We start from the raw sequence: 141,631 nt of genomic DNA on the forward strand, positions 1-141,631 counted from the left end.
GATTCCTGGAACATTAACTACAAATGATGCTCCGACTCCACTGGACTGAGCTGCTGAGGGGCCTGGGGCTCCCTCCTGTCTGAATCCCTAGTGATGAATTAGCACAGTTTTGTGGCACAGAGTATTTGACAAATGGGACGACAATGGCATCATAGAGTTAGTGTGAGGATTAAATGTGATGATGTTAAATTCTAACTGCTGTGCTTATTACATGGCAGGTTCTCAGTAAAATAAATATATAAGAATCCTTTTCCCTTCTATGTGGTACTGGCCAAGGGGCCCAGACATTCTCAGTCTGACAGCTGCCAAACAATTCAACAACTGAATTCATATTAGATGCCCTATAGAAGTTTGTTGACAGAAGGACAGATGAGATATGTGGTAGGGAAGACTCAGGCCCTGTTTGGGACTGGTAGGTGGAAGCCAAAGTTCCTCATGAAAGAAAATTGATGTTTCCCAGAGGAGAGGTAGATTTTCATTTAGTCATTTGACAAATTGAATACCTACTGTGTGCCAGGGATTGTCTTAAGTCCCGGGAATTCAACAGTAAATGAGACAAAGCCCTTGCTGCACAGAAAATTCTAGTGGGGGAAACAGACAAGATACTGCTGTGAGGAAAAGTAAAGGAGAGTCGGGCCCTATGTGAGTTTGTGACCAGGGAAGCCTCCATGCAGAGGGAAATGTGGGCAGAGGCCTGAGGGATCCAGGGGAAAGTTCCAGGGCTGGGGGAACAGCAGGTACAAAGGCCCTGCGATGGGAGCTTACAGGGCCAGCAAGAAGGTCTGTGTGGCTGGAGGGAGAGACAGATGAGATGAAGTCCGAGTCACAGGAAGGGGTGGGGACAGAGGCCACAGCCCAGTATGTCCTTTTACTGCAGGTGAGACGGGAACCAGGGGAGGGTCTCAAACAGAGGAGGGCCACAGCCTGACTCTGGTTTCCAGTGGATCCCCTGGCTAGTGTGAAGATCCTGGTAGCCAGACTATAAGGGCAGGGAGGCCTCTCTCACTTGGAAAAGTATGAGTGGCTGAGAGGAAGAAGAAGGCAAGAGAAGTGAAAGAGGAAGCCAGTGCCCACTGGGCCACAGACAGATGCCAGGGCAGGGAGGGAGGGAGGAGTGGACCCTCGCGGCAGGAGATGCTGCCGGGCCGGCGGCAGGAGGGCCTGGGGCTCCCTTTGCCTAGATGAAACGTGGACTGAGCTAGCCAGCTGGCGCTATGATCTGGGAGAGGCAGAAGGGAGGGGCCGCGTGGGGTTCTTGGTGGGATGGTGTGGCCTGTGGCAGGAAGACTGCCACCCTTCAGGAGGAAGAGGGCCTGGAGGTGGAGAGAGCCCCGTGGCCAGCTTTTGCCTCTTCCTCTGCCTCAACAGAACATGGCTTCTCACACCTCCTCGAGCAAGTCCTTATTGCTCTTGGGTACCCGACATCATGTTATTAATGGAGTTTCTTATCAAGGGAAGAGTCAGGTGACCTTGAGCACATCACTCCCCCTCTCTAAGCCTTTTAGTAAAAGAAGGGGGTTAACCTAGATGGTCTTCAACCAAGCCCCTTCTAGCATTTCTATTAATGGATGGAATCAGACACTGCATCTCTCCTACCTCCTTACTGCAATGGCAGTTTCAGGTTCCTGTCGTGCCCCCTTGTCTTCCTTCTTTCCCCAGGGTTGCCATGCCCAGTGGTGCAGGACAGTCACTGCACATGGACACCCAGCCAAGGGTGGAAGTGGAGGCTCAACTCCTGCTCACACTCTGCTCAAGAAGCCACATGCCCTGGCTGGCTCAGAATTGCATTTACCCAGAATTAAGAACACCTTTATCTAGTTTGTTCTAAGGTGCACTGTGGGCATCCCTCACTTCCCTGTGCCATGCACAGTCCTGCTCTTCTGTGTTCCTTTTCTCCTACCACCGATGCCCAGCCTCAAACAGAGCAAATCTGTGGGCCGCATTTACAATTAGTGCCTTGGGATGGGGGAGGGCAGCAGCTGCCTCCTCTGTGAGGAGCTCTGCCCCCTAAGCCCTGTGGTGCTTTTCCTCTCCTTATCAATGCTGCGAGTTGCCTCTCGAAATTGCTCTGCCATCATTAACACCGCAGATTAGGTCAGATGAGAGCGTGCTTGCAGTCTTGGATGGCAAAGGCAAAACGCTGATGCTGATTATTCCAAATCTTCTGGGCATGGCCCATTTCGTGCTCACAGTTCTTAATCAGAGTGACGAACGTTGGGTATGTGGTGGGGTGGGCCAGGGCCACACAGTTGGTTCTAATCTGGCTGCCAGGCCCAGACAGCACGTCTGCAGCACCTGCTGGCCTCCTGGCTGGCTGGCCAACACATCATAGGTGACCAGTTACTTAGCACTATCATGTGACTCAGAGGAGAAATGACCCCTCCAACAGCAATGTCCTGGCACTGCTTTTGAACCATCAGCACCTCATTTCAGCAAGGACTGTGAACATTTTGCCCTGGGTCTGATCAGCAAGTTTTGTTTTCTGGGGCTCACTGGTTGGCCCCTGGTAGCTGAGGGGTACCCCTCAGACCACCCCTCCTTCACTGTCCCCTTCTGAAAGCCTCTGCCTGGAGAAGGCCAGACCTGTGGCCTTGCATCATGGCCCCTCACCACCTGACCTCATATTCTACCTCTGCCACCTTTACCCTGTGCTCTAGCCACACTAGGGTCTCCAAACACAGCTCTCTGGCCCTTCATCACGCTGGTTCCCTGCCAGGAGTGCCTGCTCAGCTTTGTCCTCCAGGCAGAAGTTCCCTGTCTATCATGTGTCCTTGCCTTTACTGCTTCTCTGTGCTCCAGTCCCACATCCAACTGCCACACCTGCATTACTTTGCCTGAAGCTTTCTCTGGTTTCTGGAACCGGTATTGCCATTCTGTTCTATGAGGCCCAAAGTGCCAGGGAACTAACGCCCTCTAGAAGCAGCCCTCAGACACTGAGCCAGGGACTAAAGGAAGTGGGTGTATACACACCTGTGCTCCCTCACCTGTCTGTGGGCTAAGTCTGAGGTATGTTCTACTTGGTCTCCCAGAGGGTCCTCAGTGGGAATGACGGCTAGTTGCCCCCAGGGTAAAGTGACTTCACAAACTGCCCCTATTGCTGCCTTCTCTGTCTCTGCTCCACATTCACGGCAGAGCGTTTCCTTTATCTCCCAAATAACTCTAATTCAAATCTTTCTCTTAGGGTCTGCTTTGGGGCAATCAAGCAGACATCCTCCTTTTTGATGTTCCCCCCGACCTTCCCTTGTCCCTATTCCTGGGGCAGAACCATAGGTCACTCTTCTCTATTCCCAGGGCCCCTTATACCTACCTTAACAGCACATCTCATGCTGCACTGTGGTTTATCTGCATGTCCTGGGGCTCCCACTAGCCTGGGAATTCTTTGGGGACAGATACTGTGTCCTTTTGCATCTTATTCTCTGAACAAGGACAGTGCCTGGCACAGGGCAGGTACTCAATACAATTTTTGTCCAAAGAGCCAGCAGTATAAATGCAGTGACTATGAGGGGAATGGAGAGAAACAGACAAGTCCAGAATCTTTCTAGAAAGAGACCCAGGATTACTACTCTAGATGCTGTCATATTAGAAGATTACATGGTAGAACTTCAGTCTCAGGTAGAACTTACCTGCTTAAGAACTTTCAGTGGCTCCGTATTGTTGCCCTCCCCAACAGAGCCTATTTTTCATGGATGACTTTTAAGACCCTCCATCATTTGGCCCCTGACTCTTCTTTGTTCAGTCAGAAACAGCCTGGGTTCAAATTCTCACTCTGCCAGTTCCTAGCTGAGTGACTATGGGCAAGTTACTTAGCCTCTCTGGGCACTAGCTTCCTTATTTATTAAGTGTAGATAATAACACCTGTGGGTAAAATTGAAACATTTCCAGAATTTCTCGCCTGGCTTTGGTGCATCTACATATCAACAGGCGTTCAGAGGTGTAAACAAGTAGGCTTTAGATCATTTGCATCTTTCCTCAGGGGTGGTGAAGTTCATCTCCATATCAATGGGTAATTACCTGGGCAACAGAGGGCTTATCTGTACCTGAGAGGTGAGGGGGAGGGCTGGTGTTGTGGCTGCTTGAGCAGGAGGGAAAGACGGGCAGGACTGCAGTTTTGTAAGCAATAAACGGGTTTTAAACTTTATTTCTCCCTTTGACTGATTTTGGTTTTTAGAGGTATTTTGCTCCAGGATTTCCTTTTCCCAGACTTACAACACCTCACTCTATAATTATTTTGAGAATTTAAAATCATGCATGGTCCTTGTGAATGTACTAAAAATCACTGAATTATACACTTTAAAATGGTGAATTTTATGGTATGTGAATATCTTTTAAAAAAATTTAAGCATGATATCTGGACCAGGATAGGCTCTTTGAAAATAGAATAGTGGTTATCATTGTTGCCAAGGAAGTTTTCCAAATGTCCCTAGCACTGGGTCAGGCACACGGCAGGTACTCAGTAAATACTGGTGGAATGAATGGTAACATATCACATAAGTTATTCTTGGATCATCCTCTATAACAGGTATGTGGCAGAGAGGGAGGGTGAAGGGCATAGAGACTCCAAGCCTCGGGAAAGATGACCTGAATCATTCTCCGTGGAGAGACAGCCTCACGCCCAAACCTGGAGTGCGACCTTGCAACCCAGCCACACCCCACAGCCCAGGGAATCCCAGTGCCTCTGCCCCTTGCTATATATATAGGTCCCAGGTGACAGAACCGAGTCCAGCTAATCCCAAGCCCTGGGTAAATGGAAAACACATAAGCCAGGTTGACGAATGTGTTCTTACATTTATCTTTGACTCTGGCTATATCTGACGTTTTGGGAACTGACTTCAAACAGAATTTCGACGCGCCAGTTAAGGCGGCTGCCAAAGGCAAGGCCCAGAGGGCGTGGCTTTTCCCGGTCCAGCCTCAGGCTCTTGGCCTCCCTGGTCCCTTCCCTAGCACAGCGATGAGTCTGGGCGAAGCGGTGGCTGTTGGGCGCTGAAGAGAAGGATCCATCTCAGCAAAGCTTAGTGTGAGGGTGAGGAGGGTCTGCGAGGGTTTTCTGGAAGCGAGTCCACGCGCGCAACTCAGGGAGACTCCACAGCGCTGCAACTCTAGGCCTGGAAGGGCCAAGCTGGGCAAGGGTTGGGGAGGTCTGCCCGGCCCCGGTGCGCTAGAGGTCTGGCTGGGAAGGCAGCCGCCTGAGAGGTGCCTCAACTCTCCCCTCACTCCCAGGGCAGGGATCAGAGCCTCCGCACACAGCAGGCGCCCACTTGGTGCTGGCTGCCGAGAAGACCCAGGAGCTCGAACCGCCCCCTCAGTCTAGTAGAGGAAGTTTCTAGACCCGGGGGCTGGCTCACGACGGGTGGGGGATGGGGAGTGTGCTAGCGCGTGGCTTAGGCCCCGCGGGAACCTGAAGTGGGTTGGGAAGCGCCCCTGCATCAACCCTGCTTAGGCCTAAAAGCCCTCGCTAGGGAACCAAGGCGGCCCCTACGGCCGCTGTGGTCGTCCTCACATGCTCCCCAGGAGAGGTCGAGTCCTGTTTTTGGACTGAAACCCGTTCCCTGGTGGTACGCACCCTCAGCAGAGCCTTAAGCCTCTGGGAGTGGCGGCGTCTCTTTTGCACACGTCCTTCCCAACCCCCGCCCCGCACAGACCCTCCTCAAACAGACGCCCCCCGATTCACACAACGCTCTCCCTGCCCCGGTATGGAGACCCCTGAGGGGGTGGGGAGTGGGGGGCGGGCGCAGATGGAGGCGCGCACGGCCGGGGCTATCTCCGCTCGTCACCCCCGGGCTCCCAGCATCTGGAGCCGCGTCCCCACGCGCGCACACACGCACTCAGACTCACACCCGCGCGCAGACCCCGCCCGCGGCCCCTCCCAGGCCCCTGCGGGCGCCCCCTCCGGCGCTCGCTCGCCCCGCACGCAGCCCGCCCGGTGTGGCGGGAGGCGGCGGCTTCGGGCAGACTTGACTTTCCCGTAGCCCGGGAGCCCCGAAGCCCGAGCCGGAGCCAAGGAGGCGGCGTTCGCAGCCTCGTCCCCAGCCCCGCCGTCGCCGGCGCCGAGACCCAGCGAAAGGCGGCGCGGTCCCGGCGCCGCGCTGCCGGCGTCCGGCCGCCCCCGCCGCCCGCGCCCCAGCCGGCCCCTCACGCCTTCTCCCCCTCCGGCACTCCTGCCCGCACCCGAAGCTGTACGTCCCCTGCCCGGGTCGCTCTCCACGACTCCGCGCGTCCCTCCTGGCGCCCGCACCCTCCGCCTCTCCCCGCCGCGCCCCAGCTCCCGGGGCACCTTGCCCCTCTCCGCTGGGCCCCCAGCCTCCTCGCCGCGTCACCCGCACCCCTTCCTCTATCCGCGGTCCCCGCTCCCTCCGCCCCCCTTCCCTCGCTCACTTCCCACGCCCCTTCTTCGCGCTCCTCTCTCCGCCCTTTGCCGCCCAACCCCGGCTCCGGAGTTGGGGGAGAGTCCACGGTTTCAGTCGCTCTGGAGGAGGCATGAATCGCGCAGGGATTGACTAATTTGGGGTGGGGGGGTGCGGTGGGTGATGGAGCAGCCCGAGGACATGGCGTCGCTGAGCGAGTTCGACTCCTTGGCGGGCAGCATCCCGGCCACCAAGGTGGAGATCACCGTGTCCTGCAGGTGAGCCGCCCGCTGTCCGGGTCCCCCTGCGCCACCCCTGGACCCGGAGCCCCGCGGCCCCTGCCGCTTCGACCCTACCTCCGCACGCCCCCTTCCAAAGTGTCCTCTCCTATAGGACGCGCCCCTCCCTCTCGGCAAGAGCCCCGGCCCAGCCGCCGGTGGCAACCGCGGAATGGGAACCCAGGCTTGGGGTCGTATCCGGGAAAGTTTGCACGCAGGAATAGGGGGTCCAGGCGCCCAAGTCGGGAGAGGGAGGTAGTCAAAGGCTTTACCAGTTTTTGCACAGGCTATTTCTGATCAGTCCCTCCCCAAATCGAGAAGAGAGTGATTTTCCTCATCTCTTCCAGATGTGCCCCGCCTCTGCCCTGTGCCCTCTTTTCCTCTCTTCTTCCCCTTCCTTTGCCCCCCATCCTCATCTTCTCCTCTCCCACTGCTCCCACCGTCCTAGACCCCAGGACTCTAAAGCCTTTCTTCTCTTCAGCAACAAAACTGACTCTTGGAAAAGATCAGATTGACTCATTCATACATTCATACTGGGGTGTGGATACCTGATAACAACTTAAAGTGGCACCATCAGACAAACAATAACTTGGGTACAATACCTTAAGCCAAAGGACTAGAACACTGAGTGTGGAATTTTGGAGTCCAGCAGGGGAGGGAGAGTAGTGTTTTTGTGGGCTACTACCCCCAAATTCTCAGTCATTTCACAGTCTTTGGGGGTGACTTCTCTAAAAGCTGGGTCTCCCTCAGGTTCTAGCTGAGGGGAAGGCTGCCCCAGGCACTAAGGGGATACAGGTGGGGAAGGAGGGATTTTTCCACAAATCAGTTGCCCTGTGGCTGGCCCAGGATCACTGCCTTGCTGGGACTGTGAGGAACTCTGTGACCCAGGTGTAGTCCACTTCATCATCCCGGAGATGCCATTTCCCCTGTCCCAAATGACCACAGCATTTCTGGAGTCCTGGCTCTACCCAGGTTCCAAATTGCCTGCCCCATCCTCTCCCAGGACCTTCTTTGATCAGACCCTTCAGCCACCCTCATAGCCCCAACCCTGTATTCCAAAGTTGTGACATTAGGGAGGTATTGACAGAGCTAGAGGAGCTTGGCTGGGGTGTGAGGGAGGGAGGGATTTGGGGGGATTTGAAGGTGAGTGAGAGTGAGGGCCAGTGAGGTGGAACGTCTCTGCCCCCTAAGCCCAGCCCTTCAGGGCTCTGGCGATAACTCCCACGTCTCCCCCATATACACAGTGCTGTCAGAATTATCTCCAGATGCCATTTGGATCTTGCGATTAATCTGCTGGGAGATTTCCAATGGCCCATTAGCTCCAGTCTCACCTCCTCAGCCTTCAGCAGCTGCCACAGCCTGCCCTCCCTTCTCCTGGGGCACGTACATCCCTGCATCTGATGCATCTTCCTAGCCCTCAGTCATGCCTGTGTCAGAGCTGTCTAAGGGTCCTTCTCATCTCCCAGCCTCTGAACAGCCCAGTCCCCATCCAGATTTCACCCCACATTCATCTCTGCCAGTTCATTTCCCCACCATCTTGAAAAGCCTGGCCTCATGCTCCCCTTCTTCCAGCCATCTTTCTCACCCATGAGACACCCAGCCAGAATCATTGTCTTATGTGTCCCCTGGGTCCTTAGTACTCAGCCGGGGCCATGAGGTCAGTCATATACTAAGCACCCAACCTGTGAAGACAATTCAGGTGTGTAGACATCATCCCACCTCCACCAAAGCAATCACGGAAGCATTTGAGGGCAGGGATCCCCACCTTGACTCAGAACCACGGATCTTCTACTTCAGGGGAGAGTAGAAAGGCAGAGAGCATTGGAGTCAAGACACCTTAAAACGGAATCTGCTCCACCAGTTGAGGCAAACTTTTAGCCTTGGTTTCCTCCAACTAAACTTGGTTTGTCAAGTGCAAGCAATGAGCCTGTGTTTGCTTAGAACCCTTTTTGCCGAGGTAACTGTCTTGCTTGAACAGGTGGCTGGCACCCCGTTTTGTTGAGAGGTACTCAACAAATACTGTTGGAAGAATTAACTTAAAAGAGTAGAGGGTCCTGAAGCACCCAGCATACTACTTTGCACTTCCTTGGCACACAGTAGGTGCTTAATAAGTAGCTACAGTGGTGACTGTAAGGCAATAGCTCTTGGCCCCTCTTGTGTGCTCTTTGGAAATGGAGGTGTCCAAAAGGCTCAAACCTTCTTCCTAAGAGATGTGGGGGTGTATCTGAGTTCCTGGGGGATATGAGTCTGGGATCAGCTTGGGTGTCCATTCCTTCTCAGGGAACATGACCCATCAGCCTGAAGAGAAGTTCACCCAGGCCCTGCTTCTACTTTTCTGAAATCCAGAGGGTGGGGAAGTGGGCTTTGGTAGGAAGGGGGTTTGGAGGGAGGAGAAACCTGGAATAGAGAGGGGGGAAGGGTGGGAGGTGAGAAAATGCTCTGGGTGGACTTGAAACTGTACATCATCTTTTTGTCTCAACCAGGTCCAGCCATCCAGATTTTAGAACAGAGAGAGGGAGAGAAGGAAATGCAGGAGAGGAGGAGGAGGAAGAGCTGCACAGAATGGCTTTCTCTAGCATATTCTATGCTCCATTGTCACCAATAAGGAGACTCAAGTCCTCCCCTGCATCCCATGGTCAACACTAACTGGGCCCCAGGGCAGGAAGCTGTGGGTGCCCTTGCCCAGAGCATCTAGGTGACACCTGCTGGTGGGCAGGGAGCAGCAGGGCAGGCAGAGGGGTTGTTGGGGTAACTCCAGAAGGCTTTAGAATGGGCAGCCGGAGATGAGTGGGCCAATGTAGCATGACTGGGAGCCAGCTCCTTAGAAAGGTCCCTGCCACCTCCTGTAGCCCTAGGAACTCCCTCTTCTTGCCCAGGGGAGGACCTGACACCCTGCCATGCCTAGCCTAGGGCACTCCTAGTTGAGCAAAGCTGCCTGGTACAGGGGAACATCTGAGCCCCAGCACAGGAGCACACAAGTGTGCATTGAAGACAGATGACACTGTGGGATGGGCAAGTTAGGGCCCCTGCTTCCCGTAGGGTATCTCTTGGGCTAATCTATAGTTTACTCCTAAATGGTTGTTTTTATTGACTGTGGTCAACTCAAACCAAAAATTTATTTTAAAGCCTGTAGTTATTTGGCTCAGTGGTTAAGAACATGAGTTGTGGGATCTGTTCAAGCCCCAGCTCTGTCCCTGTGACCTTAGAGAAACTACTCAACCTGTGCCTTGGTTTCCTCATCTGTAAAGGAGGCATAATAATTCTTATCACAGGAGGATTAAATAGATTAATCCATGAATAGTAGTTCATGTTGCCTACTATTTGACACCTCAAAGTAAATAAAAATCTGTCTCTATCACTGGGTCCCAGGGTTTATATGGATCCTGGAGAACTCATCCAGCTGGAGATTCTTATTCCCACCCTCCCCACCTCAGTTTATTGAGATCTCTTTGAAATTCTGTGTACATTTAGAGATTCTAAGAGATTTTTTGGGAAGTGAGAAGGGTGGATCATTTGTGGAAGCAGATACCAGCAGCCATTGTAGAAGGTGTGAGCCACAAGCTTCTCCTTCCTCTGATGGTCTGTTCCAGACCTTTCCAGTCTTTGTTAGCCTCTTTGCAGACCCAATCAAAACTTACCTCTCCAGTGTCCCATTCCCCAAGGGCCCCACTATTTTTCAGGTCTCTATGTGTCGTTGGATGTAGGGATCCAGACCAGTGTGTTAGTTTGAAAGCAATTTGCGTTTTGTTATGTAACAGGAACCCTTTGCCCTTCCGCAGGGTCCTCCTGGAAGGAGCAATGCACAGTTCCATGTGGTGGGGCTCCAGAGACCCATAGGGAAGGCAAGAAGGGGAGAGTCCAGAGGCAGGCAGTTGCTTAGCCTCCTAGAATCTCTCAAGCAGCTGCCCTCTCCTGGAGCCAGGATGGGGCCGGTGGGCAACTGCTGCCTCTGCCCCAGAGGTGTTGTTTTCTGCTGTCTGTTGATGCTGGTGTTTTTGCTGCTCTGGGGCCCGAGAGGCTGTGCCATGGGCTTCTCAGGAGGAGTGTGAATGGGCTTTGAGCTCTTCCTTCTAACACAGGGCAAGGCGGTTTGGGGGAAGGAGGAACTTGGGGGCAGTGTGGCAGCTGTCAAAGCCAGTACTGGGAAAAGGAAGTGCACTGAGCCGTTGAGTATGCCAAAGCACCCTTTAGTGGAGCCATGGGAATAGTAACAGTGGGATTTATCAAATGCTTAGTATGTGCTAGGCCCTTTGTATCTGCATTCAGATAATCATATGCAATTACCTATAGTGAACTGTTTTTGACCTGTTCAAATAGCAATTTGGTTCAAACTAAGATTATTTATTAGTTTTCAATTGCTACCTAATGAATTACCACAAACCTAGCAGCTTAAAACAACAGCAGTTTATTATCTTACAATTTCTGTAGGTCAGAAGCCCAGGCGCTGCTCACTGGCTCCTCTGCTCAGCGTCTCCCTGGGCTGAAAGCAGGGTATCTGCAGGGCCTATGATCTCAGCTGAGGCCTGGGGCCAAGCCAAACTCATTAGGTTGTTGGCAGAATTCAATCCCTTGCAGCTATAAGGTTAAGGTCCTGTTTTCTTGCTGGTTGTTGGATCAGGGTGGCTCTTAGCTCCTGGGTACTGACTGCCCTCAGGTCCTAGCCACATGGGCCTCTCACACCATGGCTGCTTACTTCTTCAAAGCCATCAGGAGAATCTCTCCCCAGTCTTTTAGACTGTTTTGTATAAAGTTAACAGTAATCATAAGACTGACCATCCCATCAAGTTCCCAGGTCCTACCCACACTCAGGGGAAGGGGATTATGCAGGCTTGTACAACAAGGGCAAGAATCTTGGGGATCATCTTAGATTTCTACCTACCCCAATTACTGTTTCTTTTTAACCTTGCAATAATCCTATGAGGTATACGTAGTAGTTCTCTTTTTTGCTGATTAGGTAATCAGGGCTCAGAGGGGTTAAGGGACCTGCCCAAGGTTACATAGTATGTTTTAGAGAAAGGGATCCAAATCCAGTTTCCTCAGACTTCAAAGCCTTGAGGGCTTCTGGAAATTGGGGATGAGGTCTCCATGAGGATCACAGTAGGGGTGTGGACACCAAATAGGAGGTACAAGAAATAGGTGCTCTCTCTCCCTCCAGGCTTTCCTTGCTCAGGGATGCCTCTGGGTCTGGGAGGCAAACCCAAAACTGGAGGAATCCCCAGAAAGTAGACACCAGAGGAAGTTGCAGGATGGCCACCAGTCATGCATGGGATACAGACCATATCGTGGTAGCCCACCACCCCTCTTCTCCCAGCCCATAGTTTTCCCTGCTCAGACCCAAGGCCATCACTGGAGATGACCTACCATGGGGAAGAGGGCATGAAGGAGGTGAGGGGGATAAGGCTGGAAAACTGAGGCACACACAAGTCCGGGTTAGCTAGGGATGCTTTGGCTACAGATAACAGAAAATCTGATAGTGATTCAACCTGAAATATGTTTTTTTTTCTCAAATCAAAATGAGTTTGGAGATAGATTATCTCAGTGCTGGTTTGTCAGCTCACTTTGCCATCAAGGACCCAGATACCTTTCTACTCTGTCACCATCCAAATGGTGGGCTTCATTGTTACAAATTGCTGCTTCTGTTCCAGGCATCACAACTGCATCCAAAACAGGAAGTAAAGCCCAAGGCCTTCCTTTGAAAAGTTCTTTTAATCTGGAAAGCCCAATCCATGCCAGAATCTCTCAGCAGACTTCCCCTCCTATTTCAATGGCCAAAGCTGGGTCTTGTGTCCACTCCTAGACTAGTATATGAGTTAGCTTGGGTGGCCAAAACAAAATACCGTAGACTGAGCAGCTTAAACGACAGAAATTTTTTTCTATAGTTATTGAACATGGAAGTCCGAGATCAGAGTGCCAGCATGATGGGGCTCTGGTGAGGACTCTCTCTTCCTGGCTTCTCACGGCCACCTGCTCACTGTGTTCTCACATGGTAGAGAGAGCAAGCTCTCTGGTGTCTTATAAGGGCACTAATCCTATCATGAGGGCCCCACCTGCATGACCTCAAATAACTACATATCTCCCAAAGGCCTCATCTCCAAATACCATCACACTGGGGGGTAATGCTGCAATGTATATTTTGGGGGCTTACACAATGCAGTCCATAGCAGCAGGGGACAGGAGCTACCTTCTCTGACTTAAGGGTGTCTCCATCAGATATCTGAGTCAATGTGGACTCTGTTAGCAGGAAGAGCGTGAGGCATGCTTGCTGGGTGAACAGCCATGGCCACTGCCACAAGGAGGCTTTCCGAGTGACACATAGGCTAGCTGAGCTCCCTGGGCCTATGAGGGGCCTAGAGTTTGGTTTCTCCAAGGGCTGGTTCCTTAGATTTTCTTGCGGTCGGCAGACAGTCAGTTTTAGGTGACTGGAGACTGATTTTCTAAGCACAGCTTGGCTGGACCCCTGATCACCTCTCTTCCTGCCAGTTTCATGGGCAAGAAAAAAAGACAGTGGGATTTCAAAACATTGCAAGGCACCTCTGTCCCCTAATATCCCTTGCCTCTGCTGGCCTAGCTTAGTGCCTGAAGGTCCCAATAGGAGAACTTTATGCCTTTGAGTCTTGAAGATTCCTGGGCAGGACACTGAAAGTCAGTGCAGTTCCTGGCTTACCTTCTCTGAAAGCTTGACCAGGTCATTTAAGTTCTCCATCCTCAGTCTCCCCATCTGTAAAATGGGGGAAAATACTGGTCTTGTCCATATCCTACACAATTGTTATAAAGACAAGAGAGATTATATTTGTGAAATTTTATATAAACTGGAATGTGCTAAGTAAACTTAATAATGGTAATGGGTACCAATAACTGAACACTACTGACACATTCATCCATTTGATGATAGTAGTAAGCATTTGCTATTGAGTCTTCTCTGTGCCAAGCACAGTTTGAAGTGCTCAGGATATAGTGGTGAACAAGATAGACCAACTGCTCTCTCATAGAACTCACACTGGCAGTGTGGGCGTTCAGGTGGGTGGAATATAAACAAATACACTTTTTATTAAGCCAATAATGTATGACAGAGATAAGTGGTCTGCAAACATGTCTGTGGTGGTTGTGGATGCTTTAGACAGGATGGGCAGGTGACATTGAGCTGAGAGCCAAAGGGGGAGGATCTGGAGGGAGGGTGATTCAGATAGACAGAATAGCAAGTGCAAAGGCCCTGTGGCAGAAAAGACCTTGGTATACTTGCAAAATGGCAGGGAGGCTAGTGTGGCTGGAAGGGTGTGAGAGGTGGGGGAGTGGAGGAGGATAATTTCAGAGAGGAAATGGGGGTGCAGATCATTGTCTTGTGACCCTTGCTAAGGAGTTGTTTTTTTTTTCAAGTGAAACTATTACTCTTACTTTTTTTTTTTTTGAGAGGGCATCTCTCATATTTATTGATCAAATGGTTGTTAACAACAATAAAGTTCTGTATAGGGGACTCAATGCACAATCATTAATCAACCCCAAGCCTAACTCTCAACAGTCTCCAGTCTTCTGAAGCATAATGAACAAGTTCTTACATGGTGAACAGTGCAAGAGCAGTAATATCACAGAAACTTTCGGTTTTGATCATGCATCATGAACTATAAGCAATCAAGTCAGATATGATTATTCATTTGATTTTTATACTTGATTTATATGTTAAGGAGTTTTATTATTCTAATAGCATCTGGTGGGGGTGGATTGGTGAGCAGAAGTAATATGACCTGATTTGCTTTCTGAAAAAAATTTCTCTGGTTATTGTGAAGAGAATGGACTGGTGGTGGGTGGGGAGAGACAGGAATTGAGGCACACTGTTAGGCAGGAGGCCACTGCAGTATCCAGGTGAGAAATGATGGTGATGGTAGAGTGGGGAAGATTGAACAGATTAGGGATGTGTTTTTGAAGTAGAAACCTTAAGACTTGACAAATGGGACAGGAGTGGGCATATGGGAGAGGGGGATCAAGCATACTTCCTACGTTTCTACTTTAAGCTGTTGGCTTCACAACAACTGCAGAAGGCAGGTTGTGACCCCATGCACAAATGAGGAAACTGAGATTAAGTAGCTTGTCCAGGGTCACAGAATTACTGTGTGGCCATGTGGAGCTTCCAGTTTGGCTGCATCTGAGGCCAGAGCTCTTGCTCTCTTCCCTCTGCCATGCAGCATGGGAGGGACAATAATAATAATAATAATAATAATAATAATAATAATAATAATAATAATAATAAATGCAAATAACTGGAGAAAGGAGAGCTCTTTAAGCCATGTGAAAATTGCTTTCTAGACCTTGGCGAGGTGGCTTGGCAGGGAGACAGTGCACGCGGATGAGGAATGGGATCTGAAAGGGGAGATGGGTGAGTGCCAGGGGCTGGGTGCCAATGTCCCTCCCCTCCCCAGCTCCTTCCTCGCCTCTTCCTGGATTACTGCTGCCTGTTAGGAAGGGAGCAGGAAGGAGGAAACGGAGAGCCCTCCAGTTCTTCATCTTCCTTTGGGAACAGCCCCAGTGAGGCTGGGGGCAAGAAATGGGCGTGAGCATGTAAGAGCCACGTTGGCTGAGACGGCTTTGGGGGACCCTGGGTTTTGCAGATGCCCTTCCCCCATTCCCCTGGCACCTCCAAACGGTGTTGGGATTCCGAGTTCATTCTCAGCACAAGCCCTGGCAAGCTGGGTGACAGTGTGTACACCTTTCGGCTGCAGCTGCCCTGCTTGTAGAATGGGGCCATGTCTGCCTCCTGGCATTGATATGAAGGGTGAACAGGGTATCACAGGTTAGGCACCCAACAAAGGATTTGGTTCAGATTACATTTGTGATTAATGTCAACCCTCTTTGCCTGCTTGAGGGGTGTAACCAGATGTTTGGTGTTGCATTGCTCAATAGAGAAATGGGCTATTGCTTGTGGGTCCCCAAGCTCACGGGTCTCTGGGGGCTCCTCAGGATTCCTGTTTCTCCCCTATGGTTTCTCACCTGTCCCCATTCTGCTCCCTTCAAGGAAGGGCACCCAGCCAGATGGGCAGTGATGGGCAAGGGTATGCAAGCATTCAAAGTCCTGCCTTAGCCCAGCATTTGGGAGCAGGGCAGCAAGAACATGGGGCATCTCTAAAGCCACTCAGTTCTCTGCAAGCCCTTAGTGAGAACTTGCTGTATGTTAAGCACTGAAGTGCAACTTACTCTGTGCCAGACACCATTCTGACTATTTTGCATATATGAACTCTATTAATTCTCAAAAAAACCCTAGGAGAGAAGGACTGTCATTACCCCTACTTTACAGATGGGAATATTGAGGCACAGAGAGGCTAGTAAGAGGCAGAACTGGGTTTTGAATCCAGCAATGAAGCTCCAAGTCTTTGCTCTCAACACCCCCCACGTTTTGCCAGAGGTTGGAGGGATGCTTAGGGAGGATAGCTGGGAGAAGATAAACCATCCTTTTTTTTTTTTTTTTTTGGTAAATAATTATTTTTTATTGAAGGGTAGTTGACAGTATTATACACAGATGTAATACACAGTATTACATTAGTTTCAGGTGTACAACACAGTGATTCAACATTTATATACATGATAATTCTAGCTACCAGCTATCACCATACAAAGTTGTTACAATATTTTGACTATATTCCTTATGCTATACATTACATCCCAGTTACTTATTTATTTTACAATTGGAAGTGTGTACTTTTTTTTTTTTTTTTTTGAGAGGGCATCTCTCATATTTATTGATCAAATGGTTGTTAACAACAATAAAATTCTGTATAGGAGAGTCAATGCTCAATGCACAATCAGTAATCCACCCCAAGCCTAATTTTCGTCAGTCTCCAATCTTCTGAGGCATAACGAACAAGTTCTTACATGGAGAACAAATTCTTACATAGTGAATAAGTTACATGGTGAACAGTACAAGGGCAGTCATCACAGAAACTTTCGGTTTTGCTCATGCATTATGAACTATAAACAATCAGTTCAAATATGAATATTTGTTTGATTTTTATACTTGATTTATATGTGAATCTCACATTTCTACCTTATTATTATTATTTTTAATAAAATGCTGAAGTGGTAGGTAGATACAAGATAAAGGTAGAAAACATACTTTAGTGTTGTAAGAGAGCAAATGTAGATGATCAGGTGTGTGCCTGTAGACTATGTGTTAATCCAAGCTAGACAAGGGCAATAAAACATCCACGTATGCAGAAGATTTCTCTCAGAACAGGGGGGTGAGGTTCTAAGCCTCACCTCTGTTGATCCCCAATTTCTCACCTGATGGCCCCCCTGTGACTGTGCCTGTCTTAGGTTGTTCCTCCCTTGAGGAATCTTACCCGTCTCTGGCTAACCAGTCATCTTCCGGGGCCATACAGGGAAATGTAAAGTTGGTAAGTGAGAGAGAAGCCTTATTGTTTGAAAAGGTTAGCTTTTTACTTCTTTGCATATTTATGCCCTGTTCCTTCTATGTCCAGTATTTGTCTTGGGGTATCTTTACCACTTGGAAGAATTATGATACTCGGTAAATTCGATATGAGGCACGAATTCTATTTAAGGGTTGTAATTAGGAAGGAAGAAGAAAAGCTATAGAAGTAGCAGACGGAAGAAAACATGAGAAGATTGATTATTTCTTTGACATATCTTGTAGAGTAACTTCAGCATGTATAGGTTTTAAACTACTAATTAAATTGCGCACACACATTAACATAATAGGAGTACAGTTACATAACCAAAGCAGATCTATAATTACCAGCCATCTCCAATGAAACCAAGAAAACCAGTTAGGCACCCTAGGCATTTGTGAAAACTTATCTATGATATGGTGGATATTGTCCAATTGAACTTCAACAGTCTGAGAGAAATCAGACAAATTAAAACAACCCATTCCTGGGGACTGTTCACATCCCATATGTTCTTTTAACAGTAGATAGTCTGTGGTTGTAAGATTTTGGAACGCTACAATTTGCATTTCTCCTAATTCTTGGTTGAGTTCCAACAGTATAGATCCAGTCAAATTTGTTGTTTTACTGTATGCACAGGCCAGCTTAGATATCTCTTTCTTCATTCCCATGGCAAGTCCAGGAACCGGTGGGATGAGTGCATCTACAGCTGTAGCAGTGCGTGGATCTTTGTTGGGGTTTTTTGATGATCATCTTCTGGCATGAGTCTTCCCGAGAGTGCTGATGTTGGAAGTTCTTTTTCATATCGTATCTTAGTTCATTTTCGGGGTAGCCAAATTAGGCTTTGATCCTCTGTATAAACATAAACAGACCCTTTGCCTACACTTTTACATGCCCTTTATACCATTGTGTAGAACTCATTGGAGGTCACCACACAGGAACTGCTTTTTTTTTTGTTGTTGTTGTTATCATTAATCTACACTTACATGATGAATATTATGTTTACTAGGCTCTCCCCTATACCAGGTCCCCCCTATAAACCCCTTTACAGTCACTGTCCATCAGCATAGCAAAATGTTGTAGAATCACTACTTGTCTTCTCTGTGTTGTACAGCCCTCCCCTTTCTCCCACCCCCCCATGCATGCTAATCTTAATACCCCCCTTCTTCTTCCCCCCCTTATCCCTCCCTACCCACCCATCCTCCCCAGTCCCTTTCCCTTTGGTACTTGTTAGTCCATTCTTGAGTTCTGTGATTCTGCTGCTGTTTTGTTCCTTCAGTTTTTCCTTTGTTCTTATATTTCACAGATAAGTGAGATCATTTGGTATTTCTCTTTCTCCGCTTGGCTTATTTCACTGAGCATAATACCCTCCAGCTCCATCCATGTTGCTGCAAATGGTAGGATTTGCCCTTTTCTTATGGCTGAGTAGTATTCCATTGTGTATATGTACCACATCTTCTTTATCCATTCATCTATCGATGGACATTTAGGTTGCTTCCAATTCTTGGTTATTGTAAATAGTGCTGCAATAAACATAGGGGTGCATCTGTCTTTCTCAAACTTGATTGCTGCATTCTTAGGGTAAATTCCTAGGAGTGGAATTCCTGGGTCAAATGGTAAGTCTGTTTTGAGCAATTTGGTGTACCTCCATACTGCTTTCCACAATGGTTGAACTAATTTACATTCCCACCAGCAGTGTAGAGGGTTCCCCTTTCTCCACAGCCTCGCCAACATTTGATAAACCATCTTTTTAAAACCTTTTTAACCTCATGAATCTCTTGGGGAATCTGATGGAAACTCTCCAAAAAAATGTGTCCATATATGCCAATATGCCATGCTTTTCTTACAGTTTCTGGGTGTCCATGGTCCAGGAGAAGCTGAGGTCCAGTGCTCTTACAGCACAGAAGGGTCTGTGCTGCAGCCAGTCATTGCTTAATGCATCCTTGCAGCATTTATGGGCTTTATTTAGAGACAACCAGGATGTGTGATGGTCAGGTCACTGAGCAGCTCAGCTCAAGAACAAATGTCTCCCCCCTCAGACTGGGGCTTCCCGAGGGCAGGGCCGTGTCTCCCCTTGGACTGGGGCTCCCTGAGGGCAGGGCTGCATCTGCCCCTCAGACTGGGGCTCCTCAAGGGCAGGGCTGTCTCCCCTCAGACTGGGGCTCCCTGGGGGCAGGGCCATGTCACCCCTCAGACTGGGGTTCCCTGAGGGCAGGGCCGTGTCCCCCCTCAGACTGGGGCTCCCCAAGGGCAGGGCCATGTCTTCGCTCCCCTAGCTTCTACTTCCAATTCTTTTAAGCTTCCCAGGTGGGAGGGTGTCATCCTCAGGTCGCCCCCTTAGCACCAGCTAGGAGCTCTCATGTCAGCCTGTCTGCCTCCTCCCTGTGTTGGGAGTCCTGCTTGGAGACTTCTGCCTCCACTGCCCATGGTCATTCTTTGCTGCCACTGAACTGGGAATGATCCCCTGGGGGAGAGTGGAGAGGGAAGGGGCCCTCAGCTCTGCTTCCGGCCTTGATTTAAGGAACAAAAGAAGGCAAGCTCCAGGCTGCCTTGTGGACTGCAGAAGGGTTTTATGCTGTTTTGGGGAAACAGTACATTTTGCCTGTTGGAAAAATTTCTCTTTGAGCTCTCCGAAGACAGAAAGTGGAGAAAAAGCACTTATGGTCTGGTGTCTCCACCTTCAGTCCCCTGCTTTGGGGCCGAAGACCTGGTTTCTTCCCCTCAGCTTCTTACTGGCTGTGTGCCTGTGGGCAAGTCACTCACCATCTCTGAGCCTCAGGGTCCTCAGGGGATGGGGTGGGGATCCTGTAAGGGCCTACAGGCAGTGCATCCATGTGTGCTTGTTGCAGTGGGGGATGCTGAGGCCCTAAGGCCCAGATCCAGACATGTGTTATTTGGACCACTACAATGTGTGTATCAGGGGTCAGGGGATGGGTGAAATTTGTTTAAAGATGGTCTCTGGGGCCCAAGAATCTTCCTTTTTACAAATGGGGGCAAGGGCAAGTCCCAGGAAGTGAAAGACCCATTGCTCATGGGGTGAAGCCACTGTCTCAGGGCCAGGACAGTAGGCTCAGTGGACCCCAAGGCTTCTGTCAGGACAGGCACTTGGGACAAAGCACAGATGGGGCGGGTGTGGATGAGGTGAGGGATCAGGGAGGGATGTAGGGTGCAGGGACCTAGGCAAAGAGGCAGAGGGTCCTCCAGGCTGAGATGGGGAAAGGAAGGGAGGCCACGGAGGAGGCTGAGGCTGGGGTGAGGGGGCTGCTCTCAGCCAGTGGGGGGTTCAACATCATTTTGCATTGGGGTGCCAGGAGTGTGTGTGTTAGGGTTGAGCCTCCTTGGACCGGTGAGAGTGGCGATGGCTTATGTGCCCACCCTGCCTCTCCTTAGTCAGCAAGTGTGGGACACCCACCAGAAGAGTGACTGCTGTGCTCAGCTCCAGGCTGCTGCTGAGTGACTGTCTAATGAGCTTTATTGAGGCCAAGGCGCCACAGCAGACCTGAGGAAGGAACTGTGTTTAGCCCCACTTTACAGATGTGGGAACTGAGGCACAAGGAAGACAAATAACTTGACCAGAGCTGGGTTGTGAACCCAGTTTGTCTGATTGCAGCCTATGCAGCCTATGCACTTAACCATTAGGCTCTATAATCAAAAATAAGCATAGGGGCTGGCCCAGAGCATGACCAGGCACCATGCAGTTGGGGAGACAAGAGCTTTGCTCACCCACACGGCCACATTCTTTTTGGTGTTCCGTCATCCATCCAACTGGCCAGGCCTCTGCTCTGAGTCAGGTGCTGGCCTGCAGCAGAGGTGGGGTAGCTGCCCCAGAGGAGCGCACAGCTGGTGTGAGAGGCAGATGTACCCCTCATTTTGCAGCTCAGGGTGTGCTGAGTATAGTGGGGGGTCCTGTAAGTCAAGGATTGCCCACTACAGGCCAGAGAGAGCTCAGGGGAGGGGAAGGAAATAGTTGTTGGTCAGTGTTTGCCCAGAGAAGGTAAAATCGAAGAGGAAGGATAGGAATGGTATGGTAAGGATATGGAATAGTATGGAAGGATGGTAAAGGTAATCTCAACAGAGCAGAGGGAAGAGGGTTTGCATTACCCCCAGGTGCCATGGCCAGGAAGACCCATGCCCCAGGCCTCAGTGGGAGTCCTGAGGTCACTGGGCAGGGAGCCACTGAAGCTAGATGGCTGGATTCTGTTTCCTAGTCTAGCACTGTGCCTCTTGCCCAGGTATGAGGTTGGGCAGGGCCAAGAAAAGCCCCATTTATTTCTTGCTTCTCTTTGAAGGTAGGAGCCCATCCTAACCTCCCCCAACCCCAAGGCTGAGCTCCAAGGTCTCGCTGTCTTTCTCACTCGCATAGATATCTGGAACTAAGCCTGAGCTCCAGAGCCACACCTGGAAGAGACTACACCTTGGGCCAGTCAACTGCCCTCTCTGAGTCTCATAGTCCTGAGTTGTAAAGGAATTGGAAATGTGACCTCTGAGGTCCCTTCCAGCTGGAACATTATAGGATTTTATGTAATTATAGAATTCAAAGATAAACCCCAGCATTTGCTTTAGTAGAGAAGTCCCACCCCCGACAACCCTTTTTATTACATTCAAGGTCTTCAGCATGCCTCGTGGTCTGCTACGGTAGTCATCTTTGGTATTAAGGCATTTTGTTCTTTTTTTTTTTAAATCAAGACAGATGCTCCTGCCCCCATGTCTAGCACACTGCAGGACAAAGTGGTCAGCGCAGGTGTAGGTCAGCCCACCTTGGTGTGGATGAGCATACACAAAAGTGATATCTTACCTGAAGCCCCTTCTGCCTACTTTTCAGAGCTGTCTTAGCTATCACTGCACTGGGCTGCGAGGTTCATCAGATGGCTTCCAAAGTGATGGCTAGCTGGGAGCCTGTGGCAGAGGGATGGTGGGGTCAGTAGAGGGGTTGTGTGGCTGTGCGGTCATGGAGGGCTAGATGGGGATGGCTGCCTTGGGGCAGAGGCCGCTAAATAAAGACACTGGGATGGAGAACGGGGATGTCTTTCTCTGGGACATCCTGGGAATCTGCTCAGGGGCTGGAGCTGGGGTGATTCATAAGCACCATCTGGGGCCTCCCCAGGCAGTAGGGGATGCCCGTGCCAGCACCAGGCTGCATCTGCTGCATCTGTCTGTCTGTCTATCAGGCTTTGGCTCCCATCTTGGGATGGGGGTCATGGGCAGTGGGGTTGATTGTGGAGTCAAGTTGCCAAGACAGGCTGTCACTCCTGATGGCTTCAGGGATGATGACCCAGGATAAGGTCCCCTTCTAAACTTCTCTGGCTTGGTCACTTCTTGCTGTGGGGTGTGGCTACTCCCTGCATCTCCCTGGGCCTTAGTCTCCCCCTCCTCAAGGAGAAGATGACCCTGCGGGTCCCATCCAGCTTTGACATTTGGAGTTAGCTCTCCAGAAGCCACCCAGACCAGTGCCAATTGTTTCTCATTTCTGGGAAAGGGTTCAAGGGGCACTGGGGTCCACAGGGGAGTGTGGGAATGGAGGAGGGAGGTGAGAACACCCCTGGGGACATCTGGAAGGGAGGTGGGACAAGGCTGAGAAGGCTGGTGAGAGCAGAGCTTAACTTGAGGGCAGTGTGAGAAGGAGTGGGCAGCTCACAGGCAGGAGGACTCCTGGGCTGCCCCTTCAGGGTGAGGTGTGAGTGGGCCCTTGCCCAAATCAACAAGGGTCTTTAATGAGTAGATCTCCTGGTGGGCCCCTGGGGATTGGTCCCATTGGTCCCTCTGGGAGACTGAGAAGAGCACCCTCAGAGCTGTCCAGGTGTGGAGGTGGGGAGGGCAATGTGGAAGCTGGGTATTTATCCACAGTTTATGCCCATCATTGATTGAGGGTTACTCTGGGAGCTTAAACTTCCTGACATTTGCAGCCTGGCCTGCCAGAGAAAGCCCTTGGGAGAGAAGCAGATGCAAGTGGAAACCATGGATATGTACAGAAACTAGGAAGGCTGAGGAGATGGGGTAGGGCATCAACAATCTTCAAGGCTGGCACTATTGTCTCCATTCTATGGATGAGGAAACAGAGGTTCTGAGAGGTTGCATCACTTTCCAGCCTAAAACCAAGCTCCCAGTGGGCTATGTTGCTTCCTGACAGCAGTAGGTCACTGTAGAATGAGGGACAGGTGTGCAGGACATACCCTCGCCTGATCTCCACTTCCACATCTGTAAGATGGGGTGATGCCAACCTAATACTCACCTTTCAGGGCAGCGTGAGGGTTGGGAGCTAATATTTGCAGGCCAGTTGGCTCAGTGCCTGGCCCCCCATTGAGGTACAGTGAGTGGGAGCTGTTTTGCTCAGAGGCAGGGCTGGAGGAGCTCAGCACCTGTTCAAAGACCTCAGTCCCCAAATGTGTCCATCATCTTACTTCAGTGCCTTCAGGTCCGATTATCAGGGCTGTGTGTTGTTAGCTCTGGCCTTGACCACAGAAGGACCCTGTTCAAATGAGTCTGCATCCCCCTGGAGGTGTAATTCATTAACCTGTCAGCACAGATGAGACAGTCAAATAAACTGGCTGTAAGTAGAGCCCTGAAAGAATGAGACACTAGATGGAAAAGTTTTTTTTTTTTTTAGAGGAGGAAATTTTATTGGATAAATGTAATAGATTTTAAAATGTAACAAAAATTGTCTATATAACCCAGGAACTCCATTTTATACCAATATGCAGGAAATAATCACATTATGGAATCCATGTGTATCACTTGTAATTATTGTAATTCATTACATTTGTATTTTAGTAGTCAAAATTTAAGCTGTATTTCTTTTGTGAATCTAATTCCACCAGTCAATCAAAAATTATTTGTTGAGTCTATGCTATACTGATCTGATACCTTTAATTATTGATGATATTCTTTTATCTTTCCTGTTTTCTGTTTGTTAGAAGCCTGTATTTCCACATGCTTTCTCATGTTCCCAAAAGAGATTAGCTAGTTTTTGGTTGGTCTGTTTGACTTTTTTTGGAATCTAACATTTCTCTAAACTTCATTTTATTTCTCTCTTTCTAAAAAATCTTTATTTTTTGTTTTAAATTAAGGTATCATTGATATACACATTTATGAAAGGTTTCACATGAAAAACATTGTGGTTACTACATTCACCCATATTAACAAGTCCCCCCCATACCCCAATGCAGTCACTGTCCATCAGTATAGTAAGATGTCACAGAGTCACTACTTGTCTTCTCTGTTGATTACTTTATTTTATTTTGTTTTATTTTGTTTTATTTTATTTTATTTTTGAGAGAGAGAGACGTGGTAAGAATTTCTAGGATAGGCTAAGACATTGGGCAGACTGAGATTTGGCCCGAGAGTGGGGGTTGCAGGAGTGGGGCATGCACAGCGATGGCAGGGGTGGGAAGTGCGGTCCCTGCTCCTTAGAAAGCAGTGCTGAAGAGCCTCCAGGGCAGCTTCTGTTTGAGGGGCGGGGCCTCCTGCTCTTCCTGTTTTGCCTGAGGCCAAGGCCCCAGGCAGCCTCCTGGCCTCCGTAGGGGCCTGAACTTCCTGCCAGCCTGCTCTCCTCAGGCTGCCCTAACTCCTCCTCTTTCCCTTTTTCAGGAACCTTTTGGACAAAGACATGTTTTCCAAGTCTGACCCACGTAAGTCCTGCTCTGACAACAATAACAGTGACAACAATAGCAAGACACCAGGACTGTGCCCTTACCGAGCGCTGACTAGGTGCCAGGCACCGTTGCAGGTGCATCCAGGCTGTTGAACGCTGCACCGATACTGTGTGAAGGAAGAGGACTGGAGGCTCTGACCCTTTCCAGTCCTTATTCTTGTGAGGCCTCAACACAACTGAGCGGGGTTGGGCGGTCAGGGTGTCTGGAGCCAGAAGTTCTCGGGCCCAGGGAAAAAGCCCCAGTTGGCTGTGGTCTGGGGGAAACAGCACTGATTTTGGAGTCCAGGGTTGCAGCCCTGAGCAGTACCACTCAGTGTATGACCTCGACAGGCCATTGGCCTCCTCTGAGCCTCAGTGTGCCCATCAGCAAAGTGAGGCTGATGATAGTGAAGGGCCTCACAGGGCTGCCTTGGCTCTGAAGGGGTGATTCGGGTTTCAGATGCTCTTTCCCGCCATGCCTCTGCACTCAGTCTTCCATCAGACCCTCCATAGCGCTCTGGCATAGATGCGAACAGCCCCTGACCCCCTCCCAACGGGCTCCCCTTTCAGACACACCTATGTTCTAGGCCCCCTTCTCTAAGCCAGTCTCCCTACTCACCAGATCCAATAGTTTTACCCAGGCTTGATTTTCCTGAGGCAGCTTCCCTCCAAGCCCTCCCCATTGGGGCCCCCATCTTCTTCTTGGCCTGGGGTGGTAACCCTTTTCTTTTCCTCTCCCCACAGTATGTGTCATGTATACTCAAGGGATGGAGAACAAGCAGTGGCGGGAGGTAGGTACAGCCCCTTTCCCACTGGGCAGGCCAGCCTGTCCCTGACTGTCTGTCTGTTTACCCAGCTCTGGAGGCATCTTACGTTATATGCTTCCAACTGCAGCATTTAAGCCCCCCGAAGAATAATAAGACGATCAGGCGGTGGAGTCTTGTCCCTCCTTGTGCAGGAAGAAACTAACGGGGGAGGGAAAGTTCCTGCCCCCTAGGAGCCCCAGTCTGAGGGGGGAGACAGCCCTTCCCTTGGGGTGCCCCAGTCTGGGGAGACAGAGGGAGTCTGAGTGCTTCCTCCAAGATCTCCTTGTCTGGTGGCCTGGAACATGCATGCAGCACCCGCACCATGTTTCATCCACAGTAGCTTCCCACGGTTTCTGACCACTGTGAGCATTCAGTTAGTGATTGTCCTGCTCAGAAACCTTCAGGGACTCTCCTCTGCTTTGAATCAAGTCTCAGATCCTTTAGCCCAGCTTCCAAGCTCTGCCAAGAGCCTGGAGAGTCCCAGATGACATGATGAGAATGAGAATAGCCTGGAAAGCTTCAGTAGCTCAGGCTTTACCAACTGACCTCCTCTCGTTGGTGGCCTGCCCAGAGCTGTGCCATCACCTGCCCGACTCCCCTACCCGCAGGCATGGCAGGAGCAAGCTTTGAAGCGGGTGAGTTGGTCCATAGAGCGTGTGGCGTATATTTCCACAGGGGCTAGGCTAAAGTTTACTTTTTTTCTCTCTCTCCAAGACTGTAGGCCAAGTAAAGCATAAACCAGATTGCTGGGGAAACACTTAGCCTATTTAAGTGAACGAATTACTTTTGAGGCCTTTTGGCCAAGCTTCATAGAAAGCGGGAATGTGCTAATGTCTTAGTGATTCATTCAGGAAAGTCTGGAAGGGCCTGTGGAGAAGGACATAGCTCCACTCGCCGTTGACTATATTCTGTAGTTGAGACTCGTCTCCCTTTGGGTCGGGGTCTGGTTGTCAGTACCACCCACCCCTGTGGGGTAGAGCCCAGGAAAGGTGGGAGGCCTCGGTGACAGATGCACCTGTTCTTCACTCCTGGCCCTGGCCCTGTCAGGAGGTGGGACCTGGATAAGTTGCCTCTCTATGCCTCAGTTTTCACATATGTACTATGGGGATAACACCCACCTGGTAGTCTCATGGTGAGGGTGAAAGATAACGGGTGTACCATGCCTGATGTGTAGCCAGCACTCAGTAGTTGTTATCGTACAGCCTCATCCACAATGTTCAGGGCCTTGCTAGTTACTCCCCCGTTTCAGTCACTATTTGCAGCAGGAAGCATTTATGAGGCGCCAGGCCCTGTACCAGGTGCAGAGATGGGGGAAGGGGGTGGCCAAAGGAACAGAGCTTCAGCAGAAGCACAAGCCGGAACTAGGGAGTGTGCAGCCTGGAAGGGGAGACACACATGAATGATCCTGACCGAGGACACGATGAGGAGCAATGAGAACAAGATGGGAGAGTTCAGAGGAGAGAAGGTGGCAGCCAGAATGCGATGTTTGGCTAAAGCACTTTGATAACTCATTGGATTTTTTTAAATGGAATTTGACTGAACACAAGCCATCTGGCTAAAGGGTGCCTGAGATGGAGCAGAGGAAAATGGGAGTCAGAAGGGATTTCCGGGATCATTTGGCTCAGCCTCATTCTGTAGAGAGGGGCACGACTGGCCTCAGGTATGGAATTAGGGCTCAAGACCCAGACAGTGGGAGTGTTCACTTAGAGGAGCCAGATTTCTGTGAAGCTGGGGGACACAGCTCGAGAGCCCCCCAGCAAACACGGCGCCGCAAGCAGAGGCAAAGAGGCGGGCCGGAAGAGCAGGTCTGTCCAGGTCCCTGGTAGTGGGGTATGTGATACTGTGTATAAAGAAGTGGGTGGAGTTTAGGGAAACCAAAGGGATAATGAATCACCAGGCTGGCAACAGTGGGAGTCATTACTACTCCAGGCTTGAGGAGGTAAGGGGAGAAGGTAGCTCCTGGGACAGCAAGAGGGCTTCCCAACAGGGGCAGGGGCCCTGGCGGAGGGACACAGTCAGTCCTGTGTGACGCAGTCACTCTCTTGTTACCTTCTGCTCTCCTGCCATGCCTCCCGCAGGTGGAACCCCAGTGGAAGACCTAGGGTGGGGGTTGTTGATGCAGTCCATATGGGTTAGCCTCCAGGCACAGCAGGGTGGGGAAGGGCTGGTAGTAGATCTGGAGGGGCAAGTGGGGCCCGTCCAGAACAGACAGCAGATGAATGAGCCTGGAGTTCAGGGTTTGAGGCTGGCAAGGTGCAGAACAGGCAACTGAAGGGAGTCATGGCTGTCAGGCTAGGACACCTGGGGTCAGAATCTCAGAGCTGGAGAGTCCCTAGTGTCTCTGGAGAGTCCCTGGAGGTCAAGGAGACTCCATTTACAAGAGACAAGCCCAGCCTTCAGAGGTGATGGTGGCAGAGCTCAGACACAGGGGTACCCTAGGACAGCAGACTGCGAGCTATTTCTGGAGAAAGGAAGATGCACTCGATCCTACTGAGGCCCTGCTTCATTGCCCGAGTCTCTGTGTGACTGGCAGAGGAAAGTATCAGGAATGGAGAATTTAAAGAAAAACCCAAATCCATCTCAATGGAACTGCTTTTGGGATGGAAGACTGCCTTGCAAGTAAACAGGAATCTCTCCACCTGCTAGGTCATGGCAAAACGTCTGTTAGAGGAATCTTAGCTGGGAGATGATCACCCCAAGCCTGGAAGGAGTCTGGTGCTGGCACAGCGGTTTCTCCAACCAAGGTCCAGGCCTAGGGTTTGCATAAGGGTGCAGAAGGATGAAAGCTGTCTTTGTGGCCCCTGGCTGCCAGATTTCAGCTGATTTTAACTGTTTGGGTCATTTTAATACCTTCTGAGAAAGCTCTATCTTCCCAGCACCTAAATCTTTCACCACGTTTTATAAAAGTTGACTCAAGATAGAATTTTAGCCCAGGAAATTGAGCACTGTTTGCATCAAGGCTTGCCAAGGCCTTCTGCATGTCCCAGGGAAGGCAGGATGGCAAGTTAGGAAGTCCCAGAAACAATCTCAGTGGGAGGAGGGGCATAATAAGGGAGTGCTTCTTGGTTCCCCATTTGTAAGGGAGATCATTGTCCCTCCCTAGCCAGGCAGCTGCCATGGCCAGTGGCACCTTGGAAAGGAGGAGGTAGGTATCATGGAATCTTAGGGTGTCCTGCTGATCAACCCACACCACCTGTAGGGCATATGGCTCCAGTCACCACATATACACATCCCTGTTGGAGTGCAGTCTATTTTTGAGCATCCTTGGCCCGCTGAATATTTGACATCAGCTGGGAATGACAGTTCTCTAAATATTCAGAATGATCTTCCTTGGAGCACCTTGATACATGCCTCCACATAACTGATTCAACGAGCATGTGTTGACACCTACTATGTATTAGGGGAGAATGCTGGGGACACAAAGAGGGACCAGACACTATCTATAACCAGAGGCACTCACTTTCAGTTCAGGACAGTAACAGAATAATGCTAATAGCAAGCACTTGTATAGCAGTAATGTGCCAGGCACAATTGTAATCATTTACATGTAGTAACTCATTTAATCTTCACTCTAACCCTGAGAAGGAGGGATGGTGATGGTGATGAATGGCTCCATTTCACAGAGGTGGAAATTGAATCACAGAGATTAAATGTGAAAGCAGTTTCTAGAACATGATGTTGTAAGAATTATAATAGAGTTATATGTAAAGGGCAAAATTCCACTCATTCCAAATTCTGCCCTCCTTAGATGTACGTTGAATTTCTCTTCCATGTGTTCTTTCTCACAATGGGGCTCTATTAGTCTGCTCTGGGGCAGACTTAGAATGTGACCATTTCTATCAGGAGTTCCTCTTTATAAAATCACTGTCCCTTGTCCCTTCACCAATCTGGTCATACTCAGTGGAACATGTGCCCGTTTATCAGTGTTCCTCCCAAAGTGTATGCTGCACTGTCCAAGATTATTCCCTGGTAACTCTGATTTTTTAAGATACTCAAAGAATCAACCAAGATGACAGGAAATCTGCTGTGTAATAATAGACAACCTTAGGCACTGAGTGCCTGCCTTCTGTCTGGCATCTCTTATTCATTCCCTAATCCTTATAACAGCTTTTCAGGCAGGTACAGATTATCCCCTGACAGTACTTACCCCAGGTAACACAGCGAGGAAACCAAAGTTCTCTCCCTGTTGAGCCACAGGGTTGGGGTGATGCCATGGGAAGTTCTTGGGAGTCAGACAGACCTGGGTTTGTGTCATACATGGTACTTAGAGCTGTGTGCTGGACACTTATTCTCTCTGAGCCTCAGTTTCCTCACACATAAAATGGTGAACTAACAATATTTACCTGCTGGACTGTCTAAAGATTAGAGATAGTAGAAGACAAGCTGGAGGAGCCAGGTAGACACTTGGTAAAAGATAGCTCCTGCTAACAGTATCACTGATGGGCTGTGTGTTAATAGTATCACCGACAGGCAACATACCATGCAGTTTATATGCTTTAGCTCAGGCAGGCCATTCTATAGGTAGTAGCGTGGAGGCCGAGAGAAGTGAATTGACCTGAGTAGGTCACCATGGTGTCCTCCAGGGTGCAAAGCTGTAGCAGGGAGGTCCCTGCCCTCAGAGACCTTATGGGGAGCTGGAGAGACCAGACACAGACATAGAAGGACTTAAAAGCCTCATTTTCTTCATCTGGATGAGGGTGTTGGAGCAGATCCTCTCAGAGGCCCCAAGTTCCAGGCTACAACGAGGCCAAGAGCCACCCCCTCAAGTAGTTTAGACAGGAATTCTCAGCACTTCACAGCAGGGAGAGATCCAGGAGAGCTGGGGAGGCTTCTTGGTGGAGGTGGCACCAGACCTGGGACTTGGAGGATGGTGGAAAGGGCCTTCCAGGAACAGGGCCTGACACGAGCAAGGCTGGAGGTGGGGATGCCCTGTGTGTCCATGAATGGGTGACTCAGTCTGACTGTGGCCCAGGGTGTGTTGGTGAGAGCTGAAGGATTACCTCAGGAAGGGTGTGCCGAGTCCCACTGGGAACCCTGCTGGGAATACAATGTCTTAGATTTACTCATGGTTTCCAGAGTCAGCCATCAGGGAATAAGCATCTACTGAGCACCTACTATATTCCATACACTGATCCAGGCTCAGAGTGGAGAACAAGACAGATGGAGTCTCTGCTCTGAAAAGGCTTTGTGTAATCAGCAAAGAAATTGGGTAATTTCAGGTGCTGATTGGTAAGTGCTGTGAGGAAAATAAAACAGAGTGGTGAGATAGTGGCCAGTGAGAGGGTGCTGCTGTAGTTGGGGTGGCCGAGGAGGGCCCTTCTGAGGATCTGGTGACACTGGAGTTGAGTCCTGAGTGTTGCCATGCATCCGTTGGGAGGGAGATGTTCCAGGCAGAGGGAAGAACAAGCTCAAAGGCCCCAAGGTTAGAACAAGATTACTGCACTTAAAGGGCAAAAAGAAGGCCAGTATAGTTTGAGTGTGTGAACATTGGAAACGGTGGACGATGTGGACAGAGGTTGGCAGGGACAGATACTGTAAGGCTTTGAAGGCTATGTAGGAGTCCAGACACTGCTCTAAGTGTGATGAGAAACTGAGGGTTTTGAGCAGTGGAGTGATACAGCCTAGTTTATGTTTCAGAAAGATAGCTTTGGCTACTGTGTGCAGTGGGTTGCAGGGGGAAGGCCAGGAGCAGAGACAATTTGCAGTCTTGTGGAGTTCCTGGGATGAGACAGTGGTGGGCAAGGGGAGTAGGGATCCAGTTTGTCCAATGGCCAAGAGTTTAAATATGAAATGAAATGACTCCCTGCCCACCAGGCTGTGAGCCCCATTTGGGATCCCTGACGACCAGTGTAGGGCCTGGCCCCAGTCATGCAGCATAGACCTTTATCAGAAGATTCAAGGTACTGAACAGATCGTTATTATCATTAAACCCCAAAGCAGGGGGCAAGCCTCTCTAGGAGTTGGACTCCAAGGTGAGTGTGGGGTTGGCTTTCTGGACTCTTCCCTTTCTGCAGAGAGACCTCAAGAAAGGTCCCTCTTGAGCCTTGGGTCCCTTGGGAAGCTTTTAGTGGTCTTTGCTCTTGTCGTACAGCTGACTTTTTCCTATCTGCCCATCAACAGGACCAGGCAGTCCAGGACTGAGCAGTCTAGGACCAAGCTCTAGCTTTGGGGACCAGATGGGTCATGGGCATCTGCTCACAGTCTTAGGTTTGGGGCTTCCAAACTTGGCTTTGGCACAGGAAGGCCCTGTCACAATGTGACACCTTCAAATCCTGATTCTGCCACTTCCCTTAACCTCTCTAAGCCTTAGTACTTTTTATCAGTAGAATGGGATTCTGATGTCTACTATTGGGCTGTAGTGGGGATTAAAGGACTGAATCACTCTGCATAGTGCCTGGCTGTGCTCAATACTTGTTATTATTATGCAAGAGCATCAGGCAAAACTGTGAGAAGGCTGTGTCCCCTGTCCTGCTTTCAATAGGAGGACAGCTGGCATTCCGACTGCCCCGTGTGGTGTCCACATCAGCAGCACCCTGTTTTTTTTTTCTTTTTCTTTTGGTATCATTAATGTGCAGTTACATGAGCAACATTATGGTTACTAGACTCCCCCCATTATCAAGTCCCCACCACATACCCCATTACAGTCACTGTCTATCAGCATAGTAAGATGCTATAGAGTCACTGCTTGTCTTCTCTGCACTATACTACCTTCCCCATGCCACCCCCACTACATTATGTGTGCTAATCGTAATGCCCCTTTTTCCCCTTATCGCTCCCTTCACACCCATTCTCCCCAGTCCCTTTCCGTTTGGTAACTGTTAGTCCATTCTTGGGTTCTGTGAGTCTGCTGCTGTTTTGTTCCTTTAGTTTTTGCTTTGTTCTTATACTCCACATGTGAGTGAAATCATTTGATACTTGTCTTTCTCTGCCTAGCTTATTTCACTGAGCATAATACCCTCTAGCTCCATCCACGTTGTTGCAAATAGTAGAATTTGTTTTCTTCTTATGGCTGAATAATATTCCATTGTGTTATGTACCACATCTTCTTGATCCATTCATCTACTGATGGGCACTTAGGTTGTTTCCATATCTTGGCTATTGTAAATAGTGCTGTGATAAACTTCGGGGTGCATATGTCTTTTTCAAACTGGACTCCTGCATTCTTAGGGTAAATTCCTAGGAGTGGAATTCCTGGGTCAAATGGTATTTCTACTTTGAGTTTTTTGAGGAACCTCCATACTACTTTCCACAATGGTTGAACTAATTTACATTCTCACCAGCAGTGTAGGCGGATTCGCCTTTCTCCACATCCTCGCCAACATTTGTCGTTTGTCTTTTGGATGGTGGCCATCCTAAGTGGTGTGAGGTGATATCTCATTGTGGTTTTAATTTGCATTTATGTGATGATTAGCAATGTAGAGCATCTTTTCATGTGTCTGTTGGCCATCTGAATTTCTTCTTTGGAGAACTGTCTGTTCAGCTCCTCTGCCCATTTTTAAATTGGATTATTTGCTTTTTGTTTGTTGAGGTGCGTGAGCTCTTTATGTATTTTGGATGTTAACCCCTTATCAGATATGTCATTTATGAATATATTCTCCCATACTGTATGATGGCTTTTTGTTCTACTGATGGTGTCCTTTGCTGTACAGAAGCTTTTTAGTTTGATATAGTCCCACTTGTTCATTTTTGCTTTTGTTTCCCTTGCCCGGGGAGATATGTTCATGAAGAAGTTGCTCATGTTTATGTCCAAGATATTTTTGCCTATGTTTTTTTCTAAGAGTTTTATGGTTTCATGACTTATGTTCATGTCTTTGATCCATTTTGAGTTTACTTTTGTGTATGGGGTTAGACAATAATCCAGTTTCATTCTCTTACATGTAGCTGTCCAGTTTTGCCAACACCATCTGTTGAAGAGGCTGTCATTTCCCCATTGTATGTCCATGGCTCCTTTATTGTATATTAATTGACCATATATGTTTGGGTTAATATCTGGACTTTCTATTCTGTTCCACTGGTCTATAGGTCTGTTCTTGTGCCAGTACCAAATTGTCTCAATTACTGTGGCTTTGTAGTAGAGCTTGAAGTTGGGAAGTGCGATCCCCCCTGCTTTATTCTTCCTTCTCAGGACTGCTTTGGCTATTCGGGGTCTTTTGTGGTTCCATATGAGCAGCACCCTGTTATCCCCCTTGGCCATCACCACACTCTAGAGAAGGAAGCAGAGGCACAGAGGGGTCCTTATTTCACCCGGCAAGTCAGCTAGAAAGTGGCAGACCTGAGGTGTGACAAAGTTCTGAGTGCAGATTCCTGCCTCTACCATCTGCCCAGGCCACAGAGCTTTTCTAGTTCCAGGGTTTGGCTGGGCCCCTGTGAATCTGTGTGTGACTCCTGTTGCACTTCCCCCATTCATTCAGAGGCATTTGTTTGTTCTGTATAATACCTCAGACAGGAGCCCAAGATTTTATTTAAAGAAAGGATTTTGCTCAGGTAAACCCTGAGGTTCTAGGCCCAGTCCCTTGGTGGCTGATAACTCTACTTACTCTTTGGTGTTAGCATCCAGGTGCACTTTACAGTTGTGGCTGAGCTGTTGAGAGCATGGGCTCCGAAGTCAAGGTGACTGGGTCCAAATCCAGGTCACCACATTCCCAGCTGGGGCTCTTGGGCAAGTGCTTAGGCTCAGGAGCCTGGTGTGCAGATTAGAGGAGCTAATTCACATAAAGTGCCTGGTGCTAGAAAATGCTCAATAATGGCTTTCCTGAGAGGCCCTAAGTGAGAAACCAGTGCTTTACCCAGAGGAAGGTACCACTGATGCTATCATTTCAGGCCATTTGATAGGAACTGCAGACATTCTGGGGCACGCTAGGGGAAAGTGCTTTTAGGGTGGGCCTTGCTCAGGCCCCTCCCTGCCTTGTGTTGGGCCAGATCCAAGGCTCAGCTGCACAGGCAGGACCAGGGCAGGGCTGGAGGCCAGCAGCTTGGCAGCCAGGCTCTTTGGGAAAAAGGCTATTCCCTCAGGAGCTAGGATGATTTAACAGATTTAGAACCTAAACTTTTTGTCAGGAAGTCTGCTGGTGTCTGGAGCCAGAGTGGGAACCTTTTCTGTCCAGCCTGAGTGTGGGGAAGGCCTTTGGAGCCTTGGACCTCCTCACTCACCTCTGCCCTTGATCACGTGGAAGCCTCAACAAGACAAACAGCAGTGTAGGAGGCCCCCAGGCTGCAGAAGTCATGGCTTGCTCTGTGAGACTTTAGGTGAGCCCCTTTGCTCTCTGCCTGGTTTCCCTCACTTTTAGGGAGGGAGTGGTCACAGAATCCTGGACCCCTCCAGTGAGAGAACCTGAGAGGACTTTCCAGACCCAAGATGGTGGCAGGCCTGGCATGGAACCAGGTCCTCTGTGCCCCTCCCCACATCCCAAGCCCTCCTAACCAGTGTCCAGATCTTGGGCCATTCTCCTCCGCAGCCCTGGGCACCCACCCAGGTCCCTGTGCTCAGAGCCCACCGCATTTCCTTTTCCTATTGCTGTTTGGATCAGATGGATTTCTAGCCTCTAACTTTAATCCCAGTGAACATGATTCATGAGGGGTCAGGGCTGGGCTCTGCAGCAAGGCTTTTAGAATCCCCAATTAAGAAGCCATCAATAATATATGAAAATTATAGGGTGCTCTGGCTCGTGAAGGGTGGGCAGCATCGAGGGAGAGAGAGGCCTGTCAGCTCCGGCCTCCTTCCGTCCTGGCCAGCACAGCCGCTGGGGCCTTGGCAGCAGAGGGAGGTCTCTGAAGCTTCATCCAGCTGTAATTTGTAAAAAGGCAAGAGCTGCTTAAGTCAGGGGCCATTAAGAATGTTCGGGCTTGCAGAGCCACCCACTCATTACTGAGGCAGGAGGCCGAGGTGAACAACATGAGACGCAGTGTCTCCGTCACTCCTGGGAGACTCGGCCCACCCTCCCCCACTACTGGGTGCCCCTGGGAGGTCCTTCTGGCCTCCTGGGGTGCCATTCCTTCATCTGTAAAATAGAGATGATAATAATAACATCTCCATGGGTCAGTGGGAGGGTTAAATGAGGTCATAGATGTGTGGAAGTGTTTTGAAGATAAGAAGTCATGATACAAAGCGGAAGGAGGAGGATTTGGTACAAGGAAGAAGCCTGAGGGGGGGGGCAGTGACAAGCTTTTGGGAGAACAGGGCACTGCTCAGGGCCAGAGCCACCTGCCCTGGGCTCCTGTCATGGCCCCTCTAGCCATGTGACCTCTACTGGTGTCACCTAATTAGCCATGTCAGAGCACCCCATCCCCCTTCCTGCCTCTCTTTTCTCACTGGTTGAGAGAATCGGGTTCCTCCCTGCTTTAAATGTTGAAGTTCTAGGCCAACTTGTTAACCAAGAAATGTTTATGGAAATCACAGGAGGGACCAGGACTGTGCGTGCGTGTGTGTGTGTAGAGGTTGGAGGTAGGAGTGGAGGGTAAGCAGAGGTGCAGGTAAGGGGACTCACCTGTGTCATCTGGCCCATGGAGCCACCTAGACCCTCAGGAAAAATAAACAAGGTGGAAGGGACAGTAAATGAAGTTCAGAGGTTTGGCTGGAGTGGGAAAACAACAGGAGTAAAGACTGGATAGGAGTAGTCCTAGCCTCTTTCACAGTATTAACCTCTAATTGGTTAGTGACTATAACAATAACTTACTGATTTAGAGCCAGACTGCCTGGGTTTGAATCCTGTTCCTGCCACCTACTAGCTGTCTGACCTTGGGCAAACCACTCAAACTCTCTGAGCCTTATTTAGTTAACTTACCTATAAAGGGGGGTAATAATAGTACTGCCTCATAAGGTTGTTATGAAGATTAAATGAGTTAATATGTTGTCTTGCCAATGGGTTTCAGCCCCGGGCAAGTTCACTATGGATTCAGTGTGACCAAAGAAACGACAGTAGAACATTCTTGGGATGAAAGGGTTATACCCAACTTTATTGCCATGGAGGCAGTTCAGTTGCTACAATCTCGTCCACTCAGAGCAAGTCTGCATGCAGCAAGCCCGTCTCTGCCTCTGGGCCTCTCTGCCTGCACGGCCAATCTCTGGGCCTCTGTCCTCGGTGCTGCCACCACCCCAGCCTCTGCTCTGCTCTCCTGCAGCCTTGCAGCCATGCCACCCTGTTGCCCAGAGCACTGGGCCAGGCTCTTTATATAGAGTGAATAACGACGCATTGCCCACATGTGTGTAGTGAGCTAGCCAACCAGAGCCAGGTAAGAATCCTGGCTATAGGAACCTTCACTTTATTCACGTGTGTGTAGTGTTTGGAGGACAGTAGAGCTCCGTGAGGGGTATTATCAGTCTCAAAGACCCCCAGGCAGCAGATGCTCCATGCAGTGCTTTGTGCATATTCCCTTCCATCCTGCCCTTGGAGAGGAATGATTTGCTGGGTTTCAGTGCTGGGAAAATGCCCCCTCTGAAGAGCTACCCAGGTTGTTCACATGTATTTAATAAGCAACAGAACCCTGGCCCACACTGGCTTTGGACCCAATGCCCCCAGCCATGGGCTTTTGCACGGTGTTGACCTGGATGTTGAGATGTCCACGAGCTGCTTGCCAGCACTGTCCCGAGTAGGTGGGCTGGGAGGAAGGAGAGGCCCAGATTTTTAAAAATTTTTAATTGTTATTGACATACACTGTGTCAGTTTCAGGTATACAGCATGATTGGACAATGCTCACCACAAGAAGTGCCACCATATAAAGTTACCACAATATAATTGACTATATTCCCTATGCTGCACTGTTCATCCATTTCATTCATCAATACAATGAATGAAACTTTTCATTTTATTCATTAAATAATTAATGATTTATTTATTCTCTCGTTGGAAGTTTGTACCTCTTTATCCCCTTCACCTATCTCAGCCATCCCCCTACAGATTTTAGAAATCTAAAGGTAACAGAGAGAGCCTCTTCCCAGGCTGCCTTGCTCAGCACCCCCTAACCAGGGAGTCAGTGCCTCTGAGCAAGGCTGAGCTGGCGTGGGACCCCTTTCCCTCCTCACCATCACTAAGCAGCCTCCTTGCCCAAGGGCTCCCTCCTGCCTTCCCTCTCCAGCTGGCGGCCAGAGTAGATTTTTTTCTCCAGGCCTGGATGTCTAAGCAAACCTTACACATTTATTGCCTTTTTTCTAACTGAGGTCTGGGCACTGTGGGAGCTAGGTGTTGTGGGGAGCCCACGGAGAGGGCAGAGCCTGAAACTTAGCAGAGTAGCTGGTTTAGAAAAGCAAAGGGGCAACCCTACATTTCCCCCTCAGCCTGGCCAGTGGGTAGAAGATGTCCGAATTCATTCAGAGTTGGGGCCTCAAGAGGCCCCCTTTAGACAGAGGACAGAAACCTTCTCAGGCATGGAAGGTGAGAAGGAAAGTTAGCAGTTAGGGCCAGGAACATCTTGGAGACAAGGCTGAGACTTGGGAGATGCACATTTCCTGGGTGGTTGGGCCAGGGTTTTGGATTTAGAAAGGACCAGAATGTGGAATCACTAATTTACAAGAATGTTTTTATGTACCAGGCCACCCGCTAAGTATGTTACATAAATCTAATCATTTAAGCCCCCAGAGACCCTATAATGTGTGATAAATTGCCATTCCCATTTTACAGAAAAGGAAACTCAAACACAGAAAAGTAAAGGGATTTGCCCAGGTCACTTAGCCAGTGAGTAGCAATGCCAAATTTGAACCCAAGACTCTGCTTTATTAACTATAGTTAGTTTACTGCTTTATGTGGGAAATCCTAAGATCTGTCTTCAGAGGCAGAACCATCGTTCTTAAAGATTTCTGAACACATGCTTCCATTTGAGAAACTGACGAAAACCGTGGCTCCTCACCCCAGAAAACGCAGACATGTATAGACAGACATTTGGTGTCATCAGCCTATTTAGAGTTGGTTAAGAACCTCAAACCCTGACCCTAATCTGTAACTTGCTCTTCCTTACCTGGGCCTCACTCTGACACCTGGGTGGATGGGGCCAAGATGGCCACTTTCTACAAAGTGGAGGAGGCTGGGATGGAAGCCCTGGTCCTGGAGAGTCCCCAGTGAGACCCTTAGGGACCCTTAGGTGGGACAGCTCAGCTGACATCCTGCATCCCAGAGGGCTGGCATGGGACATGGGGTGTCACGTACTATACTGGTGACATGAAATGGCACACAGTGTCTGAGTAGAATGGAGAAAGGATGGGGACTGTTCTTGGTTTATGTTCAATTGAGTTGGAAATTGCATGTGTGTCAATGTGTTTTTGAGAAAGTCAGGGTCCCAGCAGGAAAGAGAATTCTACTCAGTTGTTTAACTAAAGAGATTCAGTGGATTTCTTTGAAAGGTATGGGTGAGGTCCAGGAAACCCCCAAGAGACACAGCCCCTAGGGCCCAGCAACAGCTGGGAGCTCTTCCCTCCAATGTGTGCAGGGACAGTGTCGGGGGGACGATGGCTATGAGTGAGACGTGAAGGTGGTCCTGGGGGGAACAGCCCCTCCCAGCACCATGGTGCTGAGCTGGGCCAAGCTGGGAAGAAATACACCTACTTCTCTCTCCTCCTGCCTCCCATTGGCAGTGCCTCCCATTGGCCAAACCCAACTGGAACCCATAGGGCAAGGGAACCCCCAAAAGGGAATGATCTCCTTATAAGTTAAGCAAGACTAAGAAGGAACTGGGTAGGGTGGGGACAGCAGTGGGGGGCTCTCCAACACAGAGAAGCCTCCAATCAGTCCAGGCCTAATAGCCAGCCCCCTGCCTAAGTCAGGAGGCCTAAGTCTTGACAGAGACTCACCCATTACAGACTCATAGTTGTATGTGGAGCAGGAATACCTTATTTGCCTGACCTGACTCTCAATCCCAGCCCTGCAGCGGCTGGTCCAGGGCAGTTTGACAGGACAGGGGCCCACCCGCCCTCATTTGTGTGTGTATCAGAGCCCTTGGAAGCCGTTTAATTTAGTCCTCAAAGAAGTTTCACATCTTCCTCCCCTTTGAGGGTCTCATTGGAACTGATGATATGTAATTAATGCTGCTTAATTGATGTTCTTGGGGCTTAGTCATAGGTTTTAGGAGCCCTTGGGAGCATCTTTTGTGGCATGTCAGGAGCTTTTCCCACAGGGTTTTCTTGGCAGGGACAAGAAGTGAGCTTTTCAGAGGGTTAATACCCTAGTTTCCAGGTTTCTTTCTCATTGTACTTTTTCTTTCTTTCTTTTCCCCCTACCCTCCACTTCCCTCACCAGGCTGTCCCAGCCTCCAGGCCAGGGAGATTCCCCTCCCCTCCCTGCTTTCTCAGCCTCCCCCCAATTTCACACCATGGTCTACCTAGTCCACACTTGCCCACCTACCCAATAGTTCTCTAGGGCTCTGAGTCCGAATCACTTGGTTAAATGAAGATTACGGGGCTAACCTTGAGCTGTTGATCGGAGAATACCTGTGCCCACCTGCATTTGGTGGCCTGTGCCCCAGACTGTGAGCATTGTGAGCCCACCACCATCCTCAGAGCCTGAAGTGTGAGCAGAGGGGTTGGCAGTGGACCAGCACGAGGGACAGGCACTTCCAGGGAGCTGGGTGTTCAGGGCTGGCTGAGCTCCGGATTATGGGTGATGAGGGGTTAACCATCCTCCCCTTCTTCCCCGAGCAGGATTTGCCTCACCGCAGTCAGATTGCTTGCCTTCCTGTGCTTCCCACTGCTCCATGCTGATACCTCATCTCTCCAAGTCCCTTCCGGCATGAAAACTATAATTCTATGTAAAACGAAATACAGCCAAATTGATTTCTTTTTAACAACAGTTCAGTTGTGTTCCTGCCATCATTAATAGGGGTGTAAATTGGACCTGACAGGAACCTGGTGGCTTCTTGGATTTTTAAAGTCCACGTTTTCACATTTTTTTCCTTTGTTATTAACCCAAGTAATGAAGGCTATAAAACATCTTTAGTAAGTCCCTGGGTTGTAGATTTCGCAGTTATTTGTAATATACATATGTTAATAACCCTGTGTCCTGGTAATTCATCACTGCCCAGCCTGGCTCTCTTTCCCCCTCTCTTGCTGTAGGTGAGATTCTGGGGGCCCCTGGAGTTTCTCTCCCTCTCTTGTTTCCAGGGGAACTCTGTTTTCTTTTCTGGCAGAGATCAATCTCTCGGGAATTCCCCTCTATTGAAGCTTCGAGTGCCATTTTAAAAGCAGCGCTGTCGTCTTCCCTAATGGGTGTTTTCCTTGAAATCTCTGCCAGGAATGGGGTGGGGACAGAGGCCACACAAAGGAATGCTTGCTCCTTCTGGACTGGGGTTATTAAAGTCCTACCAGAAGGTTTTTTTTAAGGTGTTTGAGGGAGGAGGGCACTGTACTGAGAAGATAGGGTGCTTCCTTAACAGAGGATTCTCTTGATCCTGGGTGTCTACCCAGAATATTCTCCAGAAAAGCCATTAGGAGAAATTTTCTTTTTGCCTGAAGACAGGAGGTATTAAGAATTAGAAAGAATGGAAGAAGAAAATGCAGGAACTCTTCTGGAACAAGAATTATACATTATAAAATTGTTATTAAATTTATAGGGTGGGGCAGGAATCCAGTCTTATTCAACTCAGTGTCCTCCCTATTGCCTTGTGCACAGTGGGCGTCTATAAATGCTTGTGAAGTAATCCTCATCTTTATTTAATTTTCATAATGCTTGAGGAACCCTGACCGATGAAGTAAAAACACAATGGGCTTTGGCGTTAGGCACACCTGGGTTTAGATCCCAGCTCTGCCTAGCTGTATGACCTTAAACAAGTTACTTAACCTCTCTGATTCTCAATTTCCTTACTTGTAAAATGGGTAATAACTCAAAAGCTTTTTGTGAGAATCCAGTGAGATAATAAAGCACTCGATCTATTGAACATTCAACAGGAGCTCAGTAAATGTTAGTTATCTTCCATCCCCCATCAGTGGAGCTGCACATTAGAATCATCTAGAAAACTTTTAAAAAACAGTTGTTCAGGCCTCACCCATTGAGGTCTAGATTTAATTGGTCTGTAGTGGGGTATGGGTATTTTTAAAAGCTGTTGAAGGGTATACTTTTTTAAAATTAAAATCATGGCTCCCATTCAAATATAAAATGAATGTGTGGCAAAGATTTATTTAACTCATTGATGAAGGGATTAGTAGAATGTTACAACCGGTTCAGATGATTCAAACAACACACATATGTGGGCAATAAGGAATGTTGAGATGAATTTATAAATAGATGTGAAATTGGTCATTAACCATAGGATAATAATCAAATAATTGCATTACACTGAATGAAATTCATTTAGATTTCTCTGGATAAGAATCATTCGCATTACTTTATGCTTTCTACAATTACAGAGTTGTAAAGTAGCCCAATGACAATGAAAGGTGCAGATCCTGGACTACTATGAAAGAGGACACAGTAATCTGCTTTTTGTGCATTTCAGTAACTTTCACACTTCCCTGATGATTCTACTCTGCAGCCATGGAGAGGACCCTGCTGTAGACCTTTGTATGTAGCTCTGTTAGCACTGTTTTCATACTACACTGTAGTTTTTGTATATGGTAGAAAAGTCCATAAGTAAAGGGTTCATGTTCTATTTATGTTTGTAGCTCAGTACCCAGCACACCCCCAGGTCTATAATAAGTGCTTAAAAACTGTAGAATTAATAATTGAATTGAATTGGATGGTAATCTAAAAAGGAAGCAGGACAAGTAGTAGTATTCTCCATCTTCTGATGAGGAAACAGACTTTGATCAAGTCACCCAATTAGCTTGTGATGAAGTTGGGACTCAAACCCACTCATCTACTTCCTCATTCAACCTTACTTCATTCAACAATTCCCGAGTACCTACTGTGTATACCAGTCACTGGGAGCAGAGAACTTCTGCTGTCCTTGCCTTTGGGGCCTTAATGCAGTGTGTATTGTGGCTTAGAGGGCTTGGACCAGAGAGCCTAGGTTGTGACTTGAAGTCAGCAAGGAGTAGCTGTGTGCCCCCGGACAAGTTACTTAGCCTTTCTGTGCTTTCGTTTTCTCATTTATGAAAGGGAAGCCTACCATAAAAGGATGAAATACAATGATGCAGCACAAAATGTTTAACACAGTTCCTGGTGGTATAATCATGTACGCCTGGGAGCATCTGACACTGTTAAGCAGTGTCGGGTCCTGGGCTGCAAGGATGAGGGGAACTTGGATGTTCCTGCTGCTTGAGAAGCTCAGCCTAGTGGGTTGAAAGAGCCTCATCGGTAGATCATTATCAGGGTATGTGACAAGTGCAGTGATGGTGTGAGGAGGATTGTGGGAGCACAGGGGAGGGGCTTCAAGTTGGAGGGCAGGACTCCTGGGGAGCTGAGTTGTCAAGTGTTAGAAATAGGCCCACTTGGGGGATCCGCTAGCAGGCTGCTGTTGAGGTGAGAGGCCTGGCCCAGGCCATGGCAGAGGAGGTGGGGACAGGAGAGAGGTTTAGCTGATGGAAGGGACAGGAATAAGAGGTTGATTAGATGAGGGGGTGTGGGCAAGAAGGTGCCAAATCTAGTGCTCCTGGATGACCCTCCCACACTGCCTTGGGTAGGAGGTTCTCTTGGCAGGTTTCTAACTGAATTCAGGGTAGAAATTAGTGCTAGGTAAAGTCCCAGATAACCAGGGCCTTACCTACTACACAGGACAGGAGGCCATGTCCTGGCATTTTTCTGGGAGGACTAATAGGTGGGATTGATTTTTTATTTTGACAATTACTGCCCAAGTCAAAAAAATGTTTATTTGTAAGAAAGATGAACAACCTATTTAAGGTATTTATTACTCATCTGCCTATCGTGATTACTCTGCAGAATATCAGGTCCTCACTTCACAGAGCTTACAGTACTGTGCTTTTATACATGATCTTTTAGTCCCTGTCCCTTTTTTAAAACAAAATCTCACTAAAAATATCCCATATGTTGAACACATGTAGAAGAGAGCTGCTTGGATGGAATCAATGGCCTGGAGCCGTGCCCACACTGCCCTCCTCTGGGACAACCCCGGGGAACTCAGAGCCCTGTATACTACAGTCTAGCCAAGTAGTTGTCAAAGGGAGGTTCGCGTACCAGCAGGGTCAGCTTTGCCTGGATTTTTTAGAAATGCAGATTCTCAGGCCTCACCCTGAACCTATGGAATCAGAATCTCTGGGAGTGAGGCTTACAATCTGTCTTTTATACAAACCCTCCCAGTGATTCTGATGCCCAGAAATGGGGAGTGATTGCCTTTAAGTCATTTGGGGAGTTTAATGGGATTCAATAATTGAGTGTGCAATGTGTGCAAATTCTGGAGGTATTTGCTACAGGAGATACAAAGAAAGTTCAGTTTCTTGTATTAGTTATCTATTGCTGAGTAACAAATTAGCCTAGAATTTAGCCACTTAAACAACAGGGTCATGAATCTGGTACAGGTTTGTGGGGTCTTCTGCCTCAGGGTCTGACCAGGCTGCGGTCGAGGTGTTAGCCAGGGCCTCAGTCATCTCAAGGTTTGGCTGGGGCAGGATTGAGTTCCAAGTTTACTCTAAGTGGTTGTTGGTAGGATTCAGATTCTTGGGGAAGGAGGGTTGGCTGACAGCTTTGGTTCCTCCCTGGCCATTGGCCTGAGGCTGCCCTCAGTTCCTTGCCACATGGGCCTCTCCATAGGGCAGTTGTCTTCCTCAAAGTGAGCAAGAGAGAGAGAACAAGAAAGGGTGGCCAGAATGAGAGAAGTCATAGTCATTTATAACATAATTTGGAAGTGACTTGTGTTCTGTTCTGCTCATTGGAAGTGAGTCACTAGGTCCAGCCCACATTCAAGAGGAGAGGATTACACAAGGGCATGAATACCTGAGGTGGGGATTTTAAAAGATTCTACAATCCCTGTCTCTGCCCTTGCATTTACAATTGGGGGCATCAAATAAATACACTGTGGAATCAGTCAGAAGGACAGTGGTCATAAGGTGGACATAAGGTCAATGGCGATTCAGAGAGAAGTATGACTCTCTGGTTGGAGGAATCAGGAAGGCTTCCTGGAGGAAGCAGCATTAACAGCAGACCTTGAAGGAAAGGAGGACATGCCACTGGTCAGGAAGGAAGGAAGCCAGATAGAAGACATAGTGTAGCAAAGGCAGTAAAGTGGGAAAATGAAGGGCCTGCTCAGGTATCCAGGTATCAAAACCACCCAATGTGTGTGGAGCCTAGCTAGAGATAGGAAGAATAGAGCAGAGGATGTAGAGGGGGGAGCCGTTACATGGAGAGTTTCCCCTGTCAGACAAGAGGAGCTCTCACCTTGACTGGGGTTAAGGGCTGGGGTCCAGGAGCCAGGAGAGGCATGGCTCCCATTACTACCAGGGCCGGGCCTGAGGGGCTCCCAGTCCAGTGCTCTCCCTGCCCCACCAGCCTGGCCCTGAGGTCCACGTTCTGTCTCTCTTGCAGTTTGGACGCACTGAAGTCATCGACAACACACTCAATCCCGACTTTGTGCGAAAATTCATTGTGGATTACTTTTTTGAGGAGAAGCAGAACCTCCGTTTCGACCTGTAAGTGGAAAATGGTGCTGAAGAACCACTGGTGGGAGGTGGTGCTTCAGGACCTGTGGTTGGGGCAGGAGTCTCCCTTACCAGGGAAAGTGGAGGGAGCTGTGGTATTAGAGGGCGCCCAGGGTGGGCCTGGGATGAAAGGGACAGCTGAAATCCAGCCCCGCCTTCAGGAGGTGGGAAGGAGGTGGGGACAGGGAATAACACCTCTCTTATCTCTCTGGGGTAAGTGTGGGAGGGCCCTGAGCAAGCTGCCTGATTCTGGGGCTGGTTAAGAAAAGATCTTGGGGCAACTCTCACTCTACTTCTGGGGAGCCCATTTCTCCCCAGGTGACTAGGAGGTCCCCACTGACAAAGCTTGTTGTGGGAAAGCCCTTCCAGCCTCTGCTCCCACAGAGGTAACCCTGCTGGCTGACAGGCTCAAGGCATCTGCATGTTCACCGCAAAGATGCACAGTGCCCCTCTCCTGAGGTTAAAGATGATGGGGGGAGGTTCAGATGATGGTGAACAGGTGGGGGGGTTGTTTTGTTGTTGTTAAAGGGTGGGGGATGGTCAGAAGGGACTGTCCTAGAGAACTGTGAATAGCATGGGAAAAGGGGGGCTTGGGGCCTAAGGGAGCAAAGGGAAGAATGCAGTGGAAGGAAGTGGGTCTGGAGGGTATGATGGGGCCTTGAGGCTGAGGACAGACAGGGCTCCTACTGTGGAGAGGTCCCCCGGAGACTGCTAGAGAAAGTGCTCAGGGCAGGGGCAGGTCTGAAAATGACTGCCCCTCAGCAGGAGTCATCAGCCCCTAGAATGGCTGTTGGGCTGCAGTGAGGCCAGGTCGGTGTGAGTGAGGGGGACTCTGGAAGAGGGGCTGTGGGTGAGTCTCCAGGTGAGCAAGCTCCAGGTGAAGGGAGGTGCCTAGCTGCAGGGTAGCCTGCCTGCAGCTGGCTGAGGTGAAGGTGTTCCCTCCTTGAGTGACTAGGCTCAAGGGCAGGTCCAGCGGGCCTGGTGAGGGGAAACAGTCAGGCAGGGAAGGTCAAAGGAAAGGTCTTGAGCTCCAAGGGCAGCCAAGCCTCCCCTGGGAAGATGGGAGAACAGGCAGTGAAGGATAGGGGGGCTCAGCCCCCTGTGAACCAGCCAGCAGGGCAGAGCAAGTTTATTTTTTCAATTTTTAATGAGGTATAACATGTATATATAGTGAAGCGAACAAATTTCAAGAGCTCACCCCACGATGCATTTTTGCACCTGTTTACATCCATGTGGTGTTGCCCAAATCAACAGAGACAGAACCCCAAATCAAGAGTCCTGCACCCCTGAAGCCTCCCATTTATGCCTCCCAGCCATCACTCCCAAATATCCATTATGTTGGAGCCTGTTTTCAGGGAGCCGGGGTCCTGACCCATCTCAAGGACCCAGGCAGGTGTGGGCAGGGTGCCCCAGCTGCCTTCACTTCTCTCTGTGTTCCCTGCAGATATGACGTTGACTCGAAGAGCCCTGATTTATCCAAACACGTGAGTTCTGCCCATGGCTGCCCAGCAATCTCAAAGTGTCTTAAATGCCAAACTATGAGTCGGCCTCAGGCTTTACTGTGACACAGAGTGTGTGTCTGATGCTGCACCCTGTCATTTCAGGACCCTCATGCTTCTTGGGGTGGGGTGATGGAGGCAGTGGGTGGCTGTGAGCAGAGTGGGTGACACTTGTCTTTTCTGTACCCTGGATGTGCAGGATTTCCTGGGCCAGGCCTTCTGCACCCTTGGAGAGATTGTGGGGTCCTCCGGGAGCCGTCTGCAAAAGCCCCTCACGTAAGTGGAGAGGGCAGTGGACCTGTCTGGGTTGCTGCCCCAGTGATGGGCCAACTTCCTGGCCACCCCTGCTGAGGGCTGGCTCAGGGTAGGGGCAAAGCAGCCAGCCAGTCAGATGGATGATTAGAAATAAGGAGATCCCGTGGGCTTTGCTCTTGCAGGGCTTTTAACCCAGGTCTTTGGGAGGGACCCCGGCTCAGTTATTAGAGCCCCATATTCCTAGGATGGCCCTGATATACTATCTAGTCCCCTCCTACTACCCACCCCTATCATTATATAGAAGAAACTGAAGCCTGGAGAGGGGAAGAGATTTGCCTAAGGCCACACGGTTAGGAAGTGGAAGAGCCGGATTTAACCCAGAGTTCTACTTCCACAGCATAGTCCTCAGATAGTCACACCTTACTGTGGGCTGGAGCTGGGTATGGTGAGGCCTTCCGCATCTCGCTCTGCTTCGGACATTCTGCATTCTGGGGCCGTAAGTGCTTTTAGAGGAAAGTTATTCCTCTGAGCAGGCTCTGTGATGAGGAATCCCAAGGCTTCTCACAGGGAGCCTGAGGGTGGCTTCAGGGACCAGCCAGGGCTGGCCACCTGGTGGGGGTGACCTTGCTTGCCCCTGTTTCTCAGGAAGCCCCAGGAGCAGGGCCCACGCAAGAGAGGCTGGCAGACTAGGGCAAGCATGCAGGTTACAGGGCAGGGTAGTCAGGAAAGGGGGATCAGGCTGGGCTGGGCATCAGCCCCACCCACCGCTTCTGCCAGGTTCACCCTCGATGCTGTCCCCTCACCGTGATCGGTAACTGCAGGGTGTGTTGTGTGAGTGTGTGTGTATGTGTATGTGTGGTGAGGGGACCTCTTTTCCAGGCCCTTGCCTCTGGCCCCCAGTGACTGTGTAGTAACCTTAGGGCCCCCAGAAAGGCTTCCCATCCTCCAAAGAGGTCTCCTCCTCCGGGTTCATAGAAAATAATGATAATAGCTGTCATTTATTAAGAAGAGGGAGCAAATCCAGGTTTTGGGGGTCTCTGAAGCTTATAGAATTCAGGGTCTCAGGAGTGAGTGTGTATCTGCCCCTTTCAGCTTCAATGCCCACAAGCCATTTGGGTGTGTTTACTGCCTACTGTCGCCTGGTCCTCCCTTGATGCAGGGACACCCCTTCTGGGGGAACTGAGGAAAGCTTCAGGTAGGAGATGGTGAATGAGCTGAGCCTTACAGGGAGAGCAGGATCTAAAAATGTCAAGGTTTTGGGGGCTGTCGGATGTTCTGGTGAAGGATGGGGATCTTCTCCCCTCACTGAAGTTTTCATGTGTATAAGTCTAGTTTACCTGGCTAGACCTACAAACAGCTCCCTTTGCCTGGGCATCTATCCTGGGCCAGACAAGTGTTTGCTTCCGTGATCTCACAGTTCTCTGAGCCATCTCCCCATTTCACAGCCTACACCCTGAGGCTCAGAGACAGAGCAGACATGAGCATCACCTGGGAGCTTGTTAAATAGACTTCCCCCGTGCCCACCAGAACTTCTGACCCAGGAGGTCCAGGATGGGGCCTGAGAGTTTGCACTTCTAACACATTCCCAGGGGACACTAACACAGCTGGTCGGGGGACCATGCTTGGAGAACCCCAGAGCTAGAGTTGCCCAACGCTTCACAACAAGGTTTGGGAAGAAACCCTCTTCTTCCCCCAGACTGGCTTTTAGTCCTATTTTGATGTTTGATCTGGAACAGAAACCTGTCTCCAAGAATCTGGAAGCCGAGTGCTCTGGCCTCTCAGGACAGGGTACTCAGCTCATGACATGCTCTTTCTCTTCTTCTCTCTCCCCAGGATAGGAGCGTTCAGCCTGAATTCCAGGACAGGCAAACCCATGCCAGCTGTGTCCAATGGGTAGGTCACCAGACGTCTGTGGCCCTGGAGTCCCCAGACATTCAGGCAGCTCTGCCAAGGGGGCCTCAAAAGCTGGACCTAGGCCCTGCTCCCACCACTGTGCGTTCAGCCACAGTCAGGGGGACAAGGAGGGTTCTGGTTCCCTCCTCAAGGATCCAGGCACTTTGGGCCACTCTATAGCTCACCCCGCTCCTCACCCAGGTTGGAGCTCCAGCATCCCCAGCCCCAGTAGCTTATGGGACTTCCGGGAGCAGAATGGGGCTTAGAGGTAGGGGCTGAGCCAGGAATCAGCAGGGTCTGGGCACTGTCCTTTCCCTTCCTCTTTCCCCAGCCTGGTTTCTTTGGCCCTCCACCTTCTCTCTCTCCCTCTTTCCCTCCCTTCTCTTTATTTCCTTTCCTCACTTCCCCTCCATTGCTTCCACTGCTAGATGTCAGCCTCCTTCTCACAGAGTAGATTCAGTTAAATCCTCACTTTTTGCATTTGCCCACCAGCTGAGGTGGGCCAGCCTCACTCCCCCAACCCCCACTCTGACCATCTGCTTTTGGCTGGCCTCATGCAAATGTGGGCAAGGAAGACCCTCCCTACTCCATCTCTCTCCTCTCTGCTGGTTGGAGGGAGGGTCCTCACCCCAGCAGGGAGCAGGGACATCTGCTTGGGGGACCAGCCAGAATTGCCTCTGGCAGATGAGCATTTTGGCTGAGTAAGCAAAGCTCTACTCGTCTTTGCTGAGGGCTCTCTGGAGTTGGGGTCCCAGCAGCAGGATTGGCTACCAGACCAGCTGGATGTGGGGAAGGGTTTCCAGGGGCCCAGGGATGCTCACAGCCTAGGAAGGGCGTGGATGCTAGTTTGAAAGGAAGTAGAGAAGCAGCAATTAGAGAGGGAGCTGGAGTCAGAGAAACGCAGAGGGAGAACCAGAAAGACCAGAGGGAGGGAGGCAGAAAGGAAGGCTGAGCAGGTTGGGGCTAGAGAGGAGGGAAGGAGAGATCAGAAATAGAAGAGAGGCTCAGAGGCAGAGAGAAACAGATGGAGAGACACTGGGCCGAGGAGGCTGGTGTGAGGATTCTCTCTCCCTGGTCGGACAAATTATATCTTTACCACCAGTGAGGGCCAGACTAGCACTGGGGAGCAGCTCTGAGGCACTGGCTCAGCTGCCCGAGTCTAAGGGGATAAGCTGGCAGGCACTGCCACCTTCAGATGTGGCCCCTGTGCAGCTCACCTGATTGGGGAGATTTGGGCAGTCTCATTAGCACCCTGCCTCCTCTGCCTCCTCTGTTTGAGAGCCTCTCCCTCCAGGAGCTGATGCCAGGAAGAGCTCCATCAGTGGTTCTCAAAGTGTACTCCACAGACAGCATGCTGGTAGCCCCCAAGCTGGCCAGACACCTGTGGCTAGATTTTATCAACTTTGCACAATTGTAAGGAAAGGGGTCAGGGAAGGAAATGATGCTCCTTGAGGGCCTTTTCTGTGTCAGGCACTGTGTGTGCGTATTAGATAGTAAAACGGATGCTACAGTTGTAGCTGTTCAAAGGGGGAAGAAACTAAGGCTCAGATAGGTACAATAATGACCCAAAAGCCATGTAGCTATTGGACAATCTGACATTCTTCTCCCTCCCAGTGGCCTCTGGCTGCACTGGGACCCCCCTGGGTTAGTCCCAATCACTGACCTCTCCATGGAGTGGGATGGGCTGGTGCCTGGGGGAGGGTCCCTCCTGATCAAGGGAAGAGCCCCACCTGGAACTTGCCTTCCTGGAGGGGTTTCTCTGGGGGTGTGGACATCCTGTTCTGGTTGCCTACCTTACGGAGGAGCCACCTGATTGGCTGCGATCACTCTCGTCTGGAGAGACCCTCGCCAAGGAGTTCCAAAGGAGTAGCCATGGGAGAAAGGCTGGGCAAGCCACCAGGAGTACACCAGTCCTTCTGCTGCACTCCCTCTTGCTGCTCTCCCTCTGACAACAAATCAGAGCAGCTCAGAGCCTGGGATGTTCTGGGGCTCTGGGGGTCAGCTGGGTGCAGGGTGGGGTGGGTAGCCCACAAGGTCTTTTGCCCACAGAAGTGGTCTTTGGATGGAAAGGTTGAGAACCACTGGTCTGGAAGCCTCCGGGTGAGTCTGGATGCTTTTCCAATTCTAGGATTTTCACTGCAGACACTACCCTTCCTGGTGGGCTCTTGGGGAGAAGGGGGTGGGGCAGCTTCAGGCCTGGGGGCCTGGCCCAGGAAGCAACGCCCTAGGCCACACTGCCAACAGTATTTTAGGAGACTCTGTCATCTCAGGGCTTTGGGGCAGAGCTGGACGGTGGGGCAGTTGGGGGGTGAGGAAGGGTGATTCAGGCTGTGTTCAGGCTTGTGTCTCTGTCTTTGTCTGGCTCGCCATTCTTTCATCTTCTCTCCCAGTGGTGTCCCAGGGAAGAAATGTGGCACCATCATCCTATCTGCTGAGGAGCTGAGCAACTGTAGGGTGAGTGTCAGAGGGACCCCAGGATATGGCCTGGTGGGGGTGGGGCAGTGACAGAGGTCAGGCTGGCCTCCTTGTGACCCCAGGACCACCTGTGTACCTGGAGGGAACTGGGGGAAGACAGGGCTCCTCAGTGTGACCTGGGGCTGCCATAGAATTCTATAACAGTGGAGCTAGAACGTATCTTCCCTTTATACAGCTGATATGATGGAGGCCCAGAGAGGGGAAGGAACTTGCCTATAGCCAGCAGCAGAGCTGGGCCAGGAGCCCTGGTCTCCTGGCTCCTATGCCAGGGCTCCATCCACTCCCCAGCATGGCCACCACTCGCATGTCCTTGAGCCTAGCCTGCCTTGGCACCAGCGCTGGCAGCAGAGGGACCTTTTCAGTCTTGGAGCCTTGGCACTTGGCATTGAGTTGTCATTTTTCACTTCTGGCTCTGGAGTAGCGTGACACCCTGCATGGGATTGAGGGAGTGAGAGTGCATGGCTGGAGAGAGAGAGAGAGAGAGAGAGAGAGAGAGAGAGAGAGAGAGAGAGAGAGAGAGAGAGAGTGTGTGTGTGTGTGTGTGTGTGTGTGTGTTAGGAAGCCAGAGTCTGCGATCCCAGGCAGCTTCTGCAATTTCAGGTCCTGCTTCTTTTGTGGGACTGTGGGGAAGCAGGAAATGGAGACGGCTGAAGGGACTCAGAGGACCTGAAGGCTAATATTAATAATAAAATATAGTAATGATGATAGTTACCATTTGTCAAGTGATGGGCATTTTACTTAAGTTATTGCTACTCCTGACAACAATCCTAAGAGGTAGGTACTATTGTCATTCCCATTTTACGGATGAGGAAATGAAGTGTGAGCACAAAACCAAGCCTGGGGTAACCTGGGAACCTAGCTTCCTGCTGAGCTGCATCCAGCTCAGGTTAAAGGATCTGGGAGGGACTAGGAGAAATAAGATTTTTTTTGTTTTTCTTCCTGGGAAGTCAGTGTAAGTTGTGTCCATCAGCTATCAATATTACCATATTAGAAATTAAAACAATATTTAAAAAATTATGTGTGAATTCATTTTCAAACAACAATAGCTTAACCTGTTACAGGTTAACATAAGTAACATATTTTTTGAAAAATAACCATATTTTCTGAAACAAAAAGTCATTTAATGAGAAGCATGGCCTTGTTTTACATTTTTGTAAATCTCCTGAATTGCTTAACAGAAGAGAGCTGGATTCTCCTATCTGCTTCTGCAGTCATTCTGTTCTGGTATCACTGTCAGGTAACTTCTAGAAAACTCTGCACCTAATTAGTATTATTATGAAAATAGCTTTGGCCTCATCCCCCTGAGGTTCCTGGTCCATACTTTGAAAACTGCTGCTGCAGAGATATAAATGTTGGCCAACATTGAGCATTATTCTGAGCCAGCACTGTGCTAAGTGGTTTACATGTATTGCCTCATTTATCTGAGGTACTATAATGTGTAATGTAATATATAGTATGATGTATTATAATATCCGATGTATTATGGTCTTCATTTTACAGAGTGGTTAAGTGACCTGCCCAAAGCCACACAGCCACTGATTAAATGAAATTTGAACCCAGGCAATCTAATCAGTTTCTAGAGTCAGAGTCTTTAACCACTAGGCTGTGGTGTCCCCAGCTCTGCAATCTATTCATACATAACTGCTCCTAGTTTCTGGAGGAATTTGACAGCAGGACTAAACCTCTCCGAGCCTCAGTTTCTCCACCTGTATATTGGGTCTGGTAAAGTTGCTGCAAGGATTAAAGGAGATCATCAAGGCGACTGCCTAACTGGCACCTGACTCTTAGTGGGTGCCCGAGAAAGAGTGACTCTGAATTCCTTGAAGCCTAAATTCAATTTGCCCCGAGTGTCTAGCTCATCCTGTCACTTCCTCCCTAGTTTATAATTAAATAAGGTAATGTATGTGAAAGTGCTTTGGAAATTCTAAAGCTCTAGACAGTGTTGGGTGCTGTTATTTGTCTAGTTTTCCAGGATTGGTAAACAGTCTGCATTTAGTATCTATCAGGAACCTCCCTCCTCCTTCCCCTCTCCTCCCTTCCCTTCCCTTCCTTCAGGGATGGCTGCTGTTTCCTTGATTTAAGCCGTGCAGGCGCGCCCAGCGGCGGGGGTGGTGGGGGCGGGGGCTCCCTCCTTTCCTCCTGAGATTGTCAAGCATCTTTTCTTTTGGGGTATCTTTGGCTGAGGTCTGTCTTTCCCTAGAATACGTGCAAGGAAAAGAGACTAATTCCCAGCATCTGGCTGAATTAAAATAATTACATCTGAACGGCTTTGCTTCTGCCATTCCAGCTCGGCATTCTGGGGGAGGATCAAGGGAAGAGGGTGGGGTCTGAGGGCCGACTTTTCACCGGAGCAGCGCTTCCTGCTCCTCAGAACACATTCTGCTGAAGTAGGCACACCCTCCTTTCATCCGTGGGGACAGCGTGGGCAGGCGGGGACCGGTAAAGGATTTCGGGTGGTCCCCAGAGGGTCACCAGCATGCTTTGATAGCTTATGGAAAAGCCTCGCTCATCTAAAATTTAAATATCAAGAAAGTTCCCACAATCAGAATGTGATCCAAAACACTATTCAATGGTACTTGATGTTGACAGTGATGAGCTTAAACTCCTGAAGGGCCTCTGAATCACCCAAGAGCTCCTGGTGCTTGGCAGTAAAACTATTATTATTCTGTGTAATACTGACCAACGTTTGCATAGTTCTCACAGCTGCCCAGGACTCATGTTGACTGTCAGTTTGGTTCTCACCACAGGGCTGGGGGCTGGGTCGGTGTGAGTGACCCTGGCTTACAGGTGCAGAGAGGCCGAGGTGGCCTGCCTGTGATTATAGGATTCTAGCCCAGGCCTTGGACTCTTACCCTCAGGGGCTCTTTCCCTTCTCCACAGTGAAGCCGAGTTTCCTTGGTACATGGAACCACTATGGGCTTTTTGGTCTTTGTGGGGCCAGTAGCCTTTAGCCAGCATGGCGAGTGGCTGGGCTTCTGGAGAGAGGCGGTGGGGGTGGTGTTGCTGACGCGGGGAGCAGGCAGCCCCTTGCCCTGCCTTTTCCTGACCCCTAGCTACACCTAGGCCTGGCCGGAGAGCACATCCTCACCGCCTCCCAGTCAGGCCCCTGCGCACACTGCCAAGAGTGCGGCTCACCTATCACCAGCCAGGGGAGCGAAGCTGCGCACTGCCTCTGCCCCTGGCCTCCCGCCCCTGAGGCCTCGATAGCCTGCTCGTGTGTTCATTGATTTCATTTCAGCAAACGTGCTTTGACTCAGTCCTTGACCTCCCGGAGTTTCCAATTTAGTGAGAGAAAGCAATCACAGTACACAGGGGTCCTCAGGCCTGTGAGAACCATTGCCTCTCTTTTGTAACAAACATTTTATAGTACTCTTTACTATCCTAAAGGAAAATTCATGGATAATACTATATAAAGCCCCAAAACACATACAGGTGAGGGAATGAGCACATGCAGCTACTTGGGGGAAGATGAGTCCAGGCAAAGAGAACAGCTCATGCAGTGTGAGAGTGATGACTGATGTGAGAGAGGTGAAGGTGTAGGTGGGAGTGGGGGCCAGATTGTTCAGGACCTTATGCCAGGGGGCTCAACAGCCTTACATCCTGATAAAGTCAGAGCTCTCATTGCTCTAAGGGCAAACTTCAGGGAGAGCCCGGTGTCTCCAGTGAGAGACCAGGGACGAGTCCTGAGAGGGAAGGAGAAAGATAAGAAGAAAGAGGTAAGGTGAATGGGGGGTCAGGGTTAAGGAATCCCCAGTGAAAGTTTTCTGAGACTCAAAACTATGCAGGTTGATGTTTAGGTAAGATGGGTATTGTGGTTAAGTCCGGCATGATGAATGACCACCATTCAAGTACCACCCTTTTATTTATTTATTTATTTATTATTAAGGTATTATTGATATACACTCTTATGAAGGTTTCACATGAAAAAACAATGTGGTTACTACATTTACCCATATTATCAAGTCCTCACCCATACCCCATTGCAGTCACTGTCCATCAGTGTAGTAAGATGCCACAGATTGACTATTTGCCTTCTCTGTGCTACACTGTCTTCCCCATGATCCCCCACAGCATGTGTACTAAACAGAGTACCCCTCAATCCCCTTCTCCCGCCCTCCCACACCCCTCCCCTTTGGTAACTGTTAGTCCCTTCTTGGAGTCTGTGAGTCTACTGCTGTTTTTTTCCTTCAGTTTTTCTTCGTTGTTATATGCCACAAATGAGGGAAATCATTTGGTGTTTGTCTTCCTCTGCCTGACTTATTTCACTGAGCATAATACCCTCCAGCTCCATTCACGTTGTTGCAAATGGTAGGATTTGTTTCTTTCTTATGGATGAATAATATTCCATTGTGTATATGTACCACATCTTCTTTATCCATTCATCTACTGATGGATACTTAGGTTGCTTCCATATCTTGGCTATTGTAAACAGTGCTGCAATAAACATAGGGGTGCATATGTCTTTTTGAATCTGAGAAATTGTATTCTTTGGGTAAATTCCAAGGAGTGGGACTCCTGGGTCAAATGGTATTTCTATTTTTAGTTTTTTGAGGAACTTCCATATTGCTTTCCACAATGGTTGAACTAGCTTACATTCCCACCAGCAGTGTAGGAGGGTTCCCCTTTTTCCACATCCTCGCCAACATTTGTTGTTCTTAGTCTTTTTGATGTTGGCCATCCTTAGTGGTGTGAGGTGATATTTCGCTGTGGTTTTAATTTGCATTTCTCTGATGATTAGTGAAGTGAAGTATCTTTTCATGTGTCTGTTGACCATCTGAATTTCTTTGGAGAATTGTCTCTTCATATCCTCTGCCCATTTTTTAATGGGTTATTTACTTTTTGGGTGTTGAGGCGTGTAAGTTCTTTATATATTTTGGATGTTAGCCCCTTGTCAGATATATCATTTACAAATATATTCTCCTATAATGTAGGATGCCTTTTTGTTCTGTTGATGGTGTCCTTTGCTGTACACAAGCTTTTTAGTTTGATGTAGTCCCATGAGTTCATTTTTGCTTTTGTTTCCCTTGCTCGAGGAGATGCGTTCAGGAAGAAGTTGCTTATGTTTATATTAAGGAGATTTTTGCCTATGCTGTCTTCTAAGAGTTTTATGGTTTCATGACTTACATTCGGGTCTTTGATCCATTTCGAGTTTACTTTTGTGTATGGGGTTAAACAATAATCCAGTTTCATTCTCTTGTATGTAGCTGTCCAGTTTTGCCAACACCAGTTGTTGAAGAGGCTGTCATTTCCCCATTGTATGTCCATGGCTCCTTTATCATATATTAATTGACCATATATGGTTGGGTTTTTATCTGAGCTCTCTAGTCTGTTCCATTGGTCTATGGTTCTGTTCTTGTGCCAGTACCAAATTGTCTTGATTACTGTGGCTTTGTAGTAGAGCTTGAAGTTGGGAAGTGCAATTCCCCCAGCTTTATTCTTCCTTCTCAGGATTGCCTTTGGCTATTCTGGGTCTTTTGTGGTTCCATATGAATTTTAGAATGATTTGCTCTAATTCATTGAAGAATACTATTCATATTTTGATAGGAATTGCATTGAATCTGTAGATTGCTTTAGGCAGGATGGCCATTTTGACAATATTAATTCATCCTATTCATGAGCATGGGATGTGTTTCCATTTATTGGTATCTTCTTTAATTTCTCTCATGAGTGTCTTGTAGTTTTCAGAGTATAGGTATTCCACTTCCTTGGTTAGGTTTATTCCTAGGTATTTTATTCTTTTTGATGCAGTTGTGAATGGAATTGTTTTCCTGATTTCTCTTTCTGCTAGTTCATCTTTAGTGTATAGGAATGCAACAGATTTCTGTGTATTTTGTATCCTACAACTTTGCTGAATTCAGATATTAGATCTAGTGGTTTTGGCGTGGATTCTTTAGGGTTTTTTTATGTACAATATCATGTCATCTGCAGACAGGGACAGTTTAATTTCTTCCTTGCCGATTTGGATGCCTTTTATTTCTTTGTGTTGTCTGATTTCCATGGCTAGGACCTCCAGAACTATGTTGAATAAAAGTGGGGACAGTGGGCATCCTTATCTTATTCCTGATCTTAAGGGAAAAGCTTTCAGCTTCTCGCTGTTCAGTATGATGTTGGCTGTGGGTCTATCATATATGGCCTTTATTATGTTGAGGTACTTGCCCTCTATACCCATTTTGTTGAGAGTTTTTATCATGAATGGATGTTGAATTTTGTCAAATGCTTTTCCAGCATCTATAGAGGTGATCATGTGGTTTTTGTCCTTTTTATTTATGTGGTGGATGATGTTGATGGATTTCGAATATTTTACCATCCTTGCATCCCTGGATCAAGTATCACCCTTTTAAAAGTTAGTTTGTAAAATTTTTTGGTCTTAGAAATCACTTTTCTGGTTTAAAAAAAAAGAAAGAAAACAAAAACATTTTTTTCCCCATGCAAAAAAAGTAACGCCTTCATAATGGACAAATTAGAAAATGCAAAGAATCAAAAAATCACCCTGAGATAATCATTGTGGACATTTTGATGCATTTCCTGCAAAGTGCTTTCTGGCTGTACATGTGTATATATATATATATATATTTTTTTTTTTTCTTAACAATTAGTAGAATATGGTATCCATATTTATTTTCCTATGTCATTAGATATTCTTGGAAAATGTGTGTTTAATAGCTGCATATATTCCTTCGTTGTATAATTGTAAATTGTGGATGAGCCATAATTTATTGAATCTATTCTTTGGTAGGAAACAATATAATTAATACTGCAGTGAACATCCTCCTAGCTGCATCGTTCCATTTTTCTTTGAACTTAGTTGATAGATTTTGGTTAGTGTCCCAGATGCACATGCTCAGTGAGTGGGAGGGAGAATGGTCAGTCTGGGGTTTTCAGTCTCTGAAATCAATAGATGCACACTAACTGGATTGTTTGAGAAGTCAGTCTCATTCAGACAGCAGAAAGAAAACAGCCTGACCTCAGTGTATAAAGACAGGCTCAGCCTCCTAGACCAACTTCTACACACACCATCTGTGTTTGAATAAATTCTAGTCTATCAGGTCTTCCCTGATGCCCCCAAACACCTGCACCCCAGGTCTCCTACTTTTGCCATCTTATCCTGGTAAGTGGGGCCTCTGGGCCCCTCTGTGAATGCAGAAGCCTTCCCAGAGGTCACTGCCCACCGAATCACCCCCATCTCTGGGCTATGTTCTCTCCTGCTGGAGTGCTGAATTTTAGAATTGTTGCTAATGATTATTTTTCTTTTTAATTGATGTCTTCTTTTTTTCTGACTACAAAAGACAATGTAGTAACCCCAGGAAATTTGAAAAACCCAGCAAACTTTACAGAGAAGACAATAAATGTCACCAAGTCCCCTCCATCTATTTAAAAGTGCTTCTTAAGGTTCAGGGTGCAAGCAGTAGGGCAAAGTGGTTAAGAACCTGGACTCTGGACCCAGACCAAATGACATGGCTTACTGGCCATGTGACCCTGGGAAAGGAACTTGACCTCTCTGTGCCTCAATTTCTTCATTTTTAAAATGGCTTTGTTTAAATTTTTGATGTTTTGTTTATTGCAGATTTTTTTATTTTTAAAAATACCACATTAGAATTTTTATTTTGATTACTGAGATTTTTGGAGCCCCTTACATTTTGCATTCACCTATTCTTGTTACAACCCTGGGGTTGCCAGCAAGATCCAAGTCAGAGCAGCCTTCTGTTCTCCTCTTCTTTGTTGCTATCCTCTCCCAGCCTTCAGCCTACCTACTGACTCTGGGCCTGACCTCTGTGGCCCTCTTCTGGGTCAGGGAGTGCTAATATGCTAGAGTGGGCCAGGTCACCCTGGAGAGAAAGGATGTTTGCTGTGATCTCCCAAGCAGCCTGATTAAGTTGCAGCAAGATGCAAATCGAGGCAATCCTGCTGTTTTAGAAGAACTTAATATGTTTTTTTTAAAAGATAGGGTGAAAAAGCAGAAATTGCAGGAAATTATGTATTGCAAAAGCTGCTTTATCTTTTCCACACTTGATTCCAGAGATGCTTCTGGTTTAAAAACAGCATTTCATATGCTCAAAGAGCCTTACGCTCAGGCTGAGGCCAGCAAACAGTGGGACCTCTGACCCTCAGTCAGAATTTGGTGCTCCCTAATCCTGCTGGATCTGTCCATCTTAGTGCCACTTCTCAACCTCTTCTGGGGTCACATGTATATCAAGGGTTGATCCATTTACTAATCCCCATTTAAGGAGAGCAGTTGAAGTCTTGTTCATATGACTATTGATAAAACCCACAGCCACCCTCAAAAGCACAGTCCCTGGACATCTACAGATCCCTGTCTCAAGGACTCCCCACAGGGTGCTCACCCATTAGGGAGGAAGCTTGCCTTGGTTATAGCCTAGAAATCTTTCAGAAGTTCTGTCTTATCCCCGCAGATTCAACAATGGCACAACAATACTGATTATCATAATGGGCTTTTGGTGAATGTTTCCAGTTTAGACTGTGTTACGGAGGGCAGATCAGGTTGGGTATCAAAATAAGCCCAGCAACCTGCATGTATTTGCCATCAGCAGGGAGTGAGGTCTGGCTCACTGGTGGATTTTTCCAGTTAGCTGGATTTCAGAGCCAGTCTTTATTTTATGTTATTTTTTAATTTTAACTAGTTTGCATGGAGGAGACCTTTCTAAAATGGATTTCACACTTCTCTGACTTCTCAAACTGAGGCTACAGAACATAATTAAACTTATCTTCATGATTCAGGGTCATCATTTGGAATCTCAGTTATTAATCTTCAAGCCAGACTGTCCTGTGCCAATCCCAGCCTCTCCTCTTACTCGCTGTGTGGCTTCAGGCAAGGATATTAACATCTTTATGCCTCAGTTTCCTCATTTTAAAATGAGAATAATAATAGTACCTATCTCACAGGGTTGTTGAGAGGATGAAATGAATTAATGTAAAAACAGTTCTTGGCACGTATTAGGTAGAACCATATTATATTGCCATTTTTATAGGTAAATAATAGTTGAACATTGGCAATTTCACATGGTTCAGCCCAGTAGTAGACGGCGCTCCGCGAGTGTTGGGTCCTGTTCTATAGCTGCTCCATGCTAGACCTGTGGACTGGTATTTCGCATAGGCCGTCTCCTTTAGGCTTCCCAACAGGCTCACAGGGGCATTATTATGCCATTTTTCCAGAGGAGAACACCAGGGCTTAGATTAAGCTGCCTGCCCCAGGCTGCTCAGCTGGTAGGTGGCAATGGTGCTGTTCTGACCAGGTGGCTCCTCTGTACTGTTCCATCAGGTGCTGTGCAGGGACAGTGGCTCTCCCAGCACAGCATTTACTAGTCCTGGAAGTTATAGTCTATTAAGTTCTGCATCCATTTTTTTCTCATATTCCTACTTCCCTTCCTGACCTTGCAGGGTCCTAAGGGGTTCTCCTAGAAAGCAAAATAAGCTTTTGCCCTGGACTTTGTGTTGTTCCAAATATTCAAATTTTGTCTATATTATACATATGTCAACCCATCAGCCAGTGCGGGTTGTCCCATGTGACTCGCCTATGTTTGCTCAGTGCAGGTGTCACACAGGTGACATCCAGATGTGTGGGGTCACATCTGGAAACACAACCAAGCTGGATTTGGGAGGCTGAAGGAGTCCTGGATTCCCAGACTGTTCCTTGAATGCCAGCCTTCCCCAATGGCTGCCCATCCTAGTATGCTCCCTATGGCATCAGCACCGAAGCCTAAACTGCCCAGCTTAAAAGGACAGTGGAGGGCATCCTGTCTAGCATGTCACTTACAGATGAGGAAACTGAGTCCCGGGGAGCTTGAGGGCCTGCAGGGACTAACTAGAACTCAGAACTCTGGGGTCCTCGCAGGGGCTGTCCCCACTGCCCTCCTCCGTGGTCTGGTCCTCTCTTGGTGTGTTCTGAGGCCACCCTCCCACTGCCTCTGTGGGGAGGGGCCAGGGCTGCCTTCACGGGTGTGTGGCCTGTGCAGTCACACAGGGCCTGTGTTTGGCTTCATGCTCTGCTCTCACTGTCTTGAAATTTCTTAATACTTTTTTGAACAAAGGACCTCACTTTTGAACAAAGTTTCCTTTACGCTGGGTCCACAGATTATGTCCAGTGCTGGGAGGAGATCAGCTCATTGGGTCCTAGGCCTCCTCCTGGAGCACCCCAGGGAGGCATTTCAAGGTTTGCCTCTATCCAGCGTGGGGTGGGACTGGAACTTTTCCTGGGGAGAGATGGGGACTGCTGGGGATGGAGTTAGGAGGCTAGAGGTCCTTGTGGGAGGCTGAGAGGAAAAGCCCTGAAGTCTAACTGCCTGGGTTACCCACTGTGACCTTAGAAGCATATGACAACCTCTAAAAGCCTCCGGTTCCACATCTGTAACATGGGGAGAGTAGTTACTTCAAATGAGTGTTATGAGGATTCAGTGAAATAATGTAAAGAGAAGGCGTAACAGTGCCTGGCATCTAACAAGTGCTTAATAAGTCAGTCATTCTCTTATTCCAGGTCTGAAGTCCTAGATAGTTCAGGAGGCTCTAGGATTCCTGGGGCTTCTAGGGCTTGGAACCCCCCAGTCCAGCCTTCTGGTCCCTCTCAGATGGGCAATGATGACGGGTATGGTAAAGCTGTCATTACCTGGGTGCCTCGTGGGCTGGCCACCGAGCCTCAGGACCGGCCCTCGTCAGAGCCTCCCTTCCGTAGGCACTTCCGTGGTTAACCAGGGTCCAGCCCCTCCCTGCCCAGACATGTGTGGAGTCCTGAGCAAATCAGGCAAGCAGGCCTCACAAACTGTGATGTGCTCTCTGTCAGAGAAGCAGACGGGTGTGCTGGCTTTGAAATCCATTCATACATGTTGAACTTCTGCTCTCCCAGTTACCAGCTGATGATCTTGGGCAGATTACCTACCTTGTTTGACCCCTAGCTTCCACATATGTAAAAAAGTGACAAAGGACTGTTTTGAGGACTAAATAAGCTAAGGATGTAGAGCACTGAACTCAGTGACTGGTGCACACAGGTAGTATCTAATAAACGGGTGAATGAATGAATGAGTTAGTGATTGGAGAGATGCTCTGTGTTTACTGTTGTCAGATGTCCTGGAGGGGAGGCATGTGAGGGTGTAGAGGTGGGGGTAGGGCAGGGACAGAAGCCACACAGGCTGTGGGGGAGAGGAGAAGTGTCCAGATAACCATGACCGCTTGCACACATGGCCTTTAGAGCCATACACTGCGCTGCACGCTGTTCTCAGCACTGTACTTGTATTAACTCATTTCATCCCCACAACAAGCCTATGAGTTAGGTGCTGCAAGTACATACATTTTATAGATGAGGAAACAGCATAGAGAGGGTGAATATGCCACATAGCTAGGAAGGGATGGCCCTGAAGCATGCAACCTGGCTCTGCCACTGTATTCCCCACTGTTACACCACCCCCACCCCCAGCTGTGACTGCCCTCCCAGCTTGTGGGAGGTTGCCTCTTTATCTCTGCCACCATTTTGGTCCTCCCTGGGACACTGATCTTAAGAGACCCTGTTGCCCACTGAGAGGAAGGGGGCAGTGTGACGGGGCAGTGTGACAGAGCTGGGGTCAGGCCCTGGCTCTTGAGGGACAATGAGACGGACCCCTGAATTCTAGCCAGTGGGCAGCTGGTTGATCAGGATGCAGGGCTTTTAGGTTGGAGAGGCCACATGGGGATGGTAGAGAGGAGGACGTGGGGGCATCTCTGCCCAGTGCCCTGTCAGCCACAGCAGGCTGAGGGGCTGGGCCATGGGAGGGGAGTGGTCCAGCCATCCCACCAGGGACTGGGCCCCTTCTCTGTCCTCTTAGGGCTGAGTGTTGGGTCAGCCGGGGTTGTGACCTGGTCAGGGGAGTCAGAAACTCAAGGCTCTGCTTGGTGAATCTGGGGGAGCCACTCCCTGCTCTGAGCCCTGGGCTCCTCAGCCGTAAATGGGACATGACCCTGGCCACATCTAGCTGAGACAGCTGGGAGAGCCTCTGGTGGGTTAGAGGGTGTGAAAGTGACTGTCCTCTGGGGCTACACATATGAGTGAGAGAGTGAGGCAATGTGGACAGAGTGAGGGCTCCGGGGTTGTGGGCTGGCTCGGAGTAGCCTTGGGTCACTCTTGGCCTTTCGCCTCTTTGAGCCACTCAGCACAATAGTAATGAAACCACGTTCATTGACATTGATGGCGTGGGTGCAGTGTGGCTGCGTTCCACTAAGCAGTTCTCACGTCGATCTCTTTTAGCCCTCAACACAGCCCTTTGAGGCGTGTACTGTAATCAGCCCCATGTCACAGAGGGGAAACTGACGCTCCCAGGGCACACAGCTAGAAAGTGGCAGATTCACAGTGGGGCAGCCAGCTCCAGCATGCACCTGCAAGCGCTTGGCCTGCTGGGTGGGGCTGGTTGAAGATGAAATGAGACCCTCCGGCATCTTAGCCAAGGCCCTGGCCCTTAGTTGGTATGGGGCACATTAAGATGCTGTCCTTTCTAACCAGTTAGGCATGTGGGTCCGCATGTTTTCTAGCATCCTGGGGCTGTGTTTCTGCAGGGATTGGGGTGCCCTCCAGCCATGTCCTACCTCACCCTCCTGTTCTCCCTCCCTCCTCTCAGGATGTCGCCACAATGCAGTTCTGTGCCAACAAGCTGGACAAGAAAGATTTCTTTGGGAAGTCTGACCCCTTCTTGGTGTTCTACAGAAGCAATGAGGATGGCACGTGAGTTCTCCAGCTCTGAGAGATCCTTCCTTCTTCCACACAAATCAGTCCATGTCTCCAAGCCCAGTCGTCTACCTCCAGCCCTCTGAACACCCTGCTACATGTCCCCTCACTACTGCATGTGCAGGCATGGCAAATCTGGGCCCATTTCTCTGCTCAGCCCCACACCTTGCCTTCAAAACTTACATGCCTTTGAAGCCCCCATTTCCTTCTCTCCTCTCCCTAATCTAGAAGCCACCCACAATACAATGGAAACACCCACAACATGTGGGCAAATGTAGGTCAGCCATGTACACAGAGGGACAGATTCTAGGTTGAGAGTCTGGGGACCTGGGTCCTCCTCACCAACTGGCTGTGTGACCCAGAGCAAGTTATGCCCCCTCTCTGGGCCTGTTTTCTCATCAGTAGAATGAGCCATTTGGATTAGGCTGTCTCCACGGTCTCCTTCAGCACCATAGCTCTGGGAGGCCATGGCTACTCACGGCTGAGATTCTGCAGAATGAAGATGCAGTGGGGCCAGGGAGGTTAATTAGAGAAACGCTGCCAGAGAAGCGGAACTTGGAAGCAGGTTTTGAAGGAGGGAAAGAAAATGGATCCACAGTGGGAGGAACAGGGGAGAACAAAAGGTGTGTGCAAAGCAAGTGTGCCCTGAGCAGAGGGCAGAAAGGTTTGTACCAAGTTCCCCTGGATTCTGGAATTCTGCGTGTGTGTGTGTGTGTGTGTGCGTGTGTGTGTGTGCGCGCGCGCGCGTGAGTGTGTGGAGGGGGCAGGGAGAAGCAGTGAGGAGGTATGTTTCAGTTCAAGGAAAGCTGATTTTGAAACTTAAACGTACAAAACAAGGGAAATTAGGTGTGATCATTTGCATGACAAAAGGATTCTTTGTTTCACCAAAGGACTCCCAGCAGGATTCTTTAAATAATTCATGTTGACTTTGACTTGACTTGTGGGGAGTTGTGGGGGAGGAAAAGGCTAGAGCGGCGTTCTGGGTGCCCATGGAACTGTCCACACAAGTCCCCGCCAGAGAGGCAACGCCAGGGTTGTACGGGGCTTGTCTCTTGTCTGGGAGGTGAGGGCCCGCGGCCAGAGGGAGGGAGGGATTTGGGTTTGGGAGCCAAGAGGGGTGTGTGGCACAGTGTTTGCCAGTGGTGGTTCTGGCAGCGCTGAGTAGGATGTCTGGGGAGGGGTAGGGAACAGGGAGAGACTCGTGACTGACACCGTGAGCAGGTGGGAGGCGCTGGGCGCCCAGGCGAGCTGTGCTGTGGAAAGGCAGGGAGGACGTGGGGAGGGAAGTACCGGGCAGAGGACAGTGTGGAGACTGCACCAGGCAGAACTTGGGGTGGGGGGGTCCCAATCCCCTGAGCATGGGGCTGCGGGGAACCAGCGTGCTGAAAATGGCAGGAGCCGGTCACATGGTGCTGGGAGTTTAGCTGGGGACCAGTTTCACTGGCAGCATGGATCAACCTCTCTAGGCCGAGACAGCAAGGGCGATGGAGCAACTGACCCTGAAGCCCCCCAGGGGTGGGCCAGACTGCAGGCACCTGGGAATGAGCAGTTACGAAGGTCAGAGGCTGAATGGTGAGAGCAGAGTGGTTCCTCACAGTTTGAAGAGAGAGGAGTTGAAGATTTGGGAGACACTCCAGTCAGGAGGATGGGAGAAAGGCCGGGGAGGGAACCCAGGGAGTGGAATGTCACGCCTGCCGCACTAGGAAGGAGAGGGAAGGAAGCGTCACAGAGCACCCAGTGTGCTCCTGGCCCTGCACCTGCCGTGTCTTGTTCAGTCCCAACCACTGGTCTGGGAGTAAGAATGTGACGCGGAGAGCAGGGCTCTGCGGGCTGCCTGCTGGGCCTGGCTCGGGGCTGCCGATTATTAATTAGCCTTGTGGCTTCAGGCAAGTCTCTAACCCAGTGGAACTTTTGGGGATGATGGAAATGTTCTGTATCTCTCCATCCAGTCTGGTCACCAAGTAGCCATGGGTAGCCATTGAGCACTTGAAATGGGGCTAGTGTGACTGGAGAAGTGAATTTTTAATTGTAATTTAAGTTAATTTAAATGTAAATAGCCACATGTGGCCAGTGGCTACCAATTTGGACAGTGCAGCTATAACCTCTGTGACTCAGTTCTTGGGATGTACGATGGGGATGCTGTAAGAACCAAATAAGTTAATTCGTGTAATTAGAACAGGGCTTGGCAGCATTAGCTACTGTTTGTATCCCCATTTTACAATGGAAGGGAAGCTCAGAGAGAGAAAGTCACTTGCCTAGGGCTGCACAACTGGTAGTAGTGGGCCTGGGACTGGAGCCCAGATCTGTCTGACCCCACTGGGTAATGCTGTCCTGTCCCAAGCCCTGAGGGTGTGTTGAAACGAATTGAATGGAGCATGGTCTCCCATGGCAAGTGCAAGGGGTCGAGGGGCCTGTGGATTTGGTGCTGGGTTGGGGAGCTTAAAAAAAGCACTTAGGCAAGAGTCTGAAGCAGAAACCAGACTACACAGGGCTCAGGAAGAAACACATAGGGAGGAAGTTGGGCTGATTGCTTAGAAGACCTGGTCAGGAAGTTTGGCTGGCAAGGAAGAGGAGACCAATAAGTCAATGGTTCCAAAGAGATGGGGCTGGGAGGACGCACAGCAGGTCTGTATGTCTGTGACTGATCTAGGCTGGAGGCCTCTGGAGCCCAGTTAGGGCTTCTGCATGGTGTGTACCTCCCTTCCTTCGCTGCTCAGTTCTACTCCCGATTCTTCCTCCTGCCTGTCTCTCCCAGTCCTCCTCCTCCTCCTGCTCTGCCTGCCTGTCCCAGCCATGAGTTCGTAGCAGTGCCTCCTCCTTCCACATCCCCATTTCTGTCTTTGTCACCAGCTCTGGGGTGTGTGGGGAGGTCTCCCACATGTATCTCCACACTCCAGTGGGTGGGTGAGAAGGAGCAGAGAAGAGAAACGCTGAGCTGCAATGACAGGAATGACATTTTGACTTGAAAATTGCCAGAGAAGAAATGGCACAGGCTGTGTGGGCATGGAAGGGCCCCATGCACTTTTCTGGGTGACCTTTCCAAGCTGGGAGGCAGTTGGGATGGCTGCTGGGAAATCTTAGGTCCACTCTAGTTCTACTCTGGCTCCTGGCTGCTCCTCCATGTGTCAGGGCAGGCTCCCAGGATGGGGCCAGCCAGGCATGGCCTGGCGAGTGGGCAGGGATGGGGCCTAGCTGGGATAAGCCCACCCTGCACTTTGAGTCTGCAAAACAAGCTCATGAATTCAGACTGAAAGAGATGAAAGGTCTTAAAAATCATCTAAGCCGAGGGCTTTAATTTCACTGGTTTGAAATGCCGGTGAAAGCTATGGAAACTCTCCCCTGAGAAATACATCTGTTCATCAGTTAATTAAAAAAAAATACTTGGTGGACACTTACTAGTGCCAGACACTGTGATTAAAGAAGACGAAACCCTTGCCCTTACAGAGCTTACATTTTAGTAACAGACCATAAAATAAATAAGGAGAAAAATATGCCATGTCAAATGTCAAATGTTGACAGGTTAAACGGGAAATAAAATATAGGAGGGGACTAGGGGATGTCAGTCAGGAGACCAAGGGGGTTATAAATTTTAGATACGGTGCTCAGAGCAGGCACTCATGTCAAAGAGGTAACCTTTGAGTAAAAACCTGAAGGAAGTGAGCAGGTGAGCCATGAACATGGACGTGGGCAGAGAGTGCTCCAGGCAGGCAAACAGCAAGCATGCAAAACGCTGACACCCAATTTCCTGCACAATTTCAAGGGATCCCAGACCCCTAAAGCCCATCAACAGCTTCTGTGGATTTCAGATGAAGAGTGTCTGATAGTGGCCAACTCCCTGGGTTTAGGGGTGAGGAAACAGAGGCCCAGAGAGGGACGGGTTGCTTAAGGTCACACAGAGAGCAGGGGTCAGAACCTGCATCTCCTGACATTCCCCATCTGTGTAGGAATCCTCTCCGAAGCCTCACCAAGGAATGGCCATCTAGTTTCTGCCTAGAAAATGCTAGTGATGGGCACCTCATCCCTTCACAAAGCCATAGTTTGCCCTGTCTTGCAAATGCAAGGGTTAATAGGTTGGTCCCTCTGTTGACCTGGATTCTGCCTCCCTTGGGTTTGGCCTGACACTTTCCTTCTCTTCTTTACCAGGTTCACTATCTGCCACAAGACTGAGGTCATGAAGAACACCCTAAATCCAGTGTGGCAAACCTTCTCCATTCCTGTGAGGGCGCTCTGCAACGGGGACTATGACCGGTGAGATGAGGACGTGCCCCTCCCCCAGCACAGGTGCAGGAGGAAGGGTGCACGCTGGTGCGGGCCATGCTGGCACCCTGAGCGGAGCCTCCTGGAGGTGTGCGTGTGTGGCCCCACCCGGGGCTGAGCTCCCCCACCCCCATGCTCCCCCTTCCTGGGCAGCGTCTGCCTTCATGTCCTCACGGTCCTCCCCTCCCTGCTGCCAGCCTCATTCCTGTCAAGTCTTGCATCCCTGCTGGTGAGGACCTCCCCAGGCTCGGGGGAGGTAGCTGCCTGGGATTCTGGGGAAGGCTGGAGCTCAGCAGCCTGACTTTTCATTATTTCCAGTGGAGGAGCAGCTGGGGGTGGGATGGGGCTCTAGATACAGAGGTAGCCTGGTTCCTAACAGTAACTCCTGGTGGATGATGTCTGGGGAGTGAGGATCCAAGATACTCTGCACCAGCCAAGTTGCTATAAATGGGGTGAAAGGTGGGTACAGAGAGCTCATGGAACCTTTTGACTTGGTAGAAACTACTTATTATATGCTAGCTATCATCATCATCGTTTGAATATAGATTGCTGAGTGTAGATAGCAGACACCTGGTTTCTAATTCTGGCTCTGTGACTAAAGAGCACCTGGGCAAGCTTTGTCTTGTCTGAGCCTCCAATTCCTTACCTGTAAAATGGGTATTTAAATGTCTACCTACCTTAGAGAGCTGCTCCAAAGCTCATATGATACAGCCTACACAAGAAGGCTCTGGTGTACATAAAATATCAAATTCAGCAATTCATCCACAAGCCCTTATTGCCTCCCTACCATGTGCCCAGCACTGTGCTAGAGGCTAAGAAGTCAGCAGGGAGAAAAGCACACAGTCTTCACCCTTCACCCAACTTCCTGGAGTTTACATGCTCATCCGGGAGGCAGACATTAATCCAATAATCACACAACGAAACATATAATTACAAATTGTGGTAGTGCCGGAGGAGGGAGGGGCATGTACGATGGGAGCTGCAACATAGGATCGGTCTGTGTTAAGTTGTGAGAACCCAGCTGGTTTCCTGGTGATTGTTGTAGCTGGTGGGTGAGTCCGCAGGGGGTTCACAGCAGGGCTGCCTAGGCAGACGAGGAAGCTGGGCCCCTGCTGGCTACTCAGATAAGAATACTGGGTTATCAGGACAGACACCTTGGGTCACCCTGGCTGGCTGCTTGGCATGGGTTCCCTGGAACCCGGCTCACAGTGGCTACTGACAGGGTTTGTGTGGTGGGGGCAGGGAGTGATGGATGGCTATGGGCACCCCTGTCTCCCTCCAGGAAACCCTCAGGCTGCCCTATTAGGTTGCTGATCCTGGAGATGAAGTGGCTCCTTTTCCTGCCTTTTGTGGAAAAGCCATCATCTGTTCCAGAGGTGGTCATTGAGCACCTACTCTGTGCTCAGCACTGTGCCTCCAGCTGTGCAGCATTCAAGGAAATGTAGCTGCATTTCCATCTCCAGGGGACTTTTAGTCTGACCACAGCTCATATCTGCCCACATGTATTTTGGATAGCAGAATAACTGCAAAGTGAGACTGGAGACCGAAATAGGCATTCCAGCCAAACAAATCCCCATTACACGTCTGGCCAGGTCCTGGGGCTTCTGGAAGGGTGAGGAATGGGAGGACAGGCTAGCTGGAGCAGTAGGATCTAAAGGAGGCTCAGAGAAGGCTGGAGAGCAGAGTCGGTTCCTAGGAACGGGTGAGGGAGGAATGGCTGGGCCGGAGAGAGCTGGAGAGGGAGGGAGGGGAAACGCAAGGATGGGAGAGCGTGGCAGTCCGAGGCTCACTGGGTGGGAGGAACCGGGCCTCTGGCCCCACTGCCCAGAGGTTGTTGGTGTCCCAGCTGCCCCCTACAGCCCTGCATCCCTAGGGAGGGGGGCCTCAACTCAGCCTTGTCAGGGATGGTGAGAGCAGCTGCTCCGTGGCCTGGCTCACTGTTCAGCCCCTGGAGGAGGTGAGGTTGCGGTGGGAAGGGGCAGGAGGGGGCAGGTCATGGGGAGAGCCTGGGCAGGCTCCCATCTCCCTCTCCCCCAGGCTGAGCCCCAGACTGGTTTCCCTCCAAGATGATTGGGCAGCTCAGGCCCTTCTCCACAGCCAGAAACAGATCGACTGTGACGTGAGTGACAGTGGTGTTAATGCACCAGGCATATCACGCTGCCTGATGAGCCAGCAGCCTGTCTCCTGCCAAGCCCCAGGGTAACCTATGTACCCGATAACCACTCAGGAGGTGCAAGTGTCTGGGAGGCCCTCTCAGGGCAGGAGAGGAGACCTTGTGCAGGAAAATATAGCACTTCCCCTCTCCTTCCAAGGCACCTCTTGAAGCCTCCCAGGACACATTCTGTTTAATCCAGCAGCCGTGTCTTCCAAGCCAGCCAGGCACGAGGCACCCTGCTGGGTGCTGTGGGCATACTGAGCTATCAGACCCAAGCCTCCCTCTTAGGTTACTCCCAGGCCAGGGTGGGACACAGACAGGCAATAATAATAATAACAATAGGAATAATAATATAGCTAAGGCTCCTGTAAGCACTTTTGGGGTAATTTATGGATATGAACTAATTTAATACTCCCAACAATTAGTACCAGCTCTGGAAAAGGTACTAATGCTATCCACATTTTACAGGTAAGGAAACTGAGGCCCAAAGAAGTGAGGTAACTTCCTCAGTATTTAACTGCCAGTCAATGGTAGAACCAGGATCTGGACCCAGGCAGGCTGGCTCTAGAATCTGTGTTCTTAACCCCAGTACTCTGCTGCCACATGGCCAAGCCATGGTGGGAGTGGGGTGTGCTTGGAGGAGGGCTCTCAGAACATTGCCCAGGGACTCAGGGCAGGTCAGTTTTGGGATTGGAGGTAGAAGGAGGCCTCAAAAGGCTTTGACACCTGCCTGGATATGGGGGTAAAAGAGATGAGGAGATCTTGGGGTACAGAGCTGGGGGCCAAGAGAAGACGGTATCCCCAACAGAAATGGGAAGTATAACAGGGAGCCGGAGTAGCAGCTGTGGGGCAGGCACAGTGGTGCTCAGCGGAGGGGAGAGGAGGGCAGAGGCCTGAATCCTCAGGATAGGGTCTGGCAGAGGTCAAGTGCCCAAAGCCCTGTTGGGGAGGCTATAGGTCAGGAGCAGGAGAAAGAAGAGGAGATGGTCAGAGAGATGGGGGGAACCAAGAGGAGGGCGGCCATGGTCAGGGAGCTGAGAGGAGAATTCAAAGTACTAATTACTATTGTGAAGAAGCAGGCCAGGAGGCTGAGAATCAGGGATCTGCTGAGAAAGGGCAGTGTTCTGGGAGTGACCGGCGTGGAACCAGTTAAGATTATTTGATTCTTTAGTACCTGGGCCAAATTGTCCTAATTGCTTTAAATACATTGTGTTATTTTGTGAATTTAAATTCCACAGTCACCCCAGAAGGTGGTACTAATGACACGTCCATTTCTTAGATGGGGAAATGGTGGAGTAGAGATGATGTGACTTGCCTGGGCAAGGAGGAGGTACTTTCCCTTCTCCAGAGGTTGCCTCTGGGCTGAACCTTTGGTCTGGGGACCCCCTGCCTTTTCTGTGTCTCTAGTCCAAACCCAAGTGACCCAGCTGAGCAGAACTGGAGCCCAGCCTTCCAGTGGGTTGAAGTGGGGTGTGGCAAGACCCACTTCCCCTGCCTTCCCTGAAGTCCCCCAGCTCTCCTCCAACATTCTGTGGTTTGAGGATTTGTCCCTATTAAGCCAGATTCCCCTGGGTTGGGCTGCTGTCAGTCACCCACACCTCAAAGTTGAGTGAGTGGCTCTGAAGAAGGCGTTAGGGCAGTGGGTGCTCACCTGCACAGGAGAGAGGATTCCCAGGAATTGGAATCAACTCACACCTCCAAAACCTCACATTTCTGTCACCCCCTGGGGTGAACCAGTTGCTTCTCCTTTGAACTTCACCTGCTATGCTGAGCACCAGCAGGGGCCAGGCTAGCATGTGTGAACTCCGTTAGGAGTGGCTTATCATCCCCAGCTCACACACCAGACAGAGGAGGGAAAGCCACTGCGGGCCAACCAGGGCTGCACAGAGCCCCCCACTGTCCAGTCTCGCTGTCCACACCTGGGGGCCTCACACTCCGCTTCCTCCCTGAAGCTTCTCAGTCAGTTTAGGGCCAAACCCTCAGGCCCTTGGGATTTGTAAGCAACAGGGATATGTACCTTCGCCTGCCCGGGAGAGGCTTTTTAGGAGGCAGACCAGCAGCCTGGCCTGGAGGAGACGACAGATAGAGCTGCTTGGTGCCCTGGGAGGAAAGCCTGGTGTCTTTGCCAGTGTCCCTCACCCCTGCTGGCCTGCTGAAACTCACACACACCTGGCCCTGTCACTCTGCTCCCAGGCCTCCAGAGACCCACAGGATATTGGCTCCTGGCCCTGAGGCCTCGAATCACTGACCAGCTGTGTGATTCAGGGAAAGCCACACAATCTGGGCCTCCCTTTTGTGAGTTTTTGGGAAGGAGGGCATATGGCCCACTTCACGAAGTTGTAGGAGATCTGAGTCAGCCAACAGATACTTCATAATAGCATATTACCTAATGTATACCAGGCACTGTTCTAGAAGCTGAAGATACAGCAGCAAGCAAAACAAACAAAAATCCCTGGCCTCATGAAACTGATATTTTCATGGTAAATGGGAATAGTCTGGGAGATGGGAGCTTGGAAGAAAGGCTTGAGTGTTTTAGAGAGAACAGAACAACATGTATCCGATACCGACAGTGAGAATGATGCGGTTGACTTCTCACAGCAGCTCCAAAGTGGGAGTGGTCATCCCATTTTACAGAGGGGTAAACAAAGTCCCCGAGGGTGAAGCTAGTTGCACAGGGCCACAAGGCTGGTACCTGGAAGGGCTGGGAGTGCCACTCACAGCTGCTGGCCCCTGAGCCTGCAGTCTTTGCTGTCTGCCTCCCTGGTTAGGGGCTCTGTGTTCTGAGCCTCTTTATACCAAATAAGATGCTCATTTTGTGGGCAGCAGAGGCTCATATCATTGTCCCACACCCAGTAGCCCCTTGTCTTGGGTGTTGTCCCTAGGAGTCACTGCTGGTCTGTCATGAGCCTTTGCGGGGCCTGTGCTAAGGGGCTGGGAACCAAGGCCTGCAGCCCACGTGTGGCACATGAGATGACCAGGCGCAGCCCAGCCGGGGCTGCACAGTGGCGGAATTGCCAGTAGAGTAGTCGGCGCTGTCTGGTTCTGCCACTGCTTCCCCTGTCTTGGCATGGGTTCTCTCGCCTCCTTTTCTCCCATGGCTGGAGGTGCAGCCACAGCCATCCCTGGAGCCTCAAGTGGGGCTGGGCTGAGACCACCCAGGACTCTCACACTCAGTGGTCTCAACCTCAGCTGCAAGTTCAAACCCCCTGAGGAGCTTTCAGCAACTCCCCCCTACCCAGGCTACACCCTAGACCAACTGATTCTGAATCTCTGGGGTGAGGCATCAGCATCAGGATTGCTGAAGGTCCCTAGGGGATCCAGTGTGCAACCAAGTTTGAAGACTAGTGCTCTCCTCTCGAGGGGTCAGTGGCTCTGGCTGCACATTAGAATCAGCCAGGGGGCTTTCCAGAGCTACCCACGTCATGCCCAAGGCCTATCCAGACCAATTAAAGCAGGCCCTCTGGCTATGGCATTAGAAAAAAATCTTCCCAGTGGTTTTTGGGTATCTAAGGCTATGACTGGGGTTCTCTTACAGCCTCTGAGCTTGTGGCTGGCACTGACTGACCAGCTGTGTGACCCTGGACAAGTCACTGGGCACCCTTAGGGCTCAGTTTCCCTATCTGAAAATGAGGGGGCTGGAGGTAATCACTCCAGAACATACACAGCAGAGTCACTTGGGAAGCCTTTAAACTGGATGGTCCCTGCCCAGAGCCGCCAAGAGCTGTGCCTGGGGGTGGGTCTGTATGTCTGGAAGGCTCCCTGGTGATCTGCTAGGCACCAGACTTGGATGCCATAAGGTCACTTCCAGCTTGTCACTCCAGGAACTGGAAGCTGCCGAGTTCAGGTCCCCAGGCTCAGGGGTCCCTGATTTAAGTAAATTTCACATGAACAACTATTTGAAGGTGGCCAAATGCTGAAGTGGAGAGAAGAAGGCATTTATAGAGAGACCCACCTGCATGCCAGGTGGGTTTCACAGACTTATCTTTGAAGCTGTTCTGCAAGGCTGTTATTATCCCCGCTTTAAAATGGGTTTGTGGCTCAGAGAGGTTAAGTGACCTCTCCAAGTCCCTCAGCTGGGGGCACAGCATCCAAGTCTCTACCCTAGCCCCTTTTCACCCTTTCCAGCTCACCAGCTCACTTTGAGAACATAGATTTTTTTTCCTTTCTACAATAATTCACCTCAAAGGGACATAGTTTTTTATTTTCCACAGGCATTTAGAGAACTCCTTTACATGGTGGGATTCTGTGCCCACCGCACTTTACATTTTGGTAATAAAAATCCAGCTCATGCATGACCTACCGGGCACTCTTGCATTTCAGAACAGTTCTGCCCTGACGCAGGCAGAGTGGTACCCCCACCCTCAGGTCCTGAGGAGGCTCATCTGAAGGGAGTCAGCGCCTCCTTCTGGGCGCTCTAGAACCCCAAGGCTTACTCCTCACAGACGCAGGAGATGGACCCGGGCCAGGGGCGACCCAAAGAGATGTTAATAGAAGACAGGCCCAGGCAGCCGCCTCCGCATGCCCCATTTAGAACTGAAGGCTGGAGACCCCCAGTTCCTAACGCCTCTCCCGCCTCCCCAAACCCTGCAAGTGGGATCCTGGCAGCTCCCCCATCCTTGGGCACCCCTGGAGGACCACTGGCACCAAGGGTTAACCTGAAAACCTCCACCTCCCTCCTCCTGCTTCTGGTCTGCTAGCCTGTTGCCATGGAAACAGGCTAAAAATAAAATGGGTTCCCAAAGCCCAGCCCCATGCACAGGAGTCAAAACAAACTAATTAAAGCAGACAGGCTAAAATGTGATGATAATTACACCCTCACTTGGGAGCCAGTTGTGGCATGGGAAAGCCCAGCAGGCCTTCCCTGAGTCATGGCCCCTGGGTCCATCCTTGACAGGCAGGGCTGGCTCCCCACTACTGAAACCCCTATCTGTGGGTCTCACCACACAGCCTTGTTACCCCTCCCCAGGAAAGCCAGTCTTGCTTAGGCCTGAAATTCACGGTTCCAGTATAATGGCCCCGCCCCAATGAACTGACAGTTTGGCTGCATGCTGGAACATGTGCCCCATCTGGGGTGGCCCAGGAGAAGGTGGGGTGAACTGAAGGCTGTTTTCCTGTATCCTCCCTGAAATTCAGGGAAGTCCCTACACAGCTTAAGACCTTTGCTAAGAGGCCCAAAGATTGTTCCTTTGTCTCTTGGGTTGCTACCTCTCCGTGGAGGGCTCTTGGAGCCTGGTGGGCATCCCTGCATCCCCTTCTGGCCCAGGAGCATGAGAAGGGCCCTTTCCTCAGGCCGTGCAGGCCTGAGTCAACACCATCTCACCATGGGTCTTTGCCTTGCAGGACCATCAAGGTGGAGGTGTACGACTGGGATCGGGATGGCAGGTAAGCAGACAGAAAGGCAGCCCCTGGGGGGAGGTTGGGCCTGCCCTTGCATGGGCCCATGGCAGCTCTGGGAGCAAGGGGGCCGGGGTGTTCCTCAGGAGGTCCACTGCCCTGGTGGCTTGTCCCTACACAGCTCCACTGAGGCTCCCGATGGCTTCTGTCCTATAGGATTTGATGCGAGGAACATGAGATACCCCTTTTCCTCAAATTGCTGCCTAGCAGCCACCAAGTGCCTAAAGTCTCCCTACTTTTGGGAGAATTTAGGATTTTCTGAAATGTGCATGTTCTAAGACACAGATACTAGTTTACCCCTGAGCATTCATGGACATGTTCTCTGTGTAGGTGCTGTGGGGTGACTGAGGTACAGAAGTTGAGCTCAGCCCTCAGAGACTCCCCCGAATCTAGCAGGGAGGCCTTCGGCTCTTCAGAGGAGCAGTGTGCAGGGAGCAGGGCCTGAGGGAGTGGGCTATGGGAGGGCCAGCTTTGCTGCAACAGACGGACTCAGGAGCCACAAGGCAGTGCCCAAGTAGGGCTGAGCCCGGTCAGCAGGAGGGTGCTTCACACTCAGGGTTTTTGGGAGGCCAGGGCTTCACCTTCTGTGGCCTAAGTGCCCCCAAGGAGCCAGTGTCACTGCGAATTCATAGATGAGGAAAAACGGGCCTCTCGCAGCTTTAGTCCGGAAGCCTCACTGGCTCCTGCTTGTCTGTTGAACGAAATCCGAATATGTCATCCTGGCTCTTGTGACCCGTCCGTTCAGCGGCACTGTAGGGAGTGTTGCAGAGGGGATTTGAACCCATAATCTTCACCGGACCCTCTCAAGCCTGCGGTGTGGTCAGGAGACTAAATAAAGGCTGTGCAAACACAGCTAAATTAGGCCCTGGCCCCTTCCAAGGAGCTTGCGTCCCACTCAGACCCTCCTATAGGGAAAGTCTAGTGCCGGTCCTCCCTCTGGACTCAGCCCTTTAACCTGCCCCTCTCTTCTCAGCCCTTTAACCACATCACAGCTTTGTGTTTCCACCCATACTTCTCCTTTACCAGAGGCAGCCGGGGGCAGCCACCAGATACCCCTGGAGCTCAGAGGCTGAGTGCTGAGAGCAGTGAACATGTAGTCAAAATATATCACAGGCTGGAGGTGGGGCCAGGCCCCAGGGACACCATCACTCTCCAGTAGGCACCCAGGCCGGCGTGTTAAGCACTGCCCTCTGCCAGGGGCAGCAAAGCCCCGGGAGATGGCAGCTCTGTTTTGGACAGGGTTTGCTGCACTTGACATAGACTACCCCCTCTTGTGTGAGCAGAGCCCCAGAAGGTGTGGACACCAAGAAAACACCTCGAGCTACCTAGACAGACATAGTGCTAATGGTCTTTCTAAGAAATGTTATTGAAAAAATGTCAAATACACAAAGAAGTAGAGAGAAAGGTTTAGTGAACACTTTTCGGCTTGTCACCCAGATTTAACAAGTGTGGAATGTTGCTGTATCTGCTTCGTTGGTGTTTTGTGGATGTAGTTTCAAATACAGACATCATGGCATTTTCACTTCTAAATATCTCATTGGGAAGGTCTAAATAATAAGGGTATTTTTCTGTGTAACTATAAATGCCATGGTCACACCCTACACACTGAACAATAATTCTTGAATGCCATCTAATATTCATTTCATATTCATATTTCCCCAGTTGTCCCCAAAATACCTTTTATTGCTGGTTGTTCAAAAAAGAATCCAAACAGATGTGGGTCCCATTCCCGAAGACCCTGCTCTTTGCTAGGTGACCTCTGAGTTTCTCGCTTCATGGGTGACCCTGGACTCTTAGCAGGGATGCATGCAGCCTCTCTGGTGTGTAACACTGGAGCAGAGGCCCGGGCAGAACTGGGAGCCAGGGGGGCGGGTGTGAGCGGTGGCGGACGGGCAGAGGCGGAGTGCAGCTGGGGCCTCGTGGTCTCAGCTGCCGTCTTCCCTTGCAGCCACGACTTCATTGGGGAGTTCACCACCAGCTACCGCGAGCTGGCCCGCGGGCAGAGCCAGTTCAACATCTACGAGGTGAGGCGGACACCGCATGTCCGGGGTTTGCTCTGACGCTCCATATCGCCCCATCACTGAGGACTGCAGTGGGCTGGGCTGGGGTTTTTGTATGTTCTCCTGCGAGGTGGGCTTATTGTCCTATTCTACAGTTAAGAAGACAGATCTTGGAGAAGTTAGGCGACTTGCCCAAAGATGCGTGGTTTAGTAAGTGGCAGAATCAAGAGGCCAACAACGTAGGGTTATCTGACTACAAATCACTGAGTTATGCTTCTCCCCAAAGAGCACTCCCAACAAGATGGGTATAGAACTGTGGGTGGGGCAGAACGTGGTGGATAGTATCAGAAAGTTGCATTCTGGAGACCTGAGGTCCTGAGTTCAAGGTGTCCCTCTGCCTTCAACCAGATGGTTTCAGGGCCTGTTGAATATTTTCCTTTTCTGGAAGGAAAGAGATAGAGGAACAGGAGTCAGGATACCTCGATCTAGACCTGGAAGCTTTGGACAAGGCATCTAGTCTCTCTGGAGATAATAGTGTTTGTCCTCAAAAGACAGTTGCTGCTGCTGGTCCTTTACTGTGTGCGCTCTCCCTCCTGGGATGTTCTCTACCTTCCAAATCTACCTCTGGTCCTGCCCCTGGTAGCCTTTCAGCCACACCAGCTCCCTGTGCTTCCTCTTTTGAACGTCATGGTCCTCACAGTTCATGCCAGCCCTGCTTAACTACAGATACCAATAACCCTAGAAACTTCTTGGGTTCATATCCTGACTTGACCACTACGAGCCATGTGACTTGGCTAAGTTCCTCAACTATTCTGTGCTATGCACACTGAGCATTAAGTGAGTTACTAGAGCAATCCCTGGCTCCTAGTGAGCATGATGTCAGTGCTGTCTCCTAGTGTCATCTGTTGAGCACCTATGTGCCAGGAGATTTACATTTCACAACCACCTTACCAACCGGCTCTATCCTTATATTAGCAGCCACTCAGCTCGCGAAGTGGAGGAGCTGAATCTAAATCCCTTCATACTTCCACTCCCTCCCCCTGCATCTCTGATCTTAGTGGGCAGGTCTTGTGTTCCAGCTAGGCTGAAGCTCCCAAGTGCAGGTGAGGTGACAGCCCTTCCTGCTGCCTCCCTTCACATTGGCCCTGGCATTGCTGGGCACGCAGGAGGTGCCTGTTACACATCCACACCCTGAATTCAGTTGAGCAAGCCTTCATGAAGATGGAGCATGGATGAATTTCTTTGAAAGGTTCTGATCCTCAGTTACTTGCTTGTTTTCTGCCTGGACAAAGAGATGGGCTGTCTCCGCAACCAGGCAGAGAGAAGCAGGCTCCATCTTTCCCTGGCCTCCGTGAAGGAGAGTTTAAGGGAAGTGAAGGGAAGGGGTCAGATCTCAGAGTTTGGCTTCTGAGGGTATTTGACCGGCACAGAAGAGGTCCTGGTCACTCGGGCTAAAAGCAGAAAAGGTTAGATTGATTTGTTTTCTTGGCCGTTGATCCCTACTTCTTTGCAATCAACGAGAGATCCTGCAGCGACAGGAAGCAGAAGCGCTGGCTTCTTTTCTACCTGGAACACCATCAGGTAAAAAGGAAATTAAACTCTGGTAGCCCTGGGGGCATACTTTGCACCGTGGGGTGTCTGGGAGGTCTTTCCAGAGTCAGAACTACCTAAAGAGAAGACAGGCTTCTGCTAGGAAAGACCCTCATCCCAGGCCCTGGCATCACTCTGAGTATTGGACTCATGTCCGGCTATCTGCCGGCCACCCCTCAGATTTGGCCTTCCCAAACCAAATGCTTTGGCTTCAGCCCCTCCATCCCTCCTTCCCCTGGCCAGCCAGCCCTGTCCCCTGTGCTGTTATCTTGGGGTCACGGCACCTGGGCACTCATCCTTGATACCTCCTGCCTCTCACCCCACATCGAGTCTGTCACTGAACCCTAGTCATTTTACTGCCTAAATATTCTGCCATTTGTTCCCTTCACGCCCATCCACCCCAAGGCATCATCTCCCCTGTGTGGAGCTTTGCAACAGCCCCCTAAAGGTCTTCCCACCTCCTCTGTCTTCCATTCGTAGCCTGAGCGCTCCTTCAAAATGGCAGTCTGACCACATTTGCTGCCCTGCTTCAAACCTGGCTGTGCACCTCATCTACTCTCTCAATCTGCTTTGCACAGGGGAGTGGGGAGGCGATTCAGAAAGACATTCCCGCCTTAGCTGAGAGCCTACAGGGCCCTTTATCTGCAATGTAAAGCCCAAGCTCCTTCACATGGGTACCACGTCCCAGTGGCCTACGATCGCCTACACCCTCAAAGACCATGAGGTTCTCAAGGGTTGGGGTGGTGTCTCACTTTTGTATCCCCAGAGCCGGCACAGCTCCTGGCCTCTAGGAGCCATCAGTGCCCCCCTTACACCGGAAGGCAGACCCCAGCCCTGCCCTGGGGGTCATGAGAGATTGAGAACTCCAGCCTGGGAATTGGGAGGTTACTAGTCTGCCCTCTAGAGGGCACCAGACCCCACATGGAAGTTTGGGGTGCAGCCCTGCAGGGCTGGAAAGGCTTGTCAGTGGGAGTGAGTGCACGAAACCTCAGCGTAAACAGGGTGCTTCTGCAGTGGCCACTTCACATGAAGATCTGAAGACAAAACACTTTCATTTAAAACAGTTATAATTAGAGAGTGGAAATGTAGAATACAGGCTAGTTTAAAGGTAACACAGAAGACTTCAAAGAACTGTGCTTGTGTCCAGGTCTTTGGGAGATGCCCAGACCCCCAGGAGTCCGTGTTTATTCTTCTCAGCTGGGGGGGCTATTTGGAGTAAAAGTTTGAGATGCACTCAGTTCTAAAAGCTCTATGCCCTCCCAGGAGATGGGGCGCTGAGGCACGGCGCAGTACAGAGCTGCGACTGCTCTCGTCTGAGCACCTTGCCTAGTGAGCCGTTTGTCCACAGAGGTGTCTGTGGGCACCATGTGATCAGGGTGACCTTCGTGTCTGTGGAGGCTGTGAGGTTGTTCTGGGCTTCCCTTCCCAGGCTTTCAATTTTACCTGCACAGCCTGCTGGCTCTCCCACCCAAACTCTCCATGTGTGCCTGCACTCCGAGTCGTCCTTCCTTCTGTGTCTGGTTGGTCACCCCTGACTCCTCCCTTTCCTCTACCCTCACAGCCATGCCCAGGGCCCAGGGTCTGTGGGCGCTGTTTTGCCATAGCTCAGCACCTGTTCCAGTACCCCCAGGCCCTCATTACTTCTCTGCTGGACAGTGGTGGTGGTAGTAGTGATGAAAAAATCACAGCAGCTAATACTCACACAGTACTCACTACCTTCCTGACCCTGTCCTCAGCAGTTTGTGTACTGTCCCATTTAATCCCCATTCCTTTCTATGTGGCAGGTACTTTTTATTCTCATTTCACAGATGAGGAAACCAAGGAACAGGGAGGTTAAGTAACTTGCCTACAGTCACACAGCTATTAGAGGGCAGAACCAGGCAGACATCCCCCAGATGGCGCTCATTCTCCCCTGATACTCACTTCCACCAGATCCCTGTATCCTAGAACCTGCTGTGATCTTGGCCCCTACCAGCTTAGAGGCCATGCTGGCTGCTGAGTGATGTTCAGACGTTCCACTTAGCATTCCAGGCTCTCTTTCAGCCAGCCCAATTTACTCTTCCACCCTGTGGTTCTGCAGTCAAACTGGACTCCAGTGCTGTCCCACTTCCCCACGTGTCTCCTGACTAGAATGTCCGCCCTCCATCTCTCTATATCCAAATCCTTCCTGTACCTCAACCTCTGCCTTCAGTACTGCCTGCTCTGGGGAGCCTGCCCTGATGCTTCCACGTGGAACCACCCTTCCTTCCTCTAACTCCTCACATTTCTGACTCCCTTTGCTGGTGGCACTTATCACCTCTCGCCCACGGGCATATCTTCTTTCTCCAACTGGAATGAAGATTCTGGAGGGAGAGGAAATGGTTCCGCCGCCCCCCACCTCAGATGTACTTGTGAAGGAATGTGCTTGTATTTGTTATCCAGGTGGCACCCATGTGTGCAGCACCGGCCTGAGGGCAGGAACCAGGTTTCTAATCCTGTCACTACCTAGGCCAGCTGTGTGACCTAAGGCAAATCGCTTGGTGTCTCTGAGCCTTAGTTTCCTTATCTCCAGAAGTGGACGTCAATACTCATTCAGACAGAATAGACCTTTGCTAAAGGTGCAGCTGGCTGCCCCTGCGGGGAGAATGGGAGGTGAGGAAGAGGGGAAATGAGTTCCCCAGAACCCTACAGTTGGCTCACCAGCATGAAATCGCCTCGCCTTGTTTGGTGGGAGATTAGAGAAAGGCAGAGTCTAGGCTTCCCATGTGAAAAACCAGAGATGGGAGCCTCAGTGCAGGTAAAATGAAGGCGCCAAGGGAAGGCTCACAGGGCAGCGTGGTCGCCCACACTCTGCCCAGGGCTCTCAGCTCTGGCACTGCTGGCATTGGAGCCTGGGTGATTCCTTGTGATGAGGGACTGTCCTACACGTTTTAGCAGCATCCCTAGCCTCTACCCACTCCCCCAGTGGTGGCCACGAGAAATATCTCCAGATGTTGTCAACTGCCTCCTGGGACACAAACATCATCCCCAGTTGAGGTCACTGAGTTAGCCCACCAGTGAGTGTGTTTAGACCTGCTACATGCTTACCCCTGTGATGACAGGCCTGGTTTGGCAGTAAAGCGTACACACGAGGACCAGGTCAGGAGGTCCTGACTGCGTGTGCTGGTGTGGTGGTGGGGCAGCCCCAGGGCTGGGTCTAGAAGGGGGAGCAGGGAGGTTTGGAACTGGCGCAGGGAGCTGGGAGGTTATTTTGGGTGAGGGGAACCCCCTGAGCCAAGGCACAGGAGCAGGCACGCACAGGGCCCCTTTGCAACATCAGGTTTCTTTTGGCAGCACAGGGTGGAAGGCGTGCTTAGGGGAGCAGTGGGAAAGAAGGTTAAATAAATATTATTCCTGGTGTGTTGGGTCGTGGGACACTGGGTCTAATGGGGAGCTCAGTTGCGTAAACCTAAAGCCAGTCTTTCACATCCTCCCTGAACCCTGCTCCCTCCTCCCAGGTTTTCACACCCCACACTCTGGCTCTGCTGACTTGGGCTGTGGCCCCAGCCAGGGGTCGGTGGAAGCCCTAGGAGGCCCAGCCCTGTTTGGAAAAGCACCTTCTGACCTGGCAACTGGTTTTTCCTGCAGGTGGTAAACCCAAAAAAGAAAATGAAGAAAAAGAAGTACGTGAATTCTGGCACAGTGAGTAACCATCTCCTCTCCACAGCTAGGTGTAGATATTCTGAGCCCCAAGCTAGGTCTGCTGTTAGGAGTCCTGCACGTCTGTGAGCGCTGCTCCAGCAGTGTGGGAACCAGACCTGGGGAGTTGGGGGTGGGGAGGGTGGGGCCGATGGAGCAACAGCCCTGGGATTATTTGAGGTACTTGATGCCGCAGGCTCTGTGATACAGAATGAGAAATCCCAGGAGAAACTCCCCCAGGGACTTCCTGCAGAAAGGAAGAGGAAAATAGAGTAGCATTTATTAGGCCCTTACTCTGGGAAATTCCCCATTTAGGGGCTTTTCACAGGTTGTTTCCTTGAGAGGTGGAGATGATTATCCCCTTGTCATAAAAGAAGAAACCAAAGCTGCAGGCAGGGAAGTGACTCAACCAAGATCACAAAGCTGGAAGGTGGTGGGGACAGCAGTCAGCTCTACAGTTAAATTCAGAGCCGGCAGCTACTGCAGACACTGCTCCTGCTTAACTGTGACCATCCTGGATCAGGCTCAGTGGCTATTGGGGGCTTCAGGACATTCATGCTTCTATTCAACAAATATTTCTGGGTCCTACCATGTGCCAGGTGCTGTTCTAGGCATGAAGGATGCAGCTGGGAACAAGACAGGCCCAAATCTCTGCCTTCCTGGTGCTTATATTCTAGTGGGGGGGACAGAAAACAAATAAATGTATACACATATACCTGTGTGTGCCAGGTGGTTATGAGTGCTGTGGAAAAAGTATAATAAGGCAAAGAGATAGAGAACTCCAGGGACAAAACTACCATTTTACATAAAGTAGTTGAGGACACTTCTCTGTGAAGTAACATTTGAGCAGAGATTTAAAGAAGGTAAGGGAGCAAGTACTGACGGTGTAAGGAAAGAGAATACTAGCTGTAGGGATCAGCATGTGCAAAGGCCCTGAGGTGGACCCCAAAGTGCAAGAGAACAAGCCAATGTCTTTGCAGTGCACACATACCCAAGTTCGTACCCTTCATGTCTCTTTCCACTGTAGAAGTTCATTGTCCCATCAGCTAATGCAGCCAGTCATTTGAATCAGGCAGTCTGCAGCTCCAGACCCAGAAGAGGTCATGGTCAGGGAGCTCTGGGGTTCTCCATCTGTAAAATGGGGCTAATAAATCATCCATTCCCTGCTTACTACACAAGGTGGTTATGGCAGACGTGGGAGATGCAGGAAGATGCAGGTCTATAAACTGCACAGTACGCTGCTCACTCACAGGGGGCTGACCGCCACTTCCCTGATGGTTTTGCAGACAGGCTTGGAGTGCTGTTTTGTCCAGAGCTGCAGTATTGCTCAATGTGGATGCATCTTGGGCAAGATCACTCTGTCTCCTGGGACTTCCCCATGCACTATGGGGTGCTTAGCACCTCTGGCCTCAGCCCAGAGCTACCAGTAGAGCCCCATCATTCTGAGACCCCCACCAAGACCCTCCCACTTGTTCCCAAATGCCCTGAGGGGAAGTAGCACCTTCCCTGGCTGAGCAAACTTGGGTGGACAGCTAAAAAAAAAAAGTATAGCTAAGGCCCAGAATGGGGTGTTATTATGTCAGGTCACACAGTGAGTTAGGGACAGAGCAGGCCTAGGCCCAGGTATCCTGACTTTCCTTTGCCCCAGCATTTCCCAGTCCTTGCCATAAAAAACAACTCACTGTCCAGAATGCTTATTAAATTACAGATACCCAGTGTATTTGTAACCAGCATGGAGGTGCAGCTGGTGCTGCTGGTCCAGGGACACACTTTGAGGAATACATCCCTGGGCGACTCCATATGATCAGGCAAGGTAGGGCCTCGTTGGAGGCTTAACCCTGGCTGCAGGTTAGATTCAGTTGAGGAGATTTACAAAGGTTAGGGGCCAGGGTCTTACCCCAGACACTCTGATGAAATCGGTTTGGGGTCCATGCTGCAGGGTGTTTTAAACGCTCCCCAGGGAGCCTAATGAGCAGTCAGGGTAGAGGCTACTGCTATAGTCCAATCCTAGTGAAAGGAGACTTTGTCCATCTAGGAGCTTAACACCATCACCACAGTGGGTGGGGGTCTTCAAGGCCTAGCTCAGTGCTCAGAGACCTGGTATTCAGGCTGCTGGCCCATCAGCTGTGTCAAACCGAGGCCCTACCTGGACCTCCCAGTAGTGGTAAGATGGCTGAATCTGCCCCAGTAAGGCCTCCCCAAGTCCTAGACTGGAGCTTTCTGACACGTAAAAGGTTACCCACCCCAATCTTGCCATGCTTTTTTAGCTGCGAGGCCTTCACTTGTCTCCACAAACCTCCATCATCATCAGTATGCACTGCCAGGTAGCTGCCTGTCTTGGCCAAACTTCCAGGAGGAGGCACAGGACAAGAGGCCTTTGCCCAGAAGAGGGGCCCGGGTGTCAGTTACCTCTGTGGAAAGAACAGGCTGCTTATGGGGGGGCTTGGGTGAGAGGGTAGAGATTGAGAGATGCCAGAGGGGTGGGGTAGGTAGGACAAGTAAGATTTAAGATAGACACAGACCAGAGGGGCACCTCTTCGGATCACTAGTTGGTAGGACATGAAGCATGGCAGGTTGTCAGGCCTGTGTCAGAAGGACCCCTCAGTCTCCACACTCCACACCGGGGCCTCCTTAGGGGAAGCTCTTGCCCTTGACTTGAGACCCTGCACTCCAGAGAAAGAGACAAGGCTCTCCCAGGATGCAGTTTGGCATCAAGGTCAAAAGAGTGGGCTCTGGATCCACAGACCTGGGTTCCCATCTCCCTGGGCACATCCTGGCATTGTCCTGGGGCCCACTGCATCAACTCTTTGGGCCTCAGTTTCCTTGGCTATAAAATGGGGGTGTAATTGTACTTTCTAGGGCTGCCCTGAGCACTGTACGCAACACTGGCATGCGCTGAGTGCTCTGTAACTGTCAGCCAGCCATCTCCCCCCACCCTGCTCCCTGCTGATCAAGCTCCCTTTTGTTTTCAAGGTCACGTTGCTTTCCTTTGCTGTGGAGTCAGAGTGCACATTTCTCGACTACATAAAAGGAGGGTGAGAAGAGACGCAGCCTGGTTTCTTTGGCCTCAGGGAGAGGGATGGGGCCCCACGCATCAACAGGAGCAGCTCTGGCCCCATGTGGGCCTCTCTGAGGCCCTGGGTGAAGCCTGTGATCCTGGACTCTGAGCAGACTCCCAGTGTCCAGCCCAGACAACTCACCCAGAGTCCTGCACACCCCTGGAGGCCGAGCTGCTGCAGAGAGTGCTCCTGAGCCACAGGGGCCAGCCATGTGGATATGAGACCTGGAGGTGGTTGGGACTCCATGAGAAGGAGAGCCAAAGGCTTAGGGAGGTGGAAAGAGCCCTGGACTAGGAGTCAGGAGGCCCAGGCCCTAGGTCCCTCTTTGCCATGCATTTGCTGGACTACTTTGGGCAGGTCCCCATCCCTCCCTGGCATCAGCCCCCGTCTCTGTACACAAAGAGATTGGAGTTAGGTGAGTTCTAAGTTCCTTCCTGCTCTGAGCTTCTGACACCCCTGGTCCATCTGGCAGGCAGTGATTATCCTGCCGAGAGTCATCAGGAACTTGTAAGGGGCAGGAAGGACTGTGGGATGTGCCACGGGATTGTTTTAGGGCCAGCAGGTAGTCAAATATGAGTTTAAGGAACAGAAAGAACCAGTTGGCATCCAGGCCAAGGAGGGCAGAGAAACCTGGAGGCTCCAGCCAACAGCTCATGGAAGGAGAGCCTGACTCCCAGGTGAGGTCCTGCCCAGCCAGCTCCCTGCCAGAACAGGTGGCACGTCAGGGTGTGGGTAGCCGAGAGCCCACAGGTGCAGGCAGGTGAATGGCTACACCTATCTGGAAGGAAGCAAGCAGGGCAGCTGCCAAAGTCTCATCCCAGCCAAGCGGGCACTTGCTGCCTGGTTCTCCAGGGCAGAGGGAAAAGTCAGGCCCTGGGAAGCCACACACACACTCTCCCATGACACTGTGCCCAGCTGCCTGGAAGCTGCAGTCTCAAGGTGGCAAGCTCCTTGTACCCACTGAGCAGTCACCCAGAGGCCTCCCTGGCCCTCCCTACCCTCCTCTGAGCCTACTCCAGACCCTGCCCTTTCTCCTTTCCCCGATCAAAACTGCTCGGCTCTCTATCCCATTTAGCAACCACTCCATACATTCCATAGCACCTGGTAATTTTCAAACAGTCCTCATCCTATTCAGCCTTCCCATTTGCATAGTGCCCCCAGTTTGCAGAACACAGGGCAGGGTAAGGAGGATGATCCCCATTTTAACTTGCCTGAGGCTGCATGCCTAGCCAGTGGCAGGGTTCCTTCTGCACCGCATGCTACATTTCTTCCATAGGAATGAGTAATCCTGGCCCTGCGTGCCTCACAGCTACCACGTAGGGTGTGATGCAGATGGAAACTGATGTGTTAAAGGGCTGAGCGCTGCAATGTGTCATAGAGAAGGCGCCTTCTGCGGTTCCAGATACTGGGCAAGTTAGCATGCAGGTGCCAGCCCTAGCCCTCCACACTGTGAGACAGCTGGCTCCAGGGAGCGAGGGTCGGCCTGCATGTCCAGAAAGGCACGGATGGAGGCATTTGTCCTGGGCTCTTCTCCTGCTGGCCTCCCTCCCCAACCCACCTGGACCAGGAGGAAGGGTTTGGGCACCTCTGCCTCCACTTCAGAGATGGAGCTAGCTGCTTAGCAGCCTGCCTTCTGCCCTGCTCTGCCTTTAGTCATGAGAGGTGAGCCTGCAGGGAGTAACTCCCGCAATAGTCTCTGCTTTCCAGTCCCTTCCTTTCCTGAGTTGTTTCAGAACCCAGAGCAGGGGAAGACTAATTAAGGAGTAAGGTCTGCCTCAACCTTCACCCTTTAATTGGAAGAGCCAGGCTGACAGTGTCCCTCCGTTGTAGCCCCACAGGCCAGAACCAGCCTCCCAAGGTGGCCCTGGGAGTAGGGCACTTACCCTCCCAATGTCTCCCTTTCTCCAACAAAGACACAATCTGTATGTTTCATACTGAGAGAGAACAACAAAAAGCAGATGAAAGGTAGGTTAACTACTATAACAAATAATCCCCCTACCTCAAGCCTTAATAAAAATAAAGCCTTACTTTTCATTCAGGGTGGCAGGGCTTGGGGGAGATGCTCCACATAGTCATTCAGGGACCCATGCTCTTGCTGTCTTGTGGCTCCTCCTTCCTCAGAGCTTAGAGTCCATTGGATACTCTGCCCCCAGGCACCTGACAGGGGGAAGAGTGTGGGAAGGATATTCTCTGGTCAGCAGACTGTGACTTGGGTCTCCTGCTCACCATGTCCTTTATCCTTCCTGGTGATGAAGATTCTGTGAACAGCAGGTCAGCTGTGGTCAGGTGGCATGAGGGCTATGGTTTATGATAAGGACATCGCTATTGAATGCAGGTGAGATGAGCCCTGCCTCGTCTTACATCATCCCTAGACTCAACTTGGAACCACCAGAATTGAGTTTCCCAAAGTGTGATCCCGAACCCCCTCAGAATCCCTGGGTGATGGGGCCCCATCTCAGGCCAACTGAATTGGCATTCCTGGGAGTGGGGCCCTTGCATCTTTTTATTTTTATATAAGCTTCCCTGGTGACTGTACATTCTGCAGTGTGAGAACCACAAGACTAAATTTTATTAGGGGCTCATGTCTTACCAGCTTTGTTCTGTTGGCATCTGTCATAGAATGTAAACTGCCAAACCTTCAGAAGGTTTCAATCCTGAATCTGAATCCTCAAAACCTAACTTTTTATTGTGGAAAAATTCCAAAACACTTGACCAATCTTGTTCCATGCACTCTCCCGTTCATCCAGTTATTCTGAAGCAAATCACAGACATCATATCTCATCTCCCAAATACTTCAAATATAAGGACTCTCTCTTTGTAAAAAATATACTAGGCCACAATACCATAAGCACACCTAAAAATTGAACAGTTCCTTAAGACCAAGTATCTAGTTGGTGTTCAAATTTCCCCAGTTGCCTTAAATTGTTTTTAAATTGGCTTGTTTGAATCAGAAATCTAGGGAAGATCCAAATATTGTAATTGGTTGAATTGTCTCTTAACTCCCTTTTCACCTATTGGTTCTTCCCAGCACCTGAAAGATGTGCTAAACAGATTCCTGCAGCCCACCAAGTGATTCTGATTCAGTAGGTCTGCAGAGGGCCTGAGACTCCTCACAAGTTCCCCATGATCATGATGCTGCTGGTCCAAGGCCTCTCTTCAGTAGTGGTCCTACAGAACCTCCCATAGACTGGAATTTACTGGCTGCATTCTCCATGGTGCCATTACCATGTTCTGCCCCCTGTATTTCCTGCAAAGAGCTGGTAGATAGCTCTGGAAGCTCAATCAGATTCATGTCTGATTTTTTGGCAAGACAACTTCATGGGTAGTGTTTTTCATTCTTCTCTCAGTACATGCATGATATCTATTTGTCTCTCTTATTTGTCAACTAAGTTTGAACCCTGAATCTAATCCCACGTCTGCATCAGAAATACAATGAGACACTACCTCTACCTCACTAGCTTCAGGTGGGATCAGGGGCAGGGTTTGGGGAGGAAATAAGTAATAACCATGTACCCACACAGAACACGATCATCTTCACAGAGCTTTCACACTGCCTAACTCTTGATGTTCACAACAATCCTTTGGGAGAGGGTGTGGCTGGCATTGTCCCAGTTTCCCAGAGCTGGTGGAGATGTGCAACTTTACATTCCTGGCAAGCAGGGGAGCTAGGGTGGAAGCTGGGTTTCTCACTCTGTCCCGCACAGTTCACCCTCCCCAGGTAACTGTCCTCTGTCCGGGTGACTCCCCTGCTGTTCTCCCTCTTCTAGGACCCAGATCAACTTCACGGTGGCCATTGATTTCACAGCCTCCAACGGTGAGTGAGGGATGGGCAGGGGAGCTGGAAGTGGGAAGAGGGGAGGGCTTTTCAGGGGTGTGGTAGTTGGCCCCAGCTGGGAGCCAGGTCTCCTATCCTCTGTCCTCATTCTCACCGAGAAGGAGTTACTCAGGCCTGGAGAACTGAAGATACAACCAAGCTGGCAAAGGTATGCCCTGACTGGACCAGGGTCATCAGCACGTCTGGGCTCTGGGCCTGCATATCCTGAGCCACTGCCTCGCCCTGGGGGGCACTCGGTCTCCCTGAGGCAGCAGGGCCTTGGAGCCCATGTGTTTTCTCACAGGATCCAATCCCACATCCTCTGTGCAGTCCAACTTGGAGGCTGGAGGGGAGAACTGGGGTCAAGGTGGTCCTCAGAGAGGAAAGACTACAGCCTAGCACCCCCTTGCTGTGGCTGCCCCAGCCTCCTCACCTCCTCTGACCTCCAGAGTTGGGCTGTGACTGTCACCAGGAGCAATCAATGCCAAACTGTTGGAAACATCACAGCCTTCCTTGGAGTGTGGACCCCCATTAGTGGGGCTCAGTGCTCATTTTTGTGCCAGTCAGAGGTGCCTGGGCTTTGTGTGCCTCTGGTGTGTCCCCACAGGACTGTAAACCCTAGCGGCACAGAGAGGCAGGGTGTCAGGACTGGGAGGGGCCGTAGCAATAACAGCGACGAGGAGAGTTGAAATTGTAACTGTTTACTCCTCACAATAGCCCTTGAGGTGGGGGTCATTATTATCCCCACTCCACAGATGAGGAGACTGAGGCTGAGGGGGCTAAGGAGCTTAGCCAAGGGCACACAGCTAGCAGGAGGTAGAGACAGGATTGGTACCCTGGCAGTCTGTGCTGTACTGCCTCTCATTAATAAACAAATAAGTAAAATATGGACAAGATTAGTGGTGACAGTGGCTGTGGAGAGAAATCAAGCCAGGAAGGATAGGGAGCATCGGGGGGTGGCTGTAATTCCCAATGGGGTTCAGGGAAGACCACCTTGAGAGTGTGAATTTGAGTAGAGACCCAGAGGGATGAGGGAGCAAGCTGTGCGTACATCTGCAGAAAAGTGTGCAAGAGCAGAGGAAACAGCCCCTGCTAAGGGCCTGAGGTGGGAATGGTGAGAGGCTGGGACTGGGTGAGTGACAGGGAGGGTGGAAGGGTCTGAGGAGAGAGGTACCTGGAGGCCAGGTCAGGAGGGGCCTTGTGAGCCCTTAGAAGGACTTTGGGTTTAATTCGAGGTGAGATGAGAGTGTTGGAGCCTTCTGAGCTGAGAAGAGGTGTGATCCAGCTGCCTGGGGGTCTGGCAGGCTCACCTTGGCTGGTGTGCTGAGCACGGGCTGTAGGCACAAGGGAGCAGGGAGATCAGTTAGGAGGCCGCTGCAGTCCTACCAGCTGGAGGATCTGATTTCACGGAGTGGGGGATAGGTAGGTGAGATTCTGATTTTGGATATATTTTGAAGGTTTAGCAACCAGGATTTGCTAAGGGATTTAATGTGCAGTAAGAAAGAAAGTCAAGAATAAATAAAATTAGGGGTGCCTTTGGACACCCCCTTCTGCACCCAGGGTGGCTTGGAGTGTCCACGTGTAAATGTTGTGTGTCCTGTGTCACAGGGAACCCCTCGCAGTCCACGTCCCTGCACTACATGAGCCCCTACCAGCTGAACGCCTATGCGCTGGCGCTGACCGCCGTCGGGGAGGTCATCCAGCACTACGACAGCGACAAGATGTTCCCTGCCCTCGGCTTTGGGGCCAAGCTGCCCCCTGACGGCAGGGTGTCTCACGAGTTCCCACTGGTAGGAGGTCCCAGGAGGAAGTGCTGAAGGCTGACGAGGCTGGGGCTGTGGTGACAGCCTGGGGTGGGGGCCATCTCCCATCCTCCCTAGGGACTGAAGGAGCCTTTGTGGGGGGTAGGCTCCCTGCTGTGTGTAGGGGGCTTGTATCTGGGCCTCCAGAAACCCACTCCACACCTTGCTCACCCACACACCCCCTCTTGAAACCACCCACAGTGGGCTCTAGCCTCCTTTTGCCAACCCCTGTGGAGGTAGAGTGGAGATCTGGCTGAAATGCCCAGGCACCAGAAATTAGGATAAAGGAGTGTGGGTTGGATATGGGCAACTGTAGGTAATTCCAAGAACCCCATGAGTTGGTGCTGAGATGGGGGCCCCATGCAGATAACTCCTCAGGCCATCTCCTCTCGCTCCCTCCCCTCAGCTGAGGACACTCAGTCACTCACAACCAACATCTTGCACATGGCTGTGGAGTGCCAGGCACTGTGCTGGGCACAGGACATGGGAGGATGGGTCGCCACCTGCCCGTCCAGAGCTGCTCAGACCCTGCATATCGGTGTGGCGCGTTTGCTCGAGGTTCCAGGAGGGAAGCAGCGGGGGCTCCCAGGCGGGCCCCTCTGAGCAGGCTCAAGGAATGGGGCAAGGAGCCGGCCTGGACGCAGCTCATCCTGAGCATGCGGTGCCCTTCTGTGTGGGCCCTGACCCCCCCACCAGAGAAGAATCTAGGAGAGCCCAGGCCCGCTGGGCTCCCCACCGTGGCGCTGCCCCCACTTCCTTCCTGGGCTCAGCCTCCCTATCCTCTGCCCCCAGAATGGCAACCAGGAGAACCCCTCGTGCTGTGGCATCGATGGCATCCTGGAGGCCTACCACCACAGCCTGCGCACTGTGCAGCTTTATGGCCCCACCAACTTCGCCCCAGTGGTCACCCATGTGGCCAGGTGAGCGCCAGGGTCACTAGAGGGCTCCCCACCCCCACAGCTCACAGTCTGTGTCCACACCTCCTGTCCTCAGGAAAGCCAGAGGGAGCGTCTCTTCCTGTTGACTCACCTTTTAGGGAGCCCTGACTCTCAAGTGATGCCCCTCCCATCAAAGAACTGGCCCCACCCAAAGTGTTAAGGGTCCTTGTTGGAGGGGGGGACATGGAGGACAGCAGTCCTGAGCCCCCTCCCGCCCTAGGAACGCGGCTGCGGTGCAGGACGGCTCCCAGTACTCGGTGCTGCTCATCATCACAGACGGCGTCATCTCGGACATGGCGCAGACCAAGGAGGCCATTGTCAACGTGAGTAGGGGTGGGAGGCAGAGAGCTGGCGCAGCGGGAGAGGGAAGCGCTGGTGCGTGCTTCCCCTCTGCCCTCCCTCTTCAGGACCACGCCTGGCTTCTCGGTGCACCTGGAGGGCGGGCTGAGGGGCTTGAGGGGTGGGGGGGCGAGGGACCCGGCTGGTGAGCTCTGAGCCCACCTCACAGCCACACTGGGTGGTTCACTCCCTCCAGAGGCCTGGGGCTCCCTTACAAACCAGTCTCTCGGACTGCTGCCCGAGACCCCAGCCCAGCCTGGCGGCAGAGGAGACAGGAGACCCAGGGTGGCAGTCTCCCGGTGGAGGGGCCCTGGCCCTAGCGGGCCCTCCCTCCAGGTCTACACAAACATGCCCCGCATGATGGAGGCCCAGGGGCAGAAAGGGGATGGGGGTGTCTGCAGAAGCAGACCTGTGACCCTGCCTCCTCTGCCTCTTCCTCTGGTGCCCCACCTCGGTTTCCCTTGCTCTGTACCCCTGGCTGCCTCTATCCCTCCACTTTTTTGTGTTCCTTTGTGTCCCCATCCTTCTCTTTTCCGTTTGTTCCCTGTCCTCTTGCCTTTCTTTTTTTGACCTACCCCTTTCTGTCTCTACTCATCATCTCCCTTTTCTTTCCACTGGCCCTCGGCTGGGTCCAACCCCTGCCACCTCCCATGCCATCTCCAGGCTGCCAAACTGCCCATGTCAATCATCATCATTGGTGTTGGCCAGGCGGAGTTCGACGGTGAGTCCCCACCCCCCAGGCTTTTCCCCTGAGGCCTGAGGCCCTTGGGAGTGCCCCTTCCCACCAGAGTGAGAGCTCACACCCGGATGTGTGTGCCTGGGTGAGCAGGCGGGGCGCAAGGGCGCGTTTGTTTGCCCAGGGAGGAGTGCACACCCCACCCCACACCCCAAGGCCGCGGCAGCTGCCAGTCACCCCGCCCTCAGCCCTGGAAGCCTGGGGAGGGCCGAGGAGCCCAGCGCCCAGCTAGCAGTCAGACGCTCACCTGTTTGGGCCCCTCCTGTCTCCTGGCCTCGGTCTCCTCATCTCTCATGTGGGGGTCTGGTCTGACAGTCTCTGCCCTGGACTGGCCTGGGAATAAAGGACAAGTCCACTGTCCTGCCAGGTCTAACCCCCGCACCTGCGTATGTCTCCTCCCCACACAGCCATGGTGGAGCTGGATGGTGATGACGTGCGGATCTCCTCCCGGGGGAAGTTGGCCGAGCGGGACATTGTCCAGGTGAAGCCCTGACTTTGCCTGCTGCATGTAAAGTGCCAGGGCCTTTCTAGCAAACCCCTCACGTGCCCTTCTGGGGGCTATTCTGGAAAGGGCACCAGGAGGAAGGCACTGGGAGCCCAGAGTGGCCCGTCCACCAGAGAAGGGAACGGGAGTAGTCCTTGGGTCACACTTGTCTCTGGGCTGGACCCCTCTCTGCCATGTCTGAGACCCACCCCTAACATTATGCCCGACCAGAATGCTCTGCCAAGCCCTCCCTGAGCCCCAGGCCTCCACAGTCTCCTGCTGAACACAAACACCTGATTACTCGTACCTTCTGCTGCTTTCTGCCGTGCTGCCTCCCCAGGGAGAGGGCAAACCCCGTGAAGGTCGGGGAGGCGTCTTCAGCACGGCTGCAGCCCTCTCGCAGAACGGGCGCGGCTTGACTAACTGGATCAATGCCTTAACATCTCTGTGTAGGATGGCAAATGTAATGGACAGACAGGCCTCTGTCCTCGGGCAGTCCCTGTCCAGTCCAGTCATAGCACGCACCTCAGTAAGCACAGGCCCCCTGACTCTCCTGAAGACTGAGCCCCTAGGGCTCTGCAGGTTTGGAATAAAAGGCTGACATTCTCCTACCCCTGGATTTTAAAAAATTGGGGTAGGGAAGGGAATCCTACCAAGTGTGGAGACCAAAGATAGGCTAGAAACAGATCAAGGGTGATCTGAGAGATGGGGCCTGTGTATGCAAAGGCACTCGGTGTGGGGGGACACCCCCAGGAGCAAGCCAGAAGGGCCTGACTTCAGGTGTTGTCCCAGAGAGGAAAGGGGAGAAGCAGGGCCACAGAGACAAGAGGGCTGTGCTGGAGAGCTGGCAGGAGACCAGGAGGACCCGTTTTCCAGAAGCCAGGGGATTCATTCAGCATGTCCTGAGCATCTGCTAAGTGCCTGTGTTTGGTGCCAAGACTTCAGAGACTAAGGAGTCTTGTTAAGTGGTTCATCCTGGCACAGAATAGGTGCTCAGTAAGTATTTGTTGAGTGAATGAAAGAATAGCAATGATGACCCTCAGAGAATTTGCTATGGAGGGGTGGGGTTGGGGGAAGTGGCCGAGGCGGGGGGTCGCAGGCCTGGGGTCCAGCGGGAGACCTCACCTAACCCTGCCTTCCTGCTGGCCAGTTCGTGCCCTTCAGGGACTACGTGGACCGTACGGGCAACCACGTGCTGAGCATGGCGCGCCTGGCCCGTGATGTGCTGGCTGAGATCCCTGACCAGCTAGTGTCCTACATGAAGGCACAGGGCATCCGCCCACAGCCCCCACCAGCGGCCCCGGAGCGCTCGCCCCCGCAGTCCCCAGCCCGCACGCCCCCTGCCTCCCCGCTGCACACGCACATCTGAGCCAGGCCTTCCGCAGGCAGGGGGCTGGGGTGCGGGGAGGCTGGTAGAAGGGTAGGCAGGGTCCCCAGGCCCTCCTGCAGTCTGCCTCACCCAGCCTTTGGAACGTGTGCCTGGGAGGCCAGCAGGGGCCAGGGCCTCTGGAGACTGCTCCCCAGTTTCCTGGCCTCACTTGAGGCCCAAACCCAGGTGGTGGAGGTGGGGTTCTGGACTTCTGCTCTTCTCTTCTTCCCCTAACATCTGGTTCTTGCCCAGCCAGGGAGGTGTTAATAATCAGGGTGATTGGGGTCCCTCTCAGCCCACCTGGGAGATCCCGTATGTGGCTCTGGAGCTTGGGCTGGGCCTCCCTCCCCTTGACCTCTTCTCCTTCCCCTCCTCCTTTGGTGTCTACTTTAACACCCGGTCCCTGCCCCCCACTCTGGTATCTGTTCTGTCCCTAGTTCCACTGAATCCCGTGAGGCTGATGGGTTTGCAGTAACGCCAAAACATGTGACCCAGGGACACTCACACGCAATGGGGGCCCTGCAGACCCCTGAAGGGGAGGCTGTGAGGGTGCACTGTTGGCCACACGACGGGCTAGGAATGGAGGCTTCACAGGCACCGAGACCTTTTTTGTGACTCTTGAGCCCAGTGTGGCGCAGGTTCTAGACACACAGATCCCAGGCCTCTCCCTGGTATGGGCCCACAGGAACCTGCACAGTTGCCTCCTGGCACCAGGCATCCCCTCCTGCCGCAGAGCTGCTCAGGGTCCTTAGTGCCCCCTCATCTGCTGCCTGCCTGGAGGCCGGGGCAAGGAGCAGCCCAGCTCCAGTCCTCCCATTCTGGCCCTCTGTCCCACAGGAACAGGAGACACTCCCTCTGTCCCCCGGGCTCAAGCCCTTCTGCCAGCTCCTGCCTGCTGTGGGAACCCAGATAAGGCCCTTCTGCCTTCTGGGTCTCAGTTTCCACACCTGAAAGGCAAGAGGGTTGACCAGATGGTCCTGGATTTACCTTCAGCTCTGATGTCCTGAGAGTCCATTCATCCTGTGCCCCACTTCCCCCGTCCCACTCCTCACCAGTGCAACCACTCTCCCAGGCCCTCTTGGGTCTTAGGGTCACCCTGTTTCATCCTATCACCCCCAGTTCACCCTCATCCTCTAGTCTTGGGCCCTGGCGTCTGAACCCGAGCCCCTGCCCCTGCTGTGGGAAAGGTGAGAAAGGAGATCTCACCCTGGGCCCACTCAGCTGCCCAGCCTTCACCCACCTGGGGAGCAGGTCCTGCATGCCAGTCCCTCCAGCCGCATGGGTCTTCACAGCCCACTGAACCTCCTGTGCCCGGTGGAGACCAGGCTCCCCCCCGTCTGCTGCCCGACAGCACCTCCCTTCCTGTCATGCATGATGGTGGTGTTTCTATGCTGTCTGGTCCCGTGCCCATCTCTGAGACAGTCTCTGTGTGGAATTTGCCTTAAACTGAAGTAAATTTAGTTCTTTTACTAAAGTTTCTTGTTATCGTTTCTTCTGTGAAAGCACAGATGTCACTGTTTGACAGAGTCCACATTTTTTTTTTCTTCCATTCTTTTGTTAAACAAGGTTAAACATTTTCTGAGCAACTCATTGTGCCAGGTGCTGGGCATGCAGTAGTGAACACAGCTGGCCCTGTCTGCACATGGAGCTCACAATAGATGCATAAATAATGCAGGGAAAAACACAGAAAGCACATATACAAATAGATAAATAACAGGATTTCAGGTGGTAAGAGTAAGGAAGAATCTGAGGCTAGCGAGTGACAGCTATTATTTTAGATGAGGAGGTTAAGAAGGGTGTCTCTGAGGAGATGACAGTTGAAATGGGCCCTAAGGAGATTAGGGAAGGAGACATGCTGATTTCTGAGGCAAGAGGGCTGCAAGTGGAGGGAACAGCACATGCAAAGGCCCTGAGGTAGGAGCCTGCTTAGTGTGTTTGAATGTCTGCAAGGAGGCCCGTGTTGTTGGAGCTGCATTAATGAGGGGAGAATAGAATGGGGTCAGGAAAGTGAAGAGTCCAGAATGCAAAGGGCCTTATAGGCCATGGTGAGGCCTTCAGCATTACTCTGAGTGAAACAAGGAGCCATTGCAGAGGTGAGAGAACACGAGCAGATTGTTCTCTTGAACAAGTGGGTCGTTTTATTGCATTTGGCCACTCATCCATTCATCTCTCAACAAGTATTTCCTGAGCGTTAGTGCCAGGCTCTCTCAGGTTTGGAGACACTGATTCATACACAGTTGCACCCTCCCCCTGCTCTGGAGCAATGAGCAAGACAATCCTATACCCTTGGGGTACCCATGCCAAGCCTCTGGGAGGGGCCAGGGTCTGTGGGCACCAAAGGGGTACTCCTGGAGCAGCCTGGACATGCACAGACTATGTGCCCAGAATGAGCTACCGCTCCTCTGTGTGATAGGACTGGCATCCCGCCTCCTGCAGGATTATAGTGTGGCCAAATGGAGTGACTTGTGGACATGAGCATGTGAAGTGTGTGACATGCACAATAAACACCATTTTCCTCCTTGTCTCTTTCCATCAGAGCCCAGGATCACAGGGAAAGGGGACTCATCCCTTCTCTGGGCACGCTTGCTGTCAAATTAGCCCACCAGGCAGCCATTCCCAATCCTCACATCAAAAGAAACTTGGTACTAATAGTACCGAGTTTGGGACTTGTTTACTGCTATGATCTTACAGCAATTTGAATTGATTCGCAGCTGTCCCTGTAATTAGATGCCCCTCCGACTTGCATTCCGATAGACTTTGAGTGGGAAGTTCCCATCACCAGTGGCCGGTTTGTGGGAAAGCGTTGGGAGGAGATGCCAGTCTGGCAGGCAAATGGAGGCTCAGAGCTGCTGCCGCAGGGCACCCAGAGCATCGTCACTGTGCTTGACACTGTAGCTTCTCTTCTGGATTCTCCTGCAAGGTGTGTTCCATGGAAGGCTAGTTCCCTGGCATGGATTTTGGGAAAATGCTTGCTCTGAGCCCCTCTCAGAGTCCCTGAGAAGCTCTGATAAGCAGCAAAAAGTCCAGTTTGACTTTGTTCAACCCTTTGACCATGGAGTCAGTGTGCTGTGTGTGCATGTGTTGTTCTCTAAAACAATTTGCTGTGACACAATTACCAAGCAGAACATGTTGTCTTGGGAATTTCAGTAGAGACAGTCTCCCTGGTTCCCAGGCCAGCCTAGAAGCTGGAGGCCTGCTCTCGGGAGGCCCAAAGGAGGGCAGGGAGTTTGGGAGCTTCTTGGGATAGATGGGGTAGGAGAGGTGGAGACCTCCAGCGGCTCTGGAGAGAAGGAAGGGGCCCTTACCGCAGCCAGGTGGGAAGAGAAACCACAGAGAAGAAGGGAGGTGTTCAGAAATTCACAGGCCAGACTCATCGCTCCACGGTTAACTTTGTGTTCCCTTTTGGGCTGAGAGGTGTGACAGAGCTGGGGGAGAGCAAGCCGAGAGGGAGAGGCAGCTGAGAGGCTCTTCTGGGCTGTGAGCCCTCGCCCTGGCTGCAGCTGCACCCCCCCCCCACTTAATCCCCAGGCCTTCAGGATTTAGGACCCCAGGCTGCAAGCACCCAGACCATTCCTCTACCTACACCTCTGCTCTGGGGGCCCCTTGACCATCCTCCTGTCCACTCACTCAAGTGCCCCTGAACTAATAAAAATATACTGATAATAGTAATAATAGTAGTAACCAAGACTCATATGCACTTTCTAAGCACTTTGTATTTGTTAACCAAGTTTATCTTCATAAACTGTGAAGAAGGTATTATTATCCCATTTTCCAGTTGAGGGAACAGGAACATAGAGGCTAAGGAACTTCTTCACAGTCATATAACTAGAAAGTAGTAGAGCCTATAGGTGTCTGAGCCCCAAGGTGGAATGCGAGCATCGACCTAGTGCCATTTCTTTGCTGTGTTGCTTTTGCTCGGCCACCTGCCCTCTCTGGATAGTAGTCTCCACACCAGTGAAATGGAAGGTATGGGCTCTAATATCACTTCAGTCTTCCCATCCCTCTTGAATCTCATCCCTCCATTCAGCCTATGCTCTCAGACCCCCGCCAGACCCAGAGGCCTCCTGGGGCCCTGTCATAGCCAGGCTGTACACGGCCCATGACCATACCAGCGCCTCTCACACCTCTGGGATGCCGGGCTGCCATGGGCCTACAAAAGAGGTCCCTGAGCCCTGCCTGGAAGGAGCAGGAAAGGTAGAAGCAGAGGAGGGGGCTGACAGCACAACTGGAGTAGGCCAGGATGGTGAGGTCTGTGTGCCACGAAAGCCACTGGTGTGGCAGACAGGCCCCCCATGGCTGCCACATAACCTAGCACAGAGCAGGGTCCCCACATTAGGATAAAGACTTCTAGCAGTATAAGCATAAGCCCTGTGTTCTGGTGCTCCTGAAAGCTCTCCCCATGGGGCCACGAGGCTGTGCCCACAGGAGCCAGCCCACGTGACCGAAAGAGCAGCCCAGCCCCGGCACACAAGGCAGAGAGGCCAGGGCTCCAAGCAGGGAGAAATAGCAGGAGGGCTGAGCAGGGCTTGGGAGCAAGAGGCAGGCCCAGGCTCCTGCTGCCTCCTGCTTCCACTACCACTCGCCGGGACAGCCGGTGGGGCGATGAGGCAGTGAGGCCCAGGAACCGCGTGGCCCCACAGAGCAGCAGGCAGGTACCCCAGCCCGCGGGGAGAGCTGTGTCAGGCTGGACGACTGCCACGTGGCACACAGAGGAGCTGTGGCCACCATGCCATAGAAGGTGCAGAACATGGTGGCATTGCTGGTGGCCTGGCTGGTGGTGCAGATGGTGGGGCCCAGCCACCAGTCATGCTGCAGGAAGCTCAGCCCCAACACAGGTACCACGCAGGCCAGGAAGAGCAGGTCGGACGATGTGATGTTTGCCACGGGGCTGTGGTCAGGGCAAAGAGAGGGCAGGCGGTGCCTGTGCCCCAACCCACCACCAGCAGCAGGAGCCTGTTGGCCAGCAGCCCACCAGCAGGATGAGACCGCAGACCCCAGCAAAGACGCGCTGTAGCAGTCCCCTCGGGTGTGGCCGTGAGCCCGGTGGTGAATGTGGCATTGGGTTCCAGCCTGGACTCCATTCTCCAGCTCCAAACATACAATGACAGTGTAGAAACCAGCCTGAGGCCTGCCTCCCTCTTTCCCTATTGAGCCCCTCTTCGCAGAGTGGGTGCCCTTGGCATGCATCAGCCCCTTTAGGCCCCACAAAAACCTGGTGGAACAGGCCCCATCAACGCCCTGAATTCAGATCCTAACTGCTCCTTGGCAGCACCATGACCTTGGGAAAGTTACTAATGCTTCTCTACTTCAGTTTCCTCAGCTGTAAAGAAGGGAGGAAATAAAACAGATGCCAACAGTAACTGTCACCAAAGGGCAAGACTGGTAGTTTTCATTTTCTTCTTTTTATTTCTAATATTTCTGTAGGGAGTACCAATTGAATCTGATAAATAAATGTGTGTATTTTTTTATTTCATTTTATTTTTTTTTAAACAAAACCTTGCCCTGCCTGTGAAACAGGCAATCTTAATTTGAGGTTAAAGTAAGAAAGAGGATATATGCAAGGGCTTTGAGAAGATGCATGAGCTACCAGTGGTTCCCAGGCCTGTCTGTGCCTTGGGAGGACCTGAGGAGTCTCAAAAATACTAGTACATGGCCCCACCCCCAGGGGGATTTAGTCGGTTTGGGCTTTGGCATTTTTGGAAGATCCCAGATGACTCTAAGGGGCAGACCAGCTTGGGAAGCACTGCCCTCTATGACTGTGCTGAGCTGGTCACCTGGCACGTGGTGGGGAGCCCCAGCCCAGCTGTCAGATCTTCCTCTTCACCTCTACTCCATCCCACATGCTGAGGACACGGGGATCCCCCCAAGGGAGAGGACTCAGGCTAGGAGATGGGCTCTAGACATCCCCCAGGGGCTGATGCCTCCACCTGCCACCCGCAAGTCAGGCCAGGACCCCCCAGCTTCTGTGGGGTGAGTCTGCCCATTAACTCAATAAATAGTAATAACCAAAAAATAGAACAAATACATTAATAAATAAATATTTCCTGAGTGCTTACCCTGAGCCAGGTACTGGGGATCCAGCAACAAACAGGAGAGCCGAGCAGGATCCTGATTCTAGTTGTTTCCTCCTACACCAGGAGTGGGGGCGGGACAGCCCCTCTCTAGCCGGCTCAGAGGCAGAGCTAGGGGGTCGCCTGAGCCCCTCCTGCAGAGCCCTGCGTGGGAGAGTTGTTTGGTCTCTGGCATCCCTTGGCAGCAACTTGCCTGAAGGCAGCTGAGAAGAGCCCCGGGCAGGGGACCTCCGTGAACTCTGCTGCCAGCACCCCTCCAAGGGGACCACAGGGGAGGAGGAGCTTCAGGAGCAGCCCAGGACCCTGACCGCGCGGGATGCGTGCTGTCCTTGGGCCTCCCTTTCACGGTTGTGATTGCCCGTTTATTTCTTCCACCTGGCCCAGGCCAGCCTGCCAATGACAAGACTGGAGAAGAGGGGAGGAGAAGGGAGAGGAAGAGAAGGGGTGGAGAAATGAGGGACCCGGACCCCTGCTCCACCTAAGTGTCTATATCTTCCTGTAAGAAGCCGCACAACTTCCCAGTTAAGCTTGTGGGGCTGGAGCCTGGGCTCAGAGCCCCACTCCACCACTTGCTAGCTGTGTGGCTGCAGAGAGGTGAATCCTCTATGCCTCACTTTCCTCATTTGTAAAATGGGTATAATTAACAGGCCAATCTCACAGGACTGATGTGAGGATTAAATGAAGTAATAAAAAAAATGCTCAGAACAGTGCCTGGCATGTAGTAGGTGCTTGGTAAATGATGGCTGTTGTTCTGCTCCTGCTCACCCTCTCTCTTCATTCTCTCTCTCTGTGCCTCTGTCTCTTGAGCTGTCTTTGCTTGTCTCTCTATGAAACTGGGATTTCCGCTGATTCAGCTGAGGAATTCACCAGTACTTGAATGATTACTAAAAAGTACCAAACTGAGCATTATTGTGGTTAACAGTAAGACGAGATAGACAACATTTGCACAAACACAGATGACAGGAGATAAGTCCAACCCTGAGAGGCTGTCCATCTAAGACTCTCAAAGAAAGCTATCCAAGGGCATGGAGAGCCCCAGCCCCAGGTTATAACGTGCAGCTACCTTTCAAGAGGAGAATAGTACACAATGCTGGGAGCTCCCACAAATCTCCAAAGAGGACCCTGCAAGTGATCTGAATCCAGTGTCCCTGCCTGCTCCCCAGCACCAGCTACACCCCAGCTGCATGTCGGGTGCCTCCAAAGATTGACACCTCAGGGCAGAGGGCTGCACCAGGGGACACCATGGCACTGGGGCAGGGGCAGGATCCCTGAATATGACCCCTTAGAGGCAGATCTTGGGAAAACGGAGTGGGGTTGGGCTCAGGGATTTAGGAGCGAATGGAGCATATCAGGGACCATCAGAACATTGCTCTTTCCCGGGAATCATATTGTGCTCAGAAGAAACCCCATGACTGCAGATACAGTGAGTGAAACCAGGTTCGCCAGCTTGCCAGGCCCAGAACAGTGAGACTGCTTTAATAAACAGAGTACCTTGTAATTAGCAGGCCATACCCATCAGTAATCAACACCAAAGCGAGCTCCTTGAAAAGTTTCTTTTCTTTCCCTCTCCTCAACATTTATTTTTATTTCTGATTATATAAGGAATACCCAGTCATTGTAGAAAATCTGAAAATACAAATACATATAAAAAGGAAAATAACACCCCCACATATTCACCCTAAAATTTTACCACCCAGAGATGTGTGGCCAATAACATGGTATATCTTCCTTAAGTTATTTTTCTATATTTTTCCTTTAAAGAGTTTTACCCCTGACCCCTACCCCAAATTTTATTTACTCAGCAAAGCCCTTCTTTGTGCTAAGGCAGTGTTAGCAAAGCCCCTGCCCTGGGATCTGGATCCTGACCTGAAGAGGATTTTCATGAACTTCCACACTGGCCCCTCTGTCACTGCTGTGTCCAGGAAGGTGGGACAGGAGCCGAGAAACAGGAAAACGAAGGCGGTGGCTACCCTACTCTGGCCAGGCCAGGTGGTCAGGAGCAGCAGCCAGCCTTCTTCTGTGGCCTCTCAGGGGCCACCTCCACCAGCGAGCCCTTCAGGAGGTCTTCCTGCATCTTGAGGGACCTGCATGGTGACAGCCAGACATCAGTCCTCTCTCACCTCCCAGGAAGGGGCCATGGGTGCAGCTGCGGGGGGGTCTCCCACCTGCTCTGCCCACCCTACATTCCACATGGCACTAGAAAAGGGGGCCAAGGAGAGTTTAGCCTCCTGTCTCCTTTCTGGCATACCTCCCAGCTTACGTGTGCCAGGCACTGTGCAAGGGATTCTGATTATGACAATGAAGTCCGCATGCCCTTGCCTGAACTAGTGAGGGAGACAGAGAAGGGGTGATCAGGACCCAGCATGAGAAGCACGCAGAGGGACTTCACACAGGCCTGAAGGGGCTTAGAGGAGGAAGGAGGCCATGTCAGAGCTGAGACCATGCCGTGGATGAGGGTTTGCTAGCAGAAAAGGGAGGTGCATTCCAGGCAGAGGGCAAAGACTCAGTGTCAGTAGAAAGCTTGGGGGTTGGTGAAGTAAAAGAGGGCCCTTCATTCATTCATTCATTCACTCACTCACTCACTCACTCACAATGGATTTACTGTGCTCTGGGCATTGAGCAAATCCCAGAGTCTGAGGACTGACTGGGCAGAAAGAGCCGTGGAGGCAGCAGGGATTCAGGGACCTGTGGGCCTGGAAGCCACGTGGAGGAACTTGGGTTTGTATCCTAAAGCAAAGGGAAGCCACTGAGCAGTTTCTACCAGAGGGCATCACGGTGTGACAGGTTAGCAGTTGAGCAATATCATTCCAGCTGCTTTGTCAGAGGAGGGCCTTAGAGATAATCAGGTCTAATTGACTCATTTCATCCATTTCTGGAGCACCCAGTGTGTGCCAGGCCCTGGTTGTGGAGGGAGGGGCTGAGCAAAGCAGACAGGGCCTGTCCTCCTGGAGCTGCAGCCCTGGGCAGGGAGGCAGCCAGCCACAGACAGACAAGTGTGTGCCTAATTACAATGTGCCCAGAAGGGCTTTGGAGGACACGAGGGTGAGGGCGGAGGGCGGAGGTCCAGAGTCAGGTGGGAAGAGGAGTGGTCAGGAAGGGCCCCTCCCTCCGAGTGGCCCGACTTGGTGAGTGTGCGTGTGTGTGTGTGTGTGTGTGTGTGCATGTGTGCCCGCACACGCTTATGGGCATAAGGACGAGGGAGATGGTGCTGAAGACAGTGCAGGCCATTGTGAGGCATTTGGAGTTTTTTCTAAATCCAGTGAAGTCACCAGAAGGTTGGGAGCATGACTCTCGCTCTCTCACTGCACTTTGCAGATGAGAAAACAGGCTCATGGAGGGGCCGGAGACGTTGGGAGGTGAAGCAGCAAATGGGGCTGGTAGAACTGGGGTCAGGACTCTGTGTCCTTAGCGCTTTCTCCTTCCCCAGAGGCGAGCCCGTGATTGCCCTGGTGCTTCGTCCCTGAGCGCCGCCCAGAGGAATGAGGGGCCGGGAGCAGAGGAGCAGGACTCACCGGGCCAGGTTCACCATGGGCTCCAGGATGTTGTGACCCAGGGCAGCGCTGCACTCTCCAAAGGAGACCCCCAGCTCCTGCAGGCCAAAGGGACAGGGACTACTGAGAGCCCAGGGGCAGCCCCCACCACTGAACGCCTGCCTATCAGACAGTCCCACCCAGGTGTCCCTAGGCCCACCCAGCGAGTGAGGCAGGTCCATCTTCATGTGGTCCCCAGCCTTGCCCCCTGCCTACTGCTCCTCAACCCTGCTGGCCAAGGTGTCAAAGATGTCAGCTCAGAAGCATTCCATGGCCTTCAAAGTGATGGTGGGGAGCCAGGGTCCCAACTTGGAGAAATGTCCTTATGACATATTAAAACTACCTGTTAACATTTTTTAAATTTCAGAAATATTTAGTTGGGACAATATTTTTAAAATGCAGCATAAAAAGTGTAGGTATAAAATATAAGCCACTCCTATCAGCATTTGGGTATATATTTCCATTCCACTTTGTATAACCCTTTTACTGGGGTGGGTGGTAGGAGGACGGGCTGTCTATAGGTAGGCTGTCTATATGGTAGGAGTGAGTGCTTAGTATACACCAGGTGCTGTGCTGAAAGCAGTTCTATCAGTGAATCCTCATAAGTCCTCTATGGCAGAAGTCAGAAAATTGAAGTTCAGAGAGGTTGAGTCACTAGTCCAAGGTCACAGAGTTGGGGTTGGATAGTTGGGATTCAAACCTAGGTCCTGTCAAACCCCAGAGCCCAACTCCCCATATACATTACCGTATCCTACTTCTTTTGCACCTCTTCAACTAGACTAGAAACTTCTAGAGAGAAGACAACATGTTTTACTCCATACCCCTCTGCTATGCTAGCACATACTGCAGAATTTCAGTATATGTGTATCAATTACACGTAGACTACACAGGTTAACCCTGTGAAGCCGCTGTTTTAGCAGGCCCCAAACAGTCCTGTACCAGCAATCCCACAGAGTTCAATTTAACCTCTACCCAGGTTTGTAGCTGCTTTTCTAACTTCACATTATATTGTAAGCATTTCCTCCACACCCTTAAATGTTTTTCCAGAACAGACTCTTAGAGGCAAGTGCTAGACTCTCACATGAACCTCCACAGGTAACCAGCAACTGCTGCCCACTGTTTGTTCTTATAAATAATGCTGTAAACATCCTCATTTACACATGTTTGATTATGTCCAGGGCTATATCCTACTCTATAGGGATAATTATTTCTGATTCTTTCCTTCAGACAAATTACTAGAGGAGGAATTACTATGTCAAAGAGATGAGCTACTACTTTTAAGAAGAAAAAAATGACCGCCAGCCAGGATGACCTCACAATTATGAGAAATGAGAGGAATAACCACAAGTAAATTCAAAGTGAAAATGCCCAGAGGGGTTGCGTCAGAGGTGGGGCAAGGCACGGATTCTTTTCCCCTTTATTATTTGCCAGGTGTGCTGAAATGTGGATAATGACCATATTCTTGTCATAAATAAATAGTATCCAAGGTCTGGTGGTGGGCCTTTTGAAGCAATCTTCCCAGGGAAGAATCTGAGTCTTAAGATAGACTGAATTAGAAGGGATGTTATGTAAATTAGAGACGAGAGAGGAAATTAAGATTTGATTGGGTGTTTTAAGTGAAGCTTTTGAAACCTTTTTACTCTGAAGATATCTTTAAGTAGGGCAGGACATTGTGTGAGGATTTGCTAATTCAACAGTGAGGTTCATGTCAAGCCCACTATTACAGCTCATGTTTGGGTCTAATGCCAGAGTGGGTGGAAATCAGAGGTGGCAAGGCTCCCTGTCCTTCCTGACTTGGCCTTTGGCGAGGCAGGGGCAGGAATGGGCAATGGGTCCCTCTTGGTTGCCCAGGCCAGGGTGACCTATTCACTGCTCTCCAGGGAGGGGTCTGCCCGGTCCAGGCTGAGGGAGGGCCGACCCCAAGGTGCTTACCTGGGCCAGTTGCTGCCCAGCCTCTGTGGGTACCTGCCGCTCCTCCTCACAGTCCATCTTGTTTCCCAGGAGAAGGATGGCCACCTCATCAGACCCTGCATCCTGCACACAGAACGCGTTCCTCAGCTACCCATGTGGAGCACCTGCTGTGCGCCAGGTCCTGGGTGAGTTCTGCCCTGTGCTCTAGGAAGCTGACAGTGTGCCTCCCCCCCCCCACACACCCACCTTTCCATATCACACTCACTCCACACCCTTCACCCGCCCACCCTGACACATCCCCTCCATCTGCTGTGATTCTCTTCCTCCTCTCTGCCTGCAAACCTGTCATCCACTTTCCAAGGCCAGCCTCAAAGCTCCCTCCCTCAGGAAGCTTTCCTGGATTGTTCCTGACATGATCCTTATTCCTGTCTGTCAGCGCTGATTATACAGGTTGCCTTGGCTCATTTCTTAATTGTTTTATGGAGAATAATAACAATAGCCTCTGAGCAGACTCACAGACTCCAAGAAGTGACTAGTGGTTACCAAAGAGGAGGGGTGGGGGAGAGTGGGTGGGAAGGGAGGGAGAAGGGGATCGAGGGGTATTATGTCTAATACACAAGGTGGGGGGATCACGGGGAAAACACTGTAGCACAGAGAAGGTAAATAGTGAATCTGCAGCATCTTCCTACACTGATGGACAGTGACTGCATTGGGTATGGGTGGGGACTTGATAATATGGGTAAATGTAGTAACCACATCGTTTTTTCATGTGAAACCTTCATAAGAGTGTATATCATTAATACCTTAATAAAAATAAATAAATAAATAACAATAGCCTCTGTTTATTGAATGCTTACTATATACCAGGTGCTGTGCTGAAAGCAATTCTATCAGTGAATCCTCATAACTCCTCTATGGCAGAAGTCAGAAAATTGAAGTTCAGAGAGGTTGAGTCACTAGTCCAAGGTCACAGAGTTGGGGTTGGATAGTTGGGATTCAAACCTAGGTCCTGTCAAATCCCAGAGCCCAACTCCCTTATACATTACCGTATCCTACTTCTTTTGCATCTCTCCAACTAGACTGGAAACTTCTAGAGAGAAGACATGTTTTACTCCATACCCCTCTGCTATGCTAGCACATACTGCAGAATTTCAGTATATGTGTATCAATTAAGTATGTGGGGGGAAGAACTAGAGATGTGTAAACAGAGGAATTATCACCTAGAGTGTGACTAGAATTGCATTATCCCTAGGTGCTAAGAAGACATCACAGAGCTGCTATATGTAAGAAAGAAAGAGTCACAGCATAAAGGAAGTAGTTTGTTTTGCAGTCTGTACTATGTGGTCATGGTTTCTTTGTCCTACTATGCTCCCAGCCCATCCAGTCATGTGCCCTCAGAGGTTTGTGTCACCCATATGTTTACTGTGTCACTTGTAATCCTGGGAGAAAAGGGGGAGTGGGCAGGATACCAGTTCCCTCTTGACTTCAGAAACTGGGGCCAACCCCAGCAGCCATGTGCTTACCTGGAGACAGTCCAGCCAGTAGCGCACATGGGCGAAGCTCTCCTGGGAGGTGATGTCATACATGAGCACCACCCCGTCAGCCTTGTGGAGCAGCTGCCGTGTCATGCTATGGTACCTGCCCAGAGAATCTGCATGAGGCCAGGACAGGTGGGCTGACCCCAGGCCTTGGCCACTCCAGGCCTCAGCCACTCCATCTGCAAAGTGGGAGAATTAATCCTTTCTGCTTCTAATTTCTTCCCAAAGAGAGTGTGTGTATACTTCCGTTCTTACAGGGTAGTTATTGTTTAATAGTTAACAGTCCTCCTGGCTCAAATTCCAAAGGTCCAAAGGGCATGGCTCTCAACCCCACCCACGTCCTGCAGCCATCCAGTCCTCCTCCCCAGAGCAAGCAGAGTTACCAGTTTCTTAAATATCTTTCCAGAGGTATTTTATGAATATACATACATGTATATATACATACACACACATATATATGTATATATATGTGTATATATATATATATATATACACACACATATACTCACATGCCCTTTTTCCCTATTTAACACAAATCACTCACTGTACTCATTAACATGCAGTAGTTAGTAATCTGTACCTTGTTTTTTCCAGTTAATAAAATGTCTTGGAGCTGTTTCCCTATTGATACATAGAGTCCTCAGTCTTTTTTGTAGCTTCATAATATTCCATTGTGTGGGTGGGCCCTTTCTTATGTATAATGGGCCTACTAGTGATGGCATTTGGATTGTTTCCATTGTGATATAAACGATGCTGCTGGGACCTCTGCTGGACTTTTTGGAGTTACAGTCAGGTATGAGTTTATCAGTAGATAAAAGATGGAAGTGGACCTACTGGGTCAGAAAGATGTGCCTTTTAAGTTTCAATGAGTACTGCCTTACTGGAAAGTGGAAGGCCAGTGTTTTTAGGACAGGTGACTGGGCCATGCTGGGATGGCCCTCACAGCTGCCCTGCCAGGCCTTTGGGTCTGCTGTCCCATCTTCCCCCACTGGGTCTTGACTCCTCTGTCCTTCCCTGACCTCCTGAATCCTTTGGAGGCAGGTGCCTCTTTAACACTTGGTTGCCTCTTGCCCGTGCTGGACGCCTCAAGGTTGGGCTGCCTTCCACTCCTCCACTCCCCAGGCTCAGTCTGGATCCCGAGCATCACTAAGGGAGACAGTGCCCATTACCTCTCCTGGCCAGCTGTGTCCCAGAGCTGCAGTGCAAACCACTTGTTGTCCACCAGCAAGTTTTTGACCCGAAAATCCACTCCTAGGACACACAGAAGGGGGTTAGGCCTGCTTTAATGTTACCATCCAGGGCTTCTAGCAAGGCTTGCATGAATATATACCTGTCCACAACACCAGCCCAGTGGGACGGGAACCTTCAGCTGCTGGGCTTCCCCTCTGCTCTCCAAATCCCATCCATATTCAAGGGTCACATCCTCCAAGAAGCCTTCCCTGACCACCCAGCCTATGGGGTTCACTGCCCCCACTGCCCCCTCACACCCTGACAGTCTGGGCCACTATAAGGTGCCTTGCATTGCTTTGACCTCTATGAACATTTCTGTCTTCCCAACTGTACAGCAGTTCTCAGGCCACTCAAGAAAATAAAGTTCATTATTTTATATTTATAGTGCCCCATGTTTCATTCCCTAATTATCGCATGTATCTCCCCTTCAACCAGACAGCAGAGCAGACAGGCAGCCTACGAGGGTGGAAAGAGCACTAATTAGCTTCAGGGATGAATGATGGGGCCGGGAGTTGTCCACCCTCTGTGGCTGCACTAGCTGCGTGACCTCAGGCAAGTCACTTTACGTCTCTGAGTCTCTCTTCCTCATTCATGAGGTAGAAGTCATAAAAGGCCCATGTCGGAGGGTGGTTGGGAGGATTAAATCACTGATTTCCAAGGTTCAGCCCAGTTTCTGCAGGGGTGCTTGAGAGGCAATCATTTTCATTGTTATTATTAAATCTCATCTCCTTGAGCCCCTCAAATTTCACAGTGCTACCCTTCCCTGTGGTCATGGTCCCAGACCCTTCCTGTCCCTGAAAATATGAAGGTAATAATGAAATCCCAGAGAGGCTTGGAATCTTTGGGGTGTAGCTTCCTGCCAACTCCCACTCCCCAAGGGAACCAGGTAGGGTGGGGGTGATGGAGAGGGGTTTCTTTATCCCCATCTCTACCCGCTTTCCTAACAGAGCCCTGAGAGTCCGCTTAAGGCCTCAGGCCAGCTCAGGAAGGGGTGTCTCCTCATAAAAGCCCTGAGCAGGTAGAGACCTTTCCCAAGGTGACCCACCACCAGGCACCTGCTGCTGCCCCCTGGTGTTGGCTGAAACCATAGCCTCCCACCCCCAAGCTCTCGAAGAGGCAGGTGCCCAGGAGGCCTGACCTCAGCAAAATGGTGAAGCAGAAGCTTGTGCGTCACATCCACTTCTCTTTATTGCCCTCTTTCCTGCAGGTCCTAGACCTGCAGGGCCCCCTGAGGTTATCTAATCCAACCCCCTGTGATAATATCCAGCCTTGGTTTAATGACCACCGTGTCATCTACTGAACACCACTAACAATTACCCTTTGCATTTAATAACTCCCACATTTTCCCACTTTTTCACCTCCCTGCCCATTCTCTGCCCCCTCCTTCCTCCAATTGCGTGTCCCCATACTCTCCCCCAAATATGACTTAACCACATAAACTGTTAGGAATATAATGTTTTCTCCTTCCCAAGGAACCTGCTATTTTGCATGAGCAGCCCCAGGGAGAGCAATGCTGAAACCCAAAGAGGGCAAAACTTCTGGTGTGAGGGTGTGTGCTGTGTGGGCATGAGGCCCAGGGTATGAACTCTGGGGCAAGAAACAACCGGGTCTGCAAATCTCTGGGATTCTGTATCTGTAAAATGGAGACGGATATGGAAAAATCTGGCAAAAATGCACTTCCAGCTGTAACTCAATTGGCTCTGGCTCTGGTCCTCCACCCAGCCCTGTTCTCAAATGCAGACAGGCTATTGTTCTTATCTTCTGAGAGAGGGGGGTGGGTGTGGGGGAGGGTGGCACAGAGTGGGGAAATGTTCATGACTGAGGCAGCCAGAGTCAGCCCCAGTGACAGCGATGCCAGATGGATGACAGCCGCAGGTGGCGCCAAACCGCAGTTGGGACCAGGACAGATTTGCATCACACGCCCTGATCTCAGGTACTCCCAGCTGGGTGGTGGTACATGCAGGTTCGCCTATCATTTTTACAATGATGCAACCTGTGCTTTACTTGACTGAATTTTGTGGAACCTTCTTATCACATAAAAATGTGGGGGGGGGGCTATATTATCAGCACAGCTACTGTAAAGAGTAAGGCACGTGTATAAGATGCCTGGTGCAGTGAAGGTGTTTGGTAACCAGTAGCTTAGTGATTAATAATAGTGACCCCTCAGACCCTGTGAACCTGGTCAACACCAGGCTGGGCCTGCTATGAGTGACCATGCCTGAGGACACTGCATTTTTAACTGCATCCCCAGGTGAGGATTTTTAGGCAGAGAAAAGTTTGAGAACTTGTCCTGGGGCCTCTCTTGCATGAAGGCTGCCATTAATCCTCTGGTCTGACACTGGGCCCCAGGCAGCAGGCACCCTGACTGACACTAAGCCATGGAGCGCTCCATCTTTGTCCGCAAGTGGATCTCCTCTCCATTCCCATGAGCTTGCTTTTCTGTGGCTCCATACAATGTTCAAGAGGCCGTACACCCCAATATTTTTAGGGATGTATTTTGTGCCTTGGGATATTTCATTTGCAGCAGCCACTGAATTAAACATTATCAAATATTATAATAATAACAACAATAAACATAACTAGTATTTACTGAGCACTTAGTTTGTGCCAGCTATTCTAAGAGCTTGACATGTACCAACTGATCTCATCCTTACACCCACTCTAGGAAGTTGGCACTACTGTTCTCATTATGCAGATGAGGATTTGGGGACTCAAAGGGGTTAAATAATTTGCCTAAGTTCATATTGCTAGTAAATTGCAGAGCAGGGATTTGAACTCAGGCATTTGGGTTCCTAACTTACCGCCCTCTGCAAAGACATTCTGTGTAAAAATGTTCAGTTTGCCCGAGGCAGCTCCCTGCGGGAGCCTGGTAGACTGGTCAGGGACAAGCCAACCAGCACTGACCCGGCAGTGGTCTGCCCACAGGCCATGGGGGTGGAGATCTTGCTTGTTTTCACCAGCAACCAGTGGCTGGCACCTAAATTGCAGGGTGCTTTGTTGATGTGGCACATTATAAGCTAATCAGATCAATGCAGAAAAAACACATTACCTGTAATTAGAGATGATTAGTAAAATAGTAAAATGATGCTGATATAAAATAACGCCAAATGCAGGGCCCCTCGCCAGAAGGGATGACTCGCTCTTGGCCTGCTCCAGCTTGTTGGTCAGGACCCCTGGCTCTCCCCTCCTTTCCCGGCCTCCCTCTCCGGGGGACCCTTACCCACAGTGGCTGCCAGTCCAGTGGCGAAGGAGTTCTGGTGCAGCAGGTGCAGAAAGGATGTTTTGCCCACGTTCGAGTCTCCCAGGAAGATGACATGGAAGATGCAATCAGGGTCCCTGGCCATGGGGCTCCCCGGGGACGGGGTCAGCCCAGCCTCTCCCGAGTCCATTCCTAGGCCATTAGGCCTATTGGCTGCCCCTGGCTGCCTGGACTGTGGAGGGCCTTGTTCTCCTTCCGTGTGAGCAGTTGTGGGCGGAGCAGTGGACTGGGCTTCCAGCTCAGCCAAGCTGGGGAGGGTTAGTGTGGGCTCCCGGGGCCCTGCTCCATCGCCAGGCTGAGTCCCTGTGGGGGAAGAACCTCTTGGAGGAGATGGCTTTCCAGGAGCAGGGGCCTCTTCTTCAGCCTGAGCCTGGGGTTTGTCACATGGGAGAGCAGCCAGCAGAGAATCTTGCTGTGGGAATTGGGCTGACTCAGCTGACTGCTCTGAACTGAGGTATTGCCCTCCTTGGTCCACCTCTTTCCCTTCCTCAGCCCTGGGCTCCTCTTCCAGACGATGGCTGGGGAGGGCAGGCAGGCCGTCTGGCCCAAGGGCCTGGCCATACGCTTCTCTTAGCCCCTCAGGGTGGCCCTCTTGCATGTGTGGGCCCGGCTTGCCCTGCTCCAATCCCTCTGCAGGAGCTTGACCCTCAGGCTCCAGACCCTGGGGGGGCTCAGCCAGCCCTGCTGCGAGGGCTCCAGCTCCTAGGGACCCCGGGCCTGGCCCTGGGCCAGCAGGGCGTGGGGCCAGATGGAGGGCCTCTCCGTGCCTGGGTGACTTGGTAGGGGCAGGCGCAGGCCCGGGGCCCTTGTCATCTGGGTATGAGGCCTGCGGCCGGGGAGAGGCCACACTGGGAGTGGATCTTTCCTCCAGAGGAACGAGCTCTTTGAGCTCAGCTGCCACCAGGCCCCCAGGCTCCCCAGCTGGGACCCCTGGGGGACTCCAGTGGGAGAGGGCTCCAGGGCCAGGCTCCTCCTCAGGTTCTGGGCTGTGAGGCTCAACAGTCAGCTCTGGGCTTATGTCCTGCCAGTCCGGGGGCACTGCTTTCCTCTCAGCTCTGGAAGGCACCCCAGGGGGACTCCTGGGAGCCCCCTCCGGGTCTGAATCTGAAGCTGGCTCCAGCCCAAACAGCAAAGCATGTGGCTCTGAGATGGAGATCTGCCTGACCACTCGGGGTGCCTGGGAGCCTGAGGGGGTTCTTGGGGTTGGGGGTGTGCTCCAGGAGAGCTGCAGAGCTCTGTGTGGGGTGCTGCTGAAGCCACTCAGGAGGTGGTCCCAGTCGTCGTTGTCCCCAAACAGTCTGGGCAGGGTAACCTCCTCGGAGGAGGCTGCCTGAAGGTCTGGTGCCTTCTCCTCACCCGCTCCAGAGACACTAGGAAGGGTGTAGGAAGCTAAGGTCAGGGAGGGGCAGGTAGATGCCCCACCAGACCCCTGCCATCCATCACCACGGGTCGCACACCTCACAGCTGGCCCTCCCCTGCTCTTTGCTCAGCAGTCCTCCACACCTAGCATGCCTGCCCCATTCCTCCTGGCCATCCAGTCCTGCTCAGCGTTCAAGGCAAGCATGAAGCCTCACCTCCTCCAGGAAACTTTCCCTCATCATCCTGGGCCATCGCACTCATCTGCACTGTATGTAGCCCAGTAGGGTGAGTGTCTGCCTGGGATCCAGCACTGTACTAGACTCTGTGCTTGCATGCATGCATGTGTGTATGTTGGAATCCCAGGTTGTGTGACCTTGGGCACATGACTTTCCCCTCTCTGTGCCTCAGTTTCCTTGTCTGAGAAATGAGCATGATAATCCCAGGCTGGCAGGATTGTTGCAAGGCTTAAGAAGGGAGATTGTTCTGGGTGCTGTCCAGAGTCTCAGAGAACTCAGAGCCTCCCTCCCCTCTTCCAGGAAGCCCCTGGTCTCCATCCCAGGAATGGCAGCTACTTGCCTGGGTTCCTCCTCCATCTGCCAGGACACACGGCCCCTGGCAGTGTGTATGTGCTCCCTGGTCACCTGTAGCTGCCCCCGCACCTCCTTCAGCTGCCCAGCCAGGTCACGCTCTGCCTCTCGAAGCTGCTGGTTCTCCAAGCTGGTCTCCTGGTGTGTGCTGCTGAGGTGGTGGAGCTGGGCCTCCAACTGTAGGAGGGGATGGGTGAGGAGGAGAGATGCCCAGTTGCCCTCCAGGGAACTGAACAGCCTCCCAAGGTCATTGTGGGGAGCAGACTCCAGGATCCCAGAGACCCAGCTTAAAATATAGGACTGAGGAGATTCCCCATCATACGCCTAAATAGCTGCATCAGTGACAGCCAGGAGAGACATACAAATTGCTGGGGGAGGGAGGAGAGAGGCAACTGTGTAAGGAACACAAACTGCCAGTACACGAGGGCCCGAAATGTAAAATGGGCTCTTCCATGCAAAGCCCAAAGCCTGCGATGGCTGCTCAACTCCGGGCCCCATCTGGTCTGTAGGGAGCTCCTGATCCAGTAGAAAGTCACAGAGATGGAGAGGTGCTTGACCATGCAGGGCAGAAGGCAAAGCCCTCATACGGCCTCCAGGGCCCTGCACAGTTTCCCTCCACCCCGCCCGGTGCATCGCAGACCTCCCTCACTACTCTCCCTGCCCTCGGCTCCAGCAGAGTCATTGTTGTCCCTAAACAGTCTGGGCAGGGGAACCTCCTGCAGCCCACAGGTCTCCCTGCTGCTCCTTAAACAGTCACAGCACATGCCCACCACGGGGCCTCTGCACGCACTTTCCCTCTGCCTGGACTGCTCTTTCCCCAGATATCACATGGCCCGCCCCTCACCTCTTTCAGGTCTTTACTCCAATGTCACATCTCAGTGAGGCCTTCCATGATTCCCCTCTCAAAACCCTCCTATCCCCTGCCCTGCTTTCCTTTAGTCTCCTTAGCGCTTTCACTATCTAAGATGTTATAGATTTTACTTGTTTATTCTGTTTATCATGCATCTGATTAGATAGAACACCATGTAGGCAGAGATTTGGGTCTATCATGTTCTTCAGGGCTTATAATAGTGCCTGGCACATAGTGAATACATCATAAATAGCTGTTGAATGAAGGAATGAATGGCCTGGGGGGACAGGCTTCACATCCACAGAGGACAGGACAAAATGGCTCCATGTGGCAGGTCCAACTTCCTCCCTTAGCAGAAGGGGCCTGCCTCAATTTCCAAGGAGCAGCTGCTGCAGAGGCAGCTGGGTAACCAGCCCATGTGGGCGGGGTGAGACCAGGTGATGGGGCTAGCCAAGGCAATGGTGGGGAAGGCTGTGGTCACCTTTCCAGTGATAAAGGGATGCTGGTTGTCCTGGTTACAACAGTAGGTGATTTTAGTGGTCTGAAAGTTGAGAAAGAAAGAGACGGTGTGGCAGGGTTTCCTACCAAAAGACCCAAATGCCAACTGGAAGTGACTATAGGTTATGAGACCTGGGGATTTCTTTGATGAGGAAACCAAGGCTCAGAGAGGTTAAAAAACCTGCCCAATTCAATGTTAACTGGTGCAACTGCTGTGGAGAGCAGTATGGCATTTCCTCAAAAAACTAAAAATAGAAATACCATATGGCCCAATAATTTCACTTCTAGGAATTTACCCAAAGAAACAGAATCCCTGATTTGAAAAGATATGTGCACCCCTATGTTTATCACCTCATTATTTACAATAGCCAAGTTATGGAAGAAATCTGTCTGTCAATAGATGAATGGATAAAGAAGAGGTGGTACATGTATACAGTGGAATATTATTCAGCCATAAAAAGGAAATCCTGCCATTTGTGACAACATGGATGGTACTAGAGGGTATTATGCTAAGTGAAATAAGCCAGGTGGAGAAGACAAATACCATATGATTTCACTTATTTGTGGAATATAAAAAACAAAAGAAAACAAGATGAACAAAACAGCAGTAGACTCATAGACACTGAGAAGTGACTGGTGGTTACCATGGGGGAGGGGTTAGCATGGTTGGGTAGGGAGGGTGAGGGGGATAAAATGGCACAAAAAATTCTTAATCACAATGTAAGTTGGTTGTGGGGATGGAAGTGCAGCATGGAGAATATAGCCAATGATTCTGTAACATCTTCCTATGTTGATAGATAGTAACCACACTAGAGAGGGTGAAGATTTAATAATATGAGTAAGTGTTGAACCAGTGTGTTATATACTTGAAACCAATATAAGATTGTATGGCAACTATACTTCAATAAAAGAAAAGAAACCTGCCCAATTCACTCAGCTAACAATGGAGACAAGTGTTGAACACCTCTCTATTACCAAGTCTCTCCAGTGTTCAGATCTTCCATTTTCCCAGTGCTTTCAAAGTGATTTCTATGTATTGCCTCATTTAACACAACTAGCCTGGGGATGCAGTAGATGTGACCATTCCCATTTACAGATGGAGAAACAAAGGCCAAGACAAGCCAAGTTATTTCCTCAGATTTGCTCTAAACTGGAACAGCAGGGATTTAAACCGTGACCTTCCAACTTGTGCCCCAAGGCTCCCACTGCACTGCCTGGCCTCATCTGAGAAAAAGGCCAACACCTCTTTCCCAGTGGGCCACTCTCCTACGGGAGCCCAACCAACCCAGTAAATCCTCAGGAGACGGGTGTCAGAGTGTGTGAATCCTCAAAATTGGGCTCCTGGGGAAGCCCCGCCACTCACCTCCCTCTGGCCCTCAGTCAGCTGCTGCACTTCATGCTCCTTGGCCTCCAGGACCTCCTGTATCTGGGAACTGAAGGCCAGGTCCCAGGAGTCACTCTGGGGAGCAGAGTAGTCTTAGTCCCTATACTGCAGAATTGGAGACCCAGCCGGGCTGGGCCAGCCCTCCCCACACTTCACATCCACCCAGGCCTGAGGTGCAGGGTCCAGCATATCCTAGCAAGGAGGGGTCCAGGACAACTCCCCTGGCTCAGGCCTAGGCTGTGGCAACAAGGAGACTGAGGCCCAGAGAGCAGAAGGACTGGCCGCGGGGGACACAGCCAGACCTGGTAGAGCCAGGCAGGGGCTGCTGCTCAGTATGCCCCACACATCTCTCTGAGGAGCGCGAGCTGGTCAAAGGCTACTCCCAGCAGCCTCTGCTGTCCCTCACTGGCCAGTCATCTCCTCCCAGCTTAGCCAGCTGAGATGCCCAGGTCAAGGGGAAGGGGCAGGCTGCAGGGAGGGCCCACCTCGGCCTGCAGCTGCTGCTTCTCCCGGCGGATCTGCTGCTCCATTTCCTCATAGAGTTTCTGGACCTCATTATGGTGATCAGAGTCCCGCCTGGAAGGGTAGGAGGAGGGCCCCGAAGCCGGTCAGCACCAGGGAGCCTGCTGCTGGCAGGGGTGCTCTGGGCCTTGGTTGAGAGTCCATCCTACTGCTCATCTCACTGTGCCAGCAATCACTGACCCTGTCACCCTGAGAACAGTCATTCCAGTAATAGCCCCCTGACCCATATGCTCTTGACACTGGGCACCCCAACCCCATCACACTGACTCCTATAACTATCACCAAGGTATTGGCTCCCCTGGCCCTGTTACATGGACCCTACTGCCCATCACTCTGTCGCTACTACCTACGGTCACCATCCCCCTACCCTGCAACTCAGACCCCTGGGAGGGCTGTGCCCGGCCAACCGCATGGGCAGGGTTACCACATGCAGTGTAATCCATGTGAGCGGTGCCCCTGGAGTCAGATGCCACAGTGGCCCTGCACCAAGACACACTTGTCATTCCCACTCCCACTAAAGGCCCAGTTCCGTCCCCCTCAGCAGGTCCCCTAAGTCACCCCGTCTCCCAGCTCAGTTGTGCTCACCCAGCTCCCAGGCCCAGCCATGGACCCCTGGCTCCATTCTTCTGGAGCTGAGGGAATTCAGTTTGGATTCAACTAAAATGTAAAGAGCACTAGTAAGTGCCAGATACCGGGTAGGCGAGGACCCCCGCCGACTCACTTCCTCAGGGTCAGCTCCAGAACCTTCCGGTCGGCCTGCGCCTCCTGCAGGCGACTGCTCATCTTGGCCAGAAAGCCCTCCAGGTTGCCTGCCAGCTGGGGCTCCTCCTGCCGCAGCTTCCCCCACAGCTGCCAGATCTCCACCTGCCTGGGGAGGGGAGGATGGCCAGAGATGATCTGGTGGGACTGGGACGCGGGGGGAGCCCCACTCCTCAGTGTAAACAGTAGCGCTCCCGGAGACTTGGGTACCCGGGCCAAAAAAGTCTTACATTAAACAAGGCACAAGCCAAATGCTACCTCCTCTAGTAAGCTTTCCCAGAACTGCCTTCCCCCTTCTTGAATCCCCGCAAACTTTGTCTCCCTGTGGTTTGTTGATTAATTGTGGGGTGAGGGGACTTTGGAGCCTCATGGCCCAGGGCTTCAATCTGCCTTCTCTCTTTCCCATTCTGTAGCTGTGTGACCTTTATAAGTCCCATACCCTCTCTGGGCTTATTTGTAAAATGATGAGGCTGATACCTGCGCAGCAAGGTCACTGGAGAATGAGACATGTTCAGTGAAAGCACCAGCTCAGGCCTGGCACACAGTGGCACTTGATAAATGCTGCTTTCATACATGTTTAATTAAGTCACGAAGATGGATGCCAGAGCACTGAGCCCAGGCCAAGCTGCCAAGTGGGTAAATGGCCCCCTACCATACCTGCTCTCCAGCCTGCACCCTAAGTCCCACCCTGCCTGCCCTGCAGCACCTGGCCCCACCCTTTGGGAGTGTCTTCACCCAGCCCTCTGGGGTGCACGAACCTGGGTAAATGGGTAAGGGCATTTCCCTTGCTGGCTCTAACAGACCTAGTGGGACCTGGGGGATGTGAGCAGGGCATTTTTAGGCTGGACCCCTTTCTATGAGCATGAGTGAACCCCATAAATCCAGAGCTTGAGACAGTTTGGAGGAAATGCCCTCCAGTCTCCAAACTTGCCCAACCCAGGGAATCACCATGCCTCAGATCACTCCACTGGGGACCCTCTTTTGGGGTTGAGAAAGGCACCCTTAGGGAGCCTCATGTTTTTAAGAGTGTGAGTACCCTGGAGAGACTGACACCCCAGCTCGCTAATGCTTCTGAGGAGTGGCCGTGTGGGACAGGACAGGGAAGGAGGGTCTGGGTGGGATGGACTCCGTGTGAGCAGGCACTCTCCACACATGCTTCACTTCCTCTCACAATGGCTCTCATGCCCATTCGGCAGCTGGGGAAGCAGAGGTCAGAGGTTAGGCCACTTGCCTGTGGTCACACAGCTAACAAGTGGCCAGCCCAACACTGCGACCCTGTGCCTCAGGCCTGGGTGGATGTGAAGTGTGGGGAGGGCTGGCCCAGCCTGGCTGGGTCTTCAAGCCTGCAGTATGGGGACTAAGGCTACTCTGCGCCCCAGAGTGACTCCCGGAACCTGGCCTTCATTTGTACTACCTGACGGCCTCCCACCTTGGCACTGTGTCCAGGCAAGTCCTTGCCCCCACTGACTGCAATGCCTCCCTGTTCCATGCTGGTCTTACTCGGGAAGTAGGTGGTCGGACCCCAGCTGCTCCATGAAGGCAAAGAACGCCTCCTTCTCCCCAGCGTCGGCCTCCTCCAGCCCTGGGAAGCTGGCAGCTGCAGATCCTCGCTTAGAGTGCGGGGTCCTCCGTCTGCGGAGCCTGTGGGCACTTGGGCTGGAGCCAAAGATGTTCTCTATGGGATGGAATGAGGCAGAAGGGAGCAGAGTGGGGTTGGGTTCAGTCCCCTGACCTCCCACCTTATCCCGTTCCAGCCCTTGGGGAAATAAAGATACCTGCGCAGTCACATTTATATGGGGCCACATTCATCTATTCCTTATATCAACCCTGGGAGTCAACTCAACATAGACCCTGTGGCCAATCTTACAGATGAACGTCTGAGCCCAGAGAGGCCAAGACTTGCTGAAGGTCACACAGCAGCTCCATGATAGCCAACACATTCTTTTCACTCAGTTGAGGAATATTTATCGAGTAACTATGTTCTGGGGGGGCTTTCTCGTCCCCTCCTGGTGTGAGCCAGGAGCTCTGTCCTCTCACTGTTTCTCTAAAATAAAAGCCTCTCCCTAGCTCTCCTAAAAAAACAAAAACAAAACAAAACAAAAAACTATGTTCTGGGAATAGAACTGGCCAAAATCCCTGCCCTAGTGGAGCTGACATTCTAGTGAGTGCTGAAAAAGACACATTTGTAAAAAGTAAATTCACTAAGTGAGCTAAAGAGATAAACAGAGTAACTTCCATTGAGAGACTGGAGGAGGGTGGTCAGGAGGGCACCCAGGAAGTGACATTGGAACTGAGATGTGAGTAACAAGAAGGAGCAAGCCATGTGGATTTCTAGAAAACTGTGTTCTAGGCAGAGAGGACAGCACGTGTAAAGGCCCTGAGGTAGGAGCCAGATCAGCACACTGGAGGAGCCATGGCACTGAGTGAGCCCGAGGTTGGCAGGGTTTGGATGGTGCTGCCCTGTAGGCCCCAGGAAGGGGTTTAGAGTTTGTTCCACAGGCACTGGGAAGTCCCTGGTGTGCTGGGCACAATTGGATACAGATGTGATGATGGCTTCTTGGGGTTGCATGGACAATGTTTCCTCTGTACCTCCCCCATCCCCTGATTGAAGGCCTCAGTTCCCCATCCCCACTTCCAGCTTCTCCAACAGCAGAGCCGGAACCCCCACCTGTAAATGAAGATCCTGGCCTCCCTCTCTGTTGTCCCCCAAACTTTTGGAGACTCAATGGAATTGAGAACTCTGGATGGCTTTGCAGACATTTAAGGCTGAGCTGTGTTTTGTAGGGTCTCTGAAAGGACACCACACCTTCTGTTCCCTAGGCTGGAAGGTCTTCCCCCGTGGACAAGATGGTTGGGAGTATTGTACCCAGCCAGCCTCAGTCTCTTTAGGTCCTTTGGGCCTGTCTTGAAAACAAGTGTTGAAGTAGCCCTGCCCAGTGGGGGCTAAGGGCCTGTGAAGCCCCCAACTCAATAAATAGCACCCTCTGCTGATCCCTGGGGCCTGAGATTCTCTTATCCAAAGCCAAAACATGAACTTCCTCCAGTGGAAATAAGGGGGTGAGGGTGGTACTTAACCTCTTGCTCAAGAGAAGACTTTGAAGACAAGGGAGGCATCAGAAAGCAAGCCTGGGGCCTCTCTGGAGGAGGGAGATGCTCAGGGGAACCCCCAGCCAATGAACTGCTCTCACTGGTGGGAAAGGAAGCTAGCCAGTCATCTGGGCTAGAGCCTTAAGCTCCAGCTTTGCCTTGAACCAACTGCCTCCCCATCAGGCTTAGTGTCCTCATCTCCACAGTAATCCATGTTATCATCTGTGCCTTGAACGGCTCCCAGGCTGCTTGGAAGGTCCTCTGATTGGCAAGGTGTCACTGTTGCCTCCCACCCCTGTGCTGGGCACACTGCATGGAATGACTGGCTGGGCAGCACATCCCCAGAGGCCCTCCCAGGACAGACATACTGAGCCCAGAGCTGAATTCTTCCAGGGAGAGACATCCCTTCTGCTCCACATCCACCCAGTCAAAGATCATCTCTGCTTCCTCCTCACTGCCCAGGAAGCTGAACTTGGCCATCTGCAAGGAAGGGACAAATTAAATTGGGCACTATTCCCACTGGGGAAGGCTCTGGGCCACCCTCAGAAGCGGGGGAGTGTTTGTCTTCAGCCACCCCCACCTCCCTCTCCCCAGTTTTGGAGTCCCAACCCCTCTCTGATCCAGGGCCTACCCTTCAGGCCCCGGGACCCACCCAAGACAGCCCTCTCAGGAAGCCTTGAACTTCCTCCACACCTTTTCCCTCTCTCCGTCCAACGTCAGGCTATCTGCTCTGAGTGTCAACTCTTTAGGACCCTGATAAAGGACCGAAGGTAATCCTCCCCAGAATGTGTTTGTCAGTATCCAAAAATTATCTGGAATTTGAAAATAAGTCCAAAAGACGGACAGCACGTCTGTTCAGTATTCTACATGGGCAACAGCGACCACAGCCTTCAGGAATGTGCTGTAGGAATGTGCTGCATTCATCTCATGGGACTGATTAAAAGTCCCAGACTAAATGAAGTCATATGTTAGTTAACTTGTAGATTTTGTCCAGGAGCGATGTAAATAATTTTTATCTGATGAAACAGATAACCCCAAAGATTTATGGCCTGTTGTACATTAACCAACTTTTTAAACTCTAACTCAGTAATCTACCATTTCTTTGTTAAATTACCTGGCGTTTTAAATTGCTCTTTTAACCATTCATAACATTTCTCATTCATTAATGAGTTAAGTAAAATCTTCACTACCTTAAAATGGATTCATTTTATTTTTGCCAAAGGGTCTGACTTTGCCTGTTTGGAAATCACACTTTACCAGTTTGGGTGGTTCCACGGTGATGCCCCCGTGGACTCAGCGGGCAAACCAAGCAAATGGCCTTGCTGGAGGCACGCCCCTCATGGGCTCTGTGGACCCACATTCTTTTATCCTTGGCTCACGGAAGGAATCCCAAGTGTGATAACACTTTAAGTTTGCTTGCTGACTCTGTTTCTCTACTTTTTTTCTTCTGATTTTGCATTTCTGTTTTTGGCAGCAGCAATGATGGGGAATTTGATTTGATGGACTAGCCAGTTGGTGATCTCATGGGATGCATGAAGGAGACCTAGAGTCTCTGGGTTGAGAGGCAACAGAAAGTCTGATTCGTTAATCTTTTGCTGTTGATGGTGTTTGTTTTTCTATGTTTGACATTAAATCAGTTAAGAATTGTGTACCCAGTGGGAAGTATAGCTCTTTGAGATCTGGACTGGTGAGTTTTTGTGATTCTGTGTTTACTTCTGACCTGTGGCTGGAGTTGTAGACATGAAACCAGACACTCTCCATGTCTGTGTGTCTACATGTCTGTAATTCAGGAAGAACTTTAACTCTTATTGCATAAAAGATTTTTCTATATCTGGAGGGTATTAACAACTTAAAGTACTATGTCTCTTACAGGGGTTCTGTGTTGATTGGTTTGGAAAGACAAATAAGGGTCTCCCCCAAATCAAAGAAAATAAGGAAGCTGAATTTGTAATGCTTTACTAGACTTTTTTTAAAAAATCCCTCTTACAAGGAATTCCTTGCTCAGAAAACTTTTAAGGAGTCAGATCTACATAATTAAGGTGAATCTTTGGACAAATTCGATTGGTTTAATAATTTTGGTTCACAAAACACAAATAATAGTTTTCTTTGTTTTCTCTGATTTAAATGGAGTATTAAACAATTATACATTATATTTTTTATAGGCTCTGGATTTGTTTTTTATGAAGAAACTAGTTAGTCTGAATTTCCTATACTTCTTATTTTGTCTTACTGATCAGATAAGCCAACATTATCCTTACATATGGTTTAAGATTGTAAAAATGGAAATTTGTGTTTCAAGTAGGTTGATTCATTATTTTAAGAAATTTTATTATCAACAGAACTTATATTTTGCAGTGTGTCACCTTAAACACAATTTGTAAGATCCATAGGAAACTTAAAAAATGTGAATTAATGTTAAATCAAGCTAATTAATAAATAATTTTTGGCTACCTGGATAATTTCTTCAAAAATTTTAAAATTAAAACATTGATTGCTAAGAATCTTTGGATCTTGTTAATGAGTGAATTCATTCTTGCCACTTTAAATAATTGTGCAAGGGAAAACAGAGTCTAAATTGGTATTCGTACACCATGTTCATAACAGCACTATTCACAATAGCCAAAGATGGAAACACCCCAAATGTCCATTGACAGATGAAGGAAAGGATAAAAAAAATATAGTATATACATGCAGTGAAATATTATTCAGCCTTAAAAAAGAATGAAATTCTGTTACATGCTATAACACAGATGAGCCTTGAATATATGATGCTAAGTGAAATAAGTCAGTCACAAAAAGACAAATACTGTATGATTCCTCTTATATTGAGGGACCTAGAGTAGTCAAATTCATAGAGACAGAAAGTAGAATCAGGGTTTCCAGGGGCTGGGGAGAGACGAGAATGGGAGTTAGTGTTTAATGGGTGCAGGGTTTTAGTTGGCAAAAATGAAGCAGTTCTGGAAATGGTGATGGTGGTGGTTGCCCAACAATGTGAATGTGAACAATGCCACTGAACTCTACACATAAAAACGGTTAAAATGGCAAATTTTATGTTATGTATATTTTATCACAATTTTTAAAAAGTTGTGCAAGGGATAGATGTTGACTGTAGAAAGTAGTGTTAATGGATATTTGTGAGCTTGGCTTGTCTACTAAAATGCTTGTATAAGATAGTTCTTAATGATGCATGCCCCCATTCTTTCTGTGAAATAGAAGTCAATTACTTTGGTTGAAAGTTATAATCACTACAGATGTTTGAGACTATACGAGGAACAACAGTGACAGAGAAATACAACTATGTCTGTAAGGAAAATGTGATGTTTTTATTTTCCAAGGGATAAGGGGAATGGTTTTGTCTTAAGTGTCTGATTGTTCTGGAACATGAAAAAGGATAAAAAGTCAAAACCTGAATGGATATAGAGAGTTGTAATTTGCTGAAAGGGAATTTTATTTGTCTTGATTTATAATACCTGAGTCTGAAAATAAGCTATGAAATGTGTTAACATTTTGCCAAACATGGCTCAGTTTTTATGGGTTTTAAAATAACTTAAAAAAAACTTGTGTAACTTTCACTGCCACATATTAATGCAGAAATAGAATTTGACTCCATCTTTATTAAAATGATAAATTGGTCTTAGAGCTATTAGTAAGGGTTAAGCAGAGGTTACCATTTATCTTTTGGGTAAGTTGCCAGACAACTGGTTCCACATCTTAACAGAACAGTTTTCTCTTCTTTGTTTTGGCTTTATCGAGTTCTAACTTTTTAAAAAACAGAAATCCAAGGCACCTCTCTTATGAAAGGGCTAAATATCCTTTCAATCATGGTACCTTCTATATGTGTATTCCAAAAAATTTTATCTTATTGTCACTGTGATTCAATAGGTAATCAACTACTACTTCTCAGGTTCCTATGATCCTATCTTAATCTAGTGGCCCAAATCTTCTCTGATAGCTCTTCTGATTTTTCCTTCCACAAATCAGATCCTGAATTTAGAAAAAAATTTTTTAAATGTCAGGATATCTCTCTCTGTATTTATAAAATATCTACAATGATTACAAGAGAATCATGGGCAAGAAATAACAAGTGTTGGCGAGGATGTGGAGAAAAGGTCACCCAAGTGCACTGTTGTTGGGAATGTAAACTGGTGTGGCCACTAGGGAACAGAGTATTGAGTTTCCTCAAAAAATTTAAAAAAACAGAAATACCATATGATCCAGAAATTCCACTTCTGGGTGTCTAACCAAAGAAAGTGAGACTGCTCATTCAGAAAGATATATGCATCCCCATGTTCATTGCAGCATAATTTACAATAACTAAGGCATGGAAATAACCTAAATGTCCACTGATGGATGAATGGATAAAGAAAATACGGCATATTGGAACATTATTCATCCATAGAGAAGAATGAAGTCTTGCCATTTATGACAACATGGAAGGACCTTGAGGGCATTATGCTAAGTGAAATAAGTCAGACAGAAAAAGATAAATATCATATGATCTCACTTACAAGTAGAATCTAAAACAAACAAAAACCTGAGCTCATGGATACAGAGAATAGATTGGTGGTTGCATGGAAAGCAGGTTGGGGGAGGGCAAAAGGGTAAAGGGAGTTAAACAAGGCACAAACTTCCAGTTATAAAATAAATAAGTCCTGGGGATGTAATGTACAGCATGGTGACTACAGCTAATAGTATAGCTATAATATATAAAAATATAATTAATAATACATATTTGAAAATAGCTAGGAAAGTGGATCTTGAAAGTCCTCTACAAGAAAAAAAAGTTTTTGTAACTATGTATGGTGACAGGTGTTAACTGGACTTATTGTGGTGATCATTTGCAACATATATACAATATCAAATCATTACATTGTACGCCTGTAACTAATTTTAATTTTATAGCAATTATACCTCAAGAAAGTAGGAAAAATTCATTTTCAAACGTTATAAAATTCTGACTTCAGACCTTGATGCTGAAATGTTTCTAATGTTCTTTTGGACAATGTAGATGACATATAAAGTACTTAAAAGTTCATTAAGATTGATTAATATAGTTGTATTTAACACCTGTTCCTAAAAGATAATGAGCTGATATTATCAATAAGAAAAATCTTGTAATATTTGATGCATTTAGAAGAAAATAAAAACCAAGGCTTTTAACCTGCAACAAAATCTGGTAGTAAATGTGGCTTGGATTCAAAAAGATGAAAAAGAGTATCCTGAGAAGAACTGTCAAATCAGAAGAAATGTTCAGCATTTCCTAGGCTAAGTTTACTTAGATAAAATGCTATTAATATACATCTTTCAGGAATTGTGTGCTTCTTGGGAAGGCCCTGGAGATTTCTCAATGCTTTTGCTATCTATAATGTATCCTTATCTTCAGGAGAATTACTGATCGAACCCTTGTGAAATAGTTGTGTACTGTATCCAAAGAAAGAATTTCCTCTCCTCCACTCTGATATAATTAGTTACTGTAATAACTAACCATGGCCTTTCAGTCTCATTACTAGATAAGTTTCTGTTTTCCTACCCTTGCCTGAAATCTGTGTTAAAAGCTGCAAGTCACAGTTTGTGTCTTCCACAAAGAACACACTCAAAGCCTTGTGGAAAAGGACTGCACCAGGTTCTACGAAGTCCTGGTGCCTCACTTGGATACAGGATTCTGAGCTGACATTAGCTGACCTTCACACTGAGCTAGTGAACTGACAACTTCTCGGACTCTTTCGAATCCAGAGGCAGCCACCTCACTCAAGATCCGGCAGAACAAGAATTAATTACATGAAGGGTTCAAGGAAACCCAGTTGTGGTTATTTGTAGGGCATATAGATGGTATTATTTTTTATTGCTCTATTTTTATGGATCAATGAGGAAGTTCTTTCTCTGTCTTCTGGAGCTATCTCTAATCTTCAGTTTAGTAGATCATTGCTTTTGTGAACTGAAATTAAACTGAATTTTAAGTGGTGGCTGTATCTCACTGACCCCTCCTGATTCAGGAATCAGTACATTTACTGGATGTCCTTTCTTTCCATGGCAATATAGTTATTTACACAGGTTCAATAAGAATCAATCCTCCTTTCAGCTGGGATATAGTTGGATAAATCAATTGTGTAACTGGTGTGTCATATTGGAGAATGATTCTCTTTAATCAGGTGTGACAAGTCCACTATAAGGAACACTGATGGAGCCAATGCCTGCAAAGCCCTCTCAAGGAAGCTGGCCTGGAACCAGGTGGTAAGGAAGGCCACTTTTGCACAGGAGGGGGACCTTAGGAAACCTGGGAACCTCAAGAAGAAAGGAAGTCCCCACATTTATTGGGGCTGCAGATAGAGAGAAAGTCTTGGGCTTAGTTTCTTAGCCTTAGGATAGAAATAGGGTGGCCAGCTTGACCCAGTTTGCCTAAGACTTCCCCAGTTTTAACACTGCAAGTCCTATATCCCAGATTCCCCTCCAGTCCCAGACACCTGGGACAGATGGTCACTCTAGATATAGGAGCAAATAATAGAGGTTTTAAAAGTCCAACCTAAGGCTCCATATGAAAGCTTCTGGACAGAAGCTAATAGCTTAATAATTCCCCAAGCCCAGATTTGCAAACTCAAGCAGACCCACACATTTTGTTTACACCCTTGCTGCATGTATGGAAATAATCAAGTCAAACTTATGAGACCTGCCTTTTTTTGTTGTTATTGTTATCATAAATCTACAATTACATGAAGAACATTATGTTTACTAGGGTCTCCCCTTCACCAAGTCCTCTCCACAAACCCCATTACAGTCACTGTCCATCAGCATAGTAAGATTTGTAGAATCACTACTTGTCTTCTCTGTGTTGCACAGCCCTCCCCGTGCCTCCCACACACATTATACATGCTAATCATAATAGCCCCTTTCTTCTTCCCTGCTCTTATCCCTCCCTTCCCACACATCCTCCCCAGTCCCTTTCCCTTTGGTAACTGTTAGTCCATTCTTGGGTTCTGTGATTCTGCTGCTGTTTTGTTCCTTCAGTTTTTCTTTGTTTTTATATTCCACATATGAGTGAAATCATTTGGTATTTGTCTTTCTCCACTTGGCTTATTTCACTAAGCATAATACCCTCTAGTTCCATCCATGTTGTTGTAAATTGTAGGATTTGTTTTCTTCTTATGGCTGAGTAGTATTCCATTGTGTATATGTACCACATCTTCTTTATCCATTCATCTACTGATGGACACTCAGGTTGCTTCCATTTCTTGGCTATTGTAAATAGTGCTGCGATAAACATAGGGGTGCATCTGTCTTTTTCAAACTGGGCTGCTGCATTCTTAGGGTAAATTCCTGGAAGTGGAATTCCTGGGTCAAATGGTAAGTCTATTTTGAGCATTTTGAAGCACCTCCATACTGCTTTTCACAGTGGTTGAACTAATTTACATTCCCACCAGCAGTGTAGGAGGGTTCCCCATTGTATGTCCATGGCTCCTTTATCATATATTAATTGACCATATATGTTTGGGTTAATGTCTGGAGTCTCTATTCTGTTCCACTGGTCTGTGGCTCTGTTCTTGTGCCAGTACCAAATTGTCTTGATTGCTATGGCTTTGTAGTAGAGCTTGAAGTTGGGGAGTAAGATCCCCCCCCACTTTATTCTTCCTTCTCAGGATTGCTTTGGCTATTCAGGGTCTTTGGTGTTTCCATATGAATTTTTGAACTATTTGTTCCAGTTCATTGAAGAATGTTGTTGGTAATTTGATAGGGATTGCATCAAATCTGTATATTGCTTTGGGCAGGATGGCCATTTTGAGGATATTAATTCTTCCTGGCCTGGAGCATGGGATGAGTTTCCATTTGTTAGTGTCCTCTTTAATTTCTCTTAAGAGAGACCAGCCTTTTTATATCAAGGATAAACTTTGGAGATTATCTATGATCACAGCAAAAGTATCTGAAACTTGGAAATAAGGCAAAAAGGTAGACAGCATGTCCTTTCAAGCATTGTCTAGACTAAAGGAATGCACTTAGTTCATCTCATTGTTTACCTTTAATTAAAAGCCCCAGACTTAACTGAAGTTCCTTGTTAATGTGTAGGTTTTTGTGCAAGAGAAATGAAAATAATTTTTGTCCAGTAGCACAGATAATTCCAAAGATTGATGGCCTGCTGGATATTAGCCATTTTCAAAATTGAACTTAGCTCTCTTATCCTAACACTCTTCTGTCAGATTGCCTATAAATATCCTGGCTTCTCAAATGCTCTTTGAGCTCATCTTACTGGTTCCTTCATTAATTAATAATAATAATTAATTAGATAAGACCTTTGATCATTGTTACTTTTATATTTACTTGAAAGTCTTTTTTTTTTTTACCCTCTTGAGAATTATGCTTTAACATCAGCCATTCATACCTTGTGGCCCTGAGGGTAGAGTATAGGAAAGGTCAGTTCTGATGGGGGAAGGACAAAATCTGGAGCATGGAGTAGTATCTGGAGAAGACAGCAGGCTCAGTGAAACACCAGCAACCCACACAGGTCCCTTTGCCAGAAATGAGGAACAGTCAAAGAAAAAGCAATCAATCAATCTTGGTCTAGGTCAAAGCCTACGACTCCTTATCAGGACACACAACTGGCCAGATCTTATGTTTCACTGGAGTTTATAGTCATTGACATGGTTTTATTTCTAGGACTCTGACTGCTCCCTAAAATAAACTTCCCTGCTCAATGGGCCTAAAAGTTATACCACTTGCAAGCCACTTCTTTGGCTTGAAGTCCTTTCTTTTGTTAAAATGCAAATATATCTCTAAAAGGGTAACACATAAAGCCTTACCAGTCATTTACATGTTAGTATAAACAAATTCCTAGCCAGCCTTTTCTGAGAGCAAGTTCTAGGTGAGAGAAAGAAGAAAGAGCAGGCAAGCCCTGCCTTCCTAGGGTGAAAAGTCTCAGGAGGCTGCAGAAAAGGCATTTGGGAATGGACAGGGTCTTGGACTCACCGCCAGGTCCTCTCGGGTGACAACGCCCCTCTCCTTGGCGCCACAGTCCTGGAAGAAGGCCTGCAGTTCTGCAGCTGCCTGGGAGGACCAGGACTCTGACTCTGGGACCATGAGGGCATCCTGGTCATCAGCCGGTTCTCGTGTCTGCCGCCGCCGGCTGGAGCCCAGCTTCCGGCCTTTTTGGGACACTCTCTGTCCACTCTCCATGCTGCTTTTGCCTAGGGACAGAGGAATGGTGAAGGGGCACTGGGCTACTGAACAGCCACTTCCTGCTAAAAACCCTCCCATGGCTCCCCATTATCCCTGTAAACAATCTACCATGGCTGATGACGGCCTGCCTAACTGGACCCCTTCTGGCCTCCCTGCCCTCCTCACGGTCCCCACCATGGCCTCCAGCCATCCAACTCATGGCCTTGGCCCTTTCTGTTCCCTCTACCGAGAATGCTCTTCCCCAAGCTATCTCAGATCGCTGCTCAAAAGTCTTCTCTGGCCACTATATAGAAGAGCCCCAGTGCAGTATACACTCTATTTTTTGACTAGGGGTGATGACACAGAGCCGTCCAGGATCTCACTGTTGGAAGGACCAGAAACGGCTTGCTGAGCCGTCCCTCCTGCTCCTCTGGCTCATCTCCTCACATCTCACTTTCTGGGAGGGGAGCTTTCCGCCAGTGCCTTCTCCCTCTGTCTTGCCTCACCACCAACCTTTTTTGCCCCCTTCAACACCATTTCTCTACTCCTTCAACACACGCACCAGGGAATCAGTAGCTCTTGCGGCCTTGCACACTGTGGCCCCTGCTTCACCCTCTGCCACACAGCCTTGCTGTCCACATCGACCTTTCTGAACCGCTCTCCCTTCCAGGAAGGCCACATTCTCTCCTACCTTGCTCTTTTTGCCCCGACTTCCCTGATTATCTTACCTCACTGCCTACCTGATATCTCTTCTTCTCTCACCTTAGAGATCACTTCTTCTAAGACTTCCCTGCAGCCACCCCCACACTTCAAGCAGAGTTCAGTGTCCTCTTGTCTGTGGCCCCATGATGCCCTATGGATGTCACTGTGGGCCTTGGTCTGTACTGTTTCCAGCTCCTTAGCATATAGTAGGTGCTCAAGTAAGGGTTGTTCAATTTACTAATTGGGGTCTTTTTATCTGTCAGGGAAGGCCTTAGTTAATTGATAAGGATTTTGATGGCTAAGTATTTGTGTAGGTGAGGCCCCAGGGCAGGAGAGAGGGAGGCTGGAGTCTAGAAGTGGTACAGTCTAGCCCTGCCCTGTGGGAGAATAAGTCTGGGGCACCAAACTGTATGGGGTGAGAGAAGCTTGATGTGCACATAGTCAGGCAGCTTCCTGTGGGCAGTGGGACCTAAGCTTAGCACTAAAGGGAGCAGGTAGGATTTAGAAGCAGTGAACATCACATGCAAAGGAACTGAAGGAGTAGGAACAAGAAGCTCCCAAGGGCTTTTTTGGTTGGGGTCAAAGATCACAGCCAGGCTGAGTGGGGGGGTCAGGGATGATGGGCTTATCCCAGGGATCTGGAGCCCCCGGTCCAGCGTCCTCTTGGGCAAGTTCCTTCACACGGCTTGCACAGGACTTGGATCCCATACACTGGGAGGCTTCCATTCTTAAAAGTGAGGTCGACCCTCTCTCTCTCCACCACTCTTTCTTCCTGCCTGTTTTTGTCTCTCTGTTTCTCTCCATCCATCTCTCTGGGGCCTTCAAAGTCTGTTTCAGATGCAGTTTTAAGATGGTAAATGTAAAGCTGCAGCAGTGTGCTGCAGCCAGATCTTAGGAGCTTGCAAGAGCTAATTGTGAACATTGCTTCCTAACTCAGTGGCTTGGAATCAGCCACTGTGGGACTGTTTATATTATGTGGATTGGCAAATGCACCAAGTCAGGACATTTTCCCCCGCTAAAGAACAGTTACCAGTACACCTCTTCTGGGAAGACTTCCTTACCAGGATCTAGCCCAAACCCTTCCCAAGATCTAGCATGCAGCTAAGTGACAAGCATTTACAGAGCACCAAACGAATGTGGCACAGAGGTTAGCAGACCTGCTATAATGCACGTGGTTCCATTAGCAAATTAGGAAAAGGCGTCCCTTCCTCCTGGCAATCTGTCCCACCTTCTTGATCCACAGCTATGGAAAAGGAAGCCCAAGAGAGAAAGTGACTTCCGGCCACAGTAGTCTGGAGTCAGATGAACTTCTGCCTCTCCCAGCCCTGCCACTTTCTGTGTGACCTTGAGCAAGTCACTTAACATACCTGTGCCTCAGTTTCCTCACTAGAACATGCAACTAATGTCTATCACACAGCTCCATTGGACATCTGTAGTCCACAGATTAGATGAGGTAATTAACATTGAAACACCATTCTCCAGCACAGGCCGCCCCCCTTTCTGGCTTCCTTTTATGATATGTCACCTTCCAAGAATAAAGTATTTTAATCATTTATTTAGTAAATTTCCATCTCCTCTTGTTGAAATATAAGCCTCACATGGTCAAAGGTTTACTCTTATTTACTGCGCTATCCCAAATGCCTGAACAGTGCCTGCGTACAGTCAGCACTCAGAAAATATTTGTTGGATGTACAATCCACATAAACCTCTCACAGCTATGCCCAGCATGTAATAACTTTTGGGTAAAGGGAGGCAATTACAATGGTGATGACAACATAAATGAGGGTGAAATTCCACTTGAGCCTCATAAAAGCCGGGCACTATACAGATTAGATTTTTTTCCCGTTTGACAGATGAGAAAATTTAGCACAGCAACCTGCCCAAGCCATAACGCCAGTTGCAAAACTGGCACCAGATCTGCTGTCCTGGTTGGTCTTGGGATTGACTTCCCCAAGACCACTTCCTGGAGAGGCACCCCCTTCAGTGGGCACATGGCCCCTCTGTGGACCACAGATGTCCAATGGAGCAGCTGTGGGTGGGACAAGGGTTTCAGAGCAGGGCAGACAGGCAGGCTTTGCTGGGGGTTGCAAACTCAGAAACTCAAGTTTCACATATACTTCTGCTGATGGAGATAACACACACGAGGCAGCAAGATAAGCTTTCCAGTGCAGAAGCTTCTAGAACCAAAGCACTGGGGGAAGAGTCTGCTGCGATGTGGGTGCCACATCACTGAGTAAAGGAAATTAGAATCCTGAAATAAATTCCCTGGGGCCGTATGTCAGGACATGGGATGCTGTTGGCATCCCTTTCAGGGAGATCCCAGTCCAGCTGCCCCTCTACAGCCCATTGTCCCCTGGCATTTTATAAGAAAGGGGCTCCTTCCGGACACCTTGGCCAGTCCCTGCCCTGCCACAGGCCTCAGCATCAGTGCTCCGAGCCAGTCAGTCCTCCTTTCCCCGGGGGCCACTCAGTGGCCTGGCAGAAAGGCAGCAGGTGCCCTACCAAAACACTGCCCCAGAGTACTGGCAGTCTACTCCCCACTCACGGCCTTACAGCATAGCCTAAATCTCCACTCAGAGACAGTGGGGACACCCTCCAGCCGATCCTCACACACGTCTATGCATGCACACACTCCCCTCAGCCAGCTCCCACTCAGTCAGCCGTCACCCACCACTCCTTATGGTCAGCTCTCTCCCAGTTGGACATGACACCGCCCATGGCCAATGGCATGTCTGAAGGAAGGTCCCTGTCCGCTCAGAGTCACTCAGAATAACACCTCTCAAAGTCTACCATCAGCACCCTCTTTTCTGCCACATTCCCCTTACTGGACCATCCCTCCCTCACATCCTTAACAGTCAGGGCCCCCTCGTGACCAGGACCACATACGCACACCCTTCCCACACTGCTCCCTCACATATTCCTTCAAGAAATCATACACAACCAACTTGAGAGCAAGGGAATTCTCCTCCCAGGTATCTACGGAATCAGCTCCCCACTATGGGATTTGGTTAGGGGAACAGGCACCACAGGCCTTGGGTCAGGAAGCAGAGTGGATAAGGAGGGGACTGAAGGAGAATTACAATATAACACCTGCAGGTACCTTGGGGCTTTGCTCAGTTCCGTCATCCTCTCACCACAGGGACAAGCAACTGGCTCTGCTTTTTACCCACTTCCTTCAGGGACTACAAATAATAGCAATAATCACAGAACCCAAATTGTCCAAGCTGGTGCATCTGGGAGACCACCTGGTGCCTTGTTCTCATCTCCTTACCCTCACTAACTTGATAGAGAAGCCAAGGCTCTGAGAAGTCAGATGACTTGCCCAAGGTCACACAGCCATTTAAGGGTAGGAAATCAGTTCCGGTCTCCAGGCCCAGTGCTCTCCATTAGACTGTGCACAGACTCCAAATTCCCAAGAGCAGAGGAGCTAGGTGGGGACCGCCACTCCCTCCCACCTCTCACCCCTCCAAAGAAAAGCATTGTAATTCTGGGCAGCTCCCACCTCTCAAAGGCTCCCCGTCATGCACGCAGCCCCGTGCCTCCTGGACCTGGTGATGAGGCAGCTGCTGCCCCGAGGAGCCCTGGAGCTCTGTAACTGTTAACAGCCTTGTCTCTTGCCTAATCACTCTTTCCGTTCCCCAGCTAGCAGATCTCCTGTGTTCATCTATGGGACTTCCTGTAGACGTGAGTCTGGGCTATCCTTTCACAATCTCCCCTAGTACTCCTGGGGCCCCCTGCCCTAGAATCCTGGAACTGGAGAATGCTGGAGTTAAGAGAGAGGCCCTTCTAAACAGAGGTTCTGAAGATGGACTGTTCAGGGTCACCCAGCCTTCAATGGCAAAGCCAGAACTTGCTCCTGAGTCTTGTTGCCAGGGTGATGCCATGCCTTATCCCAGCCACATCGCTGATAGGCACAGTATGGCTAAAGCTGGGCATATGGGCTGTCCAGGGGTAACTGCCTTATACTATGTCTTACCTCAGGTTCTCACTCTCAGACAGTGTCTTGGAATACTGGGGAGGCTTACATCCAAATCATCTTCTGGAGCATAGTCTAACCTAATACCAAAATACGTTGTGGAGCTACAACCATCAGAACAGTGTGGTACTGAAGCATGAAAATACTTGGATGAATCAATGGAACAGAATAAAGAAGAGACAAGAATAGACTCAAATACACAAGGGAATTCCATGTATGATAAAGATGGCATTTCAAAGCAGCAGATAAAAGATGGTTTATTTAATAAACCACAGGGAGAATGGGCTGAAGTTGGAACTCTAATTCCAGATGGATCAGAAGTTTAAGCATTAAAAAATCATAACATCAGATGCTATTTGGAATTTGCTTCAAAATAATGGAGGGGTGGGGAGAATTGGTGGGGAAGAGATGAAATAAGACTGGCCCTGGCCCCGTTCTGATTACTGTTGAAGTTGGCAAGGACACTTCTGGTTCATTCTATTCTCCCTGCTTTTGTGTAGGTTTGAGTGAATGCAGTAAGAAGTCATGATATAATTTTTAAATAATCTTGGGGCAGGCAAGGCCATTCTAGGCATTGACAAAGCATTAGAAGCCATAAAAGAAAAGATTGAAAAAAAAGAAAAAAGGAAAGATTGAGACATTTGACTATGTCGAAAATTTAAAAATAAAATGACTGAAAGGCAAAGAAATGTCACTATTGACAAGTCAAAGGCAAAGTGTGAAAAAATAATCACATCATAGAAAATAAGCTAATTTCCTGCTTATATCATATTTTCTACAGATCACTGAAAAATGAATAATGCATTAGAGAAATTGGCACCATATATGAATATGGTGAAATTCAATGGCTTTTAAATACATGGAAACAATGTTTGTTTTCACTTATAATAAAACAAATTAAGAAAAAAACTATAATGCAATATCATTTTCAGTTATCCAGTTGGTAAATCAAACACAAAACTGGTAACACAGTGTTGTAAAAGAATATAGGAAAACATTTTCACATATTGTTGGTAAGATAAACTGGTATATCTTTCCTGGAAAGAAACATAGTGATGTTTATCAACATTTAAAATGCAAAGAGCTTTTCACTCAGCAATTTCACTTCTGGTCATTTGTCCTACAGGTGATGTGAAAAATGACAATATGAAAGGATATTCATGATAGCATGTCTGTAGTAGCAAAGGGTTGGAAACAACCTAAATTTCCTTCAACAGAGAAATGGTTAAATAAGTCATAGAGTGGCTACTATGCCGGTGTGAAGACAATGAGAAAATGCAGAGGGACTGATATGAAATGACCTTCAAAATACATTGCTAAATTAAAAAAGTAAGGTGAGGAACAGTGAGTTCATGCTTTGCATGAAGAAAAAAGTGTATGTGTGGCGGATGAAATTTATGCTCTATCAATGCACATGCATTCATATATGTTTGTAAATGCATAGAATATTTCTGGCAATATACTAGAAACTGGTACTAGATGAGCTGGAGAGAAATGTGGGGATGGAGAAGGAGGGAATCTTATGTTTCACTGTTTGTATTGTACCATCTTTATATATTACCCAACTCAAAAACAAATTTAACAATAATTTGTACATATTCAGAGAGAGAATGATGAAGGAAATGTGGTAAAATGTTGACATTTAAGTACTGTTGATGAAAAATTGTGGGAATTATGCTACCTTTTTTGCAACTTTTCTGTATGTCTGAAACAAAACTTTTGAATTTATTAATTTAATTTCTAAATAAATACATACTCTTAAACCAACCATCCTTTTAAACCTGTTTTTATAGTAGAGGAAGTTGATACTCAGAGAGTTTTCATAGCTTTATTGAACTAAATAAGGCACTCATGTTTTTTTTTGTTTTTTTTTAGATAATTATTTTTTATTGAAAGGTAGTTGACGCACAGTATTACATTACATTAGTTTCAGGTGTACAACACAGTGATAAAACATTTATATACATAATTCTAGGTTCCAGCTATCACCCTACCAAGCTGTTACAATATCTTGACTATATTCCTTATGCTATACATTACATCCCGGTTACTTATTTATTTTACCATTGGAAGTCTGTCCTTTTTTTTTTTTTTGTGAGGGCATCTCTCATATTTATTGATCAAATGGTTGTTAACAACAATAAAATTCTGTATAGGGGAGTCAATGCTCAATGCACAATCATTAATCCACCCCAAGCCTAATTTTCATCAGTCTCCAATTTTCTGAGGCATAACAAACAAGTTCTTACATGGAGAACAAATTCTTACATAATGAATAAGTTACATAGTGAACAGTACAAGGGCAGTCATCACAGAAACTTTCGGTTTTGCTCATGCATTATGAACTATAAACAGTCAGTTCAAATATGAATACTCATTTGGTTTTTATACTTGATTTATATGTGGATACCACATTTCTCTCTTTATTATTATTATTTTTAATAAAATGCTGAAGTGGTAGGTAGATACAAGATAAAGGTAGAAAACATAGTTTAGTGTTGTAAGAGAGCAAATGTAGATGATCAGGTGTGTGCCTGTAGACTATGTGTTAATCCAAGCTAGACCAGGGCAATAAAACATCCACGGATGCAGAAGATTTCTCTCAGAACGGGGGCGGGAGGGGGAGGTTCTAAGCCTCACCTCTGTTGATCCTCAATTTCTCACCTGATGACCCCCCTGCGACTGAAGGCACTCATATTTTTATTCAGCAAATATTTACTGAGCACCTAGTATGTGCCAGACACCGTGGTAGGCACTAAGGATGCAAAAGTGAAAAACAAATGGAAAAAAGTAACATAATGTCCAGTAGCAATAATTGCTATGAGGAAAAGTAAGCAGCATGAACAGATAGAATGGTAGGAGGTATAATTTAGATGGGGTGGTTGGGGAAGACTGTCTACCCAGGTGATAATGGAGTAGAGCTTGTGAGGAAGAAGACCTGAAAAGGGAGTGTTCAGACAAAGGCCCTGAGGCAGGAGCATGTGTATGTGAGAAACAGTGAGACCAGTGTGGCTGGAGCAGATAACAGAGGGAAGAGTGGAGAAGAGAAGGTCAGAGGTAAAGACTGGAGGAGCTGTTGACCATATAAGGTTTTTTACTTTAAGGGAGATGGAAGAAGTGATGGCTTAGATAAGGACAGCTGTGGAAACGATGGCCAGGTGACTGGACCCTGGATGTATTCTGAAAGTAAGGGCAACGGTGTTTCCTGCTGGACTGGACAACCTGCAACAAATCCAAGAATTTGTTCTTTTCCAAAACTCTCTCCTCTTCTCTGGACGCTGAGGGAATTGGATTTTTAAGACCCAGCCTCCAAGATCTCAAGGCAATCTCAGTTCATTTGCCATCCCTTGCACCAGCCCACCTCCCAACTATGGAAATAAAAGGGGCCTGGAGATGGCAGGGGGGTGGTCATAGCCCTGTCTGGTGAAGCCTGTAGGTGGTGAGAGCTCAGCCTGGCCTCACCCTCTGCACCAGCCCCAGGGGAGAAACCTGCGCAGGAGCCAGCTGGCAGGGGGACATAACCAAGTGCTAGGAACAAAGTCAGATCCAGGCCTTTTTTGGAAACAGCCAAGCTAATGTGAAAATACAGTGTTGCTGGACTTTAAAAACACAGTTCAGAAACTGAATTTTACAAAAATTGAATGAATGAACAAGGATCAAAGACAGCAAGACCGTTTTGTGAATGGGAAAGTTTCCTGCCCACTAATTTTCAATTACCTTAATATGGCTGGGTTCACTTCACCATTTAGTAAACTTTGAAGCATGATACTGCCTGCCCAGGGCTGCAGTGGTGTGTGAGACCTGGGTCTCCCTGCCTCCAGCTGCTGGCTCCCAACTATCTAGAAGGCAGACTGGTAGTCTGGCAGGAAACCATGGCCAGGGAGCTTGAAGTTGCATTTGCATAGTGTGCTTTATGCAGGGTTGAGAAAACTGAAGTTACAGCTGACTAGGGAGTGGCACAGTAGGAGATAGGTGCCCAGTACCTCCTCCTAGAGGTGTCACAGTGGTAGTGGCCCTGGGCGAGGCACTTCCCTTTCTGGCTTATCGAGCAGGCGGTATGACCTGGGTCATTGGCATGAATATCCTGGCTCCCTGCTACTTCCTAGCGGTGTGACCTCAGGCAAGTGACTTAAACCTTGTTGCTTCAGCTTCTCTTCTGTAAAATCGAGGCAATCATAGCGCCCACCTTGTAGCTGTGTTTAAGGATTAAATGCTGGATTTAATTAAAAGGATTAATTAAACCATTAAATCAATGTAAAGCATTTAGAACGATGTTAGGCCGATGATCATCCATGTGAGTTGTCATTTTTGTGACTGTTAAAAGGAGACTGAGTTAGAGACTCTTCAGCACCTCCATCCCACCAATTTGCCTTGTTCATATGCCAGCCTGATTGTTAAGTGATGAGGGGCAGTGACCTGGGAGCTGGACAGGATCAGGTAGAGTCAAGGATTGAGGCCAGGTGGGGTTTGGGAGATGAGTGCTCGGGTCAGAAAGGAAATTCCAGCCACGGTGAATCATTCATTCATTCAACAACTATTGATTGAGTACCTACTATGAGATGGGCACTTTTTAGGTACTGGGACACAGGCAAAAACAAAACAGACAGAGACCTACCCTCATGGAGCTCACATTTCTCCGTGCTGACGAAGAGAGGTGAAGCCACAGTGAGTTTGGCCGGCATGCTCACCCGGGTACTAAGCTGGCTAAAGGCCCACAGATGTGTTCACCTGACGCTTTAGCAACTAGCTCCTAGAAGGACTATAGCTTCTCCCCTCAAATCCTTCCGTTTTTCTCCAGCATCACAGACACTTGCTCCACCTGTAAGAGGTGTCTTGCCAATGGGTTTCAGCCCCAGGCAAGTTCACTATGGATTTAATGTGAGTGACCAAAGAAATGACAGTAGAACATTCTTGGGGTGAAAGGGTTATACCCAACTTTATTCCCACGGTGGCAGGTCAATCACCAGAATCCCGTCTGCATGCATCAAGCCGGTCTCTGCCTCTGGGCCTCTGTCCTCGGGGCGGCCACCACTCCAGCCTCTGCTCTCTTGCAGCTGTACCGCTGTGCTGCCCAGAGCACTGGGCGGGGCTCTCTATAGAGAGTCAACAATGACGCATTAGCCACACGTGTGTAGTGAGCTAGCCAACCAGGGCCAGGTGAGAATCCTGGCCACAGGAACCTTTATTTTATCCACAGGGGCAACCTGGTCTTGCCCCCAGAGACGGCCCTTAATCAGATGATGGAGTCGGTAGTTAAGTACCCCAGCGGTACTCAGGCAAGTACCCTAGAGGAACAATTCTCCGGCATGCTCCACGTGGTCTCCTCAGACCTCCCAGCGGGTTAAGTCCCAGCTGCAGCCAGCAGAATGTGCTCATAAAGCCTTTATTGGCTTTCCTTACTCGCATTCCCTTCTCCTACCTGGACTTTCAGGGACCAGCTCCCAAGTAAACCACCTTATCTTGCCAGTGGGTTTCAGCCCTCGGCAAGTTCACTCTTGATTTTCTGAGACCCAATAATGACAATGGAACATTCTTGGGGTGAAAGCGTTTATACCCAACTTTATTCCCACGTTGTCAAGTGCTAGAATCCTGTCTACCTCAAAGCCAGACTGCATGCAGCAAGCCTCTGCCTCCGGGCGACAGCCCTCTCGGTCTGTCCTCGGCGCTGCCACCACCCCAGCTTCTGCTCTCCTGCAGCACTGGGCAGAGCTCTTTATATAGAATCAGTAACAACATATTGCCCACATGTGTGCAGTGAGCAAGCGGACCAGAGTCAGGTGAGAATCCCGGCCGCAGGAACTTCCATTTTCTCTACACCCTGTACAACTCTTGCCTCAGGTCGCTTTTGAGAGGAAAACAATGTA

General features: G+C 49.9%; 2 protein-coding genes across 9 annotated transcripts; one reads left to right on the top strand and one right to left on the bottom strand.

The window, feature by feature from the left end:
• The first annotated feature begins 5,891 nt into the window (after window positions 1-5,891).
• On the top strand, window positions 5,892-96,831 carry CPNE5 (copine 5). Of its 8 annotated transcripts, none has more exons than XM_057494351.1 (22): window positions 5,895-6,619; window positions 24,592-24,632; window positions 25,379-25,425; window positions 44,835-44,938; window positions 46,392-46,431; window positions 46,646-46,722; window positions 48,535-48,594; window positions 50,644-50,694; window positions 50,985-51,048; window positions 63,663-63,766; window positions 67,913-68,017; window positions 75,522-75,563; window positions 77,524-77,599; window positions 82,772-82,825; window positions 85,796-85,857; window positions 89,649-89,695; window positions 91,304-91,485; window positions 92,290-92,417; window positions 92,656-92,758; window positions 93,438-93,495; window positions 93,918-93,991; window positions 94,448-95,023. In XM_057494351.1, the coding sequence occupies exons 1-22, from the start codon at window positions 6,525-6,527 to the stop codon at window positions 94,556-94,558; spliced, it is 1,725 nt and encodes a 574-aa protein (XP_057350334.1). In that variant the 5' UTR covers window positions 5,895-6,524; the 3' UTR covers window positions 94,559-95,023. The 8 variants fall into 8 exon arrangements, 6 of the variants coding, with proteins under 6 accessions (XP_057350334.1, XP_036772066.1, XP_036772067.1 ...); XM_036916171.2 differs by lacking the exon at window positions 94,448-95,023 and adding an exon at window positions 95,145-96,831 and having other exon boundaries at window positions 5,899-6,619; XM_036916172.2 differs by lacking the exons at window positions 50,644-50,694; window positions 94,448-95,023 and adding an exon at window positions 95,145-96,831 and having other exon boundaries at window positions 5,900-6,619.
• Window positions 96,832-102,855: 6,024 nt separating this feature from the next.
• RAB44 (RAB44, member RAS oncogene family) lies at window positions 102,856-131,884 on the bottom strand. Its single transcript, XM_036916174.2, has 13 exons — window positions 130,901-131,884; window positions 122,317-122,428; window positions 120,362-120,536; window positions 118,824-118,970; window positions 118,066-118,156; window positions 117,560-117,655; window positions 114,838-115,025; window positions 112,864-114,272; window positions 109,583-109,664; window positions 108,399-108,513; window positions 106,897-106,998; window positions 104,947-105,023; window positions 102,856-103,518 (listed from the first exon to the last, which is right to left on the bottom strand). The coding sequence occupies exons 1-13, from the start codon at window positions 131,186-131,188 to the stop codon at window positions 103,428-103,430; spliced, it is 2,973 nt and encodes a 990-aa protein (XP_036772069.2). The 5' UTR covers window positions 131,189-131,884; the 3' UTR covers window positions 102,856-103,427.
• Window positions 131,885-141,631: the final 9,747 nt, after the last annotated feature.

The sequence above is a fragment of the Manis pentadactyla genome, chromosome 16 (assembly GCF_030020395.1).
Source record: "Manis pentadactyla isolate mManPen7 chromosome 16, mManPen7.hap1, whole genome shotgun sequence".
Lineage (NCBI taxonomy): Eukaryota > Metazoa > Chordata > Mammalia > Pholidota > Manidae > Manis > Manis pentadactyla.

Excerpts from the sequence above, each read along its gene's own strand:
- CPNE5 (XM_036916171.2), top strand. The coding sequence starts at position 6,525 with ATGGAGCAGCCCGAGGACATGGCGTCGCTGAGCGAGTTCGACTCCTTG. Across the intron at positions 50,695-50,984 it reads ACTGGTCTGGAAGCCTCCGG|TGGTGTCCCAGGGAAGAAAT; the intron begins GTGAGTCTGGAT and ends CTTCTCTCCCAG. Across the intron at positions 75,564-77,523 it reads GACTGGGATCGGGATGGCAG|CCACGACTTCATTGGGGAGT; the intron begins GTAAGCAGACAG and ends CTTCCCTTGCAG.
- RAB44 (XM_036916174.2), bottom strand. The coding sequence starts at position 131,188 with ATGGGAGGGTTTTTAGCAGGAAGTGGCTGTTCAGTAGCCCAGTGCCCC. Across the intron at positions 122,429-130,900 it reads TCACCCGAGAGGACCTGGCG|ATGGCCAAGTTCAGCTTCCT; the intron begins GTGAGTCCAAGA and ends CCTTCCTTGCAG. Across the intron at positions 120,537-122,316 it reads AGAATTCAGCTCTGGGCTCA|AGAACATCTTTGGCTCCAGC; the intron begins GTATGTCTGTCC and ends TCCATCCCATAG.